Source organism: Crocuta crocuta, unplaced genomic scaffold, assembly GCF_008692635.1.
Source record: "Crocuta crocuta isolate KB4526 unplaced genomic scaffold, BGI_CrCroc_1.0 scaffold275, whole genome shotgun sequence".
Taxonomy (NCBI): domain Eukaryota; kingdom Metazoa; phylum Chordata; class Mammalia; order Carnivora; family Hyaenidae; genus Crocuta; species Crocuta crocuta.
In genome coordinates this window covers 1093618-1196256 of record NW_027530497.1, presented here as the reverse complement: position 1 = coordinate 1196256, position 102639 = coordinate 1093618, and the positions used below count along the sequence as shown (strand labels likewise).

Sequence of the window (102639 nt, the reverse complement as noted above, 5' to 3'; positions counted from 1 at the left end):
CCCTGCTAAAATTCACATAATGAAGTCCTAATCCCCAGGATGGCAGATTGTGACCTTATTTTGAAATAGAGACATTGCAAATATAACTGGTTAAGTTAAAAGGAAGTCATTCTGGAGTAAGGGGACCCCTAATCCATTATGGGTGGTGTTCTTAATGAAAGAGAGATATTTGCCGACAGAGACACCCACACGGGAGTATGCCATGCGAAGACCAGAGTTATGCAGCCACAAGCCAAGGATGTACCAGAAGCTAGGAGAAAGACCTGGAACAGATCCTTCCCTACCTCCTTCAGAGGGAGCGTGGCCCTATCCTCACCATGATCTCAGACTTCTGGCCTCCAGAACTGTGAGATAACACATTTCTGCTGTTTGAGCGGCACAGTCCAAAGTACTTTGAAATGGCAGCCCTAGCAAGCTGATACGGTGTTCATTCCCCACATCCAAAGAGCAGCCAAGCTCAGACACATCTACCCTCATCATGTCTTTCAGCTCCAGACCCGTCCCAGCCCACAGAAAGCTCTCAACACAGTTGCCTTAAATATGAATGAACCTGTCACATTTCCCACCTCCTCTCTTCCCACTTTGGGAGTTGAACCCCCATAACTTGTTATGTGGATGGTTGCACAGGCCCTATAGCATCTCCCCACCCCTCTCTCTCACTTACCTACTCAGTCATCTTCCTTAAAAACAGCACTGATCATAAAGCTTCCTAGTTCATTGCCTTGCACATAGGAGTCCAACTCCTCAATCTGCATTCGTGTCTCTATATCAGGAGTTAGGAAACGTTTTCTATAAAAAGCCAGAGAGTAGATATTTTCAGTGTTATGGGCCATCCAGTACTGTCACAGCTGCACAGTTCTGCTCTTATAGCACAAAGCAGCCCCGGGCAATACACCAACAAATGGGCGCGGCTGTGTTCCGACAAAAATTTATGGACATTGACACTTAAATTTCATATCATTTCTGGGGCGTCTGGGTGGCTCAGTCAGTTGAGCACCCAACTTCATGACAGGTCATGATCTCACAGTCTGTGGGTTTGAGCCCCGCATCAGGCTCTGTGCTGATAGCTCAGAGCTGAGAGCTCAGAGCCTGGAGCCTGCTTCAGATTCTGTGTCTCCTCTCTTTGTCCCTCCCCTACTCATGCTGTCTTTCTCTCCTCAAAAATAAATAAAGATTAAAAATTTTTTAATTTCATATCATTTCCATGTGCCATAAAATAGCATTCTCCTCTTGATTTTTTTTCCCTCAACCATTTAAACACAGAATGTCATTTTTAGCTCGCATACTGTGTAGAAACAAGTGGCAGCTGGCCTGACCCATGGACTGTAGGTTGCTGACTCTTGCTTGATAATAGCCTGTCCTGCCTTATCTAGCTTCAACCTTTTCCTGTAATATACATTCTAATCAAGCTAAATAATCTCTCATTCCCCTAGTAATTTAAGTGCTGCCTCTTTCAAGAAGGCTTCCTGAATTGTACAGCTAAAAGCACTCTTTCCGTCCCTCTGGCATTTTACCTACATCAGTTTATTGGATGAAATTCTTCCTGCCTTGCACTATAATGTTTGACATATGTGGAGTGGGGTCTTGAAAAAATAGGGAGACCATAATTTGGGGAACTAAGTCACACTTAAAGAAAGAGCTTCAAAGCTTCAGTAAGAATTCAGAGGTAGGAGATACAAGAAAAAAAGCCCCTAAAGCACACTATGCCATTCACAAAAATAAATTCCAGATGAACTGAAGAGCTAAATGAATAAATGTGAAATATTAAAAATTGACATGGCAGATAAATCAGTATATATTGATACATAGAAGACTGTCTTAAGGTGCAAAAAACATGAAGAAAAAGATTAATTCATATTACAAAGGTTTGTATGAAAAGAGACTATAAACACAGGTTCCAAAAAAAAAAAGCAACCACGTGAGAGAAAATATTTGTGACTTACATCACAGAGGTTAACACAATACAAAAACCTCTTCCAAATCAGTAAGAAGCCCAACCAAGTCCATGAGAAGGTGGGGTGAGCACACTAATGGGCAATTCACAGCGTGAAATATGCTTAGTCTCAAAGTAATCAGGGACGATTAAGGGATGTAAGATGAGATACTGTGTTACAAATCAAACTAGTAAAAAGTAAAAGGATTGATAACGTCGAGCGTTTGCAAGGATGTGAGTGAGGAAAGGCTCTCCCATCACTGGTAGAGATGTAAACTGTTACAGCCCACATGGAGCGCCATTTAATGGTATCCACTAATATTTTCTAAATTCCCTAATGTCTAGCAATGCCACTCTTGTATATCTCCCTAGAGAAGTGTTTTAACACATACCCAAAAAAGCATATAAGGATGCAAGAGCCAAAAACTGGAAACAAATGCCCATGAGTAAGAAAGGGCTAGATAAACTGTCGCATAGTCATACTCTGAGATAACGTGTGGTAGGTAGAGTAAATGAATGAGGTAGGTTTTAAGTGTTATTGTAGAACTCTAAGATGAAGCTTCAAAAAAAAAAATAACAAATTTCCAATTGTACATGTAAATGTTGTTCAAATGTGAAACAAAATTTTCTATTTATATAGATTGTTGGAACATCAGATAGTAGCCATCACCTCTGGTGTGGGAGGCCAAGAGAATTTTTTACATTATTTGTATTAAATTTTTTTGCAAGGAACTAATTTTGTGGAACTGGCTTTTTAAATTTTTTATTATTAATTAAAAAAAATTTTTTTTGAGAGAGAGAGAGACAGAGTGCAAGCAGGTGAGGGGCAGAGAGCAAGGGAGATGCAGAATATGAAGCAGGCTGCAGGCTCCAAGCTGTTAGCACAGAGGCCAATGTAGGGTTTGAACCCACGAACCATGAGATCATGACCTGGGCCGAAGTTGGAAGCTCAACTAACTAAGCCACCCAGGTGCCCCTGTGGTACTGGTTTTTTTTTAAACAAGCCATGATTTCTTTTTAGAAGCAGATGATTTAGAGTCAAAATGTTGGGCTTGAAGACATGGTTCTAATAAACTAATCCATGATTTTGGACCTCAGCTTTCTCATCTGTACAATGGGCACCACAATATCTCCTCCTGTGGCTTTTGTAAGGAGCCCATGAAATGATGCGTGTCATTACTGCTCCTCAGCCTCTGGAGAGAACTACAGTTGGGTAGGACCTTAGAACCACTAGCAGCAGCTATGTTATGCCCAGAGAAACATCTGTGCACAGATGAAGAAGCACGGAGAGGGAAAGAGGTTTGCTAGGACACCTGGCTGAGGTCTTTTTAAGCTACGGGAGGAGAAACATAGTAGAAGCAAGGTCTCTTCAGCCAAGCCTCCAGGGATTTGACAAAATTCCCAAAATCTCCTCCTAACTGGGATCTTCCCCTGGGAACAGCCTTCTTCTGGAGGGGATTGTTTGTGTGTTTATGCCTGAAAAGGAAATTAATTTTATGCTGAATTTGGATTTTGTACAGGTGCCCAGAGAACTTTGGACCTGAAGTCACCTTTAAATAAATTGGATAAACAGCTGTTGATTGTCACAGCTATTTTCACCTTGACCCCTCTCCCTTCCTGACCCTGTCCTCTCCTCTCCACCTGTCCTGTGAGCATCCTGACAACAGTGTGCACTCTGTACCCAGGAATGCCGACTGATTTGTAAAAAGCCAGATTTGGCAACTAGATGCACACAAATGTAGACATTTCCAGATTTCTTCTTCCTTTTTATAAAATTTAATGGTTATTATTTATTTTTGAGAGAGATAGAGACAGAGCATGAGTGGGGGAAGGCAGAGAAACAGAACCCGAAGCAGGCTCCAGGCTCTGAGCTGTTGGCACAGAGCATGACGCGGGGCTTGGACCCATGAACAGGGAGATCATGACCTGAGCCGAAGTTGGACATTTAACCGACTGAGCCACCCAGGTGCCCCTCTTCTTTTGTTTTTTAAACTTTTTTTTTAATATATTTTTTTTATTTATTTCTAGGAGAGAGAGAGAGAGAGAGACAGCGTGAACAGGGGAGGGTCAGAGAGAGAGGGAGTCACAGACTGAAACCGGCTCCAGGCTCCGAGCTGGCAGTCAGCACAGAGCCCGACGCGGGGCTCGAACCCACGAACCGCGAGATCGTGACCCAAGCGAAAGTCGGACGCTTAACCGACTAAGCCACCCAGGCGCCCCTCTTCTTTTGTTTTTTAAACTGACTCCCAGTAGGATAAAGAAAGTGATTTCAGGGTGAATGGAATGTCTAATATAATTTATATTCGATATTCAGAGGTTTTTTTCTATACATATTAGAGGCATATTGACCATCCCATGATTTTCTAGCATTTCCTACTAGAAACACATGGAGATAGATATAAAATTAAATTATCTTCTCCAGGGATGCCTGGGTGGCTCAGTCGATTAAGCATCCGACTTTGGCTCAGGTCATGATCTCATGGTTCATGGGTTTGAGCCCCGCATTGGGCTCTGTGCTGACAGCTCAGAACCTGGAGACCGTTTCAGATTCTGTCTCTCTCTCTCTCTCTCTGCCCCTCCCTGGTTCGTGCTCTGTCTCCATCTCAAAAATAAATAAACGTTAAAAAAATTAAAATTAAATGTATCTTCTCCACACAACCTGGCCTCATTCAGCCAAATCAGGACTGAGAGGCATTAAGCTCTGAGGAGACAATGGTCCCAGGGAGACTAGCTGTCTCATGGGGTGTGGAGGTCAGGAGGAGATTAACCTATATTCCATGATGGCGCCAGTATGGTCCATGATGCGATCCTGGTGGGGAAAAGCCCCAGACTCTGCCCGGCTAGGAAAATGCTTCCGAGCAAGTGACATTCCAGCTGACTTTCAAAGCATTCAAAGATATTTGCCTAGCTGGGAGGCATTGGTATAAATGGAGGCTTGGCAAGGGATGAGGCAGAGAAAGGATACGGAGTCTCTGTCATGGTAAGAAGTCTGGACTTGATCCTGGAGACAGTGGGGAATCATTGAAGAGTTTTTAGCTGCAGTAGTAAACGCATTGTGGAAAATTATTCTGGCCATGGTGTCAAGGACCAATGAGAAGGGCCAAGGCTGAATACAGAGACACCATTAAGAGACGATAGCAATGGTCCAGGAGAGAGATGTGGGGGCCTGAATCAAGGCCTTGCCTGTGAAGTCAGAGCAAAGTGGAAAGGTTCAAGAGCATTTAAGAATTAGAATCAATGGGCTCTAGCGACTAGAGGTGAGAAGCGCTTTAGAAAGACATCTGTCAGGGATGTATCCATGGGAAAAAAAAAAGGCTTACTTAAAAGGGTTCTCCGGCTGAGGATATAATGGAAGTACCATTTACACAAGTGTAGTTTGAGTAAATGGAACTCACAAGGTAGGTGAGGCACTCAGGCAACCACTGGAAGCCATTATCACCCATAGGTCTGTAAGGACAATGTGGGGGACTGCAATACTCCCCTCACTGAGCACTGGAGCCATCGGAGGGCCACCCAACAGGAGTCAAACCCCGCATAGGCAGGGAGGAGGAGGGGGAAGGGTTGCTGCAGGGAATAACACACAACCACTCCTCTGCCTTCCCATCTCCTACTGGGGCCTCCCACTGACTGAACAAGAAAGCAGAGATTGGCCTTTCTGGGCACAGAGCAGGGCAGAGAGGGGTGGAGAAGGGATGTAAGATAAAGGGAAATAAACTAGCACCATGGAAACTCCTTTAGTCACAAGTGAAAAAATCTACTTCATCTCANCGGGGGCGGGGGTGTGGTGGTGGGGATGGTTCACTGATTAATAGAAGTGGAAAGAGCAGGTGGGTCCAAAGTCTTACAAGGTCATCAATGCTTCTTTCTCTTCTTATCAAGTCCTTTTCTCCCTCAATGGTAGTTATGTTCTCCCAGAGCTTTGCAAACAGATGTGAGTATGACTACCAGCGCCTCCAGGGTCACAAACTGAGAGTTATATTCCCAGAGAAGAGCAGGGACTCTTCTTCCTCCAATGCAAGAGGGCCCTTATGACCCAACTGCCTAGCTTGGGTCACATACAATGGTGCCAGCTTCCAAAACAACATACAGCTTGGCAGCTTAGTCATGGACCATGGTGGGAGTACGTATACAATAAAAATCAGCAAATGCTGGGGCACCTTGGTGGCTCAGCTGGTTAAGCGTCTGACTTCAGCTCAGGTGATGATCTCATGGTTCATGAGTTCGAGCCCGATGCGGGGCACTGTGCTGACAGCTCAGAGCCCAGAACCTGCTTCGGATTCTGTGTCTCCCTCTCTCTCTGCCCCTTCCCATGCTCATGCTCTGTCTCTCAAAAAAAATAAATAAATAAAATAAATAAGTTAACATTGGGAAACAATCAGCAAATGTTACAAATCAGGGCTTTTCGTAACACTGCTGTTAAATGCTTCCCGGCACACCACTGTGTATCAGGGAATGGCGCACCGTGATAGGTCCAGGCTGGGTCTTGAGCCAACCTGTCCTGAGCAGCAGCCTACAAACTTCGTGAAGCAGAGGAGAGTCTCTAGAGAGTGAGTGGGTGCTGTTTTCACAACTGGGGAGATGCTGGGCTGAAAAGAGCAGCGCAGAAGCCCACTATAGGAGGTGAAGGAGGAGGCACCTAATACCCCAGATCTTGGGGAACCAGGTAGGAGTGAAGTAGATGATGAGTTCAGGCATAAACAGGTTGGGTGCAAGGTGCCTGAACACCCACCATAGTGAGCAAGGCAAAATTTCCCTCAGGATATAAACTTGAGCCAGCCAGATGGTGAATAAGGGGAAATAACTGTCTTACGGGGCCAAATGTCAATGCCACAGAACAAAAGCTGCGTATCTGGAATGCTATCTACTGCTTCCAGTTGTAGTTCCCTGTATGACTCCTGGCTCCTTGCCCCACCCAAGAAGGTGCCTGGCTTACAGTGGGATTCCACACACACCACACACCACACCTGCCCGGGACAGGCGAGCAAAAGGAAGGCAGTGAGAAAGGGCTGTGGTCCACTACATGAGAACTTACAACCCGTGTTTTGGTGAATGAGGAACAGAAAGAAGGCAAAGTTGATATGGCAGCCAATATGATGCAAGGGAAGGAAAATTCATTCTCCTGGATCCTGGAAATCCAGATTCAAGTCCCAAGCCTTCTGCTCAGTGGTTTGCAGGTGTGCATAACGGGCTGCTTTGAGGGCTTGATAGCAAAACTGCTGTAGTGGGCAGAATAACAACCCCAAATATGTTCACAAGCTGGCCCGCGGACCCGTGAATATGTCAGCTTACATGGCGAAGGATTTTGTAAAGACCTTTAGATGGGGAGATTATCCTGGATGATCCTAGTGGGCTCAATGGTATCACAAGTGTCTTTATAGTGAAAGAGGAAGGCAGGAGAGTCAGAGGAGCGATGAGGTTGCTGACTGGGGCCACAGGCCAAGGAGTGTGGGCATTCTAGAAGTTTCTAGAAGCTGAAACAGACAAGAAATAGATTCTTCCCCTAGAGCCTCCAGAAGGAACCCAGCTCAGGGCACCTGGGTGGTTCGGGCACCTGGGTGGTTCAGTTGGTTAAGCATCCGACTCTTGATCTCAGCTCAGGTCATGATCTCACAGTTCCTGAGATGGAGCCCTGAGTCGGGCTCCTCGACGTCAGTGAGGGGCCTGCTTGGGTTTCTCTCTCTCCCTCTCTCTCTCTCTCTGAGCCTCTCCTGCTTGTGCTTTCTCTCTCTCTCTGTCTCTCTCTCTCAAAATAAATAAACATGAAAAAGAAAAATATCCAGATGGCCAACAGACACATGAAACGATGCTCAGCATCCCTCCTCATCAGGGAAATACAAATCAAAACCACACTGAGATACCACCTCACGCCAGTCAGAGTGGCTAAAATGAGCAAATCAGAGAACTCTAGATGCTGGCGAGGATGTGGAGAAACGGGCACCCTCCTACACTGTTGGTGGGAATGTAAACTGGTACAGCCCCTCTGGAAAACAGTGTGGAGGTTCCTCAGGAAACTCACAATAGAACTCCCCTATGACCCAGCAATAGCACTGCTAGGAATTTACCCAAGGGATACAGAAATGCTGAGGCATAGGAGCACATGTACCCCAATGTTCATAGCAGCACTCTCCACAATAGCTAAAACATGGAAAGAGCCTAAGTGTCCATCAACAGATGAATGGATCAAGAAGATGTGGTTTATCTATACCATGGAATACTACATGGCAATGAGAAACAATGAAATCTGGCCATGTGTAGCAACATGGATGGACCTTGAGGGTGTTATGCTGAGCGAAATAAGTCAGGCAGAGAAGGACAAATATCATATGTTTGCACGTATAGGAGGATTAGGAGGAACTTGACGGAGGAACAAGGGGGAGAAGAAGGGCGGAAATGGTGGGGGAAAGGGAGAGAGGCAAACCATGAGAGACTCTTGAATGCTGACAAAAACTGAGGACTGATGGATGTGGGGGGGAGGGGGGATGGGCATGGAGGAGGACACTTGTGGGGATGAGCACTGAGTGTTATGTGGAAACTAATTTGACAATAAACTATTTGTAAAAAACAAAACAAAACATGAAAAAGAAAAATAAAAGAGAACCCAGCTGTGCTGAAACCTCAGTTTTAGCCCGGTGAGACCCAGTTTGGACTTCTGACCTCCAGACCTGTAAGGTAATAAATCTGTGCTATTTTAAGCCACTTAGTCTGTAGTAATTAGTTACAGCAACAACAGGCAACAAATACAGCTCCTAAAGATGTCTAGGAAACTTTGGCCAACCGTCCTCAGACCAAGCTGAGCTGCGGAGGCTGACAGTGACAAGGTCATGCCAGAGTTGTCGAACCTGTGTGGTGGCCCGTGGTCATGCTGCATGTTGTGCTTCTCTGAGACTGATGAGGTACTCCTGGGCAACGGAAGATTGGGGGATTTGTATGCAATGTTGGCCCAGCAGTGGGCAAGGGAGCTTCCAGAAGTACTGCTAACCTTCAATGCACTGGATGTTATCATCAGCACTGTGCACACCTCTGTCCAAGAGCTTGCATTTCTCAGTGCTCTCACACGTGTTGCTCTTCTCTCTGCTGTATGCCCCAACTATGCTGATTCCCCCCTGCATTCTTATTTGTTTAATGTTTATCTATTTTTGAGAGAGAGACAGAGCGCAAGCAGGGGAGGGGCAGAGAGAAAGGGAGACAGTGAATCTGAAGCAGGCTCCAGGCTCTGAGCAGTCAGCAAAGAGTCCAATGTGAGACTCAAACCCACGAGCCCTGAGATCATGACCTGAGCCAAATGAAGCCTGATGCTTAACCAGCTGAGCCACCGAGGTGCCCTAGGAAAGATTTCTTTAATGATGTTCTTAACTATTCATTCTGCTACTTGTATGTAGTAAACCCCGTTTTTAATAGACTGACAACACTACAAATGAATGTGTTCTTTTAAAGTCAAGCCGATTGCCCTGGTATAAATATTCCCGCCACGGTCAATGCCAAGCTATCAAGGTGATGTTGATGAATGTCGAGTTTGGAAGATATGTGCATAGTCTGCTCTCACAGGTTGGGAAGAGATGGTCCCCACATACTGCTGCTTGCATCTACTCTTGACCTTTACTTTCCTCTTAGTGGAAGGGACCCTCATAGCCAGAGTGCCCACAGAGCACATAGGATGAGCCAGGCATCCTTCAGAGGGCTTTCACATTTTATAAATTTAATTCTCACAGCAACCCTGTGTGGGAGGTAGATATGAGGAAACTGAGGCATGAGTGAAATCACCAGTCCAAGGTCATGCAGCTAACATTAGGAGAGCTAAGACAGGAACCTCGCTTGTCTCAGCATCCATAATCTTAAAAACCACACAATCCCTAAAACCGCATTGCCTAATACAGCAGCCAGTGATCACATTGGCTCTTTAAACTGAAATTAGTTGAAATTAAATATAATTTAAATTCAGTTCCTCACTCATACTAGACACATTGCTAAGAGCTTGAAAGTCACATGTTGGTAGGGGCTACTGTACTGGACGACACAAATACAGTATGTTTTCATCATCACAGAAAGTTCTATCAGACGGTGCTGCTCTACACGGACTGTAAGAAAGAAGAAGCCACACATATTTGCTTGGAAATATGGACAATTTAATGGCCTTTGTTGACTACTGTAACATAAAAACTCAAAACACGCAGTTTTAGGTCTCTTCTGCTCTGAGATAAGCAAATTCATTCACTTATTCATTCATTCGACACATATTAACTGAGCACCTATGTTCCAGGACCTGTGGTAGGTTCTGGGGATAGAAAGATAAAGAAAGGGACATGGCTCCTGCCCTCCAGGAGCTCACAATCTGATGGAGGAGGAGACAGACAAGTAAAAAGGCAATTATATAAGCTGTGAGGAGAGTGCTATGGTGGGGGATTTGAGGGTGATATGAGAGACTCAGACAGGCAGCAGATCCAAGGAACTCAGGGAAGGTTTCATAGAGGAGGTGATTTCCCAACTGGATGCTGAAAGACGAACAGGAGTTCACAGGTTTCAGATATTTTAGATAGAATGTTTCAAAATTCAAAGAGAGGCCCGGAAGAACATGGGTCACTCAGAGACCCATGAGTAAGTGGGTTTGATCAAAGTCTAGGATGCAAGCAATGCAAGGAATGGAAGCAAGTGGCTAGAGCAGAAGTCGGGTGTTCTCAGGTGGTGTGCTGAGGGACAGATGTTGGGGAGGGCAGAAAGGAAAGAGAAAGAGTTTCATTCTGGATGTACTATGGGCGGTGTGCCTGGAGAACATTTGAGAAGATATGTGGGGCTGGAGCTCAAGACAAGGTCTGGGAATACAGATTTAACACTATCAGCTTCAAGGTGGTGATTAAACAAGAGGCCTGGCTGGGCTCCTGCAGGGAGCGTGTGTAAAGCTAGATGATCATGAACCAAGAGTCACCAGAAGGAACAAACCAAATCCCAGGAAACATGCCAATGTTTCAGGGGCAGGTAGAGAAATGGGGTCAGGGGAGAAGAGAAACCACTTCAGAGAATCATCACAAGGAGGTGGTATCCAGAAATCAAGGCCTGGGAGTGTCAACTGGTGCAGAGAGGCCAAATAATATACAGACTAAAAAGTGCCCACCCACCAGAATTGACCTTGGTATGAGCCATTTCAGTGGAGTGGAGGAAGCCAGTCTGCGCTGGGTTCAGGAGCAAATGAAAAGTCAAGAAATGCAGATAATAACTATGAAAGACAAGTTTTTTATTTTTTAAAAAAACATTTATTTATTTATTTTGAGAGAGAGAGAGCATAAGTGCAAGTGGGGGCAGGGTCAGAGAGACAGGAAGAGAGAGAATCCCAAGCAGGCTCCACAATGTTGGTATAGAGCCAGCTGTGGGGCTTAATCTCACAAACCATGAGATCATGACTTGAGTCAAAATCAAGAGTCAGACACTTAACCGACTGAGCCACCCAGGTGCACCAAAAGACAAGTCCTTTAAAAAATGTACTCAGTGGCCCCCTGGGTTAAGTGTCCGATTCTTGATTTCTGCTCAGATCATGATAGGATCATGAGATTGAGCCCTACGTTGGGCTCTGTCCGCACTGAGCATGGAACGTGCTTGAGATTCTCTCTCTCCCTCTATCTCTGCCCCTCCCTTGCTTGTGCTCTCCCTCTGTCTCTCTGTCTCTCTGTCTCAAAATAAATAAATAAACATTATAAAAATACTCAACTGTGAAGATTATGATCAAAGAGCCCTCAGCATGTTTGGTGACAGCATTGAAGAAGGAAGTGGACAGAGGAATGTCAAGGACCCAGGGTGGAGAGGGAATGACAGGTGAAGCAAGGCCCAAGGACATCAGAGGGGAAGAGGTCCAGAACACAGGTGGAGAGTTAGCTATGTGGGAGGGTAGGGGCTCCCATTCCACTGATGTGAGGAGGAGGAAAAGAAGGTCAAGCACAGACAAGACATGCATGAGTGTGGGAAGAGGACTGAGGGCGTCCAATCTTCTGGCCTCTGTTTCTCCATGAAGCAGGAGATGAAGTTCTGCTGAAAGCAGAGGACTAGAGGACAGGAGTGAAGCCCTCAAATAGCTAAAGGGCAAAAGGGAGAAAGAGCCAATGAGGTGCACATGAAATACTTCTGGGCTGTGCCCAAGGGCCAGCTGAGGTTGGCAAGGAGTCTATAGAAGCGCCTGTGTTCAGAGAGCCACTGTTCTCTCTGGCTGTGCTTAGCATCTCCAGGAGCAGCAGAGGGAAAATAAGACAGCTGAATTAGTCCAGGATTGGACTCTGCCAGGCAGAAAGGGAGAATGGGCAGAGGCTTATCTGGAAGGAAGCAAAGAAAGTAGGAGGGTGAAACACTCGAGTATACATGTCATATAGTAATTTGGGTGGAGAAAAAAGAGGTGAACAGGTAGGAAGCAATGACCACAAAGTTAAACATCAAAAATGGTAGAAATTAGGGTGCCCCGCTGGCTCAGTCAGTAGAGCATGTGACTCTTGAGCTCAGGGATGTGAGTTCAAGCCCCACAATGGGTGTAGAGTTTACTTAAAAATAAAATAAAATAAAAATGGAGAAACTATGGCCAGGAGAGGGTGTGAATGGGAAAACTGGAAAGATATCTGTAACTGAGTAAATAAAGAATCCTCTTGTGAAGCAAGAGGATTAGGTGATTTTTGTGAGTGGGCATTGAAGACACCAAATTTGAGGCAGAGGAGGTGGAAAACAAGACCATGTATATGGGAGAACCACCAGCGGGATGACAGATGACAGTGACAGAGAAGGGTAGTGGGTGGGGACAGGTTTTACAGGAGGCAGAAGAGCGATCATTTCAGCGTGCAGTTGGGCCCCGGAGAGAATGCTGGTGCCATCTCTAGGTCTGTTTGTATGAAGGCTTGGAAGAAAGGCTGATCTTTCTGTGAAAGCTTCTAGAGAAGGGGGCATCCTTGAAGAAGAGCCAAATGCCAGATACGAATATTCTGCAAAGATGTAGCACATTCAAAGAGCTTTTCGACAGTGTTTTGGCATATTTGCAGACCCATTGAAAGGCTAAGAGGGAGGCAGCAGGTGGTTCTGAGGATGAAAACAGAGGGATGGAGGAACCAACACAGAAATGACAAATATGGAGTCTGGTGGGATCACGTGAAGATGGTAGCTAGAGCTCTGGGGTCAAGGGTGGCCACAGGCGGTATAGAAGCATCAGTGACACGTCCCAAATGGAGAGCTTTGCTCCACAATTCCCCCAAAACATTGGTGAGAAGTTTAGGACCCCAGAAGGTAATGTGACAACTAAATTTGGCTGATCCCAAGACCCTAGCTCTTGGGTAGAAACCTGGCAAGTTGGTCACATCCCCAAGGAGATCTTAACCTAGGCATGCAGAGTCTAGGTAAGACATTCCTCCTGGTGAGAAGAGCAGAGGCCTTAAGGGATGGGCAGTGAGAGAAATTAGTCAAGGGAAATCATAATTATTCCTTAATTACTGGGGGCCTATGATGACGGCTAACCCGGTAAAGACTATCCAGGCACACGTAACCAAATAAAACCCCCCAAAACCAGTTCTGCTGAACCCATGACCATCAGGCATGTGTGTTTCTCCCTCAGCTTCACCCCGCTAAGACTTCAATCCTGGTTGGCTAGTGGCCAAGAAAATCTCAGATATTGTCCAAGTGGCACCCACATCACAGGGAATCAAGGCTTAAAAGTGAGGATGGGAGGAGGAGACACTCCCTCCATGTATTTTAGAAACAGTTTCAGAATAATGCTTGGGATCCAGACTTTAAACTGAGGCCTCGAGCGGTTTGGGCAAAGCCCCATCTGTTTCTGCACATTCATCTCATCATATTTACTAAGAGGTCTTGGTTCTCTGAGTAGAACCCAAATGGCCCAAACATTACCCCTTTTTTCTAACTCCACATTAGTCTGAGGAAACCGGACATCTTCCATCCTAGTCAGACAAGACCTGGGTTTTCTAGACCACAAGTAAGACCAGCAGTCCCTGAGATGCCTGCACAGGTGGGTGAGTAGCCACCTGAGACTCAAGGTGCCTGCCACCCTCTCACCTCTCAGCTCGAATATCACCTCCTCCATGACAATCCTCCCAATGTGCACACACACACTCATACCACATGCCAGCCACATGCCCTCCACTGCACCTGCCCCCATATAGTTTACCATTGCATTTATTATTATACTGTGCTTTAGTTGTTTACATTTTGGTTGCTCAGCTACATTTGAAGCTTCTTTATCCCTAGGGCCTACCACCCAATAAATATTTATAGGATAAATTGGGCTAGGCTGGGCCAGGGTAGAGTTCAGTTGAGTTGAGCTGGGTTTAAATGAACTGAAATGAACTTAGGAACACAGAGCAACACACTCCCACGGCAACAAGTGTGAACACTACCCTAACTTCCTCATCAAGGGTCTTCCCAGAAGCCCACCACCTGCAGAATGGCTCCCCAGGTCCCCAGCCACGGTGCCCCTCCCCCACCAGATAGGTCCTCATTGCTTCTTATGGAACAGAGCCGGGGCTGGCTCGTTGCTGGGCTCGGCCATGACCTGCATGGGCTGGTTGTTGAGAGCAGCCTCCCGCATCTTGTGGTACATGAACTCATTCTGGCGGAACATGCGCAGCTCCATCTCCGTCTGCATCCGCATGGCCTGTGGGACGCAAATACATGACAGTGATCACAGGCCACCAGGACATATTGGCCTCTGGCCTACCTTCACCGCTTTGGGAAGCACAGACATTGGGGTAAATGACTCCCAGACTGAGATTCAGCTGTACCCACTCAGAGGACATACACACTCACACTCACACATACACATACACACACACACATCCTCTGGGGGCCTTAAGTCCTGGAAGTGGGCTCAGTATGTTAGGAAGAGGGAGCAGACCCCTGAGAGAGTAGCTTGAGGGATTATTCTCAACAGAGAATAATCACAGGAACTGATAAGTGGGGATCGGATTTGAACCCTGGATTGCTGCACATAGGTCCCAGCTAACACTGTGGGACCTTAGGCAAAGGACAACTCCTTCAGGCCTCAGATTCCCCACACATAGAGTGGGTGAGATTCCTTCATACTTCACAATGGACCAAGAAGATTATAGTACGTGACACATAGAAAAGCCACCATGCTCCCACATTTCCATTCAAGAAACATCTCCTAAGGGCCAGCCATCATTGAGGTACTGGGGATACAGCAGTGAATACAGCGGACGTAAATACGTTTGGCAAATTTAATACACTAGACATAAAGTTAGTCTCCTCAGACATTTTATGACTCCGAAGTCTGTCCTCCATCCCTGTACCATACTGAATGAGGACCATCCTCTGAACTCTGTCACCCTCAAATAAACCAGCTGTTCCAAGCACAAAGGTCCCCGCTATTAGGACCAGGCCATTAGCTAGGCCCTGTTCTGAGTGCTTTTCACACATTAACTCACTGAACCCTAATCACGACCCTGTCCTCTTCCTCCATTTTACTGATGAGGAGCCTGAGGCCCACACATTCCATGTTTGCACTCACACAGCTAGAAAGTGGGGACGCTGGAGTTTGGTCCCGGCAGCCTGATTCCAGAGCCTGTGCTCCCCAGCTCTGCTCCGTGCGGCACAGCTTCTAATGTACATGGCTGCACATACACTGTGGGTTAGGCTTTCCCAGTCCATGCGTGGAGCATCTCAGGGTTCAAACCTCAGCTCTGCCGTCCACTCACTGTGTGACCAGGGACAGCTTATTCCCCTTCCCAGGGCCTCCATTTGCTCAGAAGTAAAACAAGGCAGGTGGTGAAGTGAAGCAGTTCTGAATTCCCTTCTGGTCCAGTGGGCAATCTATGGACTTTCCAAAAGCGGAGTCCAGAACTTAGGAGGCCCATCCCTGAGATGCTACTTACCTCTAAGTCCTTGGTAATCGGGTGGGAGGGTCCATGTGTCACCAGGAGAATGGCATAGGCTTTACAGATCATCCCATGCCCCACCTCAATGTTCCCAGCATGCCAGTTGGTCAGCCCCGCCCGCATCACAGCCATGCCCAGCTGGGCATTGTTGGGGTGGTAGAGCTTCCTGTGGGGGCATAGCAAATCACTGTATGAAACATCTCAACCTTCCTGATAGGTATGCAGCATTTGTCAGCTTACAATGTACCCTCATTGATTCGGTCCATCTGCTCTCTCATCAGCACCGTGAGGCATCTTCAACCCATAGGGCAGGGACTGAGCCACAGAGAAGGGGGGCGGTGACCAAACATGCCGAATGGCGAGGCTGTGAGAGCTGAGACTCTGACCTGGGTCACCAAGGCAAGTCCTCATGGGGAACAGGGGTCAGGATTGGACTCGGAACTAGAGGACAGGGAGCTGGGAGCTCTCGGGAGCACCCCAGCCCTCTCCCTGCAAAGTAGACATTCAGGGGAATAAAAATAACTTGAATATCCTTCTTGGGACAGAACTGTATCCTCACTTCCTTGGCACCCTCCTAACAAAGCTTCCATTTAGCATATTGTACAGGCTTTCTGGCTTTTGTTTATGAGGAATATTCTTTCAAAAAAAAAAATGTACCTTCTTGTGCTAACTTACTCATTTGGCCAAAAGATACAAATTCAGATGCCAGCATGGACATGGAAGGCAAGAGAAAGACATTGGCAGAGGGAAGGCAGGAACTTTGCATTTTCTAATTTATAAGCAAGGATGGCTAACACCTCTTCTTCTTCTTCTTCTTCTTCTTCTTCTTCTTCTTCTTCTTCTTCTTCTTCTTCTTCTTCTTCTTCTTCTTTTAATAAAAGAAAGGTGGCAGAATTGTCTGTACTGACTGCTGGGGGAAATCCTTTTGAAGCACTTAAAGTCAAGCTGGACTTAGCCTTAAGAAAACCAAATGCAGAAGGTGCCACCCAAGTGATAGATGAGCTGGGGGATTTGGGAAAGACCAGGGATGACAAATAGGTTCATCCCAGGTCCTAACTCTGATCATTTGGTCAGTAGTACTCAGAGCATCCATGGTAAAAAGGCTCAATTGTAAAGATAAAGAGGACTGGGCACCACCTGGGTGGCTCAGTCGGTTAAGTGGCCAACTCTTGATCTCGACTCAGGTCATGATCTCATGGGTTCCTAAGTTTGAGTCCCACATCAAGCTCTGCACTGACAGTGCGGAGCCTGCTTGGGATTCTTTCTCCCTTTCTCTGCCCCTCCCCAGCTCGTGTGCACACACATGCTTTGTCTCTTTCTCTCCCAAAATAAAATAATAACTTTAAAAAAAAGATAAAGAGATGATGTAATCATCAATCAGTAATCATGATTGATTACTGATGCTGCTGCGGGTACAGGAGGCAGAGATAGCCATGTGCGCCATCTCTGCCATCCCTAGAATAGACAGTTCCAGAAGACTTTCTGAGACCCAGCATTGTTACCTACATATAGCCATCCACCATCCTCCTGGCATAGTACGAGGCCTCCTGGAAGGCCTGGAGGTAGGAGAGGACCTCTGAAACAGTGCTCAGCATCCGCAGCGTGTAGAGGTTGGTGTCGGCAAACACTGGCTCCTGCTTCTGCAGGCACTCCCGGCACAATTTCACAACCTGGAAGAGACACAGGACCTGTCTGTGACCACTGTACCACAGTGCATGCTTAACTCACATATGGGGGCACCACGACAACACTAGGCATTCATTCTTTTAAGGCTGAGGAAATGGCTGACAGAGGTGGGACAGCACTAGTTTGCGACCTGAATAGCAAAATGGTCCTATTTGGCTATGATGTAGGGATGGAAAGGGTAACAGTGGGAGATACGGGTGACATGGCAAAAATGAGGAGTTTTCATAGTCAATAGGGAGCAGAGAGTTATGAATGGAAGAGAGAGTTTGACTGATTCATTGATTGACACTTAAAATAATGCAATGAGATAGGTACTACTAATATTCCCATTTTATCAGATGAGGAAACTGAAGCACCGTAAGGGTGAGTGCTTTGCCAAAGTCACACAGGCAGCAAAACATGGAGCAAGAATTTAAACTAAGCAGTTGAGCTTTATCTTAACCACCATTCCTGTGATTCTCCACCCTGGCTGGGCTCTGGAATTACCTGGAGACATTTTTCAAAACAGTGGTGTCTGGTCCCTACCCCAGGCCAACTGAAAGCAAACATCTGGAGGAGGGACCCTGGCATCTGTAGTGTGTATAAGCCCTGGGGTTGTCCTTATGCACAGCGAGTTTGGACAATCATTTGTGATGGAAGCATGTAAGATGAGCTGGCAGAAAGGGAGGCTCCCAGGAGGTTGGAAGACCCACCAGGAGGATGTCACCTTGGTTCTGGTAAGGAATAAGACAGGTCTGACCCCAGTCAGCTTGGAGTCAGGCTTTCCTGACTGGTTCCTGTGTCCACCTGGGCCTGGATTGCACCCCACAAAGTCAGAGGGTCTTTAGATTTTAGTTGTTCATTGTTCCTCCTTCCCTTGCCACTGTCATGGGAGAAATGCCACACAATTCCTTCCATTTCAAATGAGCAGAAACTAATTTTGCTCTGAGGCTCTCCCAGAGTCCCATAGGGCAAGTAGGTGGGGGTGTGACCCAATATGGGCTGGCAATCAATCCATCCTAAAGACAATCCTCTTAAACCCATGGGGCCAGTGTCCAGGCCTACACCTGGTTCTGTGTTCTGTTAGGTTTGAATGGAAGAGGAGAAATGAGGAGAAGTCAGAGGAATGGAACCAGTGGGGGCCTCCTGATTGCTTCAGCTCCTACATCGTGCCTCTGACATAGGTTTTCCCTGCTGTTCAATAACACCCTGCTGGCGTGACTGTCTCCCCACCCGTCAGAACTCCTAGGAGACAATGAGCATGTCGTGTTGGTCACTCCACCAATAAGGGCTCAGCAATGTACAATGAATGAGTAAATGAAGAGGATGAAGATAAAGGAGAAGCAGACAGAAATGAAAACAAATTCATCTCTCACACTGCCATGCCTTAGTGGCTTCCAAACCCAGCTACGTGCCTGGGTTGTTGAAAGGGCTTGGAAAAAAGCCACTGATTCACAGTCACTGTGTCCTGTTGCAGACTGGATGAATCATATCTTAGGCGGGGAGACACAGGAATCTGAATTTCCAACAAGCTGCCCAGGTGAATCTGATGCATATACTCTGCAGGTCAGTGTTGGACAGTGGTCTCAATTTTGGGTGCACATTGAAATCACTTGAGAGTTTTGAAAAGCCTGACACCTGGGTTTCACCCCAAGAGATTTGGGTGAAAATGTCTGGGTCAGAGCCTGAGCATCAGGAGTTTTCCACGGATTCTAGTGTACAGCCAGTTGACAACTCCTGCTGCTTCAAGAGCCAGGGCTGAAAGCTCAGTCAGTAGAAGACTGGAAACTGTAGCCAGGACATGCATTCAGTTACGAAAAAGCAAGCAACTCTCGCTACTGTTTCCATTCCTCCACCTCTGATGCCAACCTGAGATATCACAGATCCCCCAGGGACCCTTGCCAGGCTGCCTGTGCTCTCCTCAGACCCAGTTTCAGTAGGTTGAACAATCACTGAGAATACACCCCTAAAAGGTGCTAAAGGCTTAAGGGCAAGAAGAGTCATGGTCCAAACCAAGGGCTCTCCTCCAGAAAACCAACCTGCTGGTAGCCTCCTCCTCATCTCACCCTGCCCCATGTCCCTCCCTTACTAGAGAATCTTCCTCCCCATCCCATCCCTGTAAAAATGAATTCTTACCTCATGGTATAAACCCTCAGAGCGAGCCTTGTCGATTTTTTCCAGTGTATCCTTGGACAACTGTATCATTTCCTTTACCACTTCCTGAGAGGGCTGGGGCAAAAAGGGACATTGAGATAGAGACCCCTTCAGGAAGCAACCCATTGCCTCTTTGAATAGCTTCCATCTTTGACATTCAATGTAGTACAAGATTAATGCCTTCCTCATTCTGAATGTTCATTTCCATAAATGCTTCCCAAGATCCCTATAGCTCTTCTAGCACCCTCATCACGCTTCTGATGCACGTGTACTTTCTACTGGTCAAGCCCCAGAACCCTGCTGCCAGCCAATTGTTCCCCACCTTGTGCTCATGCCTGGGTTTTTGAATGCCAGTGCAGAATCTGACATTCTCATTCTATGACCCAAAATATTTTGTATTGTTCGTCTTTACTTCAAGTCAATCGCGTATTCTACAGGCATGCCCTTGCATTTTAGTCTTCACAAGTCATTGGTCTTAAAAATGTTTTAATGTTTATTTATTTTTTAGAGAGAGAAAGACAGAGTGAACAGGGGAGGGGCACAGAGACAGAGAGACACAGAATCTGAAGGCTCTGAGCTGTAGAGCGACATGGGGCTTGAACTCACGAACGGTGAGATCATGACCTGAGCTGAAGTCGGACGCTTAACCAACTGAGCCACGCAGGTGCCCCATCATTGATTTAAATACTGACAGGCACAGGGCTGAGGACAGAAGCTTATGGCTTGACCAAAAACTCATGCTCCAGTTTGCTACTGCAGTGCATAACAGAAGGGACTTGTGGCTGTTGGCATTCAAACCCTTCGAAAGTATCTTTGCATCCAGTTCATATTTCTTTGTCTTGACCAAATTACATCATGAGAGAATTTGTCACCGGTTTCTGTGAAATCTAGACTCATTAGGTTTACTGTGTTTGCCTATGCTAATAAAACTTTTTTCCAAAATGAAAATAACTTTGTTATTTATTCTGACCATGAAAATGACATATGGACGTTGTAAAAAATATTTTAAAATATGAAAAAAGCATAGAGAAAAAAATGGAAATCCCTGGAATCCACCCAAAGATGAACACAGCATTTTGAAGAACACTTTCCAATGTATATCTACAGGAATAATATTTAAGATATTTAACAACTGGTACAGGAAAGGCATTTACCAATCAGAACTGGCACTGACCACAAACAGCAAGTATGTTTATATGGCCTTAGCAGTAAGTACTGGCTGAACTACATGCCTGTAGATGCACACATGTGTGTGTGTAATGCCAGCAGCACCAAATACTTCTAGTATCAGATTTCTGTCTATAGTCTGTTTCTTTCACTCAGAAAGTTATGGATATTCCTCCATATCGATATAAAAATACAGCACCACTTTTAATAATTACAGCATTTTCCACTATATAAAGCCAGAATAATCTATTTAACCAGTTTTCCAGGGGCATCTGGGTGGCTCAGTCAGTTAAGCATCCGACTTCGGTTCTGGTCATGATCTCATGGTTTGTGGGTTCAAGCCCTGCGTCCGGCTCTGTGCTGACAGCTAGCTCAGAGCCTGGAGCCTGCTTCAGATTCTGTATCTCCCTCTCTCTCTGACCCTCCCCTGCTCACGCTCTCTCTCTCTCAGAAATAAATAAATCATTTAAAAAAATTTAACCAGTTTTCCAATTTTTTCACTATAAGGAATCAGGTTCAATGGCTCCATTTCGATTTGCTGCTTACATCATTTTGTGAGGTCATGACCTTCACCAGACCACCAAAAAGTAACAAGAGGATGGGCATTTGTTCCCATAAAAATACAGTCTCTTAATAGATGGAGATCAGGACATCCCTCAGTCTCCCAGCTGTCCTGAGCCAGTTCTGTACTGAGTGTCCACCCTGCAGTATGAGAGGCCCCTGGCCAGGACAGCTGGCTTCAGGGTCAGGATCTCCTAAGGAGTGGCCTTTATATTTATTCTTCTACACACCTCACTTTGGCTTCCTCAGAGTTCTTAACAATCCCAACAGTTTTGACTACCCTCATCTCCTTCTATATCTGGCCTCCCCGGAATCCTTCTGTATCTCTGGGGTCTTGTATGGTCTGACCCCAACAATTGATGAAGTCCCCCTGCGACTTCTGCTCACAGGCCTCACTCCTGACCCAATCTGTCTTGATCTTTGCTATGGGTGAGATTTCTGGCTTCTGGCTCCCCTCTAGTCCCAGAGTACTCCTTCGCCTTCTGTTAACCTGGATCATGTCTTGGTTCCAGACAGGTCATTTAAGTGCATATCTGCTTTCCTAAACTCATTTGAATCAAGCACATCAATAGGAGGGGGCCCATGTCTCACCTGGTTGGGCAGAGTGCTGTAACTGGTAGTTCAGAGGTGTACCACCAATCTGTCAAACCTAGATTTTTCCTTTCATCCATAGCTTATTGCTCAAAGAGTGGCTCATTAAAGCACTTCTAGTTTATGACCACTAATCTCTAATCTATGGTAAGTTCCATCATCTTTAAAACTCAAAATTCTGGGGCGCCTGGGTGGCTCAGTTGGTTAAGCATCCAACTTCAGCTCAGGTCATGATCTCACAGCTCATGAGTTTGAGCCCCGCATCAGACTTTGTGCTGCCAGCTCAGAGTCTGGAACCTGCTTTGGATTCTGTGTCTCCCTCTGTCTCTTAAAAATAAATACACATTAAAAAAAAAATCCTCAAAATTCTTAGTGAATCTTATAGAGAAATCAGGTGATTGCAGGGTAGAGCTGGAGAATACCAGGTGGTCAGGTGTTAATAAAAGTCTTGTTCAATTTAATGTTGTAAGGAAGAGTGTTACTTCAAGCTTTGGGAGTGAATCACGTTTGTACAAGGAAGCAACTGCCAAGATTCTCAAAACATCCTGGCTAGGAGGTTGTTAATTGTAGGTGCACTATGTGATAAAGCTATTCTGAGAGAGGAAATAGGGCTGCTCCATTTGGCTCCAGTTTTCAGAGTAAAGGCAGGAAAGCATGGTCTGTAGATAGGATTTTAGGAACACTGAAGAGAGAGACTCTCTTCCCCAGAAGCACAAAATAAATAGAAAACTAGGAAGAAAAGAGTGAGGAGTTAGAGCATAGGGAAGCACCAGTGGAGGATGGGCCGGAGGAAGAGGAAGAGGAAGACTAGGAGGAAGGGAAGAAGTCAGCAGAGAGGGAGGAATCATCAGAAGGGGAGGACCTCGCGGAGGGGGAGGAGCCAGAAAAGAGGGATGCTGGTTCCCCAACCTTAAAAAATTGGCACATTCCTATTGTGAAAACCAGGATGAGAGCTGAGGAGACAAAAAAAGAAAAACCTAAGCAATCCAAACAAGGAGGGTCCAAAGCTACAGTTGAAGGGAATGTTAAGCCTTTTGGTGTTCTCATTCTGTAAATATTTGGTTTTGACTTTTTATCCAGGTTAACATACACACATATATTAATGAGTTAACACATACATCTATTAAGGAGTCAGAAGGGATTCTGATGCCAATCAAAATTTGAGGAGGAGTCACAAAGGTAGAATTACTGGACAGGGTTTATCAGGCTGAGATAAAGCATTATAAACACATTAAAGAAAACCAGCTTTCAGGACCCCCATAGATACGATCAGCTTGAAAATACTGTTAACAGTGCAACTCCCTTTTTACAGATGAGGACACTGGCTCAAAAGGAAGACACCTAGATTAAAAAAAAAAAAAAAAAAAAAGGAAGACACCTGCTCACACTCAGAGACATTCAGGGTCATAGTCTGAACTCATTTTCCAGGATTCTTTCTACTACATTATAAAGGCCTTGAATTTGCCTTAGGATGCATTGCTTTTTTTTAAAAAAAAATTATACTCAATTTTTGGGGCACTTGGGTGGCTCAGTTGGTTAAGTGTCCGACCCTTGATTTCAGCTCAGGTCATGATCTCACGAGTCCTGCAAAGGGCTCTGAGCTGACAGTGTGGAGCCTGCTTAGGATTCTCTTTCTCCCTTTCTCTCTGCCCCTCCCCTGTTCTCTCTCTCTCTCTCAAAATAAGTAAGCATTTAAAAAATAAAAATAAGTTAAACTCAATTTTTTTTCTGATCAATATTTTTGGTTTGGGTTATTTTTATTTTGTTTATTTGTCTTAATAGAGAAACCAAATCTTATATAAAAATGATAGAGAGCTTTTGCTTTGGATCCAGGTAAGGTCAAGCAGAAATCATCAATCCTTCATATCAAGAGAGATGCCAACTCTGCAATTCACACCGAAGACGTGGGCATATTGTCACTGCTGGTAGCAGCATATCTAAGGTGAAGAGATGAGAACCAACAGCCACACATGGTGTAGTTGCCTTCATTCCTAGGTCTCTTTACCTGAAGCCTTGACTTCTGGAGGCCTCCTTACAGGGGAGGAGCAGGGATCCTTGAAGATACTCTCTCCCACTCCAACTCGATACCCAGCACTTTTCTACTCTAAGCCCTTCCCCCACATCCTCTTCCACACTCTCCCCACCTCAGGTCCATAAAACTGCTGAACCCCTTTGCTAAGCCCCTCAGCAGGGAGAAGACCCTCACATCTATGCAGATCCACCTGACCCTCCACCTGTGCACCTTTCCATGGGGGAAAATAGAACAGGAAGAGTCCAGTCTTAGCCTTTTGTTTATACCATTGTTGGGCTCTCTCCCAGCTCAGCTGAGCTCCTGAAACCTCCTTCAGGAATCCTTCAGCTGCTCAGTGGTGTCACCATCAACCAGGCAGCAGGCTACTCAGGACTGAAGCACATTAACCAATCTCTACGTTGCCCATTTCCATGGGACTAGGAATATCTTTGTGATAACCAGGCAACTAATCTCTTTGCCCATTTGCTCATGATATATGAAATTCTCAGCATTACTTAACCAGCAAAAAGACAAAGAGAGGAACTAAAACTTATCTGGTGTCCACTCTATATGCCACTCCCTTTACATATATTACTTTGGCCAGTCCCCGTAGCAACCCCTTCTGGGAGGTGCCATCATTCCTATTTTACAGATGAGAAAACTGAGCAACTTCACCAACCCAAACACCTGATAAGTGGTGGCCCCAGGACCCTAGCTGAGACCTATCTTCCATGCTCTGTCCACCAGCCCACAGCACCTTTCCAACAGTCACAGGCTGGTTCTCTGCATGGATTAGCTGTGAGATCCACCCTCGCCCACCCCTGGAGAAGATAGTTGCAGACACCCCAGTAGCAGGACTACAAATACCTTTGGGTCGTCTTTCACCCCCAGAAAGAGGTCATCCTTCAGCTTTTTTTGGCAGTGCTCACACGTGCAGTCAAAGTAGTACTGCTTCTTCAGCTGCCTCTTGCGCTCCTCACTGACGTTAAGGAAGTCAATATAGGATACTGTCAGCTCCTCTCCTTCTGAGATCTTGCCCAGGGCCCGGAGCTCAATTCTGGGGAGGGTAAAGGAAGGAGTAAATCAACCAGGGTTCTCAGAGTGGGGTCTCTGCTATTCAAGGTCTCAGGGAGTTGAATCTCAAAGACAACTCCCACCAGCACTCTGAGAAAACTCCCCATCCCGCTCTCCCCCCAAAAGGGTAAATGTGACCCAGAGGACAATTTTCTGGGTAATTCCGCTCTACACATTATAATGATCAAATCTGCTCCATTTAATTAATTGTTCTGAAATCCAATTAAATAGATTCCCGGGAGAGGGTTGGGCATGGTCACAAAGCCATACTTAGCTTCCCTCCCTACATTTATCCTTGTACATTTAGCTATTGACTGCCTGAAACAAAGGAAAGGAGAAATAAAAAGGCCAAACATTCCAAACAGGAGAAGACTCAACAGTTGCCTCTGCTTAGTTTAGAGACTACTCTCTTGGAAGTACATATATCCAGTTACCCACAATTGTGGCCCGATCTGGGTCCTACATTAAGCCTTCCCTCACCTATCCTTCAGTCCACTGGTTCTGGTCTACATTATGTAAAGAGACAGGCCTGGAGATCACTGATGATGAATAAGCAAGGGCTGGCTCTGTTAGCTGGCTGCATTGTTCGTTTTGTATTTACTGGGGGATGTGGGTTTTGACTGAAGGTGGTTAGCAAGAGAAGACGGCATTTCAATTCCCTTCCAGCCTGGACCTGACCCTCTCCTTACCTACAGCACTACCACCTTACCAGGTCATAGATATGGAAGGGGCTGAGGACAAAATCCCACTGCAGAGCTGACAACCAGCTAAGCCAAACAAAGCAGAGCACCTCATGGGCTTCCCAAACATGCACCCTCCACTGGGAGCTCCAGAGAACGGCCAGGGAGCCCAGCAAGCTGGCTCCCAAGCTGTGCTCTTGTATCACCCCAGGGTCTTCTCACTGCCCAGTGGGAAGCCATCACCCACAGAGTGGGTGGCAGGATGCACAGGGCTGGGGAGAACATCTGCAGAGAGATCTGTGGCTATTTCTGTCACCTCCTTGAGAGGCTGAGTCAGACACCTTGTGACCAGCAGCCCCTTCATACACTATGAGGTGACAACCAGGTGAGTAACCACTGACTGGAAGTAACATGCGTGTCCAAGCATCTGAGGTGACCACTTAAGGTAAAAAAAAGCCTTCTCCCAAAGCAGGGTACAATGACATGCCAAATAAATGTGATAATTTATACAAACAGTTCATAGGGAGCCTGGTAAAGCCCCAGTGCCTCTTCAGTGCCCATGGGACCTCCTTCTTTTCTTCCCCACCCCAACTTCTGGCAGCAGCTCTTCCTGCTATGGTGAAAGGCAAGAGGGAGAGGTGAGCCATGTGATGCTCCTTACAACGCAGCTTAGAATCCTAATAGTCCCGCGGTTCGTGGGTTTGAGCCCTGCGTCGGGCTCTGTGCTGACTGCCAGCTTGGAGCCTGGAGCCTATTTCAGAGTCTGTGTCTCCCTCTCTCTCTCTGGCCCTCCCCTGCTCACGCTGTCTCTCTCTCTCTCTCTCATAGAAAAAAAAAAAAAGAATCCTAATAGTCCCCGCAGCAGGGGATCAACGCCCCCATTTCACAAGGGAAGGTGCTGCCACCCAGAGAAGGGAAGGAACTCCCCTCACAAGGTCCCACAGCATTTTGGCAATAGTCAAGATGAAAAAAATCGAGTGCCGTTCACACTTCACCTCATTATACTGCTCTCCCCAGACTATTCTCAGTCTGCCTCCCAGGTCTGCCTGCACAGGGAAGGAGATGCACCAAAGCCCTTGACTTCAGGCTCTGAGACTGTTCTAAATCGTTCCATGTGAGCACCTCCTGGACCAGTGTTGAGTGCAGATCTCTGGCATCTGGTCCTGGTAAGGTAAGTAATTCTGCCCCCACCAACCCCTTCTACAGACATGGCTCCATTGTGACATATTCCCATTAACAGTGATTCAATGCCAACTGAGTCAGGATTTCCAATAGCCTTTCTTTCTATCACAGCTCAGTCAATTCTTGCAAGGTCTCATAGTATCTCAAATTATCTCAATTGTGTAGAGAATTTTCAAAGCTCAAATAATTTAGTGTCACTTAAATATGAAAAAATGCATGCCCTATTTTACCTTACTTGGGATTGGGGATCAGGGGATGAATAGCGACCACCAGTCCATTCTCCCTCTTCCATCTCTAATGCCTGCAATTCTAGAGTTCAGCTAATTGAGTCACATATAGGCAACTTAGTTAACTTACTTATTTCTTGGAGAGATTAAAAATGCAGTGTAGAGCCCCAGTGACTTAAAACTAGGAAAGTCCCTAGAGATGTGCTCATCTTGACCTTTGCTCTAAAGATGTGGAACCAAACACCCAAGGGATGATGGGAATCATCCAAAGTCACATGTAATGGAGGCAACACAGACTCCAATGCAGTGACCACTCCTGCCCCTGCCTTCCCAGAGCCCAAACTCCCATGCAGAGTCTTAATCCAAAGAGTATTTCAAGTACTTTCAAACTCAGCCTGAAAAATAGACCCACCTGGGGCCATTTATTTGTCATTAAGAAAAGTCAAAGCAAAATCTAACCTAAATCACTAATTCATAGTCAGCCAGAAACATTGAACAAATAGCGTAAATAAATATTTATCAAAAAGATTGCAGCTTTGGGTGCTATTTGCAGAAGACAGTCTGGGTGAGAAATTGGGAGGGTTATACACAAACACAGTCCCTTCAGTAGGTCAGTAATACCAGCATTCTCATTTTATATAAGCAGGACTTCAATGGACAACATGGGCTTTGCTAAGGTGATGTGGACTAGAAGGGACTGGCATGCTTTGGGGTTGGGGGAGTGAGAGAAGCAAGGAGTGAAAGATAGGAAAGAAAAGAAGCAAAGGAAAGCAAAGGCACCGTGGGGCGTGGGTAGGTGAGGAACAAAATGATTAATATACATGCATTTAAAGTACAGCATTCAGCAAAGACAAGGGTCTGGGCTGCGGAAGGACATTACAGCCAGAGAGCAGCCTCGGAGTCTTGGGAGGGGGCTGCCCCAGCAAACCAGGCAAGTGAGGGAGATGGGTCAGAGGGGCAGGGATGCTTGCAAGGACTGACCCACCTCATCTGGGTGTGAAACATGGATTTCACTGCCTCATGACTGAAAGACAAAACAGACACCCGAATGGAAATCATTACCATTGGCTGATCCAGTACAGCTAGCAAGGGTGCACAGCATTCCAGCTTATGCAATCAAAGCTCTGGCCATCACCACCACTTTTATCTCAGCCCCTTCTGGTGGAGGCTCACTGGACAAGAAGCAGCCTGCTATAGTGGAAAGTGCACTGGATTTAGAATGAGAAGTGCTGGGTTCAAAGGTCCTCAGCTTGGACAAGTTATTTCCCTTTCCTGGGCTCAGTGTCCTCAACTGTAACCTGGTAATGGGACTACCATGATACAGTGCATTTAATAATAGGTGCTAAACCATGTATGGGTGCTCTTATCTCACTCACAAGCATCGTGGCCTCTTTAATGTCTATCTTGGGGACCATGTGAACTGGTGGTGATTGGTTAGTTCACATGGATAGTATACAAAATTCGACTGAGTTAGAATTGGGTTCTTTCCACTATGGCAGGCAGCTAGGCCATGACTGCAAAGTCTTGCACAACAGCCAAAAAGCCAGGTGAAACAGGGCTGCTCAAAATTAGTGGACATGAAGAAGCCAGAGCAGACACCAGATTTTTTCTGAAGGAAGGGTTCCTGGGCTCCTACGGCTGGTATGTGTAGTGACAAGGGAAGCCCTGGGTCACCACTGGAGTGGTGTCCCAAAAGACCAGCCCCATATGTGGCTGAATTGGATCCTTAGCCAAACAGGCTAACCTGGGACAATAGCCCCTCTGAGGAGGATTCTATGGGATCCACGCCAGTGACCCCCTGAGAGGCTTAGGAAGGGAAATGCAAATTCTGGGGGAATATAATCTGGGTCCCAAATAAACTTCTCTGTCTTGAATACCTTTCTCACTTGCTTAAAGCCTGGTGTCATGCAGGCCTTTGTTTCCAGAAATAGGAAGAAAAAGGGAAATCAGAGTCCTTGCTATATTGGGGTTTAGGCTTGATTCTTGACTGAGAACCAGAAACCATTGTCTCTGGTTTCCAGGAAGTTTGGGGGCAAACTAACTCATTGCTGATGGCTCAGAGTTGACTTGCATCTGTCATAAAAGCTTGTCTCGTCTCTAAGGGCAAAATAAATAATATTGCTTAGGCCTCATTCCTCCAAATCCCCCCAGCCCTGAGTCGTGGACATCTGGGGTCTCATTCTGTTTGCTGACTTCTCCATTTATGCCCACCCCAAGATCCATTCTTTGCCCCTCTGTCTCCTGATCTGTGCCTTTGGGAGTAGGGGATAAGGGGGAAATGCCTCTGAGAGCTTCATCACCCAGGGTCCTTTGCTCTCTGGTTTCTGGTTGGACTTTGGCCAGTGGGAGAGGATCAGAAGGTGGGAGGAGAGGGAGGTTGGGGTATTTAGTCTCCTGGCTCCCTCTCTGCCTGGCCATGACTCCAGCAATGGCTGCTTTCTCTATCAGAACAGCCAAGCTACTGGGTAGGGGAATGGGCAGTGGAGAAAGGGACCTCTCCCATGCTGCAGCTCTCACCAGTTCAGGCACAGTACTTCCTCCACCTGTCCCTCTAGGTCTGGAGGTAGTAATGATTTCATACTATTGCTAGGCCCTACACACCTCACCATTTCTTGTTAGTTTCTTAAACTTAACCCCTACTTCTGTAAAATTTCCTGTTATTTAATTCTTTTTGGGTAAACTCCGAGTGTGCCTTCTGATTTCTGCTGGGACCTTGACTAATATATGCTTCTGCCAAGCACCTTTTCAGTCATGTTGTTCTGCAATGACTGCCTGATAGATAATCCCGGCTTTGAGCTTTAAAACAGGTGCTTTTGGAGCACCTGGGTGGCTCAGTCGGTTAAGCATCTGACTGTAGATTTCGTTCAGGTCATGATTTCATGGTTCGTGGGATCAAGCCCCACCTCTGTGCTGACAGCATGGAGCCTGCTTGGGATTCTCTCTCTCTCTCTGTCCCTTCCCCCTCTCAAAATAAATTAATTTTAAAAAACCAGCAGAGGTTTACCTAACACATCTAGGCAGCCTCAAGAAACATGCAAGGACTCAGTTGTAACCCATGTGGAATTCTTTGCTGTCCTTCTCATTACCTTTCTCTTATACACATTTATTCTAGAATAATGAAATTTCTTTTTTTATTTAATTTTTTAAACTTTTTTTTTTGTAATCTCTACACCCCATGTGGGGCTTGAACTAATGACCCTGAGATCAAGAGTCGCTCGCTCATCCAAATGAGCCAGCCAGGCGCCACTAGAATGAGCTTTCTATTTGCTGCCCGGTCGAAATCCATGCTAGTTCAGGTTCCACAGTCTGGTTTAGGTCAAGTAGAGAAAACATAATAGGGTCTCCCCATCCCCATCATACCATCCCCAGTTAAAGACGTACTCACTTGCCATTGTTAAATATAACGGTGCAGTTGGGCCAACAGTCATGGTTCACCAATCCCAGGTTGGGGAAGATGCCCACACCCACTGCCTGCAGGCCTCTCTGGTCACTGAGTGTGAAGCCATTGCAGCTAATCTACTCAGAGGTAAAGATGAAAGAGTCGATTAACAGACATAGACTAAGGAGAGAACACCACCTTGGCTGTTGAAAATTCAAGAAAATAAAAGACTCAGTCCCATCCTGGAGATGCTTAGAGAGTCTGCAACAAAACAGTTCATCTCCTGTTCTCTAGGTGACTCCAAAGTACCCTCTAGGTGAGCACCTGTGGAGAGTGCTGTACTTTCTAAAATACCAAGCTACCTTGGAAGCTTTTGGTAGTCGTATTCTAAAAGGCCAAAGATGGAAATGTTGGTTCTGAGATGTCTCCCACTTTTCCTGTGCCTGGGTCTCACAGGAGTCTTCCCCAGTATCTCTCTCTCTCTCCATGCCCTGCTCTGCCCTACTGTGTGTGTGTGTGTGTGTGTGTGTGTGTGTGTATAGGAACAGAGGGCTGTGTGCCTTCCTTTGCCTACCCGCCCTCAACTCCTATCACTGCTCATAAAATTGCCATCTCTTTTTGATTGTTTTGGGTCTGGTGGATGGATATTTTTTACTCCAATTCACAATTTTAAAATCTGATGAGTGCCACACTTAACATATATCTCTGAATGGAAGACAAATCAAATTGGTTATTACTTATGTGGCACTCCATTAATTTCCTTTTCCCCCAAAATCAGTTGTTCATTATAAAAACAGATTCCAAATACCTGTTCTGAAAAAAAATAAATGTGTAAGAATAAATACAACCTAGAATACATTAACCACTGCACACAAATGTCTGCTGTCTGCATAAATACATATGTAAACGTGCGCTACACTGCACTCCTGCATATGCATGCATGCACTCACATGGCTATTTGTCATAAATGTCTCAGGAATGTCACTTTCTCCATTCAATCTCATCAGTCATTCAGCAAGTACATGAAGTCAAGTCTGTGAGTACCACTAATAAGCTGTTACCTTGGGCAAATTTTCTTCTTCCTTGAGCCTCAGTTTTCCCATCTGTAGGTTGGACTAGATGATCTCTAAGGGTCCTTTCAACTCTGCACTTTGGTGATTATGTGGTCTTGTGGCTCTAGTCCCTGGACCACCTTAGGTATACCCAGGATTGGTCTATGGTATAATGGTCTAATGGTATACCCATTCACCCCAAGGCTATGGAGCTTCACTGATAAGAGTAAAAAGTCTAGAATCACCAGCCAGACTGCTTCTAGTCCTTTCTGGGATATAAGCCCACTATCACAATGTGGGCTTTGGAGATAACATAGCCTCTCTAGGCCTAGGCTTCCTATTCTATAAAATTGGAGTGCTAAAAACAATGATTTTATCTTGTATTTAAAGATTCCATAAAAAAAGTATATGGGAAGCTATGATGGTTAGTTTTATGGTTATTATGGGCTGCAGTGCCCAGATACTTCATCAAAGAGTATTTGGTATATAACATTTAAATCAGTAGACTGGGGGGTGCCTGGGTGGCTCAGTTGGTTAAGCATCCAACTTCGGTTCAGGTCATGATCTCATAGCTTATGAGTTTGAGCCCCACATCGGACTCTGTACTGACAGTTCAGAGCCTGGAGCCTGCTTTGGATTCTGTGTCTCGTCTCTCTCTGCCTCTCCCCTGCTAGCACTCTGTCTGTCTGTCTCTCTCTCAAAAATAAACATTAAAAATTTTAAATTAATCAATCAGTCAGTAGACTATGAGTGAAGTAAGTTAGCCTGTGTAATGTAGGTCGGCCTCATGCAATCAGTTGAAGCTGTAATTTAAAAAAAAATTTTTTAAACATGATTTATTGTCAAGTTAGCTAACATACATTGTATACAGTGTGCTCTTGGCTTCAGGGGTAGATTCCTGTGATTCATTGCTTACATACAACACCCAGTGCTCATCCCAACAAGTGCCCTCCTCAATGCCCATCACCCATTTAACTCTCTCCCCCACCCCCATCAACCCTCAGTTTGTTCTCTGTATTTAAGAGTCTCTCATGGGTTTGCCTGCCTCTCTGTTTGAAACTGTTTTTTCCCCTTCCCTCTCCCCATGGTCTTCTATTAAGTTTCTCAAGTTCCACATATGAGTAAAAACATATGGTCTCTGTCTTTCTCCAACTGACTTATTTCACTTAACATAATACCCTCCAGTTCCATCCACGTTGTTGCAAATGGCAGGACTTCATTCTTTCTCATTGCCAAGTAGCATCCCATTGTATATATAAGCCACATCTGCTTATTCCATTCATCAGCTGATGGACATTTGGGCTCTTTCCATGATTTGGCTATTGTTGAAAGCAATGCATTAAACATTGGGGTACATGTACCCCTATGCATCAGCACTCCTGTATCCTTTGGATAAATTCCTAGTAGTGCTGTTGCTGGGTCATAGGGTAGTTCTATTTTTAATTTTTTTGAGGAACCTCCACATTGTTTTCCAGAGTAGCTACACCAATTTGCATTCCCACCAACAGTTGCAAGAGGGTTCCTGTTTCTCCACAACCTCTCCAACATCTGTTGTTTCCTGAGTTGTTAATTTTAGTCACCCTAACCAGTGTGAGGCAGAATCTTAATGTGGTTTTGATTTGTATTTCCCTGATGATGAGTGATGTTGAGCATCTTTTCATGTGTCTTTTGGCCACCTGGATGTCTTCTTTGGAAAAATGTCTATTCATGTCTTCTGTCCATTTCTTCACTGGATTGTTTTTTGTGTGTTAGGTTTGGTAAGTTCTATAAGATTTTGGATACTAATCCTTTATACTATATGTCATTTGCAAATATCTTCTCCCATTCTGATGATTGCCTTTTAGCTTTGTTGATTGTTTCCTTCGCTGTGCAGAAGCTTTTTATCTTGATGAGGTCCCAGTAGTTCATTTTTGCTTTTATTTCCCTTGCCTTCAAAGACGTGTCAAGTAAGAAGTTGCTGTGGCTGAAGTCAAAGAGGTTGTTGTCTGTTTTCTCCTCTAGGCTTTTGATGGTTTCCTGTCTCACATTTAAGTCTTTCATCCATTTTGAGTTTATTTTTGTGTATGGTGTAAGAAAGTGGTCCAGGTTCATTCTTCTGCATGTTGTTGTCCAGTTCTCCCAGCACCATTAGCTAAAGAGACTGTCTTCTTTCCATTGGATCCTCTTTCCTGCTTTGTCAAAGATTAGTTAGCCATATATTGTGGGTCCAGTTCTGGGTTCTCTATTCTATTCCATTGGTCTATGTGTCTGTTTTTGTGCCAATACCATACTGTCTTGATTATTACAGCTTTGCAGTAGAGGCTAAAGTCCAGGATTGTGATGCCTCCCATTTTAGTTTTCTTTCAACATTACTTTGCCTATTCAGGGCCTTTTGTGGTTCCATACAAATTTTAGGATTGTTTGTTCTAGCTTTGAGAAGAATGCCTATGCAATTTTGATTGGAATTGTACTGAATGTGTAGATTGCTTTGAGTAGTATTGACATTTTAACAATATTTGTTCTTCCAATCTATGAGCATGAAATGTTTTTCCATTTCTTTGTGTCTTCGTCAATTTCTTTCATAAGTTTTCTGTAGTTTTCAGCATAGAGATCTTTTACATCTTTGTTTAGGTTTATTCCTAGGTATTTTATGGTTCTTCATGCAATTGTAAATAGGATCAATTTTTTAAATTTCTCTTTCTGTTGCTTCATTATTGGTGTATAGAAATGCAACCAATTTCTGTACAGTGATTTTGTAATCTGTGACTTTGCTGAATTCATGTATCAGTTCTAGCAGCTTTTTGGTGGGGTCTTTCGGGTTTTCCATGTAGAATATCATGTCATCTGCAAAAAGTGGAAATTTGACTTCTTTGCCAATTTGGATGCCTTTTATTTCATTTTGTTGTCTGATTGCTGAGGCTAGGACTTCCAACATTATGTTAAACAGCAGTGGTGAGAGTGGACATCGCTGTCATGCTCCTGATCTCAGGGGCAAAGCTCTCAGTTTCTCCCCATTGAGGATGATATTAGCTATGGGCTTTTCATATACATCTTTTATGATGTTAAGGTATTTTCCTTCTCTTCTGATTTTCTCAAAGCTTTTTATTAAGAAAGATGCTGTATTTTTTCAAATGCTCTTTCTGCATCTATTGACAGGATCATATGGTTCTTAAACTTTTTGAAGCCTGTAATTGAACAAAGACGGCCGCCTCCCCCCAAAACAAGAAGGGATTCTGCCAGTAGACTGCCTTTGGACTTGAACTACAGCTCTTCCTTGGGCCCCCTGCCTGTCAGCTTACCAACAGATTTTGTATTTGCCAAGTCTCCGCTATCACAAGAGCCAATTCATTAAAATAAATCTCTTTTTTCTCCCTCCCTGCCTTCCTCCCTCTACACACGCACACACACACACACACACACACATGCTATTGGTTCTGTTTCTCTAGAGAGCTCTATCACAGAAGCACTGGCACATGGTGAGGACTCAGGATATGTAGAGTATGGTCATGCTGTTGTTGTTATTACAGTAACCTCCCTCTCAGCCCACTCATCAGCATCACAGAAGGAAGACCCACCAGATGGAAGACATCTACCCCCAGAGCCCCAGGCCTGAACCTGCTGATCCACAAAGCTCTTACCCCTATGTTTTGGCCTCTTATAGCTACCAGAGGTCAGGCTTTACTGCTCCAAGGCAGCTCTCTCCAAAAGTCCTTCCTTTCATCTCCCAAATGTCCATAACCCACGACTCTAGGCTCTCCATTTTCCTGCCTACCATATCTGGGAAAAGGAAGGATCTCATTTCCAGCGTGACTGCCAGGCAACAAGGGATGGTGACTGGGTCTTAGCTCTCAATACAGACAGAGAAAAAGTAGAAAGCGCAGATTAACAAGAAGGTAAATTTCTACCCAAATCTACAATGCAGGGATAATGAACAGTTTGTGTGGGGAATGCCTGCTTCCAATAGGGTGGTAATGACTTTCTAGTGAGCAAGGCCAGAACAACAGAAACGGGACAAAGGTTCTTCACTTTGGGCCTCTGTCCCCTCTGGTCCGTCTCTTGGCCTCCCCTCCCCAGTCCAGCCTGGCCACTTCTGAATGCTTCTTGGCTGACCAATCCCAGCTGGCACCCCCCACCCTCACCATGTTCCAGGGGATCATACCACGCCGAAGATGTGGGAGATATACTGCATGCTGAACTGCTGGCTCTGGGGCGGCCAGTACTGTAAGAAAGTGTCCACATCCACCCGCAGCTCCTTCTGCTCCTCTTCCCCAAAGTGCTCCACGTGGTTCTGTAGGTCATCCACGGCCACCAGGCAGCCCTCAGTGAGCCCGGTGCCCTCTCTCTCCACCCGCCACATGATGCGGGCTGCCAGCCTGTGGAGAGTGGCAGGGTTAGGGATGCCCAGCATGGTCATTCATTCAACAAACACTTCCTGAGTGCCTACTGCGTGTCAGGCACAGTGCTGACCGACATAGATGGAATTTCTTTTTATCAATAGGAGCTTTTCATAGTGGGAGAGACCTAAGTTAAAAAATAACAGTAATTTAAACTAGTGTTAAGTGTCATGCAAAGAATAAAATAGGGTAGAATATAAACATAATAAAGAGTGGCTGGGGGAAGGGAAGCCAAGGTGATCAGGGGAGGTGATACTGAGGATGAACACTCGAGCTGAAAAGGGAATGAACGGAAGGCGCTGGCTCTGTGCAGATGGGAAGGAACAGTGAGTACAAAGACCTTGAAGAAGGAATGAGCTTGACATGATGGAGGAACAGCAGGAAGTCCAAGGTGGATAGAGCGTAGTGAGTAGGGAGTGGAGAACAAATAAATGTAGAGAGGCAGGCAGAAGCCAGGTCATGTGGGGTCTATGAGACCATGAAAAAGGGGTCTGGGGACACTGAGGGATGGCAGCCTGGGTCTCTCCTGATAGTATGGCCAACTGAGATCTGCACTAGAGAAGGAGTCTAACAATCTGGGTTCAAACCCATTTCCACTTACTTTGTGACCCTGGGCAATTCATTTGACCTCCCTGACCCTATCCAGGAGCCAGTAAAAGACGATAATACATATCCCCTGATGTAATATTTGGAAGACAAAGTAGTGTAATAGATGTCTACATGTGTATGAACTTATCTGTAGTCTTAGTGATTAAAGAGAGAGGTGGGGAAGACCATCTGGATGGGGCAACTATAAGCAAAGGCTCAGAGGCAGCCACAGGCTTGACATATGCAGGAAGCAGGGAGGGGGCTGGCGTGGCTGGGGCAGAGGGCTCTGGAGGAGGAGGGGAGGCAAGGCAGGATAGGAGGGAGCTCTTGGGAACATAGGGCGTTGAGTATGAGAAGGAAGGGTGCACTTCACCTTGACAGTGAGGGTGCCTTGTTACCTATTCAGCAGCCTATGCCCACAAGACGAGGCCTATGACTGAGGGACATTTTGGCAACTCTTGGCTGTTCATTGAATGCATGCTGGCCAGGCACCTGCAAGGAGGTGGGGGTCTAAGGCAGATCTTGTCCCTGAGGGAACTCCTTGGCAAAGAACAGGCCCCTTTCTCCTCTCATTTGGGTCACAGAGTTATTTCTGCAAAGATGCCCTGCTGGCAATCCCAGGTGCTTGAGAACCAAGGTATTCCCACATGGAGTTCAGGACAGCACTGGAGAAAATTAGGCTCTGGTAGGGTGTCCATTGCCTCCAAATATTAGGGAAATGGTCCCCAAGTGTCCATCAATGGATGAATGAATAAAGAAAATATGGTGTGTGTGTGTGTGTGTCTGTCTGTGTGTCTGTGTGTACAAGGAGATCCTGCCATTTAAGACATCATGGATGGACCTTGAGGGCATTATGCTAAGTGAAAGAAACCAGACGCAGACAGAAACTGCATGGTATCAGTTATGTATGGTATCTTGAAAAAAGAAAAAAGTCAAACTCATAGAAATAGAGAAAAGTGGCTGCCAGGGTCTGGGAGTGGGGGAAACAGGGAGAGGCTAGTAAAAGCACAAACTTTCAGCTAGGAGATAAATAAGGTCTGAGGATCTAACGTAAAACATAGTGACCACAGTTGACAACACTGTTGTATAGCTGCAAATCCGCGGAGGGAGTAGAACATAAAGGTTCTCACTTGGGGAAACAAAAAGGACAAATGTCAGGTGATAGATGTGTTAACTAACTAGATAGTGGGGGGTGTCCTTTCACACTGTATAAACACATCAAGTCACTGTTATGAACACCTTAAATATCTTACAATCTTATATGCCAAGAAACCTCAGTAAAACTGAAATTTTTAGAACATGAAAATAATCAAAATAAAAAAAAGAACATGTTTTTAAAGAAGCAGGATTTCACAGATGGAACTAAGGGGGATGGGGAGGCTGAGTGAGCCATTTCTTTTGCAGTTTCCTAAAAATACTAGGATATCATGATTCCATTCTGTACTTGAACTTCACACCCCACCCAGTGAAAATGCTCCCAACTTCACCTTCCCCATCTCCTCTGCTCTCCAACGTCACCTCTTAAGCACCAGTCTGCAGCCCTATCTGATGACAGTGGCCCTGAGATTTCCAGCCACAGCCACCCTGGGGATGCTACTAACTGCTGTGAATGCCTTTCGCACATGCAGAGTGCAGAGGGCTGTGTGCACAAGCCCAGGGACAAGTGGGCTATGGTTACTTGAAAAGCTTTGCATTTACTATACATTAATTTTATAACAGACTCATTACTCATTTCTCTTGTTTGTAATCAAGTAGGTTCTCATAGGTTTTCCAGATATATAATCATAATAACTATAAATTATAATCATAAGTCTATAAGTTATGATATATCACCCAGTTAGAAGACACAGTGGAAGAATTTCCAACAGCAATTAAAGTATAAAATAGTTTGTAATAATTCTTAAACTGTTCAAGAAACATATAAAGAAACCTTTAACATGCATGTATAGTGATATATGTTAACTATACTTATCGTGATGTGATCATTGTATAATGTACAGAATTGTCAAATCGTTGTCAAACTATGCTATATACACTATGCTATACTCCTGAAACTAATATAACATTGTGTGTCAACTATACTTCAATAATAAAAAAAATTTTTAACTTTAAAAAAAAAAAGAAAAGCTCTGCATTTTATCTTGATTTGCCTCTCTCTTTTTTCCCATTGCTCATTTGTTTTGTTTCTTAAATTTCACATATGAGTGAAATCTGACTTACTTCACTTATCATACTCCTCTCTAGCTCCATGCATTTCATTGGAAATGGTAAGATTTCACTTTTCTATGGTTGAATAATATTCCATTATGTATATACACCACATCTTCCTTGTCCATTCAGCAGTCGATGGACACGTGGGCTGCTTCCGTAATTTGACTATTGCAGTTATGCTGCTATATAACTACAGAGACAAACTGATGGTGACCAGAGCGGGGGTGGGGGGGTGAGTGAAATAGGTGATGGGGATCAAGAAGCGCACTTGTGATGAGCACTGAGTGATGTATGGGAAGATTCAATCATTATATTGTACACCTGAAACTAATATTACACTGTATGTTAACTGGAATTTAATATTTAACTGGAATTTGAATAAAAACACTTTTTATTTAATTCTGCTAGAATTAAACAGCTCAGCTGCTGTTGAGCTCTAGCTCATTTTGCCACATCTTCAGATTTTTTTTTCAAGAGAAACCAGAAATCCTATTTTTTAATGTGGAATTTTCCAATTTTCTTTAACATTGGCAGATTCATTCTTTTTTTAAGTTAAACACTAGGGAGCCATTGAGAACAGGCCTACAGTCAACTCTAGTGAGGGGCTGTGGACTAAAACCATGGCCACTGGTACCTGGTTCTAGATGGGCTCCCAGATCTAAAGAGAGTGCACAGAAGTGCCCCTATTCAGTCTCTTTGAGGCTGTACCCTGATTTGCATTCAGCCTGGCTTCCTTGAGCCTGAGAATGCTTGCCACTAACGCCTTCCCCACTTGACATTTGGGAATCCCAAACCCTACCCCCAGGAACCAGGTCTGACCTGATGTTCTCATTGGGCACCATCCCATATCTCTTGATGGCTGAACACTCGTTCTTGTGGTTCAGCCAAGCATCCTTCTGGCAGGTGCGGTCACAGTAGTGGGCGAACTTGCACTGTCCACAGCGATGAAGCTTCTCCTGCCTCTTGAAGCAGGTATGGCACACAAAATTAACAAGGCTGGGAATGGAGGGAGAAACAAGTGATTGGGGTGGCACAGCATATAGGGAGTGCACTGGACATTAGGTCCCAACATGGGGGACACTAGTGCACCCTGCCTATAAGCCTTTCAATTTAACTCCGCAAGTGTAGATTTAGACCCATATGCGGTAGGCACTGGGAACACATAACCAGCATGAGGAGGCTATGACAGCGGCCCCATGGAGTATTCCTGGAACACACTGGACCAGACACTTGAGGAGCCCAGGAAGTCTTCCAGGCCAAGGGACTAGGTGGAAATTCCTCATGGTCCCCTCGCCAAAAGCCACAGGTCACTGGCACCATAGCACTCTGTGTGACATGACCCTCTTATTCTTGAAATGCAATGTCCCTTTCCCCTGAAGAATAGAACTCGTAACTATCTACAATATGATGGGACATGAAACATGGTATTTTTATGCAAAATGGGGTCTGCGCATTCTGACATGTGTCACAGTTCCACGTGTTTTGCAAGAGTAACAATTACAAGGTTACTAATGTCACTGAGGTTGTCCGGTGTATTCACCTGACTCAGAGAGACAGAGTGGAAATGACATGGAAGATCTTGCCTGCCCATTCAGTGGATGAATAGGAAGATTCATGTTTCCCATCCCCGGTGTTTCCGGCCCCCCAGTGTTCCCAAGAGAGAGCTTTGTGTCTCCCAGAGTCTTCTTTCCGGCAGAAAACAGCATAGACTAGCATAAAGAAAACCTAACACCAAGAGGGTGAAATCTGGCATGATGTGCAGTATCTCAATATCTCTGCAATGTGGAGAAAAGAAATCCTGGCCACTGAGGCAATACATACATACATACATACATACATACATACATAAAATGAGGAAAACAAGTTCAGCAGTATGCGCAGAAGCACTGAGCTCCCTGGGAAAAACTGGGTATGTGAACTCAGGCTGGAATTTATGGTCTAAAGAGGCATCTCAAAAGTATAGGAAAACAGGATTTTTTGGAATCACGGAATGCTAGAGGCTGAAGAAAGAACCTTCGACAGAACACACAAACGCAAGGATCCCTTGTGTCCATCCTTGACCTTGCACTTTTTAAATTCCCATAGTGAAAAAGAGTGTACTGCTTCCAAGAACAGTTAATCCATTGCTGGCCAGTCCTAATTATTGCAGATTTCCTCCTTAAGTTCAGCTTGAATTTGCCTTCCTGAGAAACATACTCCTATCATCTAATTTGGCTCTCTGGATCTTCGTCCAGTGGAACAGGCCTAGGTAGGTCAGTGATGCAAGAATTTGAAGACCCCTGCTCTGACTCCCTTCCATTTCCCATCTCACTCCCACCTCCTTCAACAGTCCTATTCTGGTCTCCAATGCACCCACAGTGGGTCCCTGCAGCCAAAGGAAAGTGGGTGCATCAGGGCAATCAAGAAAGATTCAGCAGCCAACGCTAGGGCATCAGGCTCAAGGAGAAGACCAAAGGTCAGGCCCTGTGGTACCAGGAGGGCATCAAGAAATGGAGACACGTAGAGAGCCAAGCTGAGGGCCCTGCTTGAGCTACTGCTCTAAGCTAGGTCCTGGGCTTTCTGGAGTCCAGTTTTCAGCCTCTAGGTGGCCAACTCAACATGCTGTTATGTCCCCATCTGCTGTGAGGTATGTTGCTAAGAACTTGTTATTAATCATGAAATACTCACAGGCATGGAAGGTTAGTGGTTATAAGTTTAGAGCAGGTTCAAATTTATCCCCATAATAATGTCTTCCTTATTCCCATGCAATCTTGTAAGCCTTCCCAATGAGAGAGAAAGGGTAGAATTACACTAGCATATTTAGAATTGCACAGAATCTGCAGCCAATCATAGCTATGCCACAGAGGGTATTCCCTGCTTGAGAAGGTCATTTGTCATGAGCATTCCAGCAGAACAGAACAGACAGGCTCATGCAGGACCCGGAAGATTTTAGTGGAATCTTCAAACCCCTAGAGATGGGGAGCTATGGCTTTTCTCATATCTGCCCCAAGTGAAGATGGCATTCCCTGGCAGGAATGTAAAGTTCATTAGCAGAGACTGAATTGCTGAAGAACCCAAGTAATTTGGATCCCAATGAGGCTCCAAATCCTGTCTCCTGGCCCCTCAAGAGGGTGGACATTGGGTCATAGTGTTTTATAATTACAATGCCAAGAACAGAAAATGGCATCCAGGTGTGGTGCTATAAACACTTTCCTGCAAAAAAACCTCATATTTAAGATCAAATTACAAATGTAGTCACTAGAATGTCCCAGGTGTTCTCAAAGGCACACAGCCAAGTCAGAGCTTCCCTCCATTTGTCCATATGATGCTGCGTTTTTTAAATAGCTTGAGGCATGACTGACATACACGTCCAAAATCTTTACTGTGATATATACTCTGACATATGCACATACCAGTGAAACCATCGCCATGACCAAGATAGTGAACCTATCCATCATTCCCCTCAATTCCCACACGACATTGAATTTTTTAACCTGAAGTAGGGTCTTCATCTTTATAGTATTCCAAATGGCCAAAATCATTTTGAGCTTTCATTTTTTTCATCACTTATATCAGTATGCTAAGCCTTGAGGTTCTGCAAGTCTGAGAGCATCTCTTAGTCTGAGAAGGGGAAGGAGGAGCAGATTCTTGCCTCTGGGGTATCAGGACTTGGACCAGGAATACAAACCCAAGGCAGGAAAGAAAGGGAAACGGTCTGGATCAAGACTTGTCACTTGGAACTCCCTGCCTATATGCCCTAGGGGCCCCAATCAGGGAACAACCCCATATTGCACTGCTCTGACATTTTACACCCAAACTGATATTTTTAGAACCTTCAAGCATTATATCCTCACATTTTTATTCGTACACATACATGCACATTCATATACATATTTCATGTTGAAACTGGAATTTATGCCTACCAAACATTATGCTTTGCAGTTCTCACACTATTTCACTGTTTCACATTTTAAAAAGGACCACAAACTCCAGGTGGTCACCTAGAATAACAAAAGTTCTTCTGCTTTAACTTTATGAGCTCTGCTTATTTCCTTTTTAAAATTAAAAAAAATTAACATTTATTTATTTTTGAGAGAGAGAGAGAGACAGAGACAGAGCATGAGTGGGGTCAGGAAGCAGACACACAGAATCCTAAACAGGCTCCTGGCTCTGAGCTGTGAGCGCAGAGCCTGATGTGGGGCTTGAACCCATAAGCCATGAGATCATGACCTGAGCTGGAGTCAGACACTTAACTAACTGAGCCACCCAGGTGCCCCTGGAATCTGCTTATTTCTAATATACTTAAACTTCAGGAAGAGGTAATAGCACAGGAGTTAGAGACATGAACTGTGGCCTTCGTAAGCTCAAGCAATTGTGAACCTTAAGAAACTGCTCTTGCAACAAACACGTAGTGGAGGGCACACGTGTTAGCGGCCAATGGAGAGTCCCTCAGATTAACTTCCAGGCAGAATACAATGTTTATTAAGGGCTATGTGATTTTAAAATGTACTAGCTTGGGGCGCCCGGGTGGCTCAGTCGGATAAGTGTCGGACTTCGGCTCGGGTCATGATCTCATGGTTCGTGGGTTAAAGCACTGCGACACGCTCTGTGGTGACTGCCAGCTCAGGGCCTGGAGACTGTTTCAGATTCTGTATCTCCGTCTCTCTCTGACCCTCCCCTGCTCATGCTGTCTCTCTCTCTCTCTCTCAGAAATAAATAAAACATTAAAAAATGTGCTAGCTTGAAGTTTATGCAACAGCAATTGTTTAGAACTTACACAAACATAGATTTTTTCCCCCCAAGGAATAGTATTTTATCCCTGACATTGTTTAGAATTACTGATGCATAATAATAAAGATGGAATCTTTTAGTCAGGTTTTTAGAAGTCAGTTTTGTTATTGTTTTTAAATTCTGTGCAGACAATCACCGCTTACTCTCTGCCCCATGGTTGGACCTCTGGTATTGCCCTTTCTTTGGTCCACACTGCCTTTAAGGAGGCTCAAATTTTCTTAGCCTGGCTCAGAGAGAGACAGTACATTTGTCCTAGAACCTGCCTCCAGGCTCCCATAAATGGACTTACCACACTTCTTAATGGGGCCTGATTACAGAATAATCTATCTGCCATGAACTATAGCTATAATATGTCCATAAGAAATTCTAGTGCAAAGCCCTCGCATCTTCCAAGTCACTAACAACCATTTTGACCAGGAGAAGGCTGGAGACTGAGCCCTTCTGCTGCAGGGTGAAGACTTCACCCCAGGCTGGGTGACAGAGAGATCTCTGCAGTCACTAGTCAATCAATTATCAGTCCTTGAATCAATTCGGCTCTCAGTTCAACATCTCACCATCATCTTGTCTCATGAGAGTCTTTACCAATACTTTGCTATAATGAACTTTTAATTACTTTTCATAAAAAGAAAATGTGGTCAATTTGGAATGAGTTTTTTCCTTACAGTAAACTCTTAGGGGGTTCCAAATGTTAGCCACCAAACTATGCAAACTATTTTCTACAGGCTCACCCACCTGTTTTATACCACTTCCTACGATTTTGCTAGGGCCTGGAGTCAAATGGAGTCAAATTTTAAAGGCTAGTGGAAAAGCATTGGGAGTTATCTCCTACCTTAGATCTCCTTAGGAAGGGGCTGACCTTTCTCTCCATTACTTCACCTGCCAATAAGGCTTAGCCATGAGGCTGGAACCAGGAAGGATAACGGGGGTAGGTTTGAAGCAGAGCTGGGTTTCTTGAACTTCCGTGTGTACACACATCACCAGGGGTCTTATTAAAATTCAGGTTCCAATTCAGTAGGTCTGGAGTGGGGCCCAGGATCCCACATTTCTAACAAGCTCCTGGGTGATGCTGAGCTGTAACTCTGAGTAGCAAGAATGTAAAGATGAGAGAAAACTTACTCCTTCTGGTGGAGTGTGCAGGGAAGTGTCAAGCAGGCAGGAAAGGAAAGCTTAATTTAAAAAAAAAAAAAAAGCCAGTCTCTCTGGTCTCCATCTCCTTTAATGGTGGTAGGATGGGTTTTATGGAAGGTCAGACCTGGAGCCGCTCAGAGCTGGGTTCAACTCCTGATTCCAGTATCTACCTCTAGCAAGTACACTAACCTCTCTGGGCTGTCATTTCCTTATGTGAAAATGAGATACCAACACCTAGGTCTTGATTTTTAAAAAAATTTTTAACATTTATTCATTTTTGAGAGACAGACAGAGCGTGAGTGGGAGAGGAGCAGACAGAGAAGGAGACACAGAATCTGAAGCAGGCTCCAGGTTCTGAGCTGTCAGCACAGAGCCCGACGCGGGGCTCCAACCCATGAACACTGAGATCGTGATCTGAGCCGAAGTCGGATGCTTAACTGACTGAGCCACCCAGGCGCCCAATAACAACACCTAGATCCTGATATCTTTAGACAAACAAATATTACTTTTTAATGAAACATGCTTACTCTTTTAAAAAATTCAAACAAGAAGAAAATTACAGAGAAGTTCCAAAATCCCACCACTATCAGATTAAATGTAAAGTAGCCAGCTCTGAGCCTGGCACAAGACAGTGCCTGGTCTACCCGCCCATCTGTCACATGGGGGTTTGGACCAGGTGATCTCAGAGCTCCTGATCTCCTCCAGCATCCACTAATTCTCAGGCAGCCGCCAGCGAGGAAGACCTCCTGACTAGCAGAGAACCCCTGTAAGAGGGGCAGGTAATTCTCTGACAGAAATACCTCCCCTCTTTCTTAGTAACCCCAGTGAGAGAGAGAGAGAGAGAGAGAGAGAGAGAGAGAGAGAGAGAGAGAGAATCCAGAAGACAGGGAGTCCTAAACCCACTTTTCGGATTCCAGGAGAAAGATACTTCTCCCTGCCAGGCTTAGTCAGACAACCTTCAGCAAGTCCCAATAGTCTTCCTAGTCTCTTTCCCCAGTGCTCACAGAGGATGTTAAATTCCCACTTACACAACGCTCTGCAATTTTCAAAGAGACATTGTAAGCAATTCTCTTTTGTTAAACCTTCACAACAACCCTTTAGAGTAGTGATCACTACCTTCATGGGGATGTAAGGATCCTTACAGGGGTTCCTGATGTCTACCACTGAGCCCAGCACAGAGGACAGAGGAAGCCACCAAAGCCCACTTTAGGGCTCTGCCTGCAGGCCTGCGCATTCTTTGCCCTGGCCAGCGGGTCCCCACTCACTCATTCTGCAGCCCTGCCCTGGGTCACATCACCTGTCAGAATCAAGAGGGCTAGAAGGGCAGCTGCTGCTCAGCTCCTTACATGGAAATAACCAGTTACTGGACAGATAAAGGCAAAGAGAAGGCGCCTGCAAGGTGGACAAGCCCCCTAAAAATACAGCCAGAAAGGACCAAACCAACAGCTCTGGCTTTCTGTACTGCTTTAAAACTTCTAGCCCGCCAGGGCTGTCCCCTCAAAAACTGAGGGGGAAGGGAGCATGTCTTAAAGAACATCCCACATTCCTCAAGTACCCAGAGCACTTTACAGTATTTTAAATTCCTCTCTCCTTCCTTACTTGTCCCTTTCACTCTACTTTCCTCTCACAAGTATTTATCGGGCACCCACTATGTGCTGTGCATTGAACTCGGTAATACAGCGCCTTAAAGATAAACAACACACAAACCTTGATTTCGAGCAGTCCCTAGGCTGAGCTGGGGCATAAACACATATAAGCAAGGTGAGGTGTGCCATTCAGGAGTGCAGGTATCTCAGTGCAGGGTTCAAGAGAGACCTAACTCCCACTGAGGTGGGGAAGGCAAGGAATCCGGGAAGACAATAATCTGCGAAGGAAGGAGGCACTGTTCTGACCTCCAGCGATGGGCTGAGTTTGTATTCAGAGAACATCAGTTCTTCCGTGGAGGGGCACTGGCTTGAGTCCAAGGTGTCCACGTTTGGGGGGGGGGGCACCAGGTACATACAGGAGAGATAGGAGTAGTTATCTGACAAGATTGTAGGATGCGCTACACTGGGAAATAGTGCTGGAATAAGACCAGAGACGAGGGGGCCTGGAATGCTACTCAGTAGTATGTGCTTATTCTGCAGGCAAAGGGGAACCACTGAAGGCTCCTGTGGAGAGGAGACACCCGCCCAGATCAGAAGGCTCATTTTCTTTTCTCCATGGCATCTACTTAATGTCATTTTGAAATGGCCCATGTCAACCTCTGAGGGGCATTGCTGCATTCACGTTTGCACCATATAGACCTTAGCATAAGAAGTTAGGTGATACTGCTTCCTTAGGTCAGATCTAGGTATTGCCTAGTTTTAACATCTCTTCTATATTAAAGTAGCAGTTCTCGAGATTTCCTCTGCCACACCTCACATGAAGAAGTTCACACACCTCACTCAGACCTGTCTGCATTTCCCACACTGTAGCTGTGACCGCACCCTATTTTTCATGTTTAAAACACATCTTCCAGTGTGACTGAAGATGATGTCACTGTGGGGACAACCTGGCATTTGATCTAATTTATATTGAAAAGGCAATTATTTGCAAACTTCTGCATCTAAGGATTAAATGTGTTTCATAAAATGTAGCAATACAACTTGTAACAGGGCATGTCACATGTCATCATGTCTTACATCTGCAACTAAAAGTGTCAAACTAAAGACATATTTCTAAGGGTACCTGGGTGGCTCAGTCGGTAGAGCATGTAACTTTTGAGCTCAGGGTTGTGAGTTCAAACCCCACATGGGGTATAGAGCTTACTTAAAATAAAATAAAGATGTAGTTTTAAATCTGCTATGATTATCTGCATCATCACGTGTAAATGTTTAACACTGCAAATTGAATACCAAACGGGAATTCATTCATTTCTGAACTAACTGTTCAGGAATTTCCTTAATCCCTTTATTAAATGATTTCCATTTATAACATCATGTGCTCCCACCACCCACCCACCAGCTGTTATCAGATTAAAGGCCACAGTGTGTTGGTGTGTATGCCTTACTAATCCTGGTGTTCCCACAAGCCCACATAGAATTACACTGGCTAAAAGCCCAGCTGTCTCCAGTGGACCTGAAGCTCCTAACTGGTCCAATTTTTAAAAAGCCTGGCTGGCATTAATTTCTCTTCAAGTACTCTACTTTTTCTTATGTGCTTATTGGTGTTTTTTCCTACACCTGTTTGCAGAATCCCCTGGGCACTTTCAACTGCTTAAACAGAATCGCTTAGGAACCAACCAAATTTTTACTTAAAGAGATTTTTGTAAAAATCCACTATCCTTGCTCCTCCTTAACATTTTGTGTGATGAATTGGATTAAAAGGAAATTCATCTTATTCGTTGTGGTAGGTTGAAAAATAGCTCCTCCCAAAATGTCAAGGTCCTAATCCCTGGAACCTGTGAATGTGTTACATTACATGGCCAAAGGGACTTTACAGATATAATTGAGGTTAAAGACCTTGAGAAGGGGAGATTATCCTGAAGCACCCCCATGGGTCTAATGCAATTACAAGGGTCCTTATAAGAAGGAGGCAGGGAGTCTTAGGGGAAGAAGATGCGATGCTGCTGGCTTTGAAGATGAAACCCAGAAACTCAGGCAGCCTGTGGAAACTACAAAAGCCTAGGAAACATAGCCTAATGGACCCATTTTAGATCTCTGAACTTCAGAAGAGTGAGATAATAAATTTGTGTTGTTTAAGCCACTAAAATTTGTGGTAATTTGTTACAGCAATGGTAGGAAACCAATACATGGGTTTGTTATTAGAAGCACTTTTTTCCCTGTGTAATCACATGTTTTTTACCTATGAGTCTCTGGATCTAAAGATTCTCAGGTCCCAGAAACAGATTCTGATTGTTCTGAAATTGATGGACAAGTGCCATTTCCTTTATTAAGTTAAGACTAAATATTATGAACTGGACTGCCAAGGAAAAAAGAAATTAAGTCAGCAATGGGGTGGGGGGTATGATAGCTGGACAAGATCCCAGGAATCTTTGTCCTGTCCTATGGCTTGTCCATCCATGGATGACCTGGGATGGCCTGTCACCTCACTAAGCCTCAGCTTCCTGATCTGTAAGAGAAGATTGAGTATATTCAATGGGTCTCAACCTTCTTCTAGGTTGAAAGTGATTTTGACAGTGATGAAAATTCTAGACTTTCTCCCCAGAAATAAAAAGCACAGATGCACATCCACATAAACTTTGATCTTCCAAATGTAAGTCTCTCCTTCGCTAAGGATCCATGGATGCAAAGCCTAGAGATACTCTAAATTCATAACGTCTGGGACTGTTAAAAAGGCACCATCAAATAGCATTTTTGGCTCCTAGAACTGCTCATGAGCACCACTCCCATGCCATGTCTTGTGTTTAAGGCTAAGATAAAAAATAATCAGAAGAAGCTCCATTTCTATATTAGCCCAGCACCTCTCTGTTGCTGCACCAGAGTCCTTCAATGTGAAAAAATCATGCAACCTACAGAATATCATGCTAGAAGAGATCTTCAGGTTCAAATGACCCAATTCCCCTCTATTGTCCAACTCTTCATGGACATCATCTCAGCCAGGTTGCCACCAGGAACTACACAACCTTGGAAATAGCCTTTCCATCACTGCTAGCCCTGGTTTCCCATTAGGCAATAGAGACTCAGTGTCAGGGGCCTAAAGCTTGCAGATGACCCAGGAAAAGGTTTGGAATTCATCATATCTTTGAATAGTCTCCAAATTTTCTTAAAACAAAAACAAAAAAAATCCAAAATGGAAATTAATAACAATTGCAATAGCAAAGTTATAAAAAAAAAATCTACTCAGAAATGGTAAGCAAAGACTACCTTTTGACATATTGTGAGGTGGAACTTCTAAAGATAAAGGTGTCGAGGGCCTATCTAATTCTTAAATGTCTTGAGTTATAACTAGCACTTCTCCCACCACACATCCCATTTTGACCAGAAATAGGACTCTGTAACTTCGGCTCAAGGAGCTTGCTTCTCACCCTTCCGTCAATGAAATAAAGCTTAGAACCCTCTGTCTTGCAAATGAGGGTTCGTTATTTGTAGATGGCTTTTAAGAGAAGAGGTTCTCCAACATTTTTGTAAAATATGCTTCAAATTCCTATCCTGGTCAAATCTGATTCTATTCCAGATTGGCCATGAATCTATTTGTTTGTGGGTTTTGTTTGAAGATGATGATGTTGGGGGGTGCCTGGGTGGCTCAGTCTGTTAAGCCTCTGACTTCAGTTCAAGTTATGATCTCACGTTCATGGGTTCGAGCCCCACGTCGAACTGAGCTGTCAGCACAGAGCCTGAAGCCTTCTTCGGATTCTGTATCTCCCTCTCTTTCTGCCCCTCCCCCTCTCATGCTCTGTGTCTCTTTTTCAAAAATAAATAAAACTATTAAAGAAATTGAAGATGATGATGGTGATAGTGGAATTTTACTCATAGTGTGATAAATGGTGCCCAATGGATCTCAGTCTGTAGGTCCACTGGGCTAACCCATTGATTTTATAGTTTGGAAAAGATGAAGGTTCTACTTCAGAGAACTAGAAGGGTCCTTCCAAGACCAAAAAGTGAAAAGATAGGATTGAATTGCTCTGAAGGCCTGAGTCACTCTTAAGGCTAAAACCATTTATCTTCTCATTCCCCTTGACATAAAAGGAACTAAATAAGCAAAAAAATGAAAGTGAATTAATGCAATGACAATAAGTAACTGGAATAAAAATAAACTCAAAAAAAGAAATTTAAAGCTTAGACATAATTTGAATATCTATAAGATAGAAAAAATGAATAGTTTTAAAAATAAAAGACATGAAAAGTTAAAGAAAGTCAAAAGTAACTGAGGACTAGAAAAGAGTTAAAATCAAAAGAGCTAATACACCAAAATGATTCATAAGAATTCAAACAATTTAGAAGTTCTGAACATTAAGGAGTGATAAAACAAATGAGCTACACATAAAGTTTTAAAATGAGGGCATCAATAGAAAATGGACAAATCACAAAAGAAGGATGTAACAATCAATAAACATTTAAAAAAAAAAACCTTCACCTCCCTCATGATTATAAAATTCAAAACAAAATAATACTAAGATAAGTTCATATAGGTGAATCTGGAAAATACAAAAGTAAAAGTTAGTCTTCTGTATTAGTTCTTGATAAGGAGGCAAATGCTATAATGCTCATGGAAAAAACCTGGTATAATCCTCTTCGGTGGGGTGATTTGGAAATCTATAGTAAAAGCCTTAAAATTGTCTTTTCAATCCAAAATACACACTTCTAGGAGTTTATCTTTAATAAATAATCAGAGATGAACAGAGAGATCTATTAGGAAAAGCAGAAAACAACTTTGCCATCCAAAGTATGGCACTTGCTAATCTGATATATAATAGTCAAAAGGCATACTATGTAGTCATTAAAAATTCCTTAGAATTTTTAAATTCTAAAAAATTTGGCTCAGTCAGTTAAGCATCTGACTGTTGACTTTGGCTCAGGTCATGATCTCATGGTTTGTGGGCTTGAGCCCCACATCAGGCTCTGCGCTAACAGCATGGAGCCTGCTTGGAATTCTCTCTCTTTCCCTATCTCTGCCCCTCCCCTGTTCATGCACTTGCTCTCTCTCTCTTTCTCAAAATAAATAAATAAACTTTAAAAAGTAAATTATATATTGTTTAAGAATATGTACACATGTGGTGAAGCTATTACTCAAGAGGCAAAGGAATAAATAACATAAAATTCAGGATACTCATTTCCTTTGGGAAAAGTTGGAGACAGGGTAGGGGAAGATAGAAAAGATACAATATAATGGCACACTCTATTTAAGTAGGATGATGGTTTCATAGGTGTTCATTTCTTGTTATGCTTCATAACATACAGAGGTACATATAAGTCATATATGTTTGAAAGAATGTAGTCCTCAACTAAAAATAAAATCTTTCCTCAAGTCTGTGTTTGGAACATAAGGCAGGAAGTCTGGCTAGCACTAACATGGATTAGGACGTGCCTCTTCTATAGAATGATTAGAATGTGCCTCTTTTGTGGGTGACTCTCAGGCCTACCTCCCCACTCAGGTTCCTCATGTACAGTGGCTGAGTCTCCCCAGGAGGCCACAGTGGGAGGGCAGGATGGGCAAAGGTTTCCTTCTCTGCCTTTCCAGGCTACTCAGGTATACCCCAAAAGTGACGCCTCATGTGTGCAGTGACACATTTGGGAAAAATCACTTTTTTAACGTATCTCTTTTAGATTTTTTTCAATCATTTTAAAGATCATTTACCCCAATCATTCCAGTTTTTATTATTGTAATAATAATATAACATTTTGTTAGCATTCTATCTGCAATATCTCTAAAGTTGTTTTGTAATTATTACTTCAAATGAATGATGATGTATTTATAGCAATAAAACCATGTAAAACCTCAGCCATAAAGAAGTGGTAGGAGAGCAGGCAGCCATGAAATACTATATTCTTGAAGAGAGTATAGTAACCCAGAAATACTTAAAGTATTGAATGTAAGACATCATAGCTTCTGTAACAAGATCCCAGCTGTGTGGTAGGAATGAAACCTACCTTTTAAAATAAGTGGGAAGGAAATAGACAACAATGTTTAGAGTTAGTATCTTTGTGTGAAGATACATTTTTTTTCTTCCTTACTTTTACTTTTATAATGGAAGGAAAACCCACTCAACTCCAAACACTCTTAAAAGAGATAGTAAGTGACTACATTAGCTTTTAGGGAACTAGACGCACCAATGGAGGTATTCTATATAAGGCAACGTGGCAACTCTGTGGCGCATCAAAATCATTGTTCTGAGTTTCTGTTTTCTAGCTTTTTTGTCTTTATTCTGAACCCAACTGACTCTTTTACCGCACTCACCTCCAGCCGTGACACACATACAAGTAAATTAATAAGGCCAGACAGATGCCTGTTGAAGAAGTATAACTGTCGCCTCCACCCCCTCATATTCCTCAGATGGCAGCCAGCCATTCACTGCCTTCTCCCTGAAGGTCCTGGGAGGCAGGAAGAAATGAAGATGTGAATGCTAATCAAATTATCTCTGAAAAGCAGTGCCCATTCCCAGGATGGTCTGTACAGTGAGCCAACCACAAAGCCTAGATTATCAGAGGCCATCTTGATTCAGATCTCACCAATGTCAGGCAGGTCACTCCAGCTTTAGGCACAGGGAACATTGTCATAATTTAATTACTAGGCAGGGTTTTTTTTTTTTTTAATAAAGATTTAATACTAATTTAAAACTTTGGTGGTTAAGTGTAGACATGGTTGTGGGGAAATGGGAATGTAAATTTAATAGAGCCGCTTCAGAGGGCCTATTAAAATAGAAACAGCACACTCTGGCACAATTTCCCTTCTAGCCATATATCCTTGAGAATAATCACACACATGTGCAAGTGGACATGGTCAAGGATTTTATGTGCAGAAATGTTTGTGTTTGTGAAAAGCTAGAAACCACCGAATGTCTCTCAATAAGGAAGTGGATAAATAAGTTTTCACGTACTTATTGGGTAGAATATCCATGGCAGTTGTAACTGGCCATCCATATTGCATATGGATCAACATGGATAGATCTACATGTGGATAAAAGAAACATATTTGAGGATAAAAAGAATTATCTATAGACTTATGGTTCCCATAAGGGTAGGAATCAAAAACATATTCAGTGAAAACAGCAAGTTCTAGAATGACATCTGAAGTATGATACCACTTCTATTTAAAACAAAAATAAAAGACAAACTACAGTGCTACATTTTTGATAAATGCAGATATAAGCATGTACTAGTACAAGAACATTCTAGAAGGAAGCACATGAAAATCATAACAAGTATTACCTCTGAAAAAAGACAGAGGAGATGGGTATTGGGGGTAGAAAAAGTAAAAAGGGATTGCAGCTTCATGGTGATATTCTAATGTGCCAATGGTAAATGGATTGTAAGGCTTACAATTACTTTTTGAAAGTCTCAGCAACTACTTTACGCTGTAATATATTTATTATACTCAAGAAGCTAAAGACATAGAGCCTTTTGTAAAAAAATGTTTCCTACGAGGCACCTGGGTGGCCCAGTCAGTTGAGCATCTGACTCTTGGTTTTGGCTTTAGTAGTATCTCAAAAGTCATGGGTTCGAGCCCTGCGCTGGGCTCTGTACTGGTAGTATGAAGCCTGCTTGGGATCCTCTCTCTCCCTTTCTCTTTGCCTCTCCCCTTCTCACTCTCTCTCTCTGAAGGAAGGAAGAAAGGAAGAAAATGTTTCCTATAGCACCACACCCACCTCTCTAGTCTGCTCCAGCATACCCACTCAGCCAAGTTCAATGGTATTATGAGAAAGTGCCCCAGAGCCTTGGCTCACGTTTACAACCCTCCTAGGGACCAGAGCAAATCACATTAGTGATGACTCTTTGCAGAAAACGTTATTCCAGAAAATAGCTGTCAGAAGTGTCATTCTGTTAAAAATGATCAAGTGGATTCTATCCCTTTCCCTGATGATTTTGAAAGCAAGTGTTTTAGAGTTTGGCACCTGGCAAACCAACAGAGAAAAGAAGGCAACACCCCACATTGCGTACCTGTCGAAAACCACTGCAGAGTAAGCCCGCTCGGCGAAGATGACATCCGCAGCCCAGAACTCCTTAGTGGCCTTCAGACCCCTGCCTTTGCCCTCAGAAGTAAAGACCTCCACGTTCTCCATTCTCCCTATTGTCATTTCAGAGTCTTTCAGGCAGCTCGGCAGATATTTAACACGGAGCCAAGTCCCCTGTCATTGCTATTTCAGCACCTTCAGCATCTCAAAGAGCAAGCCTATAAATGGACAAGCACCTCCCCTTCCCTGCCCCCTCTCAGCCACGGGGGCCCTCACCTCCCCCTCTGCCACGCTTCCCAGAAATGGGAGTGGGCCAGGCAAGAGAACAGTGATCCGAGAAGGTCACATTCATCACCAGCAAAACTGACAAAAAGCAAAAATGACCATGGGCTGGTGCGCCTCTCGAATTGGGCCTGAAAACTTTTGCAAAGTTCCTTTGCAAGAAGCAGCTCTAGTTCTGGAGGGCGGTCATGCTCGGCTCTCATTGGAATAGGGAACACTTGGTCAGTGGGGTATTTTTAGCAGCCAGATGCCTCTGTCAATCCCGAGCAGACAGCTGAAATGGTCCAAGAGAAGAGGTGATGCTTGCTGCTCTGGGAACCATCAGCTGTCAGGCTCATACTTTCTCAAGTGAGATGGGCCCCTTGTCCCCCTCTGCCCTTCCCCATAGGTGGACTGCTCACAGAATATAGCAGATGCCTAACTGACCCCCTTCACATATACAGAACAGTACTATTTTGGCTCCAAGTGGCACTCCCCTTCTCCAGTATGACCTGGGGGTCCCACAGCACCCACACACGGGGCTCGGAGGTCTGGGAGCTCCCTGATGATGCAGGGGTGCTGGACACAGGCTGTATTAGGAGAGGAGGTAGGCCTTGATGAAAACCCTCATTTCTATCTTTTTATCATATCTCCCTTAAACATGTATCTGCTGCCAGGAAAACACCAACGTGCTCTTTGTTTGTTCCCAGGAATAAGAACATTGGAGGGAAAATTCTCAAGTGTCCATTGACCTAAATGACACTCTTCTTCTTTTCTGTTTTTAAGTAAATTCTACACCCAACATAGGGCTTGAACTCACAACCCCTAGATCAACAGTCACATGCTTTACAGACTGAGCCAGCCAGGTGCCTAAATGCCTCTTCTTGATGGCCAGACAGCTCTTACCAAAGTCGAAAAGACAAATACCACATGAGTTCACTTACCTGTGGAATCTCGAAAATAAAACCAACAAAGCTGAAGGAGCCTCACAAACACAGAGAGTCAACTAATGGGTGCCAGGGGAGAGAGGGGTGGGAGCATGGGCAAAAGGGGCAAGAGAGATACAAGTCCAGTATGAAAGGAATGAGTCTCAGGGATGAAAGATACGGCATGGGGAATATAGTCAGTGGTACTGTAATAGCGTTGAATGGGGACAGATGTGAGCACAGCATAACGTACAGAGTTGTGAAATCACTATGTTGTAAGCCTGAAACTAATAATACATTGTATGCCAATGATACTTCAAAAAAAAATAAAAATTAAATAATTTTTTTAANGAGCCCTTCAATCCAGGTTGACTTCAAATGGATACCTGGACCCCCATTGCCTGGTAATTCGGAGCTCCTCTCAGGAAGGGAGTAGATTCTTTTCTAGACACTATACCCCTGGACCAGGTTCAGCCCAAGCCAAGGTCAAGAAAGAAATCTAGCTGCCCCAAGACAGAAAGAGAGCGAGCATTGAGCCCAAAGCTTTAGTTATATCTGTGAGTCTCAACCTTCTCAGAACAAGTATTATATTAAAGTGTGGTCAATAGGGGGCACCTGGGTAACTTAGTTGGTTAAGTGTCTGACTTTTGGTTTTGACTCAGGTCATTATCTCACGGTTCATGAGTTCAAGCCCAGTGTCCAGCTCCATGCTGAGCATGGAGGCTGCTTGGGATTCTCTGTCTCTGTCTCTGTCTCTCTCAAAATAAATAAAAAATTAAATAAATAAGCATTTAAAAAAAAACTTTAAAAAATTAAAAAAGTGTGGTCAATAGAATAAAGCCCCCTCCCCCCAAAGGTGTCCTGGCCCTGCTCCCCAGACCTGGGAATATGTTATCTTACATGACAAAAGGAACTTTGCAAGCATGGTTAAGTTAAAGATCTTGAGAGAGGGAGATTATCCTGGATTGTCCAGTAGGGCCCCCTGGAACCACAAGAATCCTTACAAGAGGATGGCCGATGGTCAGGGTCAGAGAAGGAGATGGAACAAGGGAAGCAAGAGGGTCAGAGTCTGGGAGACATTTGAAGATACTCTACTGGTGGCTTTGAAGATGGAGGGATGGGTCATGAAACAAGAAATGTGGGTGGTCTCTGGAAACTGGAAAAGGCAAGTGAACAGCTTCACCCCCTCAGACTCCCAGAGGGAGAACAGCCATGAGGACACCTTGATTTAAGTCTAGTGAACCCAATTTCTGGCTTTTGACCACCAAACTATGAGATAGCAAACTTATGTTATTTTAAGTCACTAAGTAATTTGTTATGGCAAAAACAGGAAATGAATATATAAAATACAATAGTTTTGCATTCTAGTAAATATTTTATAGCATCCCTTTTGCTACTCTGAAACGAAATGGCATACGTAATTTACCAGCTCTTATACCTAAAAATATAAATTACTAAATCCGGTAGCTTGAATGCTTGTGTAACTCACTCCCCTCCGCCCCCAACCCAAATTTCAAAATATGGAAATTTTTGAATTTTTTCAAAATATGGTAATTTTGAAATTACCTCACCCTCTAAGGTAATAAATGGTATTAGCAGGTGTGGCCTTTAGGAGGTGCTTAAAAATCATGAATGTGGAGCCCTCATGATTAAGAGGCTCCAGAAGGGTCCCTTCCCTAGGCCCCTCTGTTATGTGAAAACTATGAACGACCTAGAAGAGAATCTTCACCCAACCATGCTGATGCCCTGATCTCTAACTTCCAGCTTCCAGAACCGTACGACATAAATTTCTATTGTTTATAAGCTACCCAGTCTGTGGTATTTTGTTATTGTAGCCCGAATGGACTAAAACATTTACCTAACCTAATAAGGGAGAAATTAAGTGAAAGTTAGCCTATAACAAAATAATATATATATATATCCTAAATCAAATATGTCAGCGAGCTCACTATGCATATGCTCAGGGACAACTACACTAGAAAACATGATAAAGTGTTTGTACCTTCAAGTAGAATCACTGTGAGAGTGAGAGCTGAAAATGCACATTGATTTTGGGGACACAAATATCACACAGGGCACTGTTGTCTGTGACACGATTTTCTGAAATGGTGAATTACTCTTAGTCAAGTTCTGAATGAAAGAAAGCATAATCCTTCAGTTACCAAGAGGTTGCTTTCCTGGAAATTTTAAGATGTACTAAAAATGACTCTAAAATGCCCCCTAAGTTCATGAGAGCTGCTGGTCTTCATCATCAGGGAAAACCCATCTAGAGTTTTGGAAGGATTTCTTACTGCCCACTGGAGATGTTTAGCAGAAAAGATTCAGGAAGAACCTAAGAGCTGTCTTCAACTCATATATCGAGGTATGGATGAAACAGATTTATTCTATGCTTGCTCAGAGATCCAGCTAGGGGCTAGAGTGGACATAACCATGTGACAGCGTGGTATGGTGGCTAGGGTCACAGATTTGAGCCTCACAGACCTTCAAAGGCATGTTTCTGTCAAGCCCTTTTCTGCTCCAGGAAGACAGAAACTTTTTCCATTATTAACAATTTTAATAGCCATCCAGTCTCTTTCTTTTGTGTGTCTGGATAAAGAAGGGTGGTGAGAGAGGGAGAAAAACAGGACAGCTCAAGCCAGGGGACTCCTAGTCTGGAAGAGAGATCTAAGCTGGGAGATTTCAGACAAGGAATGACAGGAATAACAACAATGGTTCCAAGCACCTATTTTGGATGAACTTCTCTTGCACCTCAGGCCACAAATACATGCCGAGAACATCACTATGGTTACCAAGTACTCCCATGCCCTAAGAAAGGTGTGAGGAAATTATTGCAGAATATGCAGAGCCAGGGTAATGTTGGGTCCCCAGTCATGCACCGTAAGGGTAGAAAAAGGTGACACGAAGAGACCAAGAATGGGGGCTTTTTGGAGTTTTAAGTATCAGCACTTGGGCTTCAAGTATCCTCTTAATATAAGCTCCACTTATTAACCTGTATCTCAGGTTACATCTGTTCTCAGATTCCAAGTTGCAGCCCCCAAATCTTTAGCCATGGCCTGTATTCACATTACTGTCCTCCTGAGCTTTTGAGCAAATAATCTCAGAGGACTTGAAAGTGATTGCATTCCTTTCAGTTTGTTATGCTGCCAATAGAGGGAATATATACAAGTAAGTGTGAAGGTGGAGACATAAATGAAACCCAGAGGAATGGTTTTTGAAACTCTGAGACAGTTAGTATGCCTGCGTTAACACAGCAGTGACTGATCTACTATACTCGATGGAAAAACTCCAATCATCCCTTCTATTGGAAAGACTCGCTGGCTGGGCCACACACCTACAAAGGACCACCATCTAGTGGTAAATCAAGAGAACTGCAAGATTTATTTAGTTAAAGAACAGTCCTTGATCACTGAATTTCACCTCCTTTGTACCTGGAAGGTTCATTTCCACCTCGGGTCAACAAGTTTTTTTGAAACAGTGAACTAAGCATGGTTTATACCTTCTTTAATAGTTGGGGGGTAAAGTCAAAAGAATATGTTGTGACACATGAAAATTATATGACAGTTGAGTTTCAGTTACCATAAATAAAATTTTATTAAAAAACAGCCATTCTAGGGGCACCTGGCTGGCTCAGTTGGTGGGTCATTGGGCTCTTGATCTTGGGGTAGTGAGTTCGAGCTCCACATTGAGCATGGAACCTACTTAAAAAAAAAAAAAACAAAAAAAACAGCCATACTATTCTGTTTACATATTTTCTATGGCAGCTTTCACACTGTAAGAGCACAGCTGAATACTTGCAACAAAGACCATATGGCCCACAAAGCTGAAAATATTTACTATCTGGCCTTTTACAGACAATGTTTGCCAATGCCTGCTTTAAACTAATAACAGCTTAAAGCCTGGCAATGTTAAATAAGCAAGGGGCTGCTCACCGCCTTCAAGTGAATTCACTGGCTGGTTCGTTTATTCATTTTATAATCCCTAGGAGTGACAGATTCAAAGAAAAAGTTCTTGCATACATCGAGCTCTCACATTCCAGAACGACAGGAGCAGGTCTCCTCCTTAATCGTCCATTATATCCTGTGTAACTACATCATTGGCAAAACTTCAAACTCTCTTGGGGCACTTGGGTGGCTCAGTTGCTTGAGTATCTGACTCTTGATTTTGGCTCAGGTCATGATCCTAGGGTCATGAGATCCAGCCTCACGTGAGGCTCCATGCTGAGTGTGCCGCCTGCTTAACATTCTCTCCCTCTACCCATCTCCCCCTGGCCCTCTCCCCGACTCTCTCCTTCCCTCTCATTCCCTAAAAAAAAAAAAAAAAAAAAAAAAAAAGCCTCCAAAAAACCCCTTCAAATTCTCTGGTCTCTGTGTTCCTAGTAAAATAGCATGCTTGCTTCCATCTCTCTTCTTTTGGCTCCAAGAAATCCTTGGCTGCAAATTGCTTTCTTCCCAAGAATTCCTAAGTCCACTCAGTCCACATGCATTTGTCAGCATATTTATCAGCATTGTGCTCAGTAGCTGGATACAAAGATGAATAAAGTGCAGACCCGTCCTTAAAACGCTGACCATTTAGAAAGGATTATGAAAGAGCATGTAAAGATGGTGAGAGAGAGATAGGAAGGGCGGGGAGAGGCTATCTAGGCAGCCAGAGGAGTCCAGGAAGGCTTCAGAGAAGTAGCTGACAAAGAAGGAAGGGAGAGAACCAGAACTGGAAGAGACCATTTCAGCCCAAGGACACAGCCGCAGAAGCAGAGGTGTGGAAGTAACAACCTACAGACAACTGCAACAGGTTGGGTACTGTAGGAGCTACAGAAGCACACATACTATGCTTCTGTTCACCATGCTAGCACCAGAGCACTGCCCCTGGGGCCCACCGTTTCATATACATTTGCAAGTTTTCTAACAATAAATTATTGAATGTCTGAAATTGTGTTTCATTAACATTACCTCATATGTTTTTCACAATACCCTTTGAAGTGGGTTATGAAAGCCTCTATTTAAAAAGCAGCAGCATCTCATAAGTATAAACCCCAGAGAAACTCTTGCATGGGTGCCCAAGGAGACTGCACGAGAACATTAGAACAGCACTGTCTGTAAAAGCAAAAATGGGAAACAAGCTCAATGTCGAATGGCTAGTTCATGGTGTTTTCATGCAACAGAATGCTATAAAGGTGGGAAGGTAAATTAATTAGAACCTTGCATCTCAGCATACCTTAATATCAAAATATAATAAGTGAAAAAGGTAAACTGCAAGGGAATAAACAGTATGTATAACAACATTTATGTAAAGTTTTAAATCACGCAAAGCAATTATTTCATGTTCCTTAGGAACACATACATATGTAGCAAAAGTATTAAATGAATAGGAATGAGAAATGCTGCATTCAGGACAGAATTTACTTCTGAAGGGAGAAGGAGTTCATTAGGAAATAGGGAGAAGGCATTCGAGAAGAGGGTGAAGGCACTCGAGAAGAGGGAGCAGCATATACAATAAACTGAGTTATGCAGTAGTTTGGTATTTATAGGAATCAGTAAAGGTTTATATGATGCTAAATCATAAAGTGAAAGCAGGGTGGGGAGGTGAACAGTAGGAAGAGGAGATCAAGGTGCGCAGAAGCTCAGTAGTACTCCCGTTTGGCTTTCTCCAACAGACAATGGAGAGCCAGGAATGACTTCTAGATAGAAGGCACTGGCAGTCATATGGAGAGTAGACTGGACTGGTGAAGTCGCAAGGGGAAGTCAGGCATCTCTTGCCATGGTTCTAAGGGATGATGCGCACCTGAAATCAGGCAATGGCAGTGTGACAGGGCGGGAGAATACATTCAAGAGAAACTCTGTCACACTGCACCCGGAGACATGCGCCTCAACAGGAAAACGGGTGGAATACCGTACACGGTGAAACAAACAGGCAACAGCCTGGATGAACCTGAAAACGTTGAGTGAAAACAAGTTCCGGAATACTGCATAAAGATATAAACCTTGTGAAATTAAAAAATCATCCAAACTTTATTAAGCCACATAAGTATGTAATAAAGATATAGATATGAAAAGAAACTACTAAGGAGGGAAGTGATTTCTTTGGGAGATGGGGAATGGGGTGAGTGAGTTTCCGGGTGTAAAGTGCGCGCATATAGGTATATATTGAAGAAGGGGGACCAAGAAAAGTCATTTATGGACCAGTGACGACAACGTATCAGGACCAAGGCTTCTGCTTACTCTAACTCTATGCAATAAGGCCCTAACAAAGGAAAGACAAACAGATAAAGGAGATGGCGTATTTTTCAGATACTTTGGAGGAAGAATCCAGAAGTTCCCAGACTTTTTCTTTCTTAGTCGGTTTTAGATTCACTCACCCCAGGCGAGCGGCCCCACGCGCTCGCCCTTCCCTCCGACAACGAGGGGAAAGTCCCCGGGGAAAGTCCACGGGACCGAGGGTGACAAGCCACAGTTAGAGCTGAGCCCCCAAAAAAGCCAGCGAGCTGGGTAGGACGAAAAGGGGCGGGGCTAAAGAGTCTCCCTGGGAGCGGGGCGCCCGCGCAAGCGCAGCAGTAACCCTTGCCGCCATGGCGTTGGCGCCGTCCAGTAAGCCGCCGGTGGTGGCGGAGACTTCCCCTCAGGAAGCCCGGTCTCCGCCTCCTCCTTTCACCCCGCCTGCTCGGCGGCGGAGGCGGCGGTGGCGGCAGCGCCTGTCCCTGCCTCTCCGCCACCTCCAGCCGGGCCTATACCCCGGCCGGCGGCGTTGGCGGGGAGGGGGACAGTAGTTGTAGACGCCCGCCCCTGCCTCAGAGAAGGTGAGTTCCCGCCCCGGCGGCGGGGGCGGCCCGGCCCATAGCCCCTCAGCCCCGCGGCCCTGTGAAGGCTGGGCGCGCCCAGAGTGTGCGCCATGGCCGACCGGGTCGGGGCCGGAGTGCATCCGCCCTCCTCCCCACCCGTCGCCCCGGGAAAGGGGCGCCACGGCCCTTCCGGTGGAGCGTGGAGGGGAGACGGACGCCTCGGCAAGCTCAGGACGCTGAGGATTGAGGGGGCAGAGAGATGGCCAGGGAGCTGTCTTGACTGGAGTGGCAGGGAAAGGGAAGGGGGATTGATGAGGCAGCTCCGAGGGGAAAGAAAGAAACAGCCTGGGACGGGGAAGCCAGGACACCTCCGCGGGGCCGACTTCAACATCCGGGGAAGTAGACACTTGGGCCGAAGCGGAGTTAGGACTTTGCCCACCGGAGGAAGTAGCCCCGGAGCTTAAACCTTCCGGGACCCTGGGGCGAGAGCAGAGGGGCCAGGGCCTTGAGAGGTCCCTTTGGAGACTTTTCCTGGGCTTTTTGAGGGTTACACCCTATAAAACAAGCTTCTAAGATTTATAGGCCTGTCTTGATAGTGGTCTGAGTTCAGTATGGATCTACCAGTGTCAAAGATCGCAAAGTGGACAGTAGTGAGAGCGGTGAAAACCAGATTTTATCCAGAAGCTCCCAACCGTAGGGGAAAGAGCTGAGCTCCATTTGCATTTGCGCAGAGGTGACTGGGAGTTTCAAAGGGAAAATGAGGGACCGGGGGAGAGGTGAGGGGTTCAAGAAGAGTCAGGGAAGTGAGAAATGACCAAGGGTTGTTCCTTGGGCATTTTGTTAGGCCAGCTGTATCAGGCTGCTGGCAAGTAGGGACCTCAGGATTCTGTCCTCCCACAGCCACTGGGAGACCTAGACCTCTCCTTTTCAGAGACAGGAAGGATTCACAGTCCAGATTCAGTAAGTACTCTTAAAAAGAGAGAGGGGGACCTGCTGTCAGTTGTTGGCGCTGAAAACAGTTTCTTTTTGACAGCCCTGAGCTTTTTCTAGCAGGAGCTCCAAAGGGGACTGGGTCATCGCTGGGATTAAGCCTTGAGCTGCCAGAGGCCATGTTAAAATGTGGTCAAGTCTCCCTGCAGGAGTTTGGAAGGAGTGTTTCTGCCCAACGTTTTCACAGTTCTCACCAACACATCTCCCCTAACACAAAAAGCTATTTCTTCATCATCTCGATCTAACAGATGTTTGAGTTCCTACGAGTACTATATGCCTGTGAACAGCCTATTTGTTCCAAACTAGGAAGTAAGGCTGTAAGGCAGTTTTGGAAAGGATTTTAGATGCTGGGGCTTAATCGCATTGCAGGTCTCAGTAAAACATTTAACCACCTTCAGTGTCATCATTTTTAGTATTTACCATGTTGACTTATGTTGCTTTTTGTCTCCAGAGGGAAAGATGGCGGAAGCCAAAATATCGTCGAATAATTTAGATTCTTTGTTTTCTGGAGAGAGATCAGTATAATAATCTCACGAAAATAATTTTGATTTTACCCTCTTTCATGATAGATTCTATTTTTTGTACTATTCAATAGTCTTACATATTTCACTTTGGAGGAATGACAAAGTAAAAAATTTAAAAAGTATATGTTTCTTAAAACATTTTTAGAAGCACGTTTTATAAATTCCATGCACTAAAAATGGAACGAGAAAGTCATTGCAACCAAATGATGTCCTAGTGAATCTCTTAGTGAAGGCAACCTTCGGAAGACTAGGTTTAATGTCTTGAGTCAGCCTAGGTTAGTTATTGTTCTGAGATAAAAAATAAAATCTGGATTTACTTGTTTTCATACCAGACTTACTGCCTCTCACCAACAAGTAAACCTGAGCAGTTTACAGATAGATGTTCAGACTACAGTTCAGTTTGGCTCCTGTAGCCAGATCACAGAAAGGTTTGGAAACAGTTTCTCACGGAAAAACAGGTTTTTGCCAGATGGCATTTTTTGTTTTTCGTGTGTGTGATGACTTTGAATGTGTGCAGTTTCTTAAGACTTTGTACAATGTCAGTTCACACAATGCTAGCTGTAACCATTCTATACAACTTCCAGGTGGTATAAGGAGAATACTGGAATAGGAATCTTGACTAGTAATAGGTTCTAGTGCTAGTTTGCCCACTAGTTGTATGACCCGAGTAAGTCCCAAGCACTTTTTTCTTTTTTTTCCAAACTTTCAAAGTCCCAAACTTCCTTTTTGAGTTTTGTCATCTGTGGGGAGGCAGAATGGGATTAACCCAAAAGAATGGTTCTCAGCCAGGGATTATTTCGTGCCCCTACCCCAGAGGACATTTGGCAGTGTCTGAAGACATTTTTGGTTTCTACCACTGAGCACGGAAGGACATGGTGTGCACAGGTGCTGCCTGGCATCTATTTGATAGAAATAAAATGCCCAGGGCAGTCCCACACCCATGCCAACAAAGGATTCTTCTACCCAAAATGTCAGTGGTATCAGGGATGAGGACCTCTGTACCAACCAGACTCTGAGGCCCTAACTGACTTTACACTTCTGTATTGATATTCTTGCCATGGGTTGGCCGTGTACTAGAAGAGCAGTTCATAAAACACAAAACTTCGACGTATAATGGCTATCAGGTGACATTCAGAGTGATGAAATCTCTGGGTTAAGATTGAGACTATTCATTAGGATTTGAAAAACCAAATATAATTCACTACGTAAAAATTACCTCTTGTCACATTATTTTGGGTAAATATCCTTCATTAACTGTTCAGTTAACTGCTACCTAACAAATGGTAAATATGTGGCATATTATACTATTTAAAACACTAATAGAAGTCATATATTTTTACTTGAGATATTAGTAAAAGCCTTAAATAATTGCCAGGTTAGATAGTACATAAACAAGAAGAGGGAAAAAACATTGCTTGTTATTTACCCATCATTTTTTTTTTCTTGGAAGACTTTGTTAGGAGATTAAAGGTATGAAAGAATTATTGTGCTTCCAGTTATTAAAATTCCAGTCTGTGTCAAGATCCTGATAGGACCATTCAAACTGATTTGAAGAACATCTGCTAAACCATTTTCACCTACAGCTGTATAGGTGAAACAGCTGTAACTAAGTGGAGTTCCTCTGTATTGAGCTTGAGAATGAACACATGTCAGTAAGGATTAAATATTGGCAAGCAGAGAATACATGGAAAGTATAAGATTACAAATAGGAAATTGAGAAACTCAAAAGACCCAAAGAAATACCACGTAACCAGACTTATATGAAAAGATATAGACAGAATTTATGGTGACGTCATAATATTTTCCAGGACACTGTAATTCACTCTGTAACATTTCTCAAAAAAATTTTTTTTGGTTTCTCAAATATTTTTTACTGTTAAAATTTTTTTTACCCAGTAATTATATTCCTGAGGGATTCATAAAAATGAAACCACAAATAACCAATTCCTGCTTATTTGCTTCTTTTTAAGAAATTAAATGGACTTGGTTTGAGAATGAAGGACATTTTTGACTCCTTATTGACTCAGTAACCCATTTACATAGCATTGCCTAAAAATGTTTTCCTTTGTTTTCATGATATTAAGCAGAGATTTGGCTCAAATGACAAGAATCTAGCTAATAACCATTGTTTTATTTATTCAGAAAACACTTTGAGCTCCTGCTCTGTACCAGGTATTCTGCTCAGTACCGAGGATATACTGATGAATGAGGCACAACCCTTTTAAAGAGCTTAGTAGCTAATGTTTATTTGTGAAATTAGAAAAAGAAAAAAAACAAAAGGCAGTTTTAAAGGTTTTTTTTTTTTTTAAACACAGTAAGTGTTTATTAATCTCTCAAACTGCAGTAATGGTGAGTGCTCCAGAGCTGGAGGTGGCTACTTTGCCTTTCCTGACACACAGCTTCTATTTCTGAGTCTGAAGTGGCTGCAGAGGAAACGTGGGATAGTAGTGTAAAGCAGGCAAATTCTCCATAGGGTGGAGAGGAAACAGGTTGACAGCCTCTAAAATTGTCAGTTTTAAGTGTAGATTAGCCAGGACTCCTGGGATAATCAGGAGGAGTTCATTGTTTTGTATAAACCTGTGCTCTGCCCAAGACATATTTGCTACCTGCACACCAGAGCATGTTATGTTGTAAATCTAATGTTGACAGATGGATAGAATGGTTTGGGAAGGAAGCTCTCTGGAGAGACATTAATGATTGATTGCTTGTTAGTTTCAGATCTGCTGACATTACTAGATGTCAATATGTGAAAATATTGACTAAGCATGTAAAGTGACTAACAAGATTTCCCCTACTGTATTCATCACATATATGTTAGGACATAAACATTGGGGCTTTCCCCCCAACAGACCCATTCACAGCTACTAATCCCTTGAAAGGGATGGAATGCATCTGGTGGCATTCTGATATAGGATGCCTGCCTTGTGTCCAAGTAAAACTAACTTCACAAGCATGATCCTTGAGCTAGCTAGCCATAGAGTACTTACAATTATTGATGTTCAAAGACTTAGTTTAAATAAAGACAAATTTTATATTAAATATGTAACTATATTAAATGTATAGCACTCCCAGTTAATGATTTTGTTAATTCTTTTGTATTTTATCATTGGAAATATGCCATGGTAGTAAACCCTTAGTTATTTTTGTGATTGTTTTGTTAGTGTGAAATAGCTAGAGCTTGGCAAACTCCTAAATCAGATACTAATCTAATTTCCTGAAAAGGCAAGGTTAATAACCAATATAGCTAGGAGTATTTCTGAGGCTGACAGCTACAGGGCTACATTTCTAGCACAATTAAGATCTCTAACAAATACTTAAATGGGTAAAATAAATAAATAAAAACCTGCAAAGATAACAAATAATTACAAAAGATAGCAAGGATAACAGTCAGTTACCTAGTCTCCTAAAATGTAATGCTCTGCTCTGCTTAGTCTTTCCTGAGATTATAATGGTGTTAAAAGATTGCAAAACTCAAGAGCAGGAACGAGGGAAGGCCATCCATTCTCCCCACTTCTATTCAGTATTGTACTGGAGGTCCTAGCCCGTAGAGTCAGACAAGAAAAACAAAAGGTGTTCGGATTGCAGAGAAATAACACTGTCTCTATTTGCAGATGATATGATCATCTGTGTAGGAAACACCAAGAAACCTAGGAAAAGACTACTAGAATAGGTTTAGCAAGGGGGCAAAATATTAGATCCATATAAAAAATCAATAGTATTTCTAAATATTAGCAACAAACATTTAGTAAGTTTAGATTTAAAGAAAAATACTGTTTACTATGGCATCAAAAAACATAAAGTACTTTTAGATAGCTTTAATGGAATACAGAGAATGCTACATAACATTGCTGAGAGAAAAATGCAAATAATGGAAAAATATTAAATGTTTCCTAATACTTCTGAGTGAGTTAGATTTAAAAGTATATGACCATAGTGTACCTGAGTGGCTCAGTTAATGGTTAAGCATCTGACTCTTGATTTCAGTTCAGGTCATGATCTCATGGTTGGTGAGTTTGGGCCCTGCATTGGACCCTGAGCTAACAGTGTGGATCCTCCTTGGGATTCTCTCTCTTCCCCACTCATGTTTTCTCTTTCTCCCTCTCTCTCAAAATAAATACACTTTAAAAACAAAGTACAAGACCATACCATTTGGGGGTATATTTATTAAGGGGAAAGAACTAAGCTGAAACTAACCAAATTAACATACTAATTTTGCTCATTTTTTCTTCAGAGATGTTTAATACACATTTTTAAAAAAACATTCATGCTGTATGATGTTTAAGTGCCATGTCACAACATAAATGATGTGCATGGAGCATAAAATTTTTTTTACTAGATTTTTCACTTAAAATTCAGTTGATTTATTCATCAGACCTGAGACTTGCTGAAAACATTTTATACAATGCAAAAGCTTGGCCTTTGCAATTTCTATTTTTTTAATTTATTTTTTAAAATATTTATTTTTGAGAGAGAGAGTACATGTGCTTGCAAAAACAGGGGAGGGGCAGCGAGGGCGAGAGAGAAAGAATCCCTAGCAGACTCCATACTCAGCATGGAGCCCAACACAGAGCTGGATCTCATGACTGAGATCATGACATGATATCTATTTCTAGAAATAAAAAAGTTTTCAGAATTTTGCTAGATATTTTCCAAAAATATTAGAAGGTAAATCTAAAAAAAATATTCCAGATGAGTTTCAGTCTAGACAAACTATTTCTGGCTTGAGACCTAATGCCATCCTGTAAGTAGTAAAATTAGCAGTATCCTTACAGGTTTCTGCTTCATATTGCATACTCCTTTGAGTATTAAAGTAGACATGACACACATTAACACAGGATATAAACTGAAATCTTCAAAAAATTGGCTCAAAATCAGAACAGCCAGAAGAGATAATAATGATCAAGTCTAACTTTCAGCTTTCTTTTTTTTTTTTCTTTTAATGTTTATTTTTGAAAGAGTGAGAGCAAGGGAAGGGAAGATAGAGGGGGACAGAGGATCGCAAGTGGGCTCCATGCTGACAGTAGACAGCCAGATGCGAGGCTTGTACTCCTAAGATCATGACCTGAGCCACCCAGGAGCCCCCAGCTTTCATTTTATTTACTTTTTTAAAGTTTGTATTAATATGTTTATTTTTGAGAGAGAGAGAGTGCACGTATGTGTGAGCAGGGGAGGAACAGAGGGAGGTGGAGACAGAATCCAAAGCAGGCTCCCTGCTGTCAGCAAAAAACCCAGTGTGGAGCCAGAACCCACCAACTCTAAGATCATGACCTGAGCCAAAGTCAGTCGGTTAAGTGTCCAACTTGTGACTTCAGCTCAGGTCATGATCTCATGTTTAGTGAGTTTGGGCCCCCCATTGGGCTCTGCGCTGGCAATGGGGAGCCTGCTTAGGATTCTCTCCCTCCCTCTCTCTCTGCCCTTCCCCCGCTTGCTCTTTCTCTGTCTCTCTCTAAGAAAAAAATATTTTTAAAAATAAGTACTAAAAAGTCCCTCTAAAACATGAGTTATCTTGAAATATGAAGAATTAGGTGGTACTGTCAGGCACTCTTGCTCTGCTTACATATAATCTTTATTTGGCTTTCTGTAGTTATGAGAATATTTGGTTGGAGAACATTTCACTATGTCAGTAAAATAGATGAAATCCTGAATAACAGTAAAAGCTTATTCATTCAGTACTTACTATGAGCCATATACTGTTCTAAGCATTTTAATATATATTCATTTCCTTAAGGCTCACAACAACTCTTTGAAGTATATATTATATCCCTATTGTAGAGAATAGGAAATTAAGGCATAGAGAGGGTTGAGAAATTTAACCAAGCTTACACAGCTAATAAGTGCCAGAACTAACTCCAGAGTCCCTATGTCTGGCTCGTAGGAACAGTGAGATAAGTGACATAATATGATGGGCATTAGTTCTGCATAGGTGAATTGGCCTTATGTTTGGTGGATAATCTTTCTGGAAAAAAAAGCCAGCATTTAAAAATCCAGTTTAACAAATTAAGGTAAAATTATTTCTTTTTCCAAAAATATCTGTAATAAATCTTTAAGCTCTTCTAGTACACTTCATTGAGATATACTTTACTTAAAATATACACCTTTTTTTGTTTGTTTACTTATTTTTGAAATAGAGACAGAGCATCAGCAGGGGAGGGACAGAGAGAGACACACGAAGAATCCAAAGCAGGCTCCAGGCTCTGAACTGTCAGCACGGAGCCCAGCACGGACCCCAACGCGGGGCTCAAACCCACAGACTGTGAGATCATGACCTGAGCTGAAGTTGGACGCCCAACCAACTGAGCCACCCAAGCACCCCATACACATATGTAAAGTACACAAGGCAGTGAGTTTTTGTCATGTGTATAGTCACATGCAACCATCTTAAACAAAATGCCACATACTTCCATCAACACCCAAAGTTTGCCCATGCCTCTGTACAATCCATCCGTCCCTCTACTCCTATCCCTAGCAAGCACTAATCTGCTTTCTATCATTATCATTAGTTTCTATTTCCAGAATTTTTTGCAAATAGAGAATCATACAAGTAGGTACTCTTAGGTCTTGGCACTAAGCATGATGATTTTGAGATTTATCCATGTTGCCTCTATATTGCTATTTTGTTTCTTCTTTGTTGCTGAATAATTCTATGTATTGATATACCAGGTTTCCTTTATCCATTAACCTACTGACATTAGGGTTGCTTTAGTTGGGGGCTATTACAAATAAAGCTGCTATGAACATTCATGTACAGGGCTTTGCGTGGATGTATGTCTTCATTTCCCTTGGGCAAATACAAGTGAAATGGCTTGGACATATGGTAGATGTTTAATGTTTAAAGAAATTATCAAACTGCTTTGTCTAAAGTTGTACCATTTTAAATTCTAACAAGTAATGTATGAGAATTCCAGTTGTTCAACATCCTTACCAACATTTGGTATTTTTAGCCCTTTTAATTTTAATCATTTCCAGTGATAGTGTAGTAGTATCTCATTGTGATTTTAATTTACATTTACTTAGTCATATATAGAGAGGGGGGGTGTTTATATATGCATATATGCATATATATATATACACACACAGACACACACACACATACATACACTCTTTTTGAAGTGTCTTAAAATCTTATGCCCAGGGGCGGCTGGGTGGCTCAGTCGGTTAAACGTCCGACTTCGGCTCAGGTCATGATCTCACGGTTCATGGGTTTGAGCCCCGCATCGGGCTCTGTGCTGACAGCTAGCTCAGAGCCTGGAGCCTATCTTCAGATTCTGTGTCTCCCTCTCTCTCTGACCCTCCCCTGCTCATGCTTTCTCTCTCTCTCTCTCTCTCTCTCAGAAATAAATAAAACATTAAAAAAAAAATCTTATGCCCATCCATTTTAATTCGAATTTATCTTACTGAGTCATAAGAGTTCTATATGTATTCTAGATACAAGTCCTTTGTCTGATATATGAGATGGGAATATTTTCTCCCACTTTATGGCTTGCTTTTCATTTTAATTTTAAAGTCATAAGTAATTAAATTATAAACCTTGAAACAACTCAGAAATAATTCAGAGAGATAACTATATATAATAGAGAAACATTTTTAAATATTCATCATCCTTTCTAAAAAGTTTCTGATTTATAGTTTTTAAACTCAATATTTTTAGACAAACCTTATTCATCTATACACTGGTTCTGAAAATTAACCTGTAGAACCTTTAAATTCAGTTTTTATGGAGTTTTTAATTGCAAAGTAATGTTTTTTTGCACAAATTAAAACAGTACAGACATATGCAGAGAGCAAAACGTTAAATCTTGTCTCTCACTCCTTTCCTAACCCATATCTCAAGCCCGATTAAATATGTATCTTTTCAGATTTTTTTCTATGGATATTGAAATATATATATACAAGATCAGACTCAAATCACACTAACACAAATCCATAATATTACCTAGTATCAAGGCTTTCTAAGTATTTCAAGGATATAGGCAATCAGGCAACTCTAAACAAGCAAAGATCTTTAGGACATGAAAGATGGCTCCTCAGACATGCATCTTTTGCCCAAAATAATAGATGAGGTTTCTAAGTGAGGGTCATCTCACACAGTGGAGGTATTTAAATTATGAATCATTTTATACCATTGCTTATGTGATATTCTTCATAGAGCTATGCCTCATAAGTCCTGAATTTATTTACTGTAGATAATCCTTAGGAACATCTTGCTAAGGGCATTTCAAAGATAAGTTCCCTTTCTTCTAGCCAATATCATTGGTCTCTTTTCTCAGAGGTCCAGAAGTCACCTATCTTCTTCCCTCTCCCCCCACCCCTGAAAAGGAAATGAAGCAGCCCAGCTCCTTTAACTCCTTCCTATAAATAAATAAATAAATAAATAAATAAATAAATAAATCGATAGATAAATAAATAAGAATATATTTAGTTTTTGGTTTTGTGTTAATAAATAAATAAATAAGAGAATATATTTATTTTTTGGTTTTGTGATGTGTTTTTATACTAAAATTGGATTTTCGATTGATCAATAGATAGGTATTCTGGTATATAGGTAGATAAAGTTCTACATCTTGTTTTTTCCCCTTAATATATCATGGACTTTTCTCTATGACAATACATGTGGTTCCAACTCATTCATTTAAATGGCTGCCTAGGAAGTACAATTTTGACGTTCCATGATTGGTATCATATTTATAAACTAGTAAATTTCCATAAAATTGATTTCAACTGTTAGGAACTTTAGATAGTGGTACAGACCTCAAGCATACATGTAGTATGTTTGGTGGAGATTATTTACTGTGGTGAGAAACCCTTTGAGCAAAAGTTCTGGAAGTTAATATGTGAATATGACTATAGCTTTAAGTTGCTTAGTGATCCTTGCTTGAGATCTTTTTTGTACAACTGTAGACTGTTGCCCACCCCAGGTAAAGATCGTTTGTGGTTCCTCTGATTCCCAGATGACCTGAGATATAGCTAGAATCAGTAACTGTCTTAAAATAGACTGATTGTATTTCTCGAAATTGTCTGCTATAAAACACAATAATGCCAACGCCAAATATCTTTGCCCAGCCTTTCAAAACAGATCATTTCCATAGAGCCCAGACCCCTACTGGTGACCCAGTAACTTTTCTTTCAGAATATATTCTGGACTAAATAAAAATACATTATATTAAATATCAGAACCTTACTAAATGTTTGCATACTGAAATTTCATTCTAATTTGCAAAAAGATAGTAGATAGTCTTGCAGGCACTCAGGAAATTAAGATTTAAGATGGCATATGAAGTGATAGTTAAAGATTGAAAATATTACCTTAAATGTTTCATATGATCTTCAATCTTCCCTCCCTTTTATTCATAGATACTACATTGAATGAATAAATATTGAGCTTTTACAGATACTCTTTGTAAAAGGTATACGGGAAGTAGTGATATAGTTTGAATTGCAAAGGATTTCACATTATGAGGGAAGCTGAAAATAAAGATCTTCTAAATCATAGGATTATTTCTTCTGAAGCTGATACTTTAATTTGAATGCAAACAAAACTCTGTCCTTAAACTTTTAGTTCAGACTAAATATGTTAAAAGTCATGAACGCTGTTTTCAAATTTAGAGGTAGACATTTGGGGTCACTGTGTTGTAAAACAAAATATAATTTATTTCTCCAGGGTGAAATATATGCTCAAAAAGCTAGCATAACCTTCAGGTTTATAGGAAGTAAAATAATAAGGAGATGGATTTGTGAATTTTCAGATACTGGATCTATGTTGGTGGTGTAAATTTAAACTTTGAACTACTTAATCTTTGTTGTAATAAGATTGTACTTGTTTCAGATGACTAGGAGTGGAGTATTAGACAAAAATAGATTTTGAGATCTCTGCATCATGTTTTTTAGCTTCCTGATTGTTGCACAGTCTCACCATTTGGGGAAAGTCCATGCTAGAAAACTGAAGCAGTTAATGGGAGAATATGATCAGATTTCTTCACCAAGTTCCCAGCCTGATAAGGGTAAGTTTCCATTCACCTCTTTATTGATTTCTGCATGATCTGTAGGCTTTGGGGACTGGCTTCTTTCACTCAGCATGCCTTCAGGGCTTATCCATGTTGTACCACATATCAGCACTTCATTCCTTTTTATCGCTAAATAATATTCCATTGTATGAATATACCACATTTTATTTATCCATTCATCAGTTAATGGACATTGACTTGTTTCTACTTTTTAGCTGTTGTGAATATTGCTGCTGTGAACATTTGTGTATAAGTTTTTGTGTAAACATAGGTTTTCACTTCTCATGGATATATACCTAGGAGTGAAATTGCTGGGGCATATGGTAACACTGTGTTAACATTGTGAGGAATTGCCACACTGTTTTTCTTTTTTTTTTCTTTTTAATTAGGAAACATTTCCAATGGTTATTCATAAAGTTATTAAAACAGCAAAAGTTGATTTACACCTATCAATAACAAAACAGGAAGGAAATGAAATGTTCAAGAGATATCCTAATAAGTTTCAAAGGAATATATACCAGGCTAAAAAGATATAGTTAAACTGATTATATAACAGTTTATACTCATTCCTACATTTTCTCATTAAGTTCTTCCTTATATTTGCCTTTCCCTTTTCCAACTTGTTGAGATTTGGCTTTGCAGTCAAGATTTCTGATCAAGGGTGCCTGGGTGGCTCAGTAGATTAAGCATCTGATTCCAACTCGTGACTTCAGCTCAGGTCATGATCTTTCAGTTCGTAGGTTGGAGCCCTGCGTCAGGGCTTGGGATTCTCTCTCCGTCTCTTGCTTTCTGCCCCTCCCCAGATCCCTCTCTCTATCTCTGTCTCTAAATAAATAAATAAACTTTTTTTTTTATAAATAAACTTTTTAAAAAAAAAGAAAAAAAGAATTTTTTTCTGATCTTTGTCCAGTTTTCCTGCTGATGACCACCTTGCTTGAGTAAATGCCCACATGGACAATTGTGCCATTACCTTCTCACATTGTACCTGCCCAGTGTAGATGACCTATGTCTTTCTATACACCTGGACTACCTTGCTGATTGCTGACCTTTATAGTGTCCTTGAACTGCCTGGACCTCATCATCCATGTGGATGGGCATGGAGCAGACATTGTACTTCTGCCACCAATCCTTGGAGAGTGGGGAAGACATGATCTTCCTGCACATGTGCAAGGGAGCGCTGCTGTGGCATTTGGTGGGTTTGCTGTGGTCCAAGGTCCCAAAGGGGTTGAACTTCATGGTGATGGTCTACGAGGCTCCGGGCAGGCTCAGACCCATGTGCATGCGGCCAGAAGTCCAAACTGTTTTTCAGAATAGCTGCACATTTTACATCCCCACCAGCGATGAATGAAATTATCCATTTTTCCACATCCTTGCCAACATTGAAGATCACCTGCCTTTTTTATTATAGCCATCCTTGTGGGTGTGAAGTATCAAAAATTGCTTGGGGTGCCTGGGTGGCTCAGTCAGTTAAGCGCCCAACTTCAGCTCACGTCATGATCTCATGGTTCGTGGGTTCTAGCCCCACATCGGGCTCTGTGCTGACAGCTCAGAGACTGGAGCCTGCTTCGGATTCTGTGTCTCTCTCTCTCTTTGCCTCTCCTATGCTCACACTCTGTCTCTCAAAAATAAATAAACACTAAAAAAAGTTTCTAAAAATAAAAGTAGACAAAATGATATAATGAACCTTCATATACCATTATCCAGTTTCAGCAGTTATCACCATCTTTTGTATTTTGTTAGTGACTTTGTAAAAAACAGCTTTATTGAGATATAGCTAATATACAATAAACTGTACATAGTTAAGATACAAAATTTGATGAGTTTTGACAGACGTATATACCATCAGACGATCAATATAGTAAATATATCCAGACCCCAGAAAGTGCCCTTTCTAATCATCCCTCCCATCCTTTCCTGCCTCAGCCCCAAGCAAACACTGTTACTGTAGATTCATTTGCATTTTCTAGGGTTTTGTGTAAATGGAGTCATATGTTATGAACTCTTCTGTCAGGCTTCTCTCTCTCAGCATAAATATTTTGAGATTCATCGATCTTGTTGACTATATCAATAGTTCTCTCGTTATCACTGATAGTATTTCATTGTATGGATATAGCACTACTGACCGTTCCATTCACCTGTTGATCATCATTTCGGTTTTTTCCTTTCTGGGGCTATTACAAATAAAGTTACTATGAATATCCATGTATCATTCTTTGTGAGGACATTTGGACATATATTTACTTTTGGGGGAAATATTGAGGAATGGAATAACTAGATCATACAGTAGGTGTATGTTTAACTTCCTCAGAAACTACCGCATTGTTTGCTAGTGGTTGTGCCATTTTATATCTCTGACCAGCAATGTTCTAGTTGATCCATAGTCTCACGAGCAACCTGCTAATGTCATCCTTTTTATCCCAGGCATTCTAGTGAGTGCATGGTGGTATCTCATTGTGGTTTTAATTGACATTGCCCTGATGACTAATGATATTTTTTCATGTGTTCATTGGCCCTTTGCATCTATTCCTTTCTGAATTGCCTGTTCAAATCTTTCGCCTATATTGAATCAAATATTTGCTGCATTATTCTAGTTAGAATTTTTGTACTATTGAAGTCGAGTAGGAGCTAAATTTTCTGATTCACCAAATTAGACTTCATTTAGACTTGGCTTTTTAATCTCAAATTTCCAGAAAAGATAGCTGATCATTAGTGACTGTGGAGTGCTATGTCATGCTTCTTTCTTTCTGTTAAAGGGAAGAAATGTTCTGTTCTATTTGAGTTATACCACCTCCTAATTTTTAGAGACAAAGTATATCACCAAAAATATATAGGGCATGATCTTGAGGTAAGTATGTTTTCTGCTGCATTTGTACTTGATGTAGGATTTTAGGNAATAGTGGTGCCCCACCAAAGGAATCAAAGAAACCAATGAAAAACTCATGTATCTACTTTAAATTTCTTCTGAAACTTTTCTCTGCATCAATCTCACATCCTCACAGCTTTCATCTCCATTTCCTCCCTTAACCTTCCCACCAGTGCTTTCTTTTATGTTATTTTTTTAAGTTTATTTATTTTTGAGACAGAGCAGAGCAGGGGAGGGGCAGAGAGAGGGAGACACAGAATCTGAAGCAGGCTCCAGGCTCTGAGCTGTCAGCACAGAGCCCAATGCAGGGCTCGAACTCACAAACCGTGAGACCNGTACTTTAAAAGAGAACAAACCAGAACATTCTAGAATGTTTTTTTTTTTTTTTTTACCGATCAGAAGTAATGGAATAAAATCCAAGTCCTGTACAGAAGATACAGAACTCTGTTCCCTGATCTTCCCTCATCCCCTATATGAAAGAGTAGTTTCATCTCACAGCAGAATTTCTCATTTCTAGCATTACCAAACTATTTTATAAACATCCTTTTATTGTTAAGTCTTACAGTACTCTAGTCAGGTAAGTAGGTATATTTATTTTATTTTGTTTGAGTAAACTGAAGATTTAAAAAATTAAATTACTTCTCTATGGTTCTGTTACTTCTCTTTAAAAACAATATACAGGAAACTGCTTAATCAGAACTTTAGGAAAATTGAATATTTCGATCAGGCCTCCTATCAGGGACGTGTGGTCCTTAACCACACATCCCTATATGCCTTACATTTTTAGCCATACAACAGAACCCTGTATCTCATCTGCTCTCTACCCTCTTCATCCCACTTCTGAGAATTATAGAACTACTTGTGAGTGGACTGGGAGATATTTGACTATCCTAATGCAACTTTTTGGCATATAATGTCATGATACTTAACTTCTATGCTGAATTAGGTTTTAATCTGTCTGGGTTTCTTTGTCTTGTTTTTTTTTTGAAGCTCTCTTCAAGAGCAAAGGAAATATTCAGAATACAATAATCTAGTAAGAAGAATTTTCTCCCATCTTATCTATAGAGGATCCCTAATGAAGCATTCAAAGAAGACATATGACTCTTTTCAAGATGAACTTGAAGATTATATCAAAGTGCAGAAAGCCAGAGGCTTAGAGCCAAAGACTTGTTTCAGAAAGATGAGAGAGGACTGTTTGGAAACTTGTGGGTACAAAGAAGAGGTTGCTTACAGACCGAGGTATAGAATGTTTGATCACAGACTCTCATCTGAGACTGCCCAGACGTACCCGAGATCATGCCCTGTTTCACAAAAGGTGGAAAACCGGTTACCTCAGTGGCTACCAGCTCATGACAGCAGGCTAAGTGTAGACTCCCTGAGCTACTGCCAGTTCACCAGGGACTGTTTCTCCAAAAAACCAGAACCCCTGAACCTTAGTCAGCAAGCATATAACTGTCGCTCATACAGTGTGGAATCTGGAGTTTACAACCGTCTCTCCTCAGAAAACAGTGCCAGCACCCATCAAGCCAGTCATAAACAGATCCGTCCGCAGGGGAAAGGGCGCCCCGAGGAAGGCAGAGAAAAACCAGACGAGGAGCGGCCCAAGCATAAGAGGAAAAAAGGTTGTGAGGAAATAGATTTAGACAAACACAAGAACTTGCAAAGAAACGAAACACAGACGGAAACAGTCAGGGTCAGTACAAAAAAGCTTAAGAATCGAAAGGAGAGAAAAGGCCAAGACATGGCCTCTAAGAAAGAGGAACGTAAGCGTAGAAAAGCGAAAAAAGAACAAGGTGAAGAGAAGACAGAGGAAGAAATGCTTTGGGACCAGTCTATCCTTGGATTTTGAAGATCCTGAGTTGGTTCTCCTGAGGTTAAATGGAAAAAATAGTCGAGGAGCTTGGTTTTATGATGTTCATGTTCATATTGATTTTTTCATGTGAACAGGTACTTTAATTTCTAACAACAGGCCAAGTGAACAGAAAGTATTTAATATGCTTACTCTCCAGCATGGAAATTACTTTTCCTCATTTCCTTAAAGCATTCTTACATTTTTCTTCTCTATAGTGTAATTTTCCTTAATGAGAGTGGCACTGCTTTTACTCATCAAAGTGCAATGATAGTAGAAGTATTTTTCCCTTAGGAGGTCATTTATTTTAAATTGGAATATTAATAGGCTTTGCAAAATCTATTGCTTGATTTCTTTTAGTTTGGGGTGGAATATTTTTATATTCATTAGTTTTCTCTATGACACAATTTAGACTGATTTTTTTTCCTTTGTTAGCTCTAACTTGCAGTGCATTTTCTAGATTGTAAAGTGGAAAATGAAATACATTATAATAATAAGCTAAGGTTACATATAGTTTTAAAAGTTTCAAAGAGTCTTGATATAAAATCAGTTTATATTCTGGAAATATTTATAATAAAGTATTCTAATTTCTGCATTTTGTTGTTCTGTGTCAATAATATGTTCCCATTCAATGATGATTTTCTTTCGGAAAAGAAATAACAGAGTACTTGTACTTAAGAGGAAGATCTTTTGGGTGGGTCACACTTTACAGTTGTAAAAATTCTTTACTATACCTTGCTTATTCACATTTAAACCGACTTTTTAGGATAGAAACCTATTAATGACCACAATTTTTCCAGATAGTTGAAATTGAAGAGAGAGGAATTTATAAGAAATAAAACACTAATAGATTACTCTTTCCTAATCAGTGTTTTCATTCTGATCATTACCTTTTATTAAGTAAAAGAAGTTATGGCCTGGGAATCCGAATCCCAGAATTTGAGTCTCAGCTATGCCATCAAGTTGTTATGTGACTTTGGGAGAGTCACTTAACTTCCATTTTCCTCGTTATCAAATATGAGTAGAAAAATTGGCCTCTAAAATGCCTTGGATAACAAGGTTCTGTGATATGAAAACTCTTTTTGCTTTCCACAATGCTGGGCTTACATGTCTATTTTAATATTAACTTTAGAATTATTTTGCTAAAAGTGATCTTAGCTTATATGTTAAAATGCATATAAATATATATATTATATGATATATATCTGTATCATATATATCACTCCATATACTCCCCCCCCAACACACACACACCCATCCTCTTGCATGTAACCAGTCTCCCCACGCTTGCTGGGCTGCTGCCTTACCCAGCCCTGACCTCTTTCTCTGTATCACCACCTTGTTGATGTAGCCTCCTACCTCACTGGGTCCCAAATAGCAAAGGAGGAAAGAAGGAGAAGAGGAAGGGAAAATAGATGACCTGTTTTATTTTAAACTAATGATCACAAGCCTCCAATCCATCAAGTTTCCATAGTAAGTTTCCCACTCTCAAAGATACCGCTTTTATATTCTCTTCCCTTAAACCTTTCCCTTCCTAGTGCCTCCCAGAAGGCCTCTCTTCTCAGCTGATGATGACCTCACACTCCAGTGAGGAAATATGAAGTCTTCAGAGAGGAACTAACTCATTGTGGTACCATCAGATTTGTGAACTTCCCTCAGATACTCAGTTCTCTGTCTCCCCTCCTGTTACAGTTAAGGTATCCCTGCTCTTTTTAAAGATAGATCTCCCCTCATGCACTGGGTCCTATACCCTTTCACCTTCTCAAGGTCTTCATCTCTCCTGAACCCTGAGTCTCTCCTCCTTTACTGGATTATTCCCTTAGAATGGAAACATGCTTCTGTTTCTCCTCTACAAAAAACAACAACAACTCCCTTGACCCAAGGGAGTCATTCTCTCTCTTTCACCAAAGAACTTGTCTATGCCAGCCTATGCTTTCTCACCTCTCATTCTCTTCATCTCTGCCATCTAGTTTCCATCCCTTCTACTTTGCTGAAGCTGTTCTTGTCAAGGTCTCCAATGACCTCCATGTTGTCAAATCCAATGGATATTTTTTATTTGTATTCAGTTCTGCCTCTCAGCAACTTCTGTCTGGTTGGTCAGTGCCTCTTCCTTGAAGTGCTCTTTCCTCAGCCTTCATAGCACTGTATTCACCTGATTTTCCTTACCTCTATAGCTCCTCCTTCTCATGGGCTTCTTTACTGTTTCCTCCTCCACCTACCTCTAAATGCATCATCATGTATAGTGCATTAGGGACCAGTTCTAGACCACCACTCTGGAATCACACATCCTAAGTGATCTTTTCCAGGCCCATGGGTTTAAACACACCTGTTTGTTGATGTTGTAGACTACATGTTCCCCATCCCCCAATTCATATGTTGAAATCTAATCACCAGTGTAATGGTATATGGAGGTTGGGTCTTTGGGAGGGATTAGATCATGAGGGTAGAGCCCTTATGAATGGGTTTAGTGCCTTTATAAAAAGAGACCAAAGCTACCTCAGCCACCTAGTCTATGGTAATTTGTTATAGCAAGCCAGACTATAGATAGATGACCTCTAAATTTCTATTTCTAGAGTAGATCTTCTCCCTGAGTTCTAGATTCATGTCCAACTGCACTTGTTGATATTTCCACTTGGAAACCCAAAAAAGTACTTGCTTCCCTCATCATCTGGCATTCCTCCCCACCTTCTCCCCACCCCCACCCCTCCCATCTCTGTGAATAACAACAGCAACTCCATTGTTCAACCTTTTCTCTCCTACATCAGAGCCATCAGTAATTCTCCTGGGTATATCATCACATAATCTCTCCTATTGTCCAGTTTTCTGCATCTCCATTGACGCCATCCTGTCCCAAACCATCATTTATCCTTGTACCAAACAGGACAAGTTTGAAAAGAACTGCAGGACTGGAAGAAATCATCATGGGTTCTGAGTTCATGAGTGCAAAACGGGCACCAGAGACACCCAGCAACCAACTACGGCTATGGTCATCTAAGCCCTGAGGGTTTCAGAAATATCCAGTAAACAAAACCTTGCCTGAAAACAAAACAAAACAAACCTGCTGGGTTGAGAAACCAAATCGAGCTGGGAAGTAACACTAGGAGTAAGGAGAAGAGAAGGTTCAAACAGGGAGCGGGAAAAGGTCCCAGATGAAACAAAACCCAGAAACAGCTGGAACAGCAAAATACAGCATCTAAGGTTCTCACCTGCGCAAGTAAAACCTGTAGGCCAATAGGAAATACGGCAGATTTTTCTGAAACGAGGCTTAGCCCTGAAAAACAAATAACAATATTTTGCACCCTTCACGATAACAAAAGAGGGAGCTCTGAGCTGTGAAGCTGCAAAAGGTACTCTAGGCCATCCCCTTCTCAGAAATGTCCTCCTAGTAGTCAAGGTTAACACGTTTCATTAAATTTTGGAAAAGAGGAGGAGAATGTGCTCTAGCTACACATAACATATTACAAGAGAAAAATGAGCTGTAAAATATTTTGACAAGAAGACACCAGAAAAATTTAGACACAAAACAGATGAAAAGTCTGACCTAACACTTCAAACAGGGTTGAAGTAAGAAAATAGTGAAAGCTTTGAGAAAAGCACATAGACTAGAAAAAGAATGGCCAGACAAGTGTGCAACTGAAAAAGAAAAGTAATTATGAATTCCAGGAAAAATAANAAAAAAAAAAAATTAAAAAGGAAAAAAAAAAAAAAAAAAAAAAAATTCTATTTTTCAGTCAGAAATACTCATTGAGCATCACATTTGAGCAAGACATGGTTACTAAAACAGTAACCCTGACAGACACAGGAAAAAATAAGCAAAAGAAAAAAAATTGTTTTGGAAATAAAAGTTAAAAGGAATTCAAGGGAGCATAGACAATATGGAAAAAGGAAATAAAGTATAGAAAGGAGAATAATGAAGATACAGCAACAGAAGTAAGAAAAAATACAAAAGACTTGCAAAAAGGTGATAAAGATAAAAGATAAGCAAAGGAGACTCAAATACACTTGTCCCTAAAGAAGAAAACAATCAGTGAAGCAGAACAGACACTTAAAACTGTGTTTATTGATGTGTAATTTGTGTTTATTAATGGCAACATGTATACACATTTGCAAAAACAGTTGCAGGTGTGCATGCAAAAGGTTGTTGACTTATTTAGGCAATGCATGGAGTGTTCTAACCCTGGGCAATAACTTATGCCCAAGACAGTTTTGAACTTTCAGATCTGACATACTTGGTTTTGAACTCCAGTTGTATATTTACAAGCTACGTAGGGTCTATTCTTTGTTGGGGCAAATGGCAGCAATAATTTTTCCTCCCTGTACCACCCCTTAGAGAGTCCCTTCCCGTACTGCTGAGCTTGGCCATGGGACTTGGTTTGGCCAACGAGAAGATAGCAAATGTGATGCAAGCTGGATTTGGAAAAGTGCCTGTGCTTGCTACTCATGCTACATTTGGAACTCAGCCACCAGGAACAAGCCCTGCTGAATAATGAGAACCTTGTGGCCGTGTCTCCATCACTCAGCTGACGTTGAACTGATTCCTCTTCCCCATGTACAAGGCACCTTGGCCACCCAACCCCCACTGAGACCAGCCAGCTGGCTCACAAAATTGTGAGAAATAACTGCTTGCTGTTCAACATCCTAAGTTGTTTGGTGATGTGTGATGCAGCAAAAACTAACTTATACACTGTGATTTTAGGTGAGTTTCTGAATCTCTCTGGGTCTCAGTTCTCTCATCATATGGTGATGAGACAGATACCCTTGCAGCACTCTTCAGAAGATTAAATGAGAGGATATATGTCAAGTGCTGACACACCATAAAATACTCAACATAAAAACAAAACCTCCGCAACCTACTCTGGAAGGGCAGTCCTCAGGCTGGGCACTCTGCTTTAGTACTCTGTAGGCAGTCCTTATACCCAGAATGCCAGCGGAAAGCATATGAAAGAGCTGGCAGCTGAGACCAAGGTATGAAGGTGCATGCCCCAGGTCACAGCACTAATCATGGAGGAGAGGGGTGCACTCTAGGCTTTCCTTGCCACACCCCCCCAGGCTACCTGCCCTGGAAGCAATGGATGCAAGGGCACTCGGGAACTCAGCTGGCTCTTCCAGGAGCATAAAGTATGGACTTTCATGGACAAGAAACAAACCAAAGAAAAGGACAACTCTCATAGGCAGTAAGGATATCTACATGTATCGTGGATCACTTGGAGAACAGGGTCCCTAGTAACAGTGGATGCTGACTGGGCTCTGGCGCACAGCAAACATTTGACATTCTGTACATCTCATCCCCCACAGCGACCATAAAGGGAACTGCTCCCACCATTTTACATGGAGGAAAGGGAGACTCTGAGAACCACTCAAAGTAATTTTTCCAGGGTTACCCTGGAGCCCAGCCCTATCTCCTCCCAGATTTGAGGTTTGAACCCCAGCCCTTTAGGGAACCGATAGAATCCATGAGAAGGTGTGGTGGGAGGGGGTAGCTGACAGACGGGTACTGGCTGGACTTCAGAGAATCTAGGGTCTTCCTGGAGGGACCAAGAGTGAGGAAACAGTTTTACTATAGACTTTGAAGGAAAGGAGGATGTCACCTCAGCACATATGAGGGAATATGCAGAGAATGTGAGGGCACAGAAGGCCCTGGAGGTTCTTTAAAAGTAAGGTGATAGTCTTGGTCTGATAAGAAAGGGGTAATGGGCTGTTTCTAGGCAGAAAAAGAGAGCATTGGACTAGGGGGTCTGGAAGATTCCCCTCCAAATGGGGAGAATGGAACCATGCACCATGAAATTTTACACTTCATCATGAGCTGTCAAGAGATGCCACCAACAGGATGAAAATGTAAGGCAAAGAGGGCAGATCTCACACCCATAGATCCAGCAAAGGAGGGGCACCTGGGTGGATCAGTCAGTTAAGTGACTTCCATTCAGGTCATGATCTCGTGGTTCACGGGTTTGAGCCCTGCATCTGGCTCATAGCTAACTGCTGGAGCCTGGAGTCTGCTTTGGATTCTGTGTCTCCCTGTCTCTTTCCTCTTCCCCTGCTCATGTTCTATCTCTCCTTCTCTCTCAAAAATAAGTAAACATTAAAAAAAAAAAAAAGGAATCAGCAAAGGACTCATCTGCAGAATATAGAAAAAAATGCAAACAATGCACCACAAAAATGTTCAAGAGACCTCGATCAGAGCTTCACAAGAGAGAGGGTAATCTGGGTGACTCAGTTGGTTAAGTAGCTGAATCTTGATTTCAGCTTAGGTCAAGATCGCCAGGTTGTGGGATTGAGCACCCTCTGTTGGACTCTGATGCTGGGTATGGCAGAGCCTGCTTCAGATTCTCTCTCTCTCCAGGTGCCTTCGTGGCTCAGTCAGTTAAGTGTCCAACAGACTATATCATGATCTCACAGTTCATGAGCTCGAACCCCACATGGGGCTCTGTGCTGACAGCTTGGGGCCTGCTTGAAATTCTGTCTCCCTCTCTCTCTCTGCCCCTCCCCCACTTGTGCTCATGCTCTCGCTCTCGCTCTCAAATAAATAAGTAAACATTTTTTAAAAAAAGATTCTCTCTCCCTCTGCCCCTCTCCCCTACTCTAAAGTTAAATGAATTAATAAACAAACAAGAGAGCAACCCCCCCCAAGCCAGGAGATGTTAGGAAAGGGACTCAGTATCATTGGAAACAGGGAAATGCCCGTTTTGTTTTTGCTTATTCTGAATTTCACTTTGATTATTACAATTAGATACAGAATTTAATTCGAAGCATTAGAAAGATTCGGAAGCACCCAAACACTTCTGGGGGAGGAGTTCAACTGATAAAACTTCTTTCAAAAAATATTTGGTGTTGCTGTGTTTGATAAAGCTGAGTATACAACGCATGTTACACAGAAATTCCACTCTTAGGCAAACAGCCTCTAGAAATGCAGATTTGTGGGCATCAGAAGATGTATATATGAATATTTATGACATTTTAAATACCCTAGACCAGAAACATTCATAATCCCATGAATGGATAAATGATCTGTGATTATATATTTTTTTATTTTATTTTATTTTTTTATAAATTTTTTAAATATTTTTATTTATTTCTAGGAGAGAGAGAGAGAGAGAGAGACAGCATGAGCAGGGGAGGGTCAGAGAGGGAGACACAGACTCTGAAATAGGCTCCAGGCTCTGAGCTGGCAGTCAGCACAGAGCCCGACGCGGGGCTCAAACCCAAGAACTGTGAGATCATGACCCAAGCGAAAGTCGGACGCTTAACCGACTAAGCCTCCCAGGTGCCCCTGATTATATATATTTTTTAAATAGAATGGAATATCACACAACCATGAACAGGAACACATTGTAGTGAAGTTCAGAAGTGTGTTGAACAAAAGAAGTGCACGCTGTATGAATTCCACTTGGGTAAAGCTCAAACACAAAAACTGACTATCATTTTTCAAGATGTCTACTTAAGTGATAAGCTATAGGGAAGGACGAGATTACCACAGAAGTCAAGCTAGTGCCCCACAGTTCAGGTGAGGAGGGAAAGGAGCCAGACTTCCGGGGTGTGGGCAGCGTTCTGTTTACTGACCTAAATACGGTTCGCTGCATATTTCCTTTGTGATAAATCACTGTGCTTTGTATTTTTGTTGTGTGCATATTTTCTGCATGTGTGCTATATTTCACAGTGTAAGAATGGTGTATTTTATTTAAAATTTTTTGGAAATAGACTTGAAACCAGATATAATGATGTCGATTAGCTTAGACACAGATTGCATTCCAAGGTGATGAGCTTGGATGGCTTAGGTGTTCCTGAAGCAGCTTAAAAACTGCAGTGGGGACATGGGAATGCTGATCTGTAGGATGAGATCTAAAACTCAAGCCGGATACAAAGGAAGGGGTGTGGCTTGCTGCTTCCCTGGCTCGCAGGGGCCTGGCTAAGAAGTCTGAACGATGGGAACGTTGGACTTCTTCTGGAGCTCAGAGTGAAACTTGCACCCGGCACTAGGCTCCTTACTTCCTCTTGAGATTCTAGCCAGTGGCCTCTGCTCTCTGTGGGCCCACAGGACTTCTACTTAACACGGCCTCAAAGACTTGTAAGCTTGAGAAGGTGAGGGTTCCATCTTTTTGTGGAAATTGCTTTCAGTAAACTAGCACATTCCAGGTAAGAGTTGAGCCAAACATGCTGGTGGCATTTGGGCGCTAGTTGGGAGGGAAGATGGCTGAGGTGTGAACTGGAGGAGGTGGCGGGGCGGGGTGGGGGGAACCCTGGGTGAGGCAGGTGGGACTTCTTGGATCTGGGCTTCCTAGTGGGAGCCACACATTGACGATGAAGTGTCAGGGCCTTCCTTCACTCGTGTATTCATTCAGCAGTATTTATTAAGCATCTACTTTATGCCAACACACTTTGATAGGGTAAGGAACTCCTATTCAAGTGTCGGGGATAGAAAATAGGCCAAATTTCAAAAAGCTAAATTGCATTTAGATCCTTGCTACTCAAAGTTAGTCTGGGTCCATGCAGCTCCAGCATCACCTGGGCCTTCGGTAGAAATGCAGAATCTCAGACCCCATTCCAGACCAGTGATTCAGAATCAGCCTTTTAACAATATCTCGAAGCCCTGGGTTAGGTCATGGGAAATACCGTGGAGAGCAACCAAGTAGGGAAGGGGCATAGGGTGTTCCCCGGGGTCAGGAGGTGAGAAGGTGACAGGGCAACTAGGCCTAGAAGGAGTCTTCAGAAGGAGATAAATAGGTAAAGAGTTTTGTTGGCTTCTGGTGGAGAAGGACAAAGGCCCTGCCTGAGGTCAGGGTGTGCCGGCTTAATCCCCTCCAGCCTAGAGAACAGTGTGGCTGGAAGGCAGGAGCAGTGGCTGGAAGGCAAGAGCACACGAGGGAGGGCCCCTGATGGATTCTGATCAGAGGAGTGACCTTTGGCCTAGATTACATGATAGTTAAAGGATTAATTCTGGCTGCGGGTTTGGAAATAGACTTAGTAAGCAGGAGCTGAGAGACCAGTTAGCAGGGGACAGGCCTGATTCAGCAGAAAAGGGGTCTGGCCCCGGGCAAGAACCACTGCAGTAAAGAGAAGTGGTTTTTTTGGGGGTTTTTTAAATTTATTTCTGAGAGAGAGAGACAGCGTGAGCAGGGGAGGGGCAGAGAGAGGGAGACACGGAATCTTAAACAGGCTCCAGGCTCTGAGTTAGCTGTCAGCATAGAGCCCGACGCGGGGCTTGAACCCATGAACCACGAGATCATGACCTGAGCCGAAGTCGAACACTTAACTGACTGAGCCATCCAGACGCCCCTCAGGAGGTATTTTGAATGTAGAACAGGGAGGACCAACTGACGGTGCTGCCTATGCCATGTGAGAGAAGCCAGGGAGCAGCCGGGGTCTCCTGTGGTTCCGGTCTGAGCAATGGAAGGAGGGACAGGAGCCAAAGGACACAAAGAGCCTGCAGGAAGAGCAGGCTCCTCAAACTTCCCACGAGTTCCCTTGGAGAAGCGTGGAACGGAGTCTCCTGGGTCTGGGGCGAGAGCCCGATGCAGAAGGAAATGCCTTAGAGAATTTGAGTTCACCTGCACAGTATTTTGCGAATTTTGCTTTCTACTGTATAGTGTAGCCATGTTTGTCTTAACATACAGCACCCCAGCTAAGAAAACAAAGCCAGAGGGGCAGAGACGAGGCAGAGAAGTAGGCAGAGACCTGACAGCCTAGCAGGCCATGGAGAAAAGTAGAAGTTAAGGTAAGGACTCGAGAGCGGCCTGAGCAGAGGCTCTGTGGCCTGAGGGAGCATGGCTCTTACAGAGATGCTGGAAGAAATGGGGGACAGCTGTTTGGCTGATACTTGGAGACTGGGAATAGGTAAAGGCCAGACGTGGGGGGCCTCGGGGACTTAACTAAGGACTATTTTAGAACAATATTAAACCTGAGGGTTTGGCTGGAGGAGGCGTAATGAGACTCACTTTTAAAAAATTACTCTGAAAAAATATATATAATGATTCCTCTGGCTGCTTCCCCAGAGCATGACTCAAGGGTGTGTTAAAGTGGAGGAAAGCTGATCTGCAGCACAGGTGAGAGAAGATGGGGCTTGGACAGAGGATGGGGCAGCAAGGATGAAACGCAGGGGGTTACTCCCCAGGGTGTCTAGTAGGTAAAATAGTCCAGACTTGATGGGTCTCAAGATACAGACATTTTCTGCGGACACCTGAGTCCTCTCGGCTCTGCTCAGCATCCCTTCCCCCTGCTCACTTCCCCTCCCATCCGCCCCCCAGGACACAGCCTGGACCTCTCCTCTCCTTACCAGCACTTGTCATGGCTGTCTTGCATATTGAGGGGGCAGGGTATTGTCTGGCCATCACATAAGACTGTAAGCCTCCCCAAGGCAGAGAATACGTCTGTTGAGATCACATACTTGCCCAATACCAAGCGTAACACCAGGCTGGGGTGCATGCTCAACTGTGCATGTGTCATGGATGGGCCGAGAACGGTGTCACACCAGTGGGCACCTCACACCACAGGGGACACTACGTAGGAGACACATGGCCAAATAAGACAGTTACGCAAGTCAACACATGAGTAAGCAACCAACCTGTCCCCATATCCACGTCTACCCTCACTTGTGACCTGCCTGCAGGCACTCCTACCGGAAGTGAAACCCAGCCCCAGCCTGTAGGGCAAGTCCTCCCCAGGGGATGGGGACCCTGTAACACACTCTGGCACCTTCCTCTCTTAGGCTGAGCTAGGCACCTGGGGGTCTTACCTGCCAGCCTGTACTAACAAATCCTTCACCAGCCAAGGTTTCACTCTTCCTCATTCTTCCATTTTGAGGAGGTGACCTGAGGCCTCTCTGAAATGATTTCATTTTGCCAAGATCCAGAATTGATTAAAAACCTTCCACAAGGGGCATCTTGGTGGCTCAGTGGGTTAAGCTCCCGACTTAGGCTAAGGTCATGATCTCAGGGTTTGTGAGTTAGAGCCCCGCACCAGGTGAGCATGAGCCCTGCATTGGGCTCCTCTGTCAGCATGGGATTCTCTCTTTTTCTCTCTCTCTCCCCTTGCTCACTCAAACCCTCTCTCTCAAAAACAAAAACAAAAAACACCCTCCACAAAACATTGAATGCCTCTCCTGGTAACTTCAGTCTTGCTTTAGGTTCTATTTAAGGAAGGAAGTTTCCTTCCTGACCAATAACATTTTAGGGCCAGACCAGCCTGACCTTCCCAAGGATGAGTGAGGGTCCTGGTCCCACAGCCCAGCCTCTGGGTGGGCACAGCCACGCGTGGGCCCAGAGCACTGTGTGTATGTGAAACATTGCTGCCTTGTTGGTCAGCTAAAACCTAGGAGCACCTACATTTGCAGAAATTTGGTTTTGTTTTTAAATCACAGTCCACACCTGTTCTGTCACAGCAAGCGGACTCTGTAAAATTGAGGCAAATCCTTTGTGCACTGAAATAGGAAATGGGTCTAAATACATTGTTTGGGAAGAAAAGGTGAGTTGAAAACCAGAATGCACCATCTGACCTCACACCTGTTGGCTCAAAGTTTAGATACAAGTCTTGAGGGACGGTAATATACCTAGTAGTTATCTCTGGAAAGGAACGCCAGGGAAATGTGATTTTACAGGGCATAATTGTCACTGTAATTTGGTTTTTCGTTTTTTGGTTTTGGATGTTTACTTTTAGCACAAACAGGTATTTATTTTGATTAAATGGAAAGACAAAAACAATAAGGTAGAATGGATACAAGTTTCCCAAACAACCACCCATAGCCTGTTAGATGCTGCCGTGACATTCCAGCCCCTCACAGAGAGTGTCATCTCTAACAGCCACTGACCAGTCGCTCTGTACCCAACACAGTACCAAGCCCTTCATTTGTAATCACTCTTTAAACCTCAGAACGCCTGCAAGGTTGGAACCAATATTGGAGTGGTCAAGTGAGCAGGCTCTGAATCCTCTCCACCTGGGTTCAAATCTTGGCTCTTCCACTTTCTAGCCACGTGACCTTAAGTTATTTAAACTCTCTGTAACTTGGTTTCCTCGTTTGTAAGAAAGGAATAATGATAGGTCCAGATTTTACCACAATTAACAGCATCTTTCTTTGTTCTTTCATGCCAACTATGAGGTTAAAACACACACACACACACACACACACACGTACATACATAGAAACACAAAGTGTGTGAGAGAGAGAACATTTGATGACCCTTATTATTTCTTGGGGCATAAGCACAGGATCAAGCCAGTTCTGGTTTTGTAGAATTTATGAATAATTTTAGCTTAAATTAGTTGCTTCATATGTTTTGGCTTTCTTATAAATAACTAAATTTTCTTTTTTTCATTACACAGGTAATAGTATTTATGACAAAAAAAAATCACAACCTACATACAATTAAGTAAGAAAGACTAAAATTATCCATAATCCTCAAACCTAAGGATAACCACTGATAAATTTTACACATTAAGTATGTATTTCTAATCCTCAACTTTACAGTGTTTTAAGACTCATTTCCTGAGTCTGTTACACATTAGGATTCTCGGCCTATGTCAAAAATCTACACTTTGAATATCAATGGCTACATGGTATTTGTAGTATATGAACATAACATAATCTCCACTAGAAATTTGAGAGCCTGATCTTTTCAAGCACAAAGAACACATTTGTGGCAGAATGATGCATTTAACAGAAAGTTTTTCCTCCATCTTTCCTAGAGAGATTTGTCCATAGTCAACATCATGGAAAATTCTAGGATCTATGACTCTTTTCAACATGAACTTGAGGATTATGTTAGAAAGCAGAAAGCCAGAGGATTACAGCCAGAGGTTTGCTTTCGAAAGGTGACAGAAGACTATGTGTACAGAGAAAGGGGCCATACTGCACCTGCACCCAGACCTCTCCTGGGGGAGCGGAGACTCCCCTTCAGGAGGTCCCACACCTCCAGTTCCCACAAAAGGCAGAGAACGGTGGACAACCCATTACCCCCGTGGTCCAACCTTCATCACTCCAGACAAAGACTGGAATCTCTAAACCAGTGTCAGGAAAAACACGACCATTTCTTCAAGACCCTGTGGCGTCCGAGCCCACCTGTGCAAAGAGAGAGCCCCGACCCCCGTGCTGCACAACGCAGAGAAGATACCAGCTGCCTCTGGGAGGAGGGCCACACTAGAGCCCATCAGGCTGGAGATCAAGATCAATGCCAGAGGAGAAGGTCCAGGGAGGAGGAGGGCAGAGGAGGATGCAGCAAGGAGAAGCAGGTAGAGGGGAAGACCACACACGGCCAAGACGCAGAGTCCCACAAAGAGAACAGAAAAAAGGCCAAAGTGCAGCCAGTCCAAGCAGAGAGGCCCAAACACAGAAAGAAGAAGTGCACCCAGGACACCACAAAGGAAGGAAAGAGGTCCCAGAGAGAGAAGAGGCTACCTGGCAAAGAAAGCATCCAGGAGAGGGACTTGTGGGATGAAGCTATCCTTGGCAGCTGTTACTGATGTTGTGGGTTTGGGGACCCAATGTTAAATGACTTGGAGCTGTAGGAAAGGCTGGATTATATGGTATTGAAGTAATTCAGTGGCCACCACCTCAAAGAAAATAAAACTTGATCCCCACCTAAGACTCTGTTCAAATATAAAACCCAGAATGCTTAACGACGTAAGTGTAAAAACTAAAATATAAAACTATTAGGGGAGCGCCTGGGTGGCTCAGGCATCTGATTCTTGATTTCAGCTCAGGTCATGACCCCAGGGTCATGGGACCGGGCCATGGTGTCAGGACCCTGCTTGAGATGTTCTCTCCCTCTCCCTCTGCCCCTCTCCTCTGCTTGCTCACTGTCTCTCTCTAAAATAAGAATGAATTAAGTTTAGAACTATTAGAAGAAAACATAGGAAAATCATTTTTAGTCTTGGAGTGTGAATGGTTTTCCTGAATGAGACACATGAGTCAGGGTCCATAAAAAAGAAAAAATAATAAATGTGCTTGCAGAAACATGTAAAAATCTGTATAACAGGGGCACCTGGATGGCTCAGTCGGTTAAGCGTCCTATTTCAGTTCAGGTCATGATCTTGAGGTCTGTGGGTTTGAGCCCTGTGTTGGGATCTGTGCTGACCACCCACAGCCTGGAACCTGCTTCAGATTCCGTGTCTCCCTTTCTCTCTGCCCCTCCATGGCTCCCTCACTCTCCCTCTCTCTCACACACAGATAAATAAACACTAAAAAAAATTTAAAAATTAAAAATAAAATCTGTTCAACAGAAGATTTTTTTTGCAAATTAAAAAAAAAATTAAAAGATAAACATTGTGTATATGCATAGAACACCTCCAGAAAGATATGCTGAACTGTTGGCTCTGGGGGCAAAAGCCAACTGAGTGGGGGACAGAGGTGGCAGGTAGACTAACTTTTCAAAGTGTTCATTTCTTTCTTTCTATTTTGAATTTTGTAATATCTGAGACTATTACTTTTTATTTTTTTTTAAGATTTTTATTTTTACTTTATTTTTTTAAATGTTTATTTTGAGACAGAGAGAAAGAGAGACAGAGCATGAGCAGGGGAGGGGCAGAGAAAGGGAGACACAGAATCTGAAGCAGGCTCCAGGCTCTGAGCTTCAGCACAGAGCCTGATGTGGGGCCCAAACTCACAAACAGTGAGTTTATGACCTGAGCCAAAGTCAGATACTTAACCGACTGAGCCGCGCAGGTGACCCAAGATTTTTTTTTATTTTTAAGTAATCTCTACACCCAAAGAGGAGCTCGAACTTACAACCCTAATGATCAAGTGCCGAATGCTCCACTGGCAGAGCCAGCCAGATTCCCCAAGACTATTGCCTTTTAAATAAACAAATATTTTTTAAAGGCAAGAAACACATTGGGAAAAATATTTGTGTCAGTTATCAAATTATTACCTCTTAGCTCCAAACAGCTTCTTTGCCCCTCTTTGTGAAACTGGACGGTGGAGACTGATCTCCTTTGCCAGCGAGCCTGGTGCTAGTGTTGGCCAATAGAGGGCGCTGGAGGGACATTGTAAACTGGGAGTAGGAGGAACTTTTCTTTTTCCCAAGGTTGCCAGTTTCCTTTGGCAATAAGTCCTTGCCTTTGAGTGTCTGATCTAGTTGCAGTCCATGACTTCTGACATATTTCTTTGTCCCTGGTGAGCTACGTCACCTGCGCATTCCACATTCTCTCTGCGGAGTCTGAATCTCAGTCACGTTAAGAGTCCATCTTCCAAGTTTCTCACTTCCTTCCATGCCTATCTCCCTCAAGGGTCAAGGGTGGGCAAACTGCAGCCTGTGGGCCAAATTCAGCCCCCTGCCTGTTTTCATGCTTCCCTCCATCTAAGAATGGTTCTTTCATTTGAAGCCCAACTAAGCAAAATGTTATCTCCACGAAATGGATCCCATTCTTCTCATTAAGGAATTTTAGTCCAAAGTTTTTGTTCACTTACTATTATATATTTTTTTAATTTTTTAATGTTTATTTTTGAGAGAGAGAGAGAGATAGCGCACGAGCAGGGGAGGGGCAGAAAGAGAGGGAGACACAGAATCTGAAGCAGGCTCCAGGCTCTGAGCTGTCAGCACAGAGCCCAACGTAGAACTCGAACCCACGAACTGAGATGATGACCTGAGCCGAAGTCGGAAGCTTAACCGACTGAGCCACCCAGTCGCCCCTATATTTTTAATTTTATCAAGACAAAGGTTGTGAAGATTTGCATGCTGTATCATTATATATAAATATTTCGCAAAGCCAAAAATATTTACTACCTGGATCTTTACAGAAAAAAAATTTGCCAATCCCTGCCTCAGACTCTCCTTCTCACTTTTGGTAATTAAAACATTTATTTGTTTAAAATATTTTATATTTAATTTTCTCTGTTTAAATTACTGGGATGGTTTGTCTTCTGATTGAAAAGTTAATGTTTTTAAGATGGCAATACTACACAAAGCAATCTACAAATTAAATGCAATTCCATCAAAATTCCAACAGCTTTTTTTGCAGAAATGGAAAAAATGATCTTCCAATTTATATGGAAATTATAATGGGCCTCAGATAGTTAAAACAACATTTGAAAAGAATAACAAAGTTAGACAACTCATACTTCCCGATTTAAAAAAATTTTTTTAATGTTATTTACTTTTGAGAGAGAGACAGAGTGTGAGTGGAGGAAGGGCAGAGAGAGAGAGAGGGAGATGCAGAATCTGAGGCAGGCTCCAGGCTCTGAGCTAGCTGTCAGCACAGACCCATGGACCCCGAGATCATGACCTGAGCCTAAGTCAGATGCCCAACCAACTGAGCTACCAAGGCACCCCAATACTTCTCGATTTTAAAACTTACTACAAAGTTACATGTAGTAGTCAGGATTCTCCAGAGAGTCAATAGGAGATATACAGAGAGATTTATTATATGGTATTGGCTTATGCAATTATGGAGGCTGAGAAGTTCCATGAACTGCAAATCTGCAAGTTAGAGACCCAGGAAAGCTGGTGGTATTGTTTGAAGGCCTAAGAGCCTGGAGGCCAATGATGTAGATTCCAGTCCAAGTTCAAAGGCCTGAGGAACCAGGAGAGTGGAGGGTGAGAGAAGACGGATGTCGCAGCTCAGGCAGACAAGCAGAGGGAAGACAAATCTAACTTTCTTCCGCCCTTTTATTTTATTCAGGCCCTCAGTGAATTGGATGATGTTCATCCATATTGGGAAGGGCCATCTACTTTACTTGGTACACCAATTCAAATCTCTTCCAGAAGCAGGGTTGCCTGGGTGGCTCAGTCGGTTAAGTGTCCGATTTCGGCTCAGGTTGTGATCTCACGGTTTGTGGGTTCAAGCCCTGCGTCAGGCTCTGTGCTGACAGCCAGCTCAGAGCCTGGAACCTGTTTCGGATTGTGTCTCCCTCTCTCTCTGACCCTCCCCTGCTCATGCTGTGTCTCTCTCTCTCTCTCAGAAAAAAACAAAAAACACAAATCTCATCCAGAAGCAACCTCACAGACACACCCAGAAATAAAGTATAATCAGATATCTGGGCATTAATGGCCTAGCCAAGTTGGCATAAAATTTACCATCCCACTGCTCTAGTGGGATGTGTGCTACTGGCATTGAGATGGACATATAGATCAGAGGAATAGAACTGAGAATCTAGAAATAAGCCCATACATTTATAGTCAATTGGCCCTCAACAAGAGTACAATGACTTTAATGGGCAAGGAAGAGTCTCTTGAATAAATGATGCCAAGACAACTTGATATCCACATGCAAAAGAATGAAGTTGTATTCCCACCTCACACCATATAAAAAAACAAACTCAAAATGGATCAACAACTGAGGTATAAAAGCTAAAATCATAAAACTATTAGGAGAAAACATCAAGGCAAATATTTATGACCTTGGTTTTAGCAATGGATTCTGAGATATGATACCAAAAGCATAAGCAACAAAAGAAAAACACATAAAGTGAACTTCCTGAAAATTAAAAAGTTCTGTGCATCAAAGGATATTAAAAGTGAAAAGACAACCAACAGTACAAATATTTTCAACAGTACAAATATTTGCAAATCATATATTGGAGAAGGGTCTAGTATCCAAAAATATACAAAGAGCCTTTATAACTCAGTAACAAAAAAAAACACACCCAATTTTTAAAACAGTAAAGAATTTGAATGGATATACAACAAAGAAGCACAAATGGCCAATAAGCACATGAAAAGATGCCTAACATTAATCATTAGGAAAATGCAAATCAAAACCACAATGAGATATCACATCACAGTGACTAGGATGGATATATATTTTTAAAAAGTGACAAGTGTTGGTGAGAATGTAGGAAATAAAAAAAAATTTTTTTAACGTTTATTTATTTTTTGAGATACAGAGACAGCGTGAGCAGAGGAAGGGCAGAGAGAGAGGGAGTCACAGAATTGGAACCAGGTTCCAGGCTCTGAGCTATCAGCACAGATCCTGACATGGGGCTCAACTTCACCACCTGCAAGATCATGACCTGAGCCGCAGTCAGACACTTAACTGATTGAGACACCCAGGCGCCCCAGGATGTGGGAAATAGAACCCTCATACATTATTAGTGGGAATATAAAATGGTGCAGCTCTTATGGAAAACAGTTGGCCAGTTCCCCCAAAAGTTAAACATAGAATTACCAAGCGACCCAGCAAGTATACTTCTAGGTATATACCCAAAAGAATTGAAAACTAGCACTCAAATATATATTTGTACAAGAATGTTTGTAGCAGCTTTATTCACAATAACCAAAAGGAGAAACAACCAAATGTCCATTAATAGATGAATCTCTAAACAAACTGTCTCATACATGTACAACATAATACTCATCTATAAAAAGGATTGAAGCACTGATACATGCCATGGCATGGATGAACCTCAAAAATGTTATACTGAGTGAAGGAAGCTAGACACAAAAGGCCGCATATTGTATGATTCCGTTTATATGAAATGTCCAGAATAGGTACATTCATAGAGACAAAGTAAAGATGGGGGGGGCAGGCAGAGGAGGGGGTAATAGAAGACTACATAATGGGTACAGGGATTTCTCTCTGGGAGATGAAAATATTTTGGAACTAGATAGAGGTGGTAGTTGCATGACAATGTGAATGTGCTGAAAGAACGCTGGATTGTACACTTTACAGTGTTTGATTCTGTGTTGCGTGAATTTCACTTCAATTAGGAAAAAAAGAAAAAAGAAAAAAAAGAAAACAGCTCACACTAGCAAGGAGTCTCCCCAGGGCTGTCTGTACTGTGTATGCTCAGCCTCACGCTGCTCATGGGAACAAGGAAAATATTGAGAGGGCCTCTGGCCTCTGGGTGGGCTGTGGGAGCAGCCCTTCCTCCCTCACAAGTGTGCGCCCTTGAGGGCAAGGCCTGGGTTTTGGTCACTCTAGGCCCCAGTGAGCTTCTCAAAAATAAGTTTTAAAAAAAAGCCCGAATTAGGGTCCAGCTCCACCCTGCACTTCCGTGGGACCCTTGAATATCCTGACCTCTCCAAGTTGCCTCAACTGTCACAGGGAGTCATGACCCTGTCCTGACCATCTCCCAGGGGCAGGAGTCGATCACACACCTGCAACTGCTTGGCGCAGGACACTGGTGTCACCTTCTCACTGGAAAGCAAGGGGTCCCAGTGAGCTCTTATGAAACGCACCCAAGACCTTTGAAATGCCGGGAGGCTGAGGGCGGAGACCTTGGCAACCTCACACTGGACTCCCTCCTCTATCCCGCCCGGCCCCGGGCCTTTCCGTCCCCTCCCCTTTTCCCCCCTATCCAAACTGCCCCGCCCAGTCCCGCTCCCCACCCACCTCAGCCAGGACTGTCTCCGCAGAGCCCCGCCGGGACCAGGTGTCCCGGGCTCGCCACGATGCAGATGCAGCCGGGGCTCTGGCTCCTCCTGGCCACGCAGCTGGCAGGTAAGACCGGGAGATTTGTGGGGCGCGGGGCTGGAGCGGGCGGTCTTCCGGGGACCCAGGAAGAGCCTGAGTGGTAGAGTTTAGAAAAGGCTGTCCCTGTAGAATGCAAAAGCCGAGGCTGGCAGCACAGTCCCTGAGTGTGGAGAGAAAATTCATCCTGGGAGCTCATTACCCCAGGGACCCCTGGAGCCCCAGGATTGAGGCTACCTCTGCCCAAAAGCCTGGAGGGGAAGGGAAGGCAGGAGTCAAGAAGGAAGAGAAAGGAGGAGGAGGTACGGAGTGAAAGGAAAAATGCCCTTGTCTAGGGTTTCCATAGGGACGTGCCCCCAAGAAGGTTCCAGAGGCTCAGTTCTGGCTTTGGTATCCTACATTTCACCCAGGGTTCTGCAGACACATTTTTAGTACCTCTGGGGAAGTATTTGTAGGACAGTCTGCCAGTCCTCGGACAGCTGTGGCAGAGTACTCCCTCAGGGTTCCCCGTCCCACCCCAACACCCAGGCCCTGGGTTGAGTGTGCTGTGGGTGCAGCTCCCATCAGGAGCCCTGCTGGAGCTAGAATGTAGCAGGGAGTCTCCACTGTCCCCCTCATACACCCAACCGGAAATGTGTTTTTTTGGAAGCCTCTTCACACACCAAACGGCCTGCTGACCTGTGGTCGATTGCTCTCTTATGCCCAAAGCTGGCCACTCTGCTAATGGTGACAAGCAAGGCCTGCCAGCCCCCTGCTCTGACCCATGAGCTCGGCCACATCTCAAGCAGACGTTAGTCAGGGCCGTTCAAAACTAGTAGTGAATGCTGATCATTTTAGAAACAGCAGGTCCCTCTGAGAAAGCGGTCACTGGGAGAAAGTCAGGTGAATCAGATGAGACCGCACGGGTAGCGAGGCCTGGCTTTGTGTCTGGCACACCGATGGGGCTCAGCATTCAGTCTCTAGGGACATAAGAGAAAGATCAGGGCATATTGCAGCCAGGAAGTCTGCATGTCAGGACACAGGAGGGGTGACATACACAAAAAGCCAGGGGTCCTTTTAGGCCCCTTTATTGCTTTAGGGGTCACTTCTGGGCTTTCTTGGAAGAGCTTCGGGTGTCTGTGTACGTGTAGACCCACTATGTACACATAACGACACAACAGTGATCCAGGAGAGGCTCACAGGTTTCCTTGATTCAGGGAGTAGCTCAAAGTTCAGGCTCTTTGGTCCCAGACCTGGGTTTGAATCTGGATCCACCACATACAGGCTGTGTGACCTTGAGCACGTCCTTCACTTTCCTGAACCTCTGTTTCCTCATGAGTAAAATGGGTATGAAACAGGATCTGGTGAGGATTAAGTGAGATAAAGCATGCACCATGCTGGGCAGATTTCAGTAAATATCAGCATCATCGATTCTTATTATCTCCCCCAAGGTGTCAGTGACCCCAAAACACTGAAGAACCTCTACTCTGCTAAAAAGGCAGTATGGTGTTTGGGAAGAAAAGAGAAGGGTCAGCAGGCATTTGGGCCCCAGGTACCATTTCATTCTTTTTTTTTTTTTTTTTAGGTTTTTTTTTTAACATTTATTTATTATTGAGAGATGAGAGAGACAGAGCATGAGCATGGGAGGGGAAGACAGAGGGGGAGACACAAAATCTGAAGCAGGCTCCAGGCTCTGAGCTGTCAGCACAGAGCCTGATTCAGCGCTCGAACTCACAAACCGCGGGATCATGACCTGAGCCGAAGTCGGATGCTTAACTGACTGAGCCACTTAGGCGCCCCTTTTTATTATTTTTTTTAAATGTTTTTGTTTTTTGAGAGAGAGAGAGATAAAGAGGCAAAGATAGAGGGAGAGACAGAGAATCCCAAGCAGGTTCCACGCTGTCAGCACAAAGCCCAGTGCAGGACTCGAACTCACGAACTGAGATCATGACCTGAGCCAAAATCAGGAATCAGATGGTTAACCAACTGAGCCACAAGGCGCCCCTACCATTTCATTCCTGATACAAAGCAGAAGCTCAGAGTGGTCTATGTGTGGAGTCAAAAAGTTAAAGTTCATGGCCCACTACAGAACCATGAAGCCTGAGACACAAGCTTCAGCAGGATTGTGACTCTAGGCCATTACCTCAGTAGGCCAGCTCCCCTCGGGCACATACATAGACACACTCCCTCTGGCCTCCCACACACAAGTCTGTGTCCTTCTGTACCTCACTGTTCCTGGGTCTCTGCCTAGGTCTGTGGGGTCTCTCTCTGCCCCACAGCTAAAATGGAAGCCTTACCAGATCAGATTCAGTTTGTTGGACTTGGCTGTGAAGGACCTGTTCAAATCTTTCCTAAGAGTTCATCTGCTGCCAGTATTAACCTCTGATGGATGAGACATGTAGACAATGATTTACCGTGTTCAATGGTTTAGAGTTTACGGTATGATTTCTTGAACATTCTAACCCTCACAGGCAAATAGGACAATGGCCCCAGGTGCCCTCCTTTTAAAGGACAGAGACAGGTTCTTTGACTTCCTGTAGACCCACAGCTGGAACGACGCAGAAGCTGGGTTCAAAGCCAGGTCTCTGAGTTCTGGTCTGGTTCTCCATGAGCAATCCCTACTTGTCGGTGCTTCCCATCTTGAGACTAAAATGAAATCCAAGTGCTGCTTCTGGGGTGTCTGTCCTTCTACTCAGGAATGGGGATCCAGCAACCTATCACTTGCTGGACTGAGAAGTGATAGGCTATAATTGCAGCCAGTGAATTCCCCTTGCTCGTTTCCATCACTGTCCAGAAAGGGTGGTTGGCCAGCCCAGCGCTGTTCTCTGCCTCTGATTCTGGGTTCCCCTGGGCTACCTGAGTCCCCTGTACCTGCTTGGAGCCTGTTGAAGGTCTGCACATAGAGTGGTGGCAAGGCAAGGTGAAAGGCTTTGGCTTTAGGCTTTGAATCTTTGAATTTGAATCACAGGTATTGATTCAATACAAGCTATTGATGGGACTTGGAACAAGTAACTTTATGCTTCAGTTTCCTCATCCATGTAATGGCGATAAACATCCCTAAATAAGTTTGAGTTTGGATTAAGATAATTTATGTGAAGAGCCAGACTTATAGGCACACAATCAATAAATGGCAGCTCTCTCCCCATCCCCTTTGTAAAGCTGGACATAGGAAACACCTGCCTTGTAGATGGTCTTCTGGGAGCTGGGGTGTGTGAGTCCTGAGTCCAGGAGCCACCAGCTGCATTTAATACAGCCCCTGGACCCTGCAACTGGGCAGGTTCTTCCACGACCCTCCTTCAATGCTTCACTCAGTGTGACTCCGAGGACCACAACAGTGGCTGGGAAAACATGCTGATGGTGTCTGCTCCTTCTGCTTCCCGTAGCTCTCCGTGGCAGCTTGGGACTCCAGCAGACTCCCAGGTCCAAAACGGTTCAGACCAATGAAATGGTGATAATGACCTGTGAAGCCAAAACCTCCCCCACCAGCACACGCATCTACTGGCTGAGACAGCGCCAGCCTCCAAGCCCAGACAGTCACTATGAGTACCTGGCCTTCTGGAATCCCATAAAAGGGACTGTGTATAACCCGGAAGTGGAGCAAAAGAAGCTAACTGTGTTTCCGGACGCAACCCGGTCCATTCTCAATCTCACAAGTGTGAAGCCTGCAGACAGTGGCGTCTACTTCTGCATGACCATTGGGTCCCCCGAGCTGACCTTCGGGAAGGGAACTTGGCTGAGTGTGGGTAAGAATGTGGCTCAATGCCGTCGATGAGTACAGAGTACCTACTGTGTGCTGGGTGAATGCCAGGCACTAGAGCTGCCCCCGCTCTCAGCGAGCCCCACTCTGCAGGAGGGGGTGCCAGCCATGAGCAATAGCAAGACAGCTAGCGGGAACAGACTTAGCCAGGACCAAGCTCATGTAAGTGTTTCATGTAGTCATTCACTTCGTGCTGCCATCCACCCCAGGAGGTAGGTAACTGATTCCTGTTGCAGACGGGATACGTAGAAGCATTGCTGCTTCTTCTGGAGACAAGGCAGTGCTGCCCTTCAGCCACGTCAGGCCTACCTGAGGCTGTGCCTAGATTGACCTGAGTCCCCAGACCTGACAGTGGTCTCAGAAATTCCCACCAAGTGTGCACCCCAGGAAAAAAAGTCCTCACTGCCTGGACATGACCAGGGAAGGCATTTCTAGGGCCAGTGGAGGGGCAGATGACCTCACATTCTGAACAGAGGCCTATGGCTCAAACCCACACCCAGAGTTACGGGGCATAAGGACACTGGACCCCAGGCCTAGCCTTTCCACCAGTCCATCTGCTCCTTGGGCTCAGTTTTCCCATCTGTGTCATGAGGCTGCTGCTGGCCTCCATGACCCCCTCTCCCCACCCACCCTGAGAAGCCGTAGTTCTGTGAGTTGAGTCAGCATGTTCAATAGAAATATATGCCACGGGATAGAATTTAAAAATTTTGAATACCACGTTTAAAAAAATAAAAAGAAACAAGTGGAATTAACTTACATAATATATTTTTAACCCAGTTTATCCACAGTATCATCGTTTTAACTTATAATCAATATAAAAATTATTACTGGAATATTTTACATTCCCTTTCCATACTAAATGCTCGATGTGTTTTTAACATTTTACACGTATAGCACACCCTCGAGTCAAGCTGGCCAGTAGCCAAGGCGGCAGGTGGCTGCAGTATGGAAGGGTGAGGCTTAAGCTGTGAGAGGTGTGAGGGAGTCTTGGCAGAAATCCTCAAAGGCCTGGTCTGGCTTTAGCCCCCTTCCCAGGTTAGCCCACAGCCGGCCAACCCTCCACCCGTCCCCCTCCCACTGTGGTCCTCCCACTGTCCTGCTTCCTGCTCACCTGGGTTCTTCTCAGGCTGGGGGCACTGAGAATGCCACGCCCCTCCTCCCAGCGCCCCCCACCCCCCGCCC

The 102639-nt window shown here is 43.5% G+C and overlaps 3 protein-coding genes and 1 pseudogene across 6 annotated transcripts in view; 2 read left to right on the top strand and 2 right to left on the bottom strand.

Annotated features, from left to right (window-relative positions):
- Nucleotides 1-13740: 13740 nt before the first annotated feature.
- On the bottom strand, nt 13741-61954 carry SMYD1 (SET and MYND domain containing 1). Its single transcript, XM_077766697.1, has 11 exons — nt 61949-61954; nt 61743-61831; nt 39533-39709; nt 35680-35893; nt 30496-30626; nt 28096-28134; nt 24815-25004; nt 19600-19692; nt 17305-17468; nt 15796-15964; nt 13741-14558 (listed from the first exon to the last, which is right to left on the bottom strand). Exons 1-11 carry the CDS (start codon nt 61952-61954, stop codon nt 14400-14402), a joined length of 1431 nt encoding a protein of 476 aa, XP_077622823.1. The 3' UTR covers nt 13741-14399.
- A 37-nt stretch (nt 61955-61991) lies between these two features.
- KRCC1 (lysine rich coiled-coil 1) lies at nt 61992-78984 on the top strand. Of its 2 annotated transcripts, none has more exons than XM_077766689.1 (3): nt 61992-62180; nt 73562-73674; nt 77606-78984. In XM_077766689.1, exon 3 carries the CDS (start codon nt 77616-77618, stop codon nt 78387-78389), a length of 774 nt encoding a protein of 257 aa, XP_077622815.1. In that variant the 5' UTR covers nt 61992-62180; nt 73562-73674; nt 77606-77615; the 3' UTR covers nt 78390-78984. The 2 variants fall into 2 exon arrangements, with proteins under 2 accessions (XP_077622815.1, XP_077622814.1); XM_077766688.1 differs by having other exon boundaries at nt 61993-62180; nt 77531-78984.
- On the bottom strand, nt 74247-74913 carry LOC144233655 (large ribosomal subunit protein uL24-like; annotated as a pseudogene).
- Nucleotides 78985-97642: 18658 nt separating the features above from the next.
- The window catches only part of CD8B (CD8 subunit beta), a 16181-nt gene continuing 11184 nt past the window's right edge, over nt 97643-102639 (top strand). For 2 of the 3 annotated variants that reach the window (XM_077766657.1, XM_077766655.1), the window contains exons 1-2: nt 97643-97751; nt 101084-101443. In XM_077766657.1, coding sequence (XP_077622783.1) covers nt 97703-97751; nt 101084-101443 — 409 coding nt within the window. In that variant the 5' untranslated portion in view covers nt 97643-97702. Of the gene's footprint in view, nt 97752-99160; nt 99253-101083; nt 101444-102639 lie in introns of those variants that run through there. The other variant, XM_077766656.1, reaches the window with a different exon arrangement.

Coding starts and splice junctions, on each gene's coding strand:
- SMYD1 (XM_077766697.1), bottom strand. Junction 15,965..17,304: donor AGGATGGTGGATGGCTATAT/GTAGGTAACAAT, acceptor ATGCCCCCACAG/GAAGCTCTACCACCCCAACA. Junction 14,559..15,795: donor CGATTACCAAGGACTTAGAG/GTAAGTAGCATC, acceptor TGCGTCCCACAG/GCCATGCGGATGCAGACGGA.
- KRCC1 (XM_077766689.1), top strand. CDS start 77,616: ATGAAGCATTCAAAGAAGACATATGACTCTTTTCAAGATGAACTTGAA.